At 36.7% G+C, this 112,899-nt stretch overlaps 1 protein-coding gene across 1 annotated transcript; it reads right to left on the bottom strand.

Moving 5' to 3' along the window:
- Nucleotides 1–3,572: 3,572 nt before the first annotated feature.
- On the bottom strand, nt 3,573–110,548 carry LOC131401165 (transcriptional regulator ATRX-like). The gene is made up of 19 exons (XM_058536228.1): nt 110,190–110,548; nt 107,185–107,318; nt 106,565–106,741; nt 100,136–100,229; nt 95,194–95,296; nt 93,605–93,826; nt 66,998–67,139; nt 65,957–66,066; nt 64,918–65,064; nt 64,580–64,757; nt 54,950–55,087; nt 53,508–53,683; nt 51,795–51,912; nt 38,847–38,977; nt 38,225–38,313; nt 37,924–38,096; nt 30,893–31,046; nt 25,871–25,977; nt 3,573–3,700 (listed from the first exon to the last, which is right to left on the bottom strand). The coding sequence occupies exons 1-19, from the start codon at nt 110,321–110,323 to the stop codon at nt 3,588–3,590; spliced, it is 2,640 nt and encodes an 879-aa protein (XP_058392211.1). The 5' UTR covers nt 110,324–110,548; the 3' UTR covers nt 3,573–3,587.
- Nucleotides 110,549–112,899: the final 2,351 nt, after the last annotated feature.

Raw genomic sequence — 112,899 nt, 5'->3', positions numbered from 1 at the left:
AAAGTAATTTGGTGCAAGAAGGATGGCTTTTTCAACAAATGGTGATGGAGCAATTGTACATCCATAGGCAAAAAAAAAAAAGAACACGACCTAAATCTCACATCTTATATAAAAACTTATTCAAAATGCACTCGGACTTAAACATAAAATATAAAACTATAGAACTTTTAGAAGATAACACAGGAGAAAATTTTCAGGGCCTAGGGCTTGAAGAAGAGCTCTTGAATTTGACACGAAAAGCATGAAAAAAGAAGAAAACATTGACAAACTAGATTTCATCAAAATTAAATAGTTTTGCTCTGTGAAAGACCTTGTGAAGGGGTTAAAAAGACAAGCCATACACTGGCAGGAAATATTTGCAAACCACATATCTGACAAGTTACTCATCTAAATTATATAAAAAATTTTCAAAACTTAGCAATAAAAAGGCAAGCATCCAATGAGAAAATGGGCAAAAGACATGAAGAAACATTTCACCAAAGAGGATATACAGATGACAAATAAATGCATGAAAAGATTGTTCAACATAACCAGCCACCAAGGAAATGCAAATTAAGACCATAATGAGATACCACTACACACCTATCAGAACAGCTAAAATAAAAAATAGTGATAAAACCAAATGCTGGTGAAGATGCAGAGAAACTTGATCTCTCACACTTTACTAGTGGGAATGTAAAATGGTGCAGCCACTCTGAAAAACGGTTCGGCAGTTTCTTAAAAAACTAAATAGTCACTTATCACACAACCTAGCAATCACACTCCTGGGCATTTATCCTAGAAAAATGAAAACTTAGGTACACAAAAACCTGTACACAATGTTCATAGCAGCTTTATTTGTAACAGCCAAACTTGGAAACAACCAAAATGCCCTGCAGTAGCTGTATAAGTTTGTATTAAACAAACTGGTACATCCATACCATGGAATACATACTATTCTGTAATAAAAAGGAATAAACTATTGATATACACAACCACTTGGATGGAACTCAGGGGCATTACGCTGAGTGAAAAAAGCCAATCTCAAAAGATCACATACAGTATGATATCATTTATATAACAGTCTTGATACGACAAAATTATAAAGATGGAGAACAAATTAGTTATTGCCAGGAGTTAGGGATAGTGGCGAGGGTAGTGGTAAGGATGGGTATGACAATAAAATGGTAGTAAGAGAGCAATCTCTGTGGTGATGGAATATTCCTATACCTTGAATACAGTGGTGGTTACCAGACCCTCTACATATGTGATAAAAAGACACACATACACATGCACTGAAACAGTGTCAATTTCTTGGTTTTGGTATTACAGGTATGCAGGATGTAACTATTAGGGAAAATTAGGTGAAGGGTTCACAGGACCTCTCTATACTATCTTTGCAAGTTCCTGTGAATCTATAATTATTTCTAAATAAAAAGTTAAGAAAAAAACAGTATCAAGCTAACCAGAGACCCTGAGACTATTAAAAACTACTTTCTGTCCACATAAGACAATATTAGAAACAGTTATTATCTTAAAGTTTATCTTTTTTTTTGTGAGTAAGATCAGCCCTGAGTTAACATCTGCCAATCCTCCTCTCTCTTTTTTTTTTTTTTTTTGCTGCGGAAGACTGGCCCTGGGCTAACATCCATGCTCATCTTCCTCCACTTTGCCAATCCCCCCCCCTTTTTTTTTTGCTGCAGAAGACTGGCCCTGGGCTAACATCCATGTCATCTTCCTCCACTTTATATGGGACGCTGCCACAGCATGGCTTGACAAGCGGTGCGTTGGTGTGCGCCCGGGATCTGAACCAGTGAACCCCAGGCCGCCACAGAAGAGCGCATGCACTTAACCGCTTGCGCCACTGGGCCCGGCCCCCTTAAAGTTTATCTTAATGTGCCTTTCCAACTGCTTTACCATAAACAATTATATTTACATTCTCTTTTCTGAAAATTACTGAGTCATGAGAAAAAGAATATAGATAGACATAATCTCTAACATTTGTGGATTTAATCTGGACAGGTTTAGCTACTCTAGAATAACTCCTCAAATCCATGATATGTATATATATCTAGAAGATGAATTTGAATCAGAGACACTTTTTGGCATATGTTGAGGGGGGTTAATTTCCTAATGAGTAAGCCAAGCTGACAATTCAGCATCCACGTTTCAATGTTGTTTCCTACTGGTCATCAAATATGGATGTTATGGGACAAATCATATGCTATTGTGATACTCATCAGTTTGGGAAACTGAGCAAGTCAAAGATTTAGATTAAGTTTGACAAGTAAAGCTAGGGTTACTCAATAAAATTACTTCTTCACACTCATGCACAAATAATAATTTTTAAAAACATGGCAAACAATATAAAAATGTACTCATTCTTTAAAAAATTATTTAATTATATGCTTTTTTAACTTTACTGTACTCAAACCATTCCTTTGTAAGGTCTCCCAGACTCTACAGATTTTAAATACCTAACAGAATTAACTCTTCTGTGGTCTAACTGGAATTTCTCTAGCCTTAACCCTAGGTGTAGTTTAGGACTCTGCTAGAGTTCAAACATGTTTTACACACACAGTATAATATCTTTCATACTTTTAAAACATTTATTAGGGTATACCTCAGTCATCTTGCCATTAAACTAACCCCATCTCTTCATCCTTTTCTTAAAAGTCATGCTTTCACACATGTGACTGTGTGTGTGCATATGTTTATATGTATGTATATAAATTTTTCTCTTCCAAATGCAGTTCAAGTCTGTTAATTGCTTAGTTAAAAACAACATCAACAACACATCCTATACCTAAATGGTTTAAAGTATGATTCAAATTTCTACAACAGATAAAGATATCAGGAATACTCTGTTAACTTTAAAATCCTCTAACATATTTGTCACCAAAGATAATATAAAAATGGCCAATAAACACATGAAAAGATGCTCAACATCAATTATCATTAGGGAAATGCAAATTAAAATCACATGAGATACCATTACATACCTATTAGAATGGGTAAAATAATTTTTTAAAAAACAATAATATCAAATGGCGACAAGGATGCAGAGCAACTGGAACTCTGACGCACTGCTGGCGGGAATGCAAAATTACACAAGTGCTGTGGAAAACTGTTTGGCAATTTCTTACAAAGCTAAATGTAAACTTACCATACAACCCAGCAACTGCACTCCTGGATTTTCATTTCACTTGGGTAAATATGTAAGGGTCACACAAAACCTTATACATCAATGTTTAGAGCAGTTTCAATTTTAATTCCAAATCCTGGAAACAACTCAAATATCTCTCAAGTGGAACTGGCTAAACTGTGATACATCCACACAACGGAATACTACTCAACAATAAAAAGGAACAAACTATTGACATATACAGCAATATGGATAAATCTCAAATGCATTTTGCTAAGTGAAAGAAGTGAGACTCAAAAAGCTACAAATTTTATGATTTCATGAGTGAATTTCTTGAGGGATGATGAAACTATTTTATATCTTGATTGTATCTTGCATTAGTTACCAAAAAAAAGTGAATTTTACTGCATATAGATTTTAAAATAATTTTAAGAAAATTTTCTATACATACAGGAAGTATTTCCTACCTCACATTAGTTTCATCATTAAATTCTTCAGCCCATTTTTTCCTTGATTGTACAGTAGTAGAACCATCTAAACGGTAATAGTCAATGTTTCGGAGCCACTTCCCTTCACCTGAAAATTTAACAAGAAAAGAAAAGAGACTTGATATACTGTTCTGCAGTAGTAACAGATTTTCTTCCTTGCTCATCATTTAAAAACTGGTTATATATATTCTATTTGCATAGCAAAACATACATTTTTTTTAATCAAGGGGTAATTCATTGCATTACAAATAAATTCACCACCAATTTCCTTCCAACAGATATCGAATAGCAAAGGTATTTTTAAAAAGTTTTTCATCTACATTTGAATTTCTTAAAAGATTTCCTTGATTAGAATCCTTTAAAACCGTCAAAAGAATATGATTAAGTTGCATTATGCTCGCGAAGCTTGCTTTTATTTAAATCTGTAAAGGGCCAGGTTTTCACCATCCTTATTAACAAGTTGATACTGATCAGATAAAAACCAAGACAAAGAAGGCATTTAATCATTCACCGAACAAATATTTACTGAATGCCTATTACATGCCAAAAACTATTCTATGGTCTAGCCACAAATATTAGCGTATGTTCCTATTTCATGACAATTATGTGTATGTGTATATGTAAGTAAAGGATTGTGACTTTGCTAAATAGTGATCAGACATGTCAACTTCTGGACAGTGAGGTGAAATTTTACCCAAGACTTACATTGGTACAAAAATACCAAGGACTTAAGTGCTTATGGCATTTTTATATTTTATCATACATCATTTCCATTCCAATTCTTTAACTGTAAACATAATACCACTATTTCTCATCCAAGTAAAATACATATCATCACACCCCAGAGTCTCATAAAAAAAGTTGACAAAACTGAGATTTGTGTCTTGCAGCAAATTTTATACTTAAACGTAGTACAATAGTTTAAGAGATACTTTGACATGTTTATTACTTACCCATATCTTTACTTATATTGAAAACCTAGAATTTCCTTGCTGAAAATTCAGTAATGGCTAAAATTTTAAAGTCAATTTATTTATTTACAGTTTCATTTCTTTCAGTTGGGAAAAAAAGGCATACACATCTAAAGCAAAAAGAATTTGAGATAGATGGTTCAATAAAAAAGTAAGAGACTAAAGTCACATTTGCATTAACTATTCACTTGAACAGGATAATTATTAAAGTAAATATGCTAATCATAAATGAATAGAATATGATATGAATATTTTAAAAAGTATCTCAACATAGCTTTCTGTGGTAATACAAATGAACAATCTGTACTACCACTTCTGTGAATCCAATATTTAAAAACTGATTTATAGGTTAATAATAAAAAATATAGACTTTGGAGTCAGACTCCCTGAGTTTAATCCCAGTTTCACCATGTACTAGTATTTTCACTTCAGGCAAGTAATTAAACTCCTTGTGCCTTAGTTTCTTTATCTTTAAAAATGAGTATAACCAGAGTACCTATTGCATAGCGTTGTTGTTTATTAAATGACTTAACTAAGGAAAAAAAACCGACTTAGAATAATGCCTGTCACATGGTAATTAAGCTTATTGAGTACTTAATATTATCACCCACAATCCCACAGTAAATTATATCCATCTTTATTATGCCACATGTTATATGTTTGAACTCTCTCTATAACATGATTTCCTGTAATACCCCTTGAACCTAATTCAGTGCCCAATATGTAGTAGTAGTAGTAGGTACTCAAAACACAAACTGAACTGACTGATGGTTAAAGCAAATGTTTTCTGAAGACAACTTAACTTATAAAATTAGATACAAACTAGCAGGCAAACGGAAAAAATATTCAACCTTACCAGGCGTCAGAAAAATACAAATTAAAACAATGACAACTGTTTTTACCCATTAAAGATGGGGAAAATGTAATTATAGTACTATAGGTATATAGTAAAATGGGCATTTTCCATTTATTCATGGTGGTAAACTGATATAACTTTTTTGTAATATAGCCTTTCAGATAATGAAACACAACCAGAACATAGAATCTGGCCAATAAAACTAATATACACTGACAACAGAAAAATATATTTAAGTCAACATTATACTTAAACATAGTCAAATCAAGAAATACGAATACCTGTTACCCATACATATGTTAAAGACATGTCGATAAGAAGGGACTCTAGAAACAAAGAAAGGGGGAGAATGAGAAAGATAAAAAGTGCCAGTATATTCCTAGCACTGAAATGTAATGGGCACATAAGAAAATTTATCACTAGGACATCATTCTCTATGGAAAAGAACTAGAGAAGATCCAGACAAGGGTAAGGTATTACCCTGCCACTTCAGCAAGTATTTACTATGGACCTACTACATGTCCAGCCCTGTGATAGGCACAGAGTATGCAAAAATGGATAATAGTGAGCCTGTCTTCAATGAACACAGATTTTAAGAAGAGAGACAAGCATAATTACTTTATAACATGAAGCACTCTCTGGGAGCAAAAGCCGTGGAATCATCTGACCCCCGTCTTTCTTTCTCACACCCCATTATATAATCTAAGAGCAAATCCTACTGGCCCAATTTTCAAAATATGTAAAGGACTGAATTACTTCTTAGCACCTCCCTTGCTACCACCCTGGTCTAAGCACTACTGATTCTTACTGGATTACTGAAATAGCATCCTAATTGGTCTCCCTCCCACTCTTGCCTCCTATAGTCTGGTTTAACACAGCCTCTCGAGTGATTCTATTAAAATTCAAGTCAGATCACATCACTCCTATTTCAAAAACCTCAGAGTAAAATTCATCTCAGAGTAAAATTCAAAGTCCTTATGATGGCCTGCAAGGCCCTATAGAGTTACCTATCTGATCTCATCTCCTTTCCCCATCCTGCTCTTCACTTACATGCTTCAGCCACATACGAGGTCTTGCTGTTCCTTAAACATGTTAAGTATGTTCACATCTTATTGCATTTTCACTTGCTGTTTCCTCTGCTTGAAATGTTCTTCCTCCAGATATCTGCATGGCCCACGTTCCCTTCAGATCTCTCTTAAATGTCACCTCATCAGTAAAGCCTTGCCTGATCACCCTACATACTGTCCTCCAAAAATCTCTATCACTTTTACAATTTTTCATTGTTTCTCCACTGCATTTTTTACCATATATTTACTTGTTTGTTTCTTATTGGTCTTCCCTAACAAGAATGTAACTTCTGGGAGGTTAGAGAAATTTTCTCTTTTGTTAAATTCTTTATCCTCGGCACCTACATTGTGCCTTGTACACGTTAGGTATCCTACATTTACAAAATGAAAGGAACACTGGAATGCTTCATGGGTTCTGGAAACATTTAATTTGAAGCTTAGTAATGTGGCAGTGGCTTAGTGGTGACTCTTAGCTCCACTTGGGGAAGGAGGAGAGAACTCTTCACTCTTTAAGCACCCAAGGTCCAAGATAATAATATTCCACGTAAGATTTTGCTTGGGGAAAAAAAAGAATTCCACTGGTAAATATACTATTAAACCACTGATATAGTATGTGACATGGTATCAAAGAGCTAATGTCCCTTTTTAATTACTATAGTGACCTAAGCAACCAATGCCTAAAAATAAAGATACCATCTGAATATGACTTGCACAGGATGTAATTAGGGTTTTACCCCCTAAAAATAAGAATTTATTGGGACTGGCCCAGTGGTGTAGTGGTTAAGTTCACACGCTCCAATTTGACGGTGCAGAGTTCGTGGGTTCGGATCCCAGACGCAGACCTATGCAGTGCTCATCAGGCAATGCTGTGGCGGCATCCCATACACAAAATAAAGGAAGACTGGCATAGATGTTAGCCCAGGGACCATCTTTCTCAAGCAAAAAAAGAGGAAGATTGGCAACAGTTGTTAGCTCAGGGCCAATCTTCCTCAGCAAAAAAAAAAAAAAAGAAAAGAAAAAAATAATAATTTGTTGTATTTACAATGGAAACAATAATACAAAGTGCTATCAATATAATTGGTCAGAAATTAAAAATAACAGCACCACATTCCAAGAGTACTCAAGGTACAATTAGATGAAAACAAAAAAGCTACAAAAAGGCTACAATATAGCTTCCTTTTTGAAAAATTTTCTTCAGCAAGAATAGGCTTATCTCTCAATAGCTGTTAAAAGAAAAGCATGATTCTGATCACTCAAATAATTACACGATTATCTGTAGAAAAGTGTTTCCCTTTTATTAGAAAGAAAATATAAGTACATCCTTTATATTGTTAATAAGTAATTATCAACTTTAATATTCAGATGAAGAAATATGACTATTACTGTAAATAGTATTTATACCCTACATTATATTATTCTCAGGAAAACAGCATACTCTTAAAATCACTGATTTTACATGGGAATTTAACCCCAAGAAATCTAAAAAACATCCACTGCCACCAAGATGCCCACTGTAGATTATCTATAATAGTGAAAAATTAAAAATAATAATCTCACCATATAATAATAGAGAAATACTTAAGTAAATTATGATATTTACTGGACAGAATATCATAGAACTGAAAGTGATAAAGATTATGTAGTAATGTCAAAATGTTTATGAAATGATGGTAAGTGAAAATAAAAAGTTTAATTTATGGGGAGAGAGACTTCTGACATGACAGCATAAGGAGCTCCATGAACTTGCTCCCCAGCAAAACTGATGAAAATTATTTTTAAAAATGGTGATGATGGCTACATGGCAATGTGAATGTACTTAATGCCACAGAACTGTACACTTAAAAATGGTCAAAATGGTTAAAACATTTTTCCCTTCCAATTTGGATTTTTTTTCCTACTAACTGACTGATAAGGAGAAATATGGTCATGACATACTAAGGAGCTGTCCGGGATATTTTGGGGTAGATACATTAGACCAACTCCTTACTAAATCATAGAAATACTCTCCCCTCAATTTCCTGGGCACTTAAATTTCTGTATTTATTTGTCTAATATCTGTTTACACCATTAGATTTTAGCTCCTTAAGAGAGAGACTACAGGAGTGACATCATCATCATGGTGGCATGAGAGGATCCCTTTGTCTCGCCTTTAATCTACAGTGAGAAAAACATGCATAACCCAACAAAGGCTACATTGCCCATCTCACCAGGACAAAGGAGACCTCTACACACTGGTACACACAAGGGGGGTGGATTGGAACATGTGGAGGAGGCTAAATGGGGAAGAGCAAAGGCAGGTCCCAGGACAGTGGACCCTCAACTGTGGTGGATGAGCCAGCCACTCCCAGCCCGAGAGAACCCAGTAGGTAGCAGTGAAGGCATGAATGCGACTCCACCCAGCGAGCTGCAGTGACATTTGCAGGCACAGGGAACAACAGCAGCTGAGGCAGAGCCCTGTGATCCAAGGACCCCAGTCGCGGCTCAGAGCCTGGTAGCAGCAGCAGCAGAGGCGCACAAAGAACTCGGACCACCCCAGCCACAGCAGTGCCTGCGACCACAAGGTAGGTAATGGGCAACAACAGAGGTGGCGCCCCAGGAACACAACTGCCTTCCAACCTTCCCCCTCCCCACACTATGATGGCAAGAGCTTCTGACCCTGGTGATCCCAAATGCAGTGGAGGCATAAGCCAGCCATGTACCCCTGGCAGCAAAGACAGCGACTGCAGTGACACCAACAATGGCAAGGCATCAGTGACCCCAAGAGGCACAGGAAGTGATGATGAGAGTACAAGCAACAGACCAAATAGAGGCGGTGGAAGATGGAATGTGCAGATAGTTCAGGTAAGAAAAACCAAAAACTAGTACTACAGTGCCACCTACTGAAAAACAGAGGCAGGCCTCTAATCTCCAACTGGTTGAAAAGTTTGAATCAAAACAAAGCTATACCTAAATAAGAGAAGTGTTTGCTATGCCAGCAGAGGAATAACTGAGAAAAAAAACAAAAAAAGCCATGGGAACACAGCATCACAAAAAGAAAATAACATTTCTCAAGAAAATCAATATAAAGTCATGGAAGATTGTGATCTTCCAGACTTCAGAATAGCTGTTATGAAGAAACACAATCAGCTACAAGAAAAGTTTTTTAAAAAACAATTCAATGGGCTAAGGAATAAAATCAGTGAACAGAAGGAATACTTTACCAATACTTTTTAGACTGAAACTCTAAAAAAAGAACCAAATAGAAATTCTGGAGCTGAACAACTCAGAAAAAAAATGAGATGAAGAATGCATTAGATGGCACTGGAAAGAGAGGTGACCATATGTAAGAGAGAATTAGCAAGCTCAAATATGTAAACTAGAAATAATGCAGGTAGAAGAGGAGAGAATACTAAGACAAAAAAGTGTAGAAATTCTGTGAGAATCATTAAACTCCATTAGAAAGGACAACATAAGGATAACAGGTATCCTAGAAGGAGAAGAGGGAGAAAGGGGAGCAGAAAGCTTATTTAAAGAAATAATAGCTGAGAACTTCCCAAACCTGGGGAAGGAACTGAATATACAAATCAATGAAGGTAACAGAACACCCAATTATTTCAACGCAAAAAGACCTTCTCCAAGATGCATGATAAGAAAACTGTCAAAGGCAATGACAAAGAAAGAATATTAAAGGCAGCCGGGGGGGGGGCAATGACCTACAAGGGAACCTCGATTAGGTTATCAGCAGATTTCTCAGAAGAAATGCTACAGGCCAGGAGAGAGTGGAATGATATATTCAAATACTGAATGATAAAAACTGTCACCAAGAATACTCTATCCAGCAAAGATATCTTTCAAATATGAAGGAGAAATAAAGGTTTTCCCAGACAAACAAAAGCCAAGGGAGTTCATTGCGACAAGACCTGCCTTACAAGAAATGTTGAATGAAGCTCTCCTACCTGAAACAAAAAGGCAAAGGTACAAAAAGCTTTGAGCAAGGTGACAAATAGCCAGAAAGAATCAGAAAATCACAACTCTATATCAGGTTAGTAAACAATTATAACAAAAAGGTTAAAGGGAAAGGAAGCATTAATAATAACTATAATGACTTCAATTTGTTAACAAACAATAGAAAATGGATAATTTGTGACAACAAAAACATAGACAGGGCAGAGAAAAAGGATGAAACCTGCATAGGCAAATGAAGATAAGATGCTATCAGCAGAAAAGGACTATCTCATTTATAAGACCTTTTATACAAACCTCATGTAACCACAAAACAAAAATTCAGGGCAGAGTCACACAACAAAAAAAAAGAGGAAACTGAGAAACATATCAGAAAAAAAAAACACCAAATTGAAACAGCAGACAGAAACAAAAGAGAAAAGAAACAATGGAAATATAGAGCAATCCAACAACAAAAGACAAAATGGCAGTATTAAATCCTCATATATCAATAATCACCCTAAATGTAAATGAATTGGATTCACCAATCCAAAGATACAGAGTGGCTGGTGGATTAGAAAACAAAACCCAACAATATTCTGCCTCCAGGAGACCCATCTCAGCTCTAAAAACAAACATAGGCTCAGAGTGGAGGGATGGAGGACAATACTCCAAGCAAATGGCAACCAAAACAAAGCAGGTACAGTCATACTTATATCAGACAAAGTAGTGCTTAAGCCAAAAAATAAAAAGAGACAAAGTAGGATATTATATAATTATAAAGGGGACAATTCATCAAGAAGACATAACATTTATTAATATAGATGCACCTAACATACGAGCACCAAAGTATATGAAGCATTATTAACAGACCTAAAGGGAGAAATTGACAGAAACATAATAACATTAGGAGACTTTAATACCCAACTTACATCAATGGATATATTATCCAGACAGAAAGTCAACAAAGGAACATCGGCCTTCAATGAAACACTACACCAGATGGACTTAATAGATATATACATGAAACATTCCATCCAAAAGCAGCAGAATACACATTCTTCTCAAGTGCACATGGAACATTCTCAAAGACAGACCATATGATGGGAAACAAACAATCTCAATAAATTTAAGAAGACTGAAATCATATAAAGCATCTTTTCCAACCAAAATGGTATGACACCATATGATTTCACTCGTATGTGGAAGATAAACACATAGAGAAGGAGAACAGGAAAAAGGGGTGGGGGAGGGGAAAAGGGGTAAAGGGGCACATATATATGGTGACAGATAAAAACTAGACTATTGGTGGTCAATAAGCTTCAGTCTACACAGAAACTGAAATACAATAATGTACACCTGAAATTTACAAGTTATAAGTCAATATGACCTCAATAAAATAAGAAAAAACTAAAAAGCAACTAAAAGAAGAAACCTGGAAAAGTCAGAAATATGTGGAGACTAAAGAACACCCTACTGAATAACTACTGGATCAACAAAGAAATCAAAGAAGAAATAAAAAAATACCTGGAGGACAAATGAAAATGGAAACACAACATACCAAAATCTATGGGATACTGCAAAAGCAGAAATGAAATAGAAAGATATAGCAATACAGGCCTACCACAATAAAAAAGAAAAATCTCAAATAAACAATCTAACACTACACCTAAAGGAACTAGAAAAAGAAGAACAAAGCCCAAAGTCAGTAGAAGGAAGGCAATAATAAAAATCAGAGCAGAAATAAATGAAATAGACCCTAAAAAGACAACAGAAAAGATCAATGAAACCAAAATCTGATTCTTTGAAAAGGGAAACAAAATTGACAAATCTTTAGCTAGACTCAGTAAGAAAAAGAGAAATAAGGTTCACATAAAAAAAATTAGAAATGAAAGAGGAGAAATTATAATGGATACCACAGAAATACAAAGGATTGTAAGAGAATACTATGAAAAGCTATATGCCAACAAATTGGATGACCTAGAAGAAACAAATAAATTCTTAGAATCATACAATCTTCCAAAACTGAATAAAGAAGAAATAGAGATCTGAATAGACCAACTACTAATAAGAAGATTGAAGCAGTAATCAAAATCCTCCCCAAAAACAAAAGTCCAGAATCAGACAGCTTCCCAGGTGAATTCTACCAAACATTCAAAGAAGATTTAATACTTAACCTTCCCAAACTCGTCAAAAAAACTGAAGAGGAGGGGACGCTTCCTAACTCATTTTACAAGGTCAGCATTACCCTGATACAAAAGCCGAACAAGGATGATACAAAAAAGAAAATTACAGGCCAATGTTGCTATGAACATAGATGCAAAAATCCTCAACAAAATCCTAGAAAACTGAATACAACAATATAGTAAAAGGATCATACACCATGATCAAGTGGGATTTATTCCAGGGATGCGGATATGGTTCAATACTGACAAATCTATCAACGTGATACACCATGTTAACAAAATGAAAAATAAAAATAACATGATTATCTCAATAGATGCCGAGAAAGTATTTGACAAGATACAGCATCCATTTATGATAAAAACTCTCAAGGAAATGGCTATAGAAGTAAAGTACCTCAACATGATAAGGGCCAAATACAACAAACTCACAGCTAACATTATATTCAATGGTGAAAAACTGAAAGCTATCCCTCTAAGAACAGGAATAAAACAAGGATGCTCACTCTTGCCACTGTTATTCAACATAGTATTAGAAGTCCTAGACAGAGCAATTAGGCAAGAAAAAATAAATAAATGGATCCAAATTGGAAAGGAAGAAGTAAAACTGTTCCTATTTATGGATGACATAATTTTATATTTAGAAAACCCTAAAGAGTCCAACAAAACTATTAGAAATAACGGATACAGTAAAGTTTCTGGGTACAAAATCAACATACAAAAATCAGCTGCATTTCTATACACTAACAATGAACCAGCAGAAAGAGAAATGAATAATACAATCCCATTTACAATCACAACAAAAAGAATAAAATCCTAGGAATAAATTTAACTAAGGAGGTGAAAGAACTATACAATGAAAACTGTAAGACATTGTTGAAAGAAATCAGATAAGACACAAAGAAATGGAAAGACATTCTGTGCTTATGAACTGGAAGAATTAACACAGTTAAAATGTCCTTATGACCTAAAGCAATCTACAGATTCAATGCAATCCCTATCAAAATCCCAATGACATTTTTTCACAGAAATAGAACAAAGAATTCTAAAATTTACATGCAACAACAAAAGACCCTGAATAGCAAAAGCAATCATGAGAAAAATGAACACAGCTGGAGGTATCACTCTTCCTGATTTCAAACTATACTACAAAGCTGCAGCAATCAAAACAGCAAAGTACTGGCACAAAGACAGATGCACAGATCAATGGAACAGAATTGAAAGCCCAGAAACAAACCCACACATTTATGGGCAGCTAATTTTCGACAAAGGAACCAAGAACATACAATGGAGAAGGGAAAGTCTCTTCAATAAATAGTGTTGAGAAAAGTGGACAGCCAAGTGCAAGGGAATGAAAGTAGACCATTATCTTACACCCTACACAAAAATTAACTCAAAATGGATTAAAGACTTGAACGTAAGACCTGAAACCACAAAACTCCTAGAAGAAAACATAGGCAGCACACTCTTTGACACTGGTCTCAGCAATATCTTTTTAAATATGTCTCCTCAGGCAAGGGAAACAAAAGCAAAAATAAACAAATGGGACTATATCAAACTAAAAGCTTCTGCACGGCAAAGGAAACCCTCAACAAAACAAAAAGACAACCTAACATTTGGGAGAAGATATTTGCAAATCATATATCCAATAAGGGGTTAACATCCAAAATATATAAAGAACTCATACAACTAGTAACAAAAAGACAATCAACTTGATTTAAAAAATGGGTGGAGGATCTGAACAGACATTTCTCCAAAGAAGATATACAGATGGCCAATAGGCATATGAGGAGTTGTTCAACATTAGTAATTATTAGGGAAATGCAAATGAAAACTACACTGAGACATAACTTCATGCCCTTCAGAATGGCTATTACTAAGAAGATAAGAAATAACTAGTGTTGGAGAGGATGTGGAAAAAGGGAATGCTTATACCCTGCTGGTGGGAATGTAAACTGGTGCAGTCGCTATGGAAAACAGTATTCCTCAAGAAGAATAGAACTACCATATGATCCAGGTATTCCACTTCTGGGTATTTATCCAAAGAACATGAAAATACTATTTCAAAAAGATATATGTACCCCTATGTTCATTGTAGCATTATTTACAATAGCCAAGACATGGAAACAACCTAAGAGCCCGACAGATAAATGGATAAAGAAGATATGGTGTGTGTGTGTGTGTGTGTGTGTGTGTGTGTGTATGTGTGTGTGTGTATATATATATATATATATATATATATATAAAATGGAATATTACTCAGCCATAAGAAAAGATGAAATCTTGCCATTTGTAACAACATGCATGGACCTTGAGAGTATTATGTTAAGCGAAATAAGTCAGATGGAGAAAGACAAATACCACGTGATTTCACTCATGTGAGGAAAAAAAACAACAAACACATAGATACAGAGAACAGACTGGTAGCTACCAGAAGGGAAAAGGGGTGAGAGGGAGGGCAAAAGGGGAATAGGGGGACATTTGTATGGTGACGGATTGAAACTAGATTTTTGGTGGTGAACAAGACGTACTCTAAGAGAAGTCAAAATAAAATGATGTACATCTGAAATTTATATAATGTTATAAACCAACGTTACTTCAATGAAAAAGAAAGAAAGAAAAAATAATAAGATAAAACACTAAAAACAAAGACAAAAAAGAGGGATTACAATTGTGTTTCCTACTCCTTAGCACAGTACCTGGTAGGTACTCATCAAATATCTTTTTTTTTTAATTTAATGTTCATTTAATTTTAAATACGAATCTACTTTCCCTTACAGACTAATAAAACAATTATGGAGTTTTCAATTTCTTGTCCCGTATCTCTTACCAGTTTTTTTAAATTTGTATTTTTAACATAAGACAAACATAGATGAATAGAAAAGATATGGTGCAAAACAAAACCAATAAACAAAAACATTGTTCTATCTAACCTCCACTAGCAGCTAGCCATGTAATTTTTTAAATTGTGATAAACACATACCATAAAATTTACCTTCTTAACCATTTTGAGTATATAGTTCAGTAGTGTTAACAGGTCTCCAGAACTTTTTCATCTTGTAAAACTGAAACTCTACACCCATTAAATAACAACTCCCAATTCGCCCTCTCCCCACAGTAACCAACAATTCTACTCTCTATCTCTGTGAATTTGACTACTTTAGATATCTTATATAAATGGAATCACACAGTGTTTGCCTTTTTTGTGCTGCATTATTTCACTTAGCATAATGTCCTCAAAGTTCATCCATATTATAGCATGTGGCAAGATTTCCTCCATTTTAAAAGCTGAATAACATTCCATTGTATGAGTACTCCACATTTTGTTTATCTCTTCACCCACTGATGTACACTCGAGTTGTTTTCACTTTTTGACTATTGCGAATACTGCTGCTACAAATATGGGTGTACAAATACCTCTTGGAGACCATGTTTTCAATACTTTTGGGTATATACCCAGAAGTGGTATTGCTGGATCATACGATAAGGCTAGTTTTAATCTTTTGAGGAACTGCCACACCATTTTCCAAAGTGACTGCATCATTTTATATTCTCACCAACAGTGCACAAGGGTTCCAATTTCTCCACATCATCACACCCCATATTTACTGTTTTTTTGATAGTAGCCATCCTAATGGGTGTGAGGTTGTATTTTCATTTGCATTTCTCTAATAATTAGTGATAGTGAGCATGTTTTCATGTGCTTTCAGTCTTTTCTATATCATCTTTAGAAAAACGTCTATTCAAGTCTTTGGCCCATTTTTTGAATTAGGTTATTTTTTTGTTGCTGAGTTGTAGTAGTTCTTTATGTATTCTGCATATTAACCCCTTATTAGATATATGATTTGCAAATATTTTCTCCTATTTTGTAGGCTGCCGTTTCACTTTAACAAAATGTTAAATTTTATGTTATGTATATTTCACAATAATAATAACAGTAACTATCCAAAAGAAAAATCCAGGTCCAGATGACTTCACTGCTAAATCCAGGCTAACATCTGAAGAAGAATCAATAGCGATTATTCTGAAACTCTTCCAAAAAACAAGAGGGAACACTTCCCAACCCATTAAATGAGACCAGTATTAACCTCATACCAGTGGCCGGCTGGGTTGCGCAGCAGTTAAGTGCTTTTCCTCTGCTTCCTGTAGGTCTGGGGTTCACAGGTTCGGATACTGGGCGTGCACCAACGCACTGATTGTCAAGCCATGCTGTGGTGGTGTCCCATATAAAGTAGAGGAAGATGGGCACAGATGTTAGCCTAGGGCCAATCTTCCTCAGCAAAAAAGAAGAGGATTGGCATCGGATGTTAGCTAGATCCCTCACAAAAAAAAAAACAAACAAAAAAACACCTCATACCAAAATCAGACCCAGACATTACAAGCAAACAAAACTGAAAATATCTCTCATAAATAAGAAGGCACAAATATTGAACAAAATACTAGCAAACTGAATCCAACAACATATAAAGAGAATTATACACCATGACCAAGAAAGATTTATCCCAGGTATACAAGGTTAGTTTAACATCTGATAATCATAGTGATGCACCCAATAAAATTTTAAAAACCCACATGATCATCTCAGTAGATGCAAAGAAATCATTTGACAATATCCAACACACATTTATGATAAACACTCAAAAAAGTGGAAATAAAAGGGAACTTCCTCAACTTGATGAACAGCATCTATGAAAAATCTACAGCTAACACTACACATAATGGTGAAAGAGGAGATGCTTTCGCCCTAAGATTAGGAACAAGAAAAGGATGTCTGCTCTTGTCACTTCAATTCAACACTGTACTGGAGGTTCTAACCAGGGAAACTGGGCCAGAAAAAGAAATAAAACTAATCCATATTGGAAAGGAAGAATTAAATCATCTCTATTTGCACATGACATGACATTGCATATGGAAAATCTTTTTAAAAATCCACTAAGAGAGTGATGTCAGCGTCATGGCAGAGAGAGCTTTCCCGGAAACTCTTCCCCCCGATAAGATACAACAAAAGGAACAGTCACAGACCAACAACGGACTCCTAGACAGCGAAAAGCAAGATCGGCAAGATCCACACTGCCGCACATCTGAGAGTGGAATGTGCTGGGCCCCTGGAGGAAGTGAGGAGAGGTAAGGTGAACTCCTCTCCCTCCCCATCAGATCAGCGATCCCGGTCAGCGCGGCTCCCAGAGAGGGGGGAGGGGCGGCCCTCTGCAGGGAAACCATAGCTCTTCGGGCTCTCTCAGGCAGTGGGAAACTCCCACACAGAGGATTCAGAACAGCTACAGGGGTCCCATCAACATCTGAGCACCCCAGGAGAGTGGATAATGAGGGTCGAGCGAGAAGTCCCCCACGCCAGGGACCCAGTGGGCAAAAGAGAGAGCTCCCCCCTCCCCGCAAGCCGGACACTGCAGCTCACCTGGCCAGACCAGACCAAGCGGCTGGCAGATCGCAGCCAGCAGCCGGGGCAGAGCGAAGGGGGCTCAGATTACACAGCCCTTAACCTCCACACAGTGACGGCAGGTGGAAATTGCAACCAGATATTTCCAGGATGAGGAAAAACAAAGCCAATACAGGAACCACAATGCAAAGGTACATGAAATCACCAGACCAGAAGGAAAATGACAAGCACCCAGAAAACAACCTGAAGGCACAGAAATCCATAATCTAAACAGAGATTTCAAAGTAGCTATCATAAAAAACTCAATGAAATACGAGACAACACAGACAAACAATTCAATGAGATTAGGAGCTTCTTCACAAAAGAGATTGAAATCCTAAAGAAAAACCAATCAGTACTGATGGAGATCAAGAACACAAAGGAGGAGATAAAGGAGAATCTGGAATCTTTAAAGAACAGAGATGACAATATGGAGGAAAGAATTAGCATTATAGAGGATAGGAATACAGATATACTCTAGATGGAAGAGGAGAGAGAACTAAGACTAAAGAGAAATGAAGCAAGTCTCTGCGAAATATCTGACTCTATTAGGAAATGTAACATAAGAATTATAGATATTCCTGAGGGAGAAGAGAGGGAAAGAGGAACAGCGAGCCTATTCAAGGAAATAATAGCTGAGAACTTCCCAAGTCTGGAGAAGGAGCAGGAAATACCAGTAAGTGAAGCCAACAGGTCGCCTAAATACGTCAACAGGCAAAGGCTCACTCCACGACATGCAGTGGTAAGGCTGGCCAAAGTTAATGACAAAGAAATAATATTAAGGGCAGCTAGACAAAAACAAAAAATAACGTACAAAGGAACTCCCATCAGGCTCTCAGCGGATTTCTCAACAGAAACTTCACAGGCTAGGAGAGACTGGAATGATATATTCAAAATACTGACAGAAACAATCTTTCAGCCAAGAATACTCTATCCAGCAAAAATATCCTTCAAATATGATGGAGAAATAGTAACTCTCCCAGATAAACAAAAGCTAAGGGAGTTCATGGCCATGAGACCCCCACTGCAAGAAATACTCAAGAAGGACCTCAGTCCCAAAAAAAATAAAAGAAAGGGAATACAAAGCTTGGAGCAAGGAGAAAAACAGGTAGACAAAATCAGAAAAATAGCAGATCTTTACCGGAACAGGTTAGCTAGCACTTAAATACCAAAATCAAAGATCAAAGGAAGGAATTCACCAAAAATAAATATAACCTCATCACTGTAAACACACACCCACAACACAATATAGAATAAGGTATAACAAGAACGACTTAGAAGGGGAAGAGGAAAGGGACTGAATTGACTTAGTATAAGGAAATAAGAGGCCATCAGATAATGGACTATCTCATACACAAGATGTTTTATACAAACCTCAAGGTAACCACTAAACAAATAATCAAAACAAGATCACATATGATAAACAAAGAGAAAACTAGAAGAGTTATAAGACAGAACAACCAAACTGAATTGGCAGTCCAAAACAAAAGGGACAAGAAACGAAGGAAATGCAAAAGAACTAGAAAATAAGTGAAAAAACAGCAACATTAAGCCCTCATATATCAATAATTACCCTAAATGTAAATGGATTGAACTCTCCAATCAAAAGATACAGAGTGGCAGGATGGATTAAAAAGCAAGACCCAACAACATGCTGCCTCCAGGAAACACATCTAAGCTCTAAAGACAAGCACAGGCTCAGAGTGAAAGGATGGAAGACAATACTCCAAGCTAATGACAAACAAAAGAAACAGTTGTTGCCATACTCATATCAGACAAAGTAGACTTCAAGATAAAACAGGTTAAGAGAGACAAAGAAGGGAAATATATAATGATAAAAGGGACACTCCACCAAGAAGACATATCACTTATAAATATATATGCCCCCAACATAGGAGCACCAATGTACTATTAACAAACCTAAGAGGAGACATTAACAACAACACAATAATAGTAGGGGATCTTAATACGGCACTTACATCAATGGATAGATCATCCAGACAAAAAGTCAATAAAGAAACAGTGGACTTAAATGAAAAACTGGACGAGATGGACCTAGTAGACATATACAGAGCACTCCATCCAAAAACAGCTAACTACACATTCTTCTCAAGCGCACATGGAACATTCTCAAGGATAGACCATATGTTGGGAAACAAAGCAAGCCTCAATAAATTTAAGAAGATTGAAATCATAACAAGCATCTTTTCAGACCATAATGCTATGAAACTGGAAATGAACAACAACAAAAAAAAACTGGGAAAGTGACAAATATGTGGAGATTAAACAACATGCTACTGAACAACCAAGGGATCATGGATGAAATTAAAGGAGAAATCAAAAACGATCCAGAAACAAATGAAAATGAAAATATGCCATAGCAAACCATATGGGATGCAGCAAAAGTGGTCCTGAGAGTGAAACTCATAGCAATACAAGCCCACCTTAACAAATAAGAAAAAGCCCAAATAAGCAACCTTAAATTACACCTAACAGAACTAGAAAAAGAAGAACAAACAAAGCCCAAAGTCAGCAGAAGGAGAGAAATAATAAAAATCAGAGCAGAAATAAATGAAATTGAGACCAAAAAACAAACAGTAGAAAGGATTAATGAAACAAAGAGTTGGTTCTTTGAGAAGGTAAACAAAATTGACAAACCCTTAGCCAGACTTACTAAGAAAAAAAGAGAAAAGACTCAAGTAAATAAAATTAGAAATGAAAGAGGAGAAATTACAATGGATACCATGGAAATACAAAGGATTATAAGAGAATACTATGAGAAATTATATGCCAACAAATTGGACAATCTAGAAGAAACAGATAAATTCTTAGACTCATACAACCTCCCATAACTGAACCAAGAAGAAATAGAGAATCTGAATAGACCAATCAAGTAAAGAGATTGAAATAGTAATCAAAAACCTCCCAAAAAATGAAAGCCCGGGACCAGATGGCTTCTCTGGTGAATTTTAGCAAACGTTCAAAGAAGACTTAATACTCATCCTTCTCAAACTATTCCAAAAAATAGAGGAAGATGGAACACTTCCTAACTCGTTCTACGAGGCCAACATCACCCTGATACCAAAGCCAGACCAAGACAATACAAAGAAGGAAAATTACAGGACAATATCGCTGATGAACATAGATGCAAAAATCCTCAACAAAATATTGGCAAACCGAATACAGCAATATGTTCAAAAGATCATACACCATGACCAAGTGGGATTTATACCAGTGATGCAGGGATGGTTCAAGAACTGCAAATCAATCAACGTGATACACTACATTAACAAAACGAGGAACAAAAACCACATGATCATCTCAATGGATGCAGAGAAGGCATTTGACAAGATCCAGTGTCAATTTTTGATAAAAACTCTCAATAAAATGGGTATAGAAGGAAATTATCTCAACATAATAAAGGCCATTTATGACAAACCCACAGCCAACATCATATTCAATGGGGAAAGTCTGAAAGCCATTCCTTTCAGAACAGGGACAAGACAAAGGTGCCCACTGTCGCCACTCTTACTTAACATAATACTGGAGGTGTGGCCAGAACAATTAGGCAAGAAAAAGGAATAAAAGGAATCCAAATATGCAATGAAGAAGTGAAACTCTATTTGCAGATGACATGATTTTATATATAGAAAACCCTAAAGAATTTGCTGGAAAACTATTAGAAATAATCAACAACTACAGCAAAGTCGCAGGGTACAAAATTATCTACAAAAATCAGTTGCATTTCTGTATGCTAATAACGAACTAACAGAAAGAGAGCTCAAAAAGATAATACCATTTACAATTGCATCAAAAAGAATAAAATATCTAGGAATAAATCTTACCAAGGAGGAGAAAGACCTATACAATGAAAACTACAAGACATTATTGAAAGAAATCGATGATGACATACAGAAATGGAAAGGCATCCCATGCACATGGATGGGAAGAATAAACATACTTCTAAAGTCTGTATTACCTAAAGCAATCTACAGATTCAATGCAATCCCAATCAGAATCCCAAAGACATTCTTCACGGAAACAGAAAAAAGAATACTAAAATTCATATGGGGCAACAAAAGACCCCGAATAGCTAAAGAAATCCTAAGAAAAAAGAACAAAGCTGGAGGCATCACAATCCCTGACTTCAAAACATACTACAAAGCAATAGTAATCAAAACAGCATGGTACTGGTACAAAAACAGACACACAGATCAATGGAACAGAATTGAAAGCCCAGAAATAAAACCACACATATATGGACAGCTAATTTTCAACAAATTAGCTAAGAACATACAATGGAGAAAGGAAAGTCTCTTCAATAAATGGTGTTGGGAAAACTGGACAGCCACATGCAAAAGAATGAAAGTGGACCATCTGCTATCGCCATTCACAAAAATTAACTCAAAATGGATCAAAGACCTGAAGGTGAGACCTGAAACTATAAAACTCATAGACGAAAATATAGGCAAAAACACTATTTGACATTGGTCATAAAGGAATCTTTTCGGATGACATGCCTACCCAGACTAGGGAAACTAAAGAAAATATAAGCAAGTGGGACTTGATCAGATTAAAGAGCTTCTACAAGACAAATGAAACCACAATCAAGATGAACAGACAACCCACCAGCTGGGAGAAAATATTTGCAAAACATACATCTGACAAGGGGTTAATCGCCATAATATATAAAGAACTCACACAACTGAACAACAAAAAAAACAAACAACTCGATCAAAAAATGGGCAGAGGAAATGAACAGACACTTCTCCAAAGAAGATATACAGATGGCCAATAGGCACATGAAAAGATGTTCAACATCACTAATCATCAGGGAAATGCAAATCAAAACAACACTAAGATATCACCTCACGCCCGTTAGAATGGCTATAATCATCAAGACAAAAAACTACAAATGATGGAGAGGATGTGGAGAAACAGGAACGCTCATACACAGCTGGTGGGAATGCAAACTGGTGCAGCCTCTATGGAAAACAGTATGGAGATTCCTCAAAGAATTAAAAATAGAAATACCTTATGATCCAGCTATCCCACTATTGGGAATCTATCCAAGGAACCTGAAATCAACAATCCAAAGAGGCTTATGCACCCCTATGTTCATTGCAGCATTATTCACTATAGTCAAGAAGTGGAAGCGACCTAAGTGTCCCTCGACTGATGATTGGATCAAGAAGATGTGGTATATATATATACAATGGAATACTACTCAGCCATAAAAAAAGACAAAATCGTCCCATTTGCAACAATATGGATGGGCCTGGAAGGTATTATGTTAAGTGAAATAAGCCAGAAAGAGAAAGACAAACACTGTATGATCTCACTCATATGTGGAATATAAACCAACACATGGACAGAGAAAACAGTATTGTGGTTACCAGGGGGAATGGGGGTAGGGGGTGGGCACAAGGGGTGAAGGGAGACATATATATGGTGACGGACAAACAAAAATGTACAACCCAAAATTTCACAATGTTATAAACTATTAAAACATCAATTAAAAAAATCCACTAAAACACTATTAGAACAAATAAATAAGTTAATATACAAAATTCAATTTATACATTTGCAATGAACAATCCAAAAATGAAATTAAGAACATAATTACATTTATAATACCATCAAAAAGAATAAAATAAGCAGGAATAAATGTAACACAAGAAGTGCAAAATGTATATACTGAAAACTACAAAACATTCATGAAAGAAATTAAAGACCTAAATAAATGGCAAAACATCCCATGTTCATGGATCAGGAGACTTAATAACATGAAGAGGCAACACTTCCTAAAGTGAACTATAAATTCAACTCAATCCCTTTCAGAATCCAAGCTGACCTCTCTGTAGAAATTTACAAGCTGATTCTAAAATTGATATGGAATTGCAAGGGACCCAGAATGGTCAAAACAATCTTGACAGGAACAAAGTAGGAGGACTCACACTTTCAAACCTTACTTTCAAAGCAATGGTAATCAAGATAGTGTGTTACTGGCATAAGTACTGACATATAGATCAATGGAATAGAACTCAGAGTCAAGAAATAAATTTATGTCTCTATGGTCAACTTATTTTCAACAAGGGTGCCAATACCATTCAATGTGGAAAGAATAGTCTTTTCAAGAAATATTGCTAGGGCAACTGGACAGCCACAGCAAAAGACTGAAGTTGGACCTTTACCTCACACCATACATAAAAATTAACTCAAAATGTATGAAAGACATAAATGTAAGAGCTAAAACTATATAATTCTTTGAAGGCAACATAGGAGTACATCTTCATGAACTTGGATTTGGCAATGGTTTCTTAGATATGACACTAAAAGCACAAGCAACGAAAGAAAAAACTGATAAACTGGAGTTCGTCAAAATGAAAAACTTTCGTGCATCTAAAGACACTATTAAGAAAGTGAAAGACAACCCACAGAATGACAGCAAATATTTGCAAACCATATATCCAATAAGAGCCTGCTATGCAGAAAACGCTAAAAAAAAAAAACCCTCTTGCAACTCAGTAACAAAAAGACAACTAACCCAATTCAAAAATGAGCAAAGGACCTGAATAAACATTTTTCCAAAGAAGATATACAAATGGCCAACAAGCATATGAAAAGATGCTCAACATTATTAGTCATTAGAGAAATACAAATCAAAATCACAATCAGATACCACTTCACAGCCACTAGGATGTCAACAAATTTTTTAAAAAATGTAAAAGCAGGGGCCGGCCCACCAGAGTAGTGGTTAAGTTCACGTGCTCTGCTTCGGCGGCCCGGGGTTCGCGGGTTCGAATCCTGGGTGTGGACCTACGCACCACTCATCAAGCCAGGCTGTGGCAGGCGTCCACATATAAAACAGAGGAAGACGGGCACAGATGTTAGCTCAGGGGCAATCTTCCTTACCAAAAGAAATTAAAACAAGTGTTGGTAAAGATGTGGAGAAATTGGAACTCTTGTACACTGCTTGTGGGAATGTAAAATAGTGTAGCCAGTGTAGAAAACAGTTTGGTGGTTCCTCAGTAAGTTAAACATAGAATTACCATATGACCCAATAATTCCATTCCTAGGTATATATCCAAAAGAATTGAAAATAGATGTTTAAATAAATAAAAACTGGTATACAAATGTTCATAGTAGTACTATTCACAATAGCCAAAAGGTGAAAACAACCTAAGTTATCTATGAATGAAGGAATGAATGGATAATGAAAATGTGGGTATTATCTATACAATGGAATATTATTAGGACATAAAAAGGAATAAAGTACTGACACATGCTACACATGGACGAACCTTGAAAATACGCTACACGAAAGAAGCCAGTCACAAAAGACCAAATATTATATGAACCCATTTATATGAAAGGTCCAGAACAGGTCAATCCATAGAAACAGCAAGCAGATTAGTGACTGCTTAGGGGTAGAAGAGGTGAAAGGGGGATAGGAAGGCGATAGCTAAAGGGTACAGGGTTTCTTTGGTGGTGATTAAAATGTTTGAACATTGACTGTGGAGACAGTTGCACAACTCTGTGAATATATAGAAAACCATTGAATTGTACACTTTAAATGGGTGAATTGCATGGTATGTGAATTATATCTCAACAAAGCTGTTTAAAAAAAATTTTTAATTTATGCTACAATTGCAACAACAAAGATCATATTTATGTGGAAAAGCACATGAAGAAAGTACAAACAAAATGAATATATTAGGGTTGTAGGTCTGGGTAGTATGTTTTCTTTTATTGTTAAAATGTTTATACAATATGTTTAAATGAATGTTTTAAAAATTATGGTATAGAAATGTTTAGTAACTCACCTTTATAAATAAGAGGTTTATCTTTATCTTCTGTCTTCTCTCTACTAGCCAAATCAAGAAAATCTTCAATCAAGTCCAGAGATATGAGAGACTGGCTGAAAACAAGGCTAAAAAAACAGATTAGTGTTCATGGATTAGAAGATTCACAAAGTAGAGATATCATTTCTTCCCAAATTGATCTACAAATACAACACGATTCAAATCACAACCCCACTAGGATTTTTAATAGAAAATAACAAGTTGATTCTAAAGTTTATATGGGAATGCCAAGCATACAGAGTAGCCACAACAATTTTGAAAGACAAGAATTTGGAGGCCTAACTCTACATGATTACAATACTTACAAAGCTAGAGTAATCAAAACAGTGTAATACTGATGAAGTGACAAGCACAAATCAATGGAACAGAATATAGAGTTCAGACACAGAGCCACACAATATAGTTAATCGGTTTCTGACAAAGAAGCAAAGGCAATTCAATGGAAAAAGGATAGTCTTTTCAAAAATGGTCTTGGAAAATTTGACACCCATATGCAAAAAAATGAACTTCGGCCTAAAACTCATTGAAGTATGAGTACAAAAATTAACTCAAAATGGATCATAAATCTAAATGTAAAATGTAAAACTGCAGAACGTTTAGAACACAAAGAAGAAAATCTTCATAACTGGGGGTTAGACAAACAATTCTTAGACATGACACCAAAAGTATGATCTATGAAAATAAAAGTTGATAAATTGGACTTCATCAAAATTCAAAAATTTTACTCTGCGAAAGACACTATATAGAGAATATGAGAAAAAATCTTCCTACTAAAAGTATTCAAGTAATCTTAGACTGTACACATTCTAAAACACTCTGTCATCCCATTTCAAATATGTTTGCAAATTCCTGATTCTCTATCCCAGTAATTTTCTAACTCCTTTTTCAGCCATGAAAGCTATTTGTTCACATAAAGTCTTATGTCGTGTTAAAATAAATAATAAAAGCAAGGTGCTTTTGGCCTTGGAGGAAAAGGAAAAACGTCACTGGCTCCTAACCCTCTGCTCTAGGTCACCAACTTGCAAGGGCTCTGAGAAACAGTTTGAAAACCACTACTCTGACCTATCCCATTGGTGAAAAGTGGACATAATTATACACTGGAAATGAAAAAAATCTAGAAAGAGAATATCGGAGGGCTCATTCTCTCCCTTATATATGCAAAGTAGGTCAGTATACAAGGAACTAGACATCTATGGCAAGCATATTTTTTATTTTGTTTTGTTTTGATTGTGAAAGCTATACTGTAGGAGAGAGATGTGCTAATGACTTCAGAAGATCCTTCAACACTCACTGCTTGATGTCTTCAGATTTAGTAGAACTAAAAAGAATAACTCAAGCTATGAGTTAACGACATATGCATTGACTATTGTATGGCTTCTTGAGCTCTGCACTGTGGCAGTCTACTGTCTCCTAGTTGGTACTCCTAGAATACTGGTAAGGAAATGAATTGATTCCGGGTGCTCAGCGTAAATGACCAAGGGCTATGCCTTAATCTCTCAGTAAAGTGATTATGTTTCCCAGAATCAAACACTTTACTGAATCAATTTTTTTCTAAGACACAAATTAAGTTTTTGATGGTTCCTGTAACTAAGAAACAAATTCTTAAAAATACTAATTATTTAATTGAATTAATTTGGAATTTGGACTACTATTCTGGAAAAAAGTTGACTTGAGTCAGTTAGCATTAAGTCTGGTTCTGAGAACCACTGAACTCAGATAAGTCTCACTATGAAAAAGGTAGTGTTACTAGGACTAAGTGGCTTTATACTAATGGTTATCTCTGTTAACCTTTTCTAGTTGCAGATACCATGAAGAACTATTGTCGTGACTGGTAATAATTCTCATACCTGTATAAACTATTTTGGCTTTACCTATTTTATAAATGACCCATGTGAAAATATAAAAGCAATACTTATCAAATTCACACATATCAAAAATCTGGGAATAAAGATTCAATCAAAATTTAATATTTAAATGATAGAAAACAAATAAGTCAGAAGGGCTGGGCTGAAACCAGTGGTGTACTGAAGTTGACTATAACTAGCTTGAAAGTGGGTCCTTAGCATCTCTTCCCACCTCTGACATCACGCTGGAAGCTTGAAACTGGCCATGGTGGGAGTATTTATGCTATGGAAATCAGCAAATGTTACAAATCAGGACTTTTCTCTCTTGCTTCTTTGCTTTCCCTATTTTTATTTATTTATTTATTTATTTATTTATTTATTGGAGAGTCGGTTGTTAAACATTTATCAGCACACCACTGGCTAAAATCACTAAAATTCATTTATTTCTCACTCTGTGTTTTCATTCAGGTCAAAAGATTACCTGCACAAATAGAAAACAGGGAAATCTGATTTGACAGCAGCTCTTTAAAAAAAAAATGAGTCTTTAGTTGACCAGAAATTCAACATGAACCAACAGTGTTATTTAGATGTTGGAAAACCTCTCTATTGGATTGCATGAATGGAAGTATAGGGTCCAGAATAAACAAGAACCAGACTCACTATAACTCTGTGTTAATAAGAACTCAGCTGAAGTGTTTTGTTTACTGTGACCATATTTTGAAGCAGGGGCTAAAAAACTGAAGTATATTCAAGACCACGTGGTCAGGGCTGAAACTGTGCCACACAAAGAATAGATCAAAGAACTCAGAAGAAAAAGCTAAAAGTGACAAGAGAGATAAAACCCACCATTACTTGAATAGGAAACAATTGAAACAGTAGTAGTGACATCTTCAGCCTACTTTGAAAGGCATCAGGGAAATAAGATGGATGGAGGGATGGAAAGATAAAGTGACATGTAATAAAGAAAGCAGAATAAAATATACACTATAGTATAGATTCTAGGTGACAGGTATATGGGTATTCACTGCAAAATTCTTTCTGCTTTTTGTTAGGTTTGAAAATTTCCATAATCAAATGTTGGACAAGTAAAGAACAGTGGTGATCACAATTCTGGAAATGCATAGTTTTATAGTCTTAACATTGATAATATCTATCAGTTGGGCTTATAACTAAAAATGATCATAGTAAGAGTATTAAAAAAAAAAGCAGCAGATATGTTCTATTTTCAACCAGAGGAGAAACAGCTATAGGGATAGAGTATAAACTAAAGATAAGGACATGTTTTCTAGTGATTTGAAGTATTCAACTATAGGTAGCCTTCCGAGATGGCAAATATTCCACCATAGGAGAGGCTAGGAGAACATCTATGATGAACATGGTAGAAGAGATTCTTGTACTGGTTAGGAAATTAAAAGACCACTAAAATCCCTTTCATACTCTTAAAATTCTTGTATGGTACCCAAATAAAAATTAATGTTAAATTACAGAAGTTGATAGCAGAAAAAACCATGAGCATGTCTAGAGCAATAATCTCTCCTGACCTTTCAGGTACTCTGAACTCAAATATCCACTTTCTACCTGACATCTCTCATGGATATCTAATAGGCCTCTCAAACTTAACATAGCCAGAGCAGGACTCTTTAATATCTCTAATAAACTTAGTTATCCCCTAATCTTCTCCATTTTAGTAAATAATACTATAATCCATCAGCCACTTAGGCTGGAAGCCTGGGATTCATCTCAGGCTACTCTCTTCTTCTTAATGCCCTGCATTTAATCTACCAAGTCCTGTTGTTTCTACTCCAAAACAACACCCTTTATTTCCACTACTACCACTCTATTCCAAGCCAACATCATTCCTTATCTGAACCACTTGTTTCTGTATAAATAAAGTGGCAATATACAACAAAAATTACTTTTAGTGAGTACTTACTAGGTGCCAGGTATGGTGGTTAATAAAAAAGAATAAAACAGTCTATGTCTTCAAACAACCCACTATCCAGTGAAAAGACATATACGAGTACATTAGAATATGTTAAGAGTAGAGTAGAGGTATATTAAAAAGTGATATGGAAATACAACAGAGGATCTACCTCTTTCCAGGAAAGTTAAAGGAACTAAGTTTGGAACTTCTTTAAGATAAAAGATTGTTTTATTTTAGCGTTATGTTAAATTGTTATTAAAAGCACCACAGATAAATTTTAAAAATATTTTATGATCAGATGTTGGGATCTTATAACAGCATAAACAATAAGCATGGTTCAAAACTTTAAAAGTATGCTTCTCTCTTTTTTTTTTTTTTTGTGAGGAAGATGAGCCCTGAGCTAACATCCATGCTAATCCTCCTCTTTTTTGCTGAGGAAGACCGGCTCTGAGCTAACATCTATTGCCAATCCTCCTCCTTTTTTCCCCCAAAGCCCCAGTAGATAGTTGTATGTCATAGTTGCACATCCTTCTAGTTGCTGTATGTGGGACGTGGCCTCAGCATGGCTGGAGAAGCGGTGCGTTGGTGCGCGCACGGGATCCGAACCCAGGCCACCAGTAGCGGAGCACGCGCACTTAACCGCTAAGCCACGGGGCCGGCCCAGAAAAGTATGCTTTTTGAATAGTAATTTGATAGATGAGATTGGGGGGGTGGGGACGCAGGGAAGAGAATGGGTGCACAAATGTTAGAAGTAAAACAAACAGGAACAAAAAACAAAGGAGAAATAATAAAGAAAGAATAGTCAAAGAGGTGAAAGAAAATAAAGTCTGAGAGGTGTCCACTAGATTTGGGGATTAAAAGATCACTAAGTGACATTAGAAAGAAAAATCTCAGTAAAGTGACAGTAGAAGCCACACTGCACGGATTCAAAAATGAGTTTAAAGATGGTGAAATACAGATATCAACTAGAGGCTTGGCTCAAGGAAATAAGTTCAAGGTGCAATCGCCAGAAGGGGAAAACAGCACTGAAGAAATAACCAGAATATGCACTCAGAACTAGTGGCTTAGAAGGAAGATAGCTGTCTGTCACTATACTAATCAAAGAAATTACATCCTTAGGAAAGAAGAAAACAAAATAGATTTCTTCCAACTGTTTAAACAATAGAAAGGTTATCAAAAGGTTTATTTATATAATAAAAATAGGAAAGAACTTACACTTTATCCCCAATTTCCTCTGCCATTCGAAGAATTTCAAAGAGAAGTACCATTTTTCCAGAATGCTCTAAAACCTCAGCATCAGCATCTGTAACAAAATCTTTGTACCAGTCTGGAGCTGGGCTGCTTGGATTAGAAGAGGAAGTAGCTTTACCTAAATAAAATAAATGAAACATAAATAAGTAGGTAAATAAGGAAAGAAACTGAAAGACCCCTAGAGAGGGACTAAGAAAGAGACCAAGAGAAAACAGATATAGACCAACCCAAGGGGAGAGTAAAAAAGAAAGAGACTGAGGGAGTTGGGAGAGGTGAATGAAACACACACACACTCTCTCTCTCTCTCCCTCTCTCACGCCTAGAGAGAAAAAAAGACCACTCCAGGAGAGCAAGAGCTCTATACTGAGAAAGACACGAGGTGGGGAGTGGGGTAGAGGGAACAAACCCATCTTGGGAGAGGGAGAGAAAGAGACAGAGGGAGTCAGATAGACACACACACACACACACGCATGCAGAGGAAGAAAGACATGGGTGAGGGGGCCGCACTAAGTGAGAGAGTAAGCAAGAGACAGACCCTGAGAAAGTGCAAGCATGAGAAACAGAATCCAAAGGGAGGGTACTCAGAAAGACAAAGACCCTAAGACACGGAGCCCCCCAGGCCCTGAGAAAGTATAATCCCCAAAACACACTCCAAGAGACAGGGAACAGGAGAGAAAGAGACCTAGAGACCCAAAGTGAGACAGAGAGAGAGAGGAAGGGAGGAAGGGAGAGAGGGGAGTCTGACTGACTCAGAAATCAAGAGAGAAAAGATCTTAGGGACAGGAAACATTTCACTATGCTATACTAGAATTCTGGAAAACTCAAACAAGGATTGATCCCAGAATCATCATATCATATTAAATCATTTTGTCCTTATTTTCCCCACAAACTTTGACTATAAAAGGTGTTAAGAATAAAGTAACACAAAATAATCTATCCAAATATAATATCTAATCATAAACAGTTTAACCTTCTCTCCACTGATTTTTTTTTGTGAGGAAGATCAGCCCTGAGCCAACATCCATGCCAATCCTCTTTTTCCTGAGGAAGACCGGCCCTGTGCTAACATCTATCGCCAATTCTCCTCCCAGTATGTCATAGTTGCACATCCTTTTAGTTGCTGTCAGGCCACCTCAGCATGGCCTGACAAGCTGTGTGTCGGTGCATGCCCGGATCCGAACCCGGGCCACCAGTAGCAGAGCGCGTGCACTTAACCGCTAAGCCATGGGGCCGGCCCCTCCATTGATTTTTAATGCAAAGTATTTTAAATGTTTATATCTTTTTGTCATAAAATATTTCACATATTCAGAAAAGTATATAGAATGTAACGAACAGTCGTGTTCCCATATCCCATCTTCACCAAATTTTAACACTTATTCAATCTGCTTCTGATGCAGTTGAAGCCTAATAAGTGACCCTACCCAATCCCATTCTCTTCTTTCCCTCCCTTCTTTCTGAGAGGTAACTAACTCTAAATTCTATATTTACTATTTCTGTGTATGTTTCTATATTTTCACTACATATATATCCCTAAACTGTACATTATCTTTCATGTTTTCAAACTATACGTAAATGGTACCATACGGTTTGTATCATTCTATGACTTACTTTTTCACCCAATGTAGTTTTTCATTTTTCACTCAAAGTGAGACTTACTCAGTAATTCTAATTGCTGTGTAGTATTCCACTGCATGAATATACCAACATTTATTTGTTCTCCTGCTCAGAGACATTTAGATTATTTCTAATTTTGTGAAATAACTGCAATGAACACTCAATGTTGTTATATTTTTCTAGAATGTTGTCTACTTCATCTAAGTTATAAAGTTTCTGGCTTATAATTTTTAAAATATTACTTTAAACATACTTATTTTAGTCTTTATCAAATAGTTCTATTATTTGAGGTTCTTGAGAATCTAATCATGCTGCTTATGTCGTGTGTTAACTTTCGTCAGGTTGACTGCTAATTTATTTTGTTGCTAACTTTTCCTAAGGTTAATTGTCTCCTCAGGTATGCTATAATTCTTAATTGTCATTTCACTTTCAGTGTAGCTGTAATATGTGAGAATCCTGCGTAGCCTAGGTTGATACATCTCCACAGTGATTCTGCATCTGCTTCTGCCAGGTGCTCCAGGGGATCACCAACCCAGATTTACTTTTGAGGTTAGTATTCAGCCTGAGATATTTAGACTACGTAATGTAAACTCAAACCATAAACTATGTGAGGGAAAGCCCAAAATTATGAATTCAAGGAAACAATTTTTCCCACCCCAGAGCCCAGGGTAAAACAGATAAGCTTCCTTGTCATCTCCCTGTAGTGATGGGCAAATTTTCTTCTATCCTATTCTTCACTGGAGCATGTACCCTTTAAAAAGCTTCAGCTTTAATCTAGGTTCTAAGAACTCTCCACCTTATTGAGGGTTCAAGGTATTGTATCTTATTCTTGGGTAGGTGAAAACCAAAGCTGCTAATCTCAAGACTAGCATACCCCTAGGGCTTCCATAGCATACCTTCTTGAATTTATTGTTTAGGTTGTCAGTTCCCTCTTTGTGCCTCGGTCCTGGTGATTTCCACTACTTTCAGAGAGCTCATTATGTATTTATATTCAAACCACAGTGAACTATTGTCTAAACATGTTACACATTTACAAGATTCCATACCTTTCCTCGAATGTCTTATATTTCTTTCTTTCCCTCTTTGCCTGGCAAACTTCTATTCATGCTTTACTATATCTTCAAGAGTCAACTAAAATTTCACCTTAGGAAAGCCTCCCTGCAAGGTTGGCCCTTGGCTCTTGTCTGGAAACTTGAATGGTAAACAGTTCCCTGTACCGATATAAAACTTTCCCTGATAAGAGTGGCTCACTGTGCCTAGACTGTGTGTACAAACAGTGTGGTTTATTCTGAACACCTGTTTTCTTTCTGGGAGTCTGGAATTTGGTAAGAGCCAGGTAGACAGTGCCTATGTGACCAGTCCCCCCCAAAAAAACCCTGGGCACTCAGTCTCTAATGAACTTCTCCGGTAGACGACATTTCACATATGTTGTCATACTTTTTGTGGAGAAATTAGCACAAGTGTGACTACACTGGGAGAGGACTCTTGGAAGGTTATGCCTGGTTTTCTCTGGACTTTGCCCCATGTGCCTTTTCCTTTTGCTGATTTTGCTTTGTACCCTTTCATTGTAATAAATCATAGTCCTGAATATGTCTATATGCTGAGTGCTGTGAATCACCAAACATGGGGACGGTCTTGGAGACCCCTGACACATAGTTTATCAAGCAAATGTTGGCTAAACTCCTTTCTACAATGAGTCAACTGGCAAATAACCTGTGCCTTTGGAAAATTCTGCAGATCCACAGATTACGGACAACTTCAGCAACGGTTACCCAAATTTACTAAAGATAATTTACCTAAGGTGAAAATGTCAGCAATAAAAAAATGCTGGCAGAAAGTTAGTAAAAATGTGGCACCTAGATAAGAAGTCTCAAAGCTTAGCACAAGTGACAATTTCTGTGCAAATACAATAGATTCCATTCTAATTTTGATCTTACTGGATATAATCACAACACCTTAACAATAATGTCTAAAAAAATAAAAAGTGATTCAGAAAACTATGGGCTACTCCAGTTACTAAATATCCTGAATATGTAATTAAAACTTACAAATAGATATTTCATGCTGAATATTCTTATTTCATCATCCACATGGACTAATCATTACTTCTGTTTTAACTTTGTGTTTTGTATATATACATGATAAATAACAGTGAATCAATCAAAGCCACTCCTTAATATCCACTCTGGATATCATAAAATGCTTACAAGGTAAGGCACAAAGGGAATACAAACAAACAGAAGACAAAATCTTTACTCCTAATTTCTTGAAACATTCTATATATTTAACTACCATATTCGCAAGATACACTGTAGTTTTAAAAAGAAAAGCAGCATATCATTAAAATATTATGTGTATATAGCAGTAGTAGTAGTAGTAGTAGTAGTAGTAGTAGAATGGTAAGCTCCATGAGTACATTTTGTTCACTGATATAATCCAAGCTTCTAGAGCAGTGCCTGGCACATAGTAAGCACTCAATAACTATATGTTGAATGAATAAATGTGGTATATTAGGGCTAATAATATGGTTCTACATCATATACAAGAATGCTATCACAAAAGTTTATATCCATACGATAAATTATATACATTTTAAAATGTAAATGCTTACCAATAAAGCTTATTCTAAAAATACTGAAATAATAATAAATTGAATATTTTGAAGTAGTTTATATAGTCATTTCCTCATCACAAAACTGCTCTTCTAATAAAATACTAAAACGCAGAAATGGGGATGCTGTAAGGAAAACTTAAATGACTTATTCAAGATGCTGCTTCTCAGAAAATTCAGAAAGCTATTACAGAAGAACTAAATAGCAACTCTTTGAAGTGAAAATGAAATATGCAATGAAAATCATATTATAGCTCAAATATAGCCACGCACTTATTTAATATCCATTTCAAATTCCAGGTGAAACATTTTGATCCTTTAATATTTCGTATTCATATTTTCTTACATTTACTATAAGAAAGTGATTTTTTTTAATTGATGTTTTAATAGTTTTTAACATTGTGAAATTTTGGGTTGTACATTTTTGTTTGTCCATCACCATATATATGACTTCCTTCACTCCATGTGCCCACCCCCCACCCCCACTGCCCCTGGTAACCACAATACAGTTTTCTCTGTCCATGTGTTGGTTTATATTCCACATATGAGTGAGATCATACAGTGTTTGTCTTTCTCTTTCTGGCTTAGAAAGTGATTTTCTTTTTTAAGTTACACAGTACCAGCTATACAGTCACGTGCCACATAATAATGTTTCGGTCAATGAAGGATCACATATACAAGAGTGGTCCCATAAGATTAGTACTATATAGCCTAGGTGTGTAGTAGGCTATACCATCTAGGTTTGTGCAAGTACACTCTATGATGTTCACACAAGGACAAAATCACTTAACAATGCATTTCATAGAACTCATCCCCATCGTTAAGCGAAGCATGACTGTACATATGTTCATATACTATGATCTATTCAGCCTTATATAGCGTTAATCTAGATCTAAAGAACAAAAATAGATTTTTAAAAATATTTTTTTCATCTATTTGTTCTGGAAAATGTTTCTGATAAACTATACATGTACATAGCTGCAAAAAATATAAAATACACCCATAAATGAATGACTTCTATTTGCACACAGCTAAAATGAAAACAAGACCCTAGACAAGTAGTCAAAGTTTGTCATTTGGAACCCACAGCCTTCCCTGTCTGCTTCTAAGTTCACAAGATGTTGCCACCCACCCTCTGCCCCCATTTTTTCCAACCTTTTTCACATTACGGCATATATGGAAAGCAATAATACTTATACAGCACACCAGGGAAAATGGAAGAGGCTACTCATTTCTGGAGGTGACCCAGCTGCCTCAGACCCCACCTGTACTTCCAAGTGATGAAGGGATCAATACCTCAGCATAATTTATGTAACCCATTTACAACACAGGATGAGACATGCTGGTTAGTCTATTCTCTTTCTTCTCTTAACCATAAGTTATGAGAAAAAATTTCAATGAGAATATTTTTAAAAAATCATTCCCAGAAACACATAAACTTTAAGCTACTTATTTCTAATTATGAGATGAGAGACTGAGGAGAATTTTAAATGAAAAGGCATATTGGGAGAGCAAGGGAGGAGATAACAGGAGCTTCCCATTACCTTAAATTAAACTATAACCATTCCTTTACTAATCTTAGAAAAATATTCTTTAAATCTAATCGGAAGATGAACACTGATAATAAACTGTCTTTATGGGGTAATAGGAGAGAAGAAAGAGGAGGGAAATTTTGTAGTTTAATTTTTACTATTCCCCTGATTTTTTAGAGAACTAAGCCAGGGTCTGCAGTTAGGCTGCCATCTGTCTTTTCCAAGGAGGTACTGAAGAGAGAAATGTTTATCAAGGAATCGCCCAATTAGTTCAGCTGCAGGCCTGAGACCAGCTAAGCTTGTCTGAGTGCAGGATCATGACCTAGCTGACACCCACATCTCTCTTCTCTTCACAGACAGTCAAGTGCTTTGCTCCATGACTCCCAAATGCCAAATATTTAGAGCTATTTACACTGTACTATCTCTAGATATTTGATATTTCAAATATTCAGATATTTGGCTCCAGTTATGGAGTTCCCAGACACCCAGTCAGTGCACTAGGAGGATATAGAGCCTCAACATTAATTCTTCAAATGTAGATATGGGTAAAGGCAACTTTAGCCATTGGGAAGTTCAATCGAAGACTTGCACTGTGTGTACACTCATGCACAAGAGAAAGAAAGAAAGAGAAAGTGAAAGAGGTAACACAAGTTGTATCTGATACAGGGGAAACCTAAAGTAGACAAAAATTATAGATTATGAAGAATTACTAAGGAAAAAGACTAAACCATTAAAACTAGTTTTACTATATACAATTAATTACAATCATACTTAATTACCTGAAATGCTTCTAGTTATTTATATGTAGTTAAGTGAAAATATCATGGTGGCTTTGAGATTGGATGTATCTAGGTCTGAATCCCACTTCTACCAATCATTCATAAAAATAAAGATATCAACAACATTGCAAGGCTGCTCAAGAAAGAATTAAGACAGCTCACAACGTGGAGTAAAAATAATACAGAGTTCAGGTATATACATGTAAATAAACATTAGTTTTTTTTTCCTTTCCTCTTAAATACCGGAGAGAGCACAATGGCTTGCTTGCAATTAAACATTCATCAGATATTTGTTGTTATTATGTATACCTGATTATCCTAGATGCTTACCAATTGAGGAAAGATATTCCTTTGAGCCAATTAGTGAGGATAATTAATAACTGAAAAAACCACTGACATGATGACTTTATATTTTCTAAATCAATGCTCCATGATAAAGGCAACATTCATTAGACTCACTTTCTTCCAGTTTTAAAGAGACTGAGGGATTGTTTCCTGTTTCATCCACATTTCCTTCACCACCTCCTCGAGATCTTGAATTCCAGACTTTAATCACTTCAACATCATTGTCACTGCCGCTTCCACTTGAGCTACTATCTTTTTTCCCCCTTTTCCCCTTTGTTTTCTTCTTTCTAAAAAAAGAACAAATTCACACTATTAGGAAAGCATAGTAAAGATACAAACGTCAATTATCAGATGACAAGCAGCAAGTAGGGATTTTAAATGTGTCAACACAAGGCACAAAAAGTATTTAATTTACTTTGTATAATCATCGGAGCTTAAACTCATGGAGGTTTCATCGGAATCTGAAGCTATAAATTCATCCATACTGTCTTCATCAAAATATCCCTAGAGAAAAAAAATGATGACTGTTTTAATAGTTTATTTCAACTTATATTAGAAATTATAATGATGTTTGCTTATTCCATTTAAGGATAAGTTAACTGTCATGAGATAAGGAAAAACTGAGGAACTATGATAGACTAGAAAAAATTAAGGAGACATGATAGATATGACTACTAAATGCAATGTGAGGTCTTGGACTGAATCATGGAAAAGAAAAAGGACATAAGTACAAAAACTAATGAAATCCAATTAAAGTCTGTGGTTTAGTTAATAGCGTTGACTCAATGTTAATTTCCTAGTTTTGATCATTTTACTATAGTTATGCAAGATGTTATGATTAACATTTAATACTCCTTCCATAATCATAATGCATTCAAACATAGAAATTATCTAGAAATAAAATAGGTTGAATTACTGCCCCACAAAGCAAAATAAAATTCAAATATACAGTAAATTCTATACAGATCAACCTTTTTGCTAAAGTTATTTGGCTTCCAACAGATACCTTTTAGTCAATTTTAAGTAACTTGATTTACCTTATTTTCTTTGCTAATGTAGTCTAGCTGCAAACACCAAGGATGAGTCCAGATTCTACTTAACATCTGGAAATCTTGGAAAAGCTTTGCACCTGCCTTTCCTCTTCCACCTTCACTGCTATTACCCACACCTGATCAAAATAAAAAATGTTAATGTTAAGACATAAGAATTCTCTATTTCAACCAAGGTATATCTAAATTAGGGGTTTTAACTTTATCTGTGCCATGGACTCCTTTGGCAGGGTAGAGAAGCTTACAGACTCTCTTCCTTAGAATAATGTTTTGAAATACATAAAATAAATAGGATTACAAAAGAAACCCATTATATAGAAATTATCAAAATATTAAAAAAGAAATTTGTGGTATAGTAATATATGTACTTTATTAAGGCATTAAATAAATATAGCAGCAAGTCTAACAATTAATCCAAAATTTTGAAGTATTGACAAAGGTAAATAATTCTGAGAAATCAGTAACAACAATAATATGTAGAAATATTTCTGATTTCTATCAGTAACAAAATCACAGTTATCACTACTACTACTATGGTTTTTTGCATACATTCATAGTTGGAAAAAATGCTACATTTTTGTTAGAGGTTAGTGAAAATTAATATTTAATTTTTTCTTATTCAGGTTCATATACCTCCCTAAATTCTATCCACAGACCCTAAATTACAAACTTCCATTTTAGATAAAGCCTCTCTCTGTGTACAATCCTTTAGCAACTCTTTCCAACTATTCCTACACACAAAAAAAATGTACTTCTAAAAATTATATTTTTCATGTTGAAAACATTAGATTTCTTCTGTCCAAAGTAATTTCAAAAAAATTATATTTTTTCTATGCAAATGAAACGAATGCACATTTCGTTAATATGACAAAAGTATCAACGGGGTAAAACGCAAAAGATCAAAGCTAATTTTAAAAAAAACATCATTTAAGCAACAACATATTTTTCTCTTCCCAGTTTTAAAAGATGTAAATTCATCAATAATTAGCAAGCCTGCCTCTATGAGTGACAAGATAAAATTTAGTAATGATATGAAACACTAATAAAAATGCATAAAGATCAGGTACTGATTATTTTGCCTTCTTAGACGTATTTCCACTGTGTATGACACCAATCATTGCTGTAAAAATGAGGTATCTAATTTCTTGATATACAACTGTTCATAGTATTCCCTTATAATTCCTTAATTTCTGTAAGGTCAATAGTGATGCTCTTTCATTCCTGATTTTAGTTATTTGTGTCTCCTCTCTTTATTACTTTGTAAGTACAGCTAAAGAGTTATCAACTATGCTGATCTTTTCAAAGAACCAACTTTTGGCTTCAATAATTTTCTTTACTGTTTTTCTTTCCTCTTTTATATTTATTTCTGCTCTAGTCTTTATTATTTCCTTCCTTCTACGTGCTCTGGCTTTAGTTTGCTCTTATTTTAGTTTCTTAAGGTAGAAAGATAAATTTCAGATCTTTCTTTTTTAATATAGGCATTTACAGCTATATTTCACTCTAAGCATTGCTTTACCTGCATCCCATATTCTAGTACCTTGTGTTTTTGTTTTCATTCACCTCTAAATATAATTTCTCTTGTGATTTCTTCTTTGACCCTTTGGTTATTTAGGAATGTGTTATTTACATTTGTGAATTTTCTAACTTTCCTTCAGTTATTGGTTTGTAATTTCATTCCAATGTGGCTAAAGAAAATATTTTCTGTATTTTATCCCTTTATATTAATTGAGGCATGTTTTATGGTCTAAAATAAGGTCTATCTTGGAGAATGTTCCATGTGCACTTGAGAGTAATGTGTATTCTGCTGCTGTTGGATGGAATGTTCTATAGATGTCTATTAGGTCTAATTGGTTTATAGTATTTTTCAGGTCTTCTATTTCCTTTTTGATCTTCTGCCTAGCTGTTCTATCCATTATTGAAAGCCTTATTAGTTTTTAAAATTAATGTGAGAGAGAGATATCAAAAGAAGTAAGCTAAATTTAACTACCATTTTATTCTCCAAGAAAGACTGACTATAAAGTCAGTTTTTGTTTTGTGGGGGGAAAACTACTCTTGTACATATCATAAACATCTTCTATTATAGAAAATCTTCATAAGACTTTTAAGCCTAACTGGCTAAGGCAGAAAAAGGAAGGAAATTTTAAAAAGGAAAAACTGAAGTTTCCTCTACCTAAGCTATTAATTTGTATTAGAGTTGATATTCCTTGCGGAGAATGGGAACCCCATTGAAAAGGATATGCTAACAAGTTGGTCAAATAAACATCCACAGAAAAATGTTCTCTACTCAAGAGTATTGACAATTATTATTGAATCACTCTATCTTTTTTTAAAAAAAATGTTTTGACTCCAAGTGGCTTTATTTGGAAAAACAAGCACCAAAAAAGGCAAGTGAATACATAATGAACTAAGCGTAACAATCTGTTATTGAATTGAACCTCATTTACACCTATGGTTTCTACACAAGGTGTTATCATGGGGTCTGTGGTAAACTAAATAATGGTCCCCCCAAATATATCCACATCATCATCCCAGGCACTCATTAATGTTATTCTATACGGCAACAGGGACTTTGCAGATGCAATCAAGATAAGGACCCTAAAAGGAAGAAGACTATCCTAGATCATCCAGGTGGGTCCAATGCAACCAAAATGGTCTCTATAAGAAGGACCCAGAAGTGAGAGTCAGAGAAGGTGATGTGACGACATAAGCAGAGATTGGAGTGATGCATTTTGAAGATGGAGAATACAGGCAGCCACCAGAAGCTAAGAAGGCAAGGAAACATTTTCTCTCCCCAGAGCATCCAGAAGGAACCAGCCCTGCTAACTTTAGCCCAGTGAAACTAACATTGGACCTCCAACTCCTATAACCATAAGAGCATAAATCTGTGTAGTCATAAGCCATAAAATTTGTGGTAATTTTTTACAGCAGCAACAGGAAACCAATACAGCATCCTAGTGAAATGTTTATCAAACCTGGTGTACAACAGAATCACCTGGGAAGTTTGTTGAAGATACAGATTGCTGGATCTTATTCCTAGAAATTCTGATTCCCTAGATCTGTGATGAGGCACAGAAATCTAAACTTTCTAAGAAGCTTCTCAGATAATTGTCATGCTTCAAACCAGGGTACAAGTCAAAAAAAAAGTGTTCGGGGGAAAACTAACTGCCTGAATTAGTTTCCTAGGGCTGCCATAACAAATCACCACAAACCTGAAATCTTAAGACAACAGAAAGGTACTCCTTCATAGCTTGGAAGTTCAGAAGTCTGAAATCAGTCCCACTGAGCCAAAATTAAAGTGTCCAGAGGGCTGTGTTCCCCGTGGAAGCTCCAGGAGAGAATTTGTTCCTTGCCTCTTCCAGCCTCTTGTGGCTGCTGGCATTCCCTGATTTGTGGCCACATCACTCTAATCTCTGGCTCTGTGGTCATACTGCCTCCTCTTTTATGTGTATCAAATCTCCCTCTGCCTCTCTCCTACAGAAACACCTGCAATTAGAATTAGGACTCACCTGGGCAATCCAAGACACTCTCCTCTTCTCAAGATCCTTCATTTGATAACCTCTACAAGAATCCCTTTTTCTTATAAGGTAACACAGGTTCCAGGAACTAGGACCTGACATCTCCAGGTGGCCATTATTCAGCCTACCACACTGCCCTAGTGCCCTTCGAGGCTATTTAGGAATGAAGACAGTAGCACTGAAGCAAACTTTCCAAAAATACAAGATTAAATCTTTTTATATTCAAATCCCCTTTTGACTCTTTACAAATCACAATTACGCCATTAAAAAACAACCAGTCTCAAGGCCGGCCCCGTGGCATAGCGGTTAAGCGCACGCGTTCCACTGCTGGCGGCCCGGGTTCAGATCCCGGGCGTGCACCGACGCACCGCTTGTCGGGCCATGGGGTGGTGGCGTCCCATATAAAAGTGGAGGAAGGTTGGCATGGATGTTAGCCCAGGGCCAGTCTTCCTCAGCAAAAAGTGGAGGACTGGCATGGATGTTAGCTCAGGGCTGATCTTCCTCACAAAAAAACAAAAAACAACCAGTCTCAGTAGAGTATTCTGATAATTAATGAGGCTATGATAAGCAGGGAATTGGGGGTGATCATAGTACTGTACCATGGGCTATAGATATAATAGATTTTATACAGAGTTTTCCCAAGTCCTGAAAATTATTTCAAAGAATCTTCCATGTAAATGATTAAAAAGGATTGATCTAGAGAGCTTTACGGGTGAGTGGCCACTAAGAATTTGGAAACACCTTCTAGGATTTCCACACACAGTTTATCACAAAATCTTTACTAATGAAATAATTCCTTTGTACTATCTCAGAAATCTGATTTTCTATCCTCTAATGCTCATTAAGAGTTAACTGCTAGGAATCAAGAACACTTTTGAGCATAACAAAAATTTAGGAAAGCCTGAAAACCCAAGCAATGACACTCATACCTAGAGGTGCCAGAAGAATTCTACACATAATAAACAATAAGCGAAAAAAGAATATCTCATTGGTATTGGTTATTTCACTGCCACGATACACCAATGTTGGCCCTATAAAGCTGACTTGAAGAAAATGGCTTGGTTCTGATTTCTAAACATATGCTGTTACATCTGTTCAAGTCTAAATCTAAACCTTGTAGTCATACCACCTTCTAATTAGCCACACTATAGGAATCTCACATAAAAACTACCATCCTTGAACTGTCATGCAAAGACCACTAAAACTAGTTAACATTCTCTGGCGTATACTTATTTTATTTAGGCAGAAAGCAGAAGAAACAAAAGAATAATATTTTAAGTACCACAGAGCTCCCGGTTCATATCATCAAACAGTCCATCCTTAGCCCAAATTCCTACTACCTTGAGAGTTTTAAAAGCCTTGAGCACAGAGTGTAACATACAGGGATCCCAGACTAATAATATCCTCAGACCCCTCAGAAACAACTGCAAATCCTTTCTGAAGTAACCAATCTTTATCCCAGGCCTCAAAGAATTCCCACATATAATACTCCAAGGGATATTAGGAACTTGTGGTCAAAAGTACTTAAAAACACAGGGAAACAAGGCAGCATGCCTGAAAACCAAAAGAAATGAGAGAGTGAGAGATGAAAGAGACCTATAAGGATTTCAGGAATTGGAATGCAGACATAGACTATAACTGTTTGTTTAAAGAAATGTTAAAAATAGTCTTGAAAATATATGAAAGACACAGGAAATCATAAAGAACAAACAATTAGCTTGAAAATAACTGAATAAAACTTGTGTAGATAAAAAAGTAAGCCACTGAGTTTTTTAGAAAGTTTTATTGCGATACAGTTCACAAATAACACAATTTACCATTTAGAGTATACAATTCAATGGCTTTTAGTATATTCACAGACTTGTGCAACCATCACCAAAATCCAGTTTCTAAAACATTTTCATCACCCTAAAAGGAAACTCTGCACCTCTATGCCATCATCCCCCGATTTCCTTATTCCTCTCACAGTTCTAGGAAACCACTAATCTACTTTGTCTCTATAGATTTGTCTACTCCGGACATTTCACATAAATGGAATCATACAATATGTGGTCATTTGTGACTAACTTCTACTTAGCATATGTTTTCAAGGCTGATCCATGTTGCAGCATGCATCCGCAATTTTTTCCCCTTCATTGTCGAATAATGTTCTATTATATGCATATACCACATTTGTTTATCCATTCACCCACCAGTTGATGGACATATGGGTTGTTTCTAGCTCTTGACTATTACGAACAATGCTGCTATGAACATTAGTGTGCAATCTTTGTGTGGACACATGTTTTCATTTCTATTGGGTATACACCTAAAAGTGTAATTGTTGGGTCATATGCTATACTTAACTTTTGAAGGAACTGCCAAATTGTGTTCCACATCAGTTACACCATTTGACATTCCAAACCAGCAACATATGAGCGTTCCAATTCTTCCACATCCTCATCACTTGTTATTTTCTATTTTTTGGATTATAGCCATCCTAGTGAGTAATGAAGTGGTGTCTCATAGTGGTTTTGATTTACATTTCTCTGATGATGGCCAATGAAGTTGAGCATCATTCTGAGCAGTGGTTCTCAAGTTGAGGGTAAATAAAAATCACCTGGAAGGCACATAAAAATGCAGATGCCTGAGCCCTACCCCAGATCCCCTGAATCCATCTCTAAAGGGCGGCACTTGAACCTGTGCATTTTTAGAGACAAAAGCATATTATTGTTCTCCATTTATGAGAGCACAATTCAGTGCCATTAAGCATAATCACAATGTTGTGCAACCATCACCACTCTCTGTTTCTAAAACTTTTTCATCATCCCAAACAGAAACTCTGTATCCATTAAAAATAACTCTGCTTTCCTCCCTCTCCTAGCCCCTGGTAACCATCATTCTACTTTCTGCCTCTATGAATCTGACTACTCTAGCTACCTCTAAGTAGAATCATACAGTATGTGCCCTTTTGTATCCGGCCTATTTCACTTAGCACGATGTCTTCAGGATTCATTCATGTTGTAACATGTGTCAGAATTTCCTTTCTTTTTTATTGAGAAAGATCAGCCCTGAGCTAACATCCATGCCAATCCTCCTCTTTTTGCTGAGGAAGACTGGTCCTAAGCTTCCATCTATTGCCAATCCTCCTCCTTTCTTTTTCCGTTTTTCTCCCCAAAGCCCCAATAGATAGTTGTATGTCATAGTTGCACACCCTGCTCGGTGCTGTATGTGGGACGCTGCCTCAGCATGGCCGGACAAGCGGTGCATCAGTGCGCGCCCAGGATCTGAATCCGGGCCGCCAGTAGCGGAGTGCGCACACCCAACCGCTAAGCCACGGGGCCGGCCCCTCCTTTCTTTTTAAAGACTGAATAATATTTCATTGTATGTATATATCACATTTGTTCATCTATTCATCAGTCAATGGACACTCGCGTTGCTTACACCTTTTCGGCTATTATGAACAATGTTGCTATATAAACATGAGTGTGCAAGTATCTGTTTGAGTCCCTGCTTTCAATTATTTTGGGTATATACCTAGAAGCGGAATTGCTGGATCATATGGCAATTCTGTTTAACTCTTAGAAGAACTGTCACACTGCTTTTTCCACAGCAGATGCACCACTTTACATTCCCACTAGCAATGCAGCAGGGTTCTAATTTCTCCACATCCTCATCAACACTTGTTATTTTTCTTTTTCTTATTTTATTTTTGATAATAGTTATCCTATTGGGAAAGAAGTGGTATCTCGTGGGTTTGATTTGCATTTCACTAATACATAGTGAAGACGTACACCATCTTTTCATGTGCTTATTGGCCACCTGAATATCTTCTTTGAAGAAATGTCTGTTGAAGTCCTTTGCTCATGTTTGAATTGGGTTGCTTGAGTTTTTCTGTTGTTGAGTTGTAGGAGTTCTTTATACATTCTGGATATTAATTCCTTATCAGATATATGATTTGCAAATATTTTCTCCCATTCTGTGAGTTGTCTTTTCATGTGCTCCATTTTTGCACGCCTTAAGACAGTGTATGGATTTTGATACCCATTTAAGCTTAAAATCAGGCTAATGTCTACTTATTAAAAAATTTAGTATCCACACTTATAAAACCCATAGTGTTTACTGAAGGCAGAGGATTATGTGTAAATATAAACTTCTGATAACTGAGGGTAAAAGGAAGACTATAGGATTACACTGAAAAAATGGAACAGAGGAAAATTAAGAGGATTTTAATTTCCTTAAAATTCATTAAAAGTCATTCTCTTATGACTTTAATTCTGTAAATATTAAATATATTATAAATTATCACCACTAAAATTAACATCAAACTGTTGCTAGTATTAAATGCAAAATATAATTGAACTTCTTAAAACTAAGTAGAGTCTAAAAAGAGTCAAATATAGAAACAAAAGAACTTTTGGAATATATAACAGATAAAATACCAAATATTTTAAATGCAAGTGAGATAGGTGGGTGACATTTTGGCAGAAATACTGTGATGATTTGTAATGAGAATCAAGATAAAGTAGCCTTTAAGATAACCCATTTGGACTTTTATGGAAGTTTTTTCAAAGGGGCTATTAACTCGGGTTATTCTACTTTAAGGAAAATAAAACATCACATTTAGTAGGGGGGAAACCCCAGACCTTTTTCATGACTGAAGATTCATAACACCAGACAACAATTTAACAATCATACCTTTCAGAGTTTAGCAGCTTCGCAATTAGTACTTTAGATATTACTCCTATCAATTAAAGTCACAAAGAATGAGGCTCCCTTAATTATAAAATATTGCATTGTTCTCAAAAGTGTACATTTTAACATCTATACAAGAGCCATTAACATTTTGCTACTGGTTATTAAAGACAACTGATTCTCTAATATTTGAAAACAGTGTAGCTAGCACTTTTCCCTAAGATAAAACAAAATTTTAAACGGAAAAAATATTAAATGATCAAATTTAGCCCTTTATTACTCAGAGATTAATGAAAGATAGGTCTGGACATCCCTTTCTTTCTTAAACTACTCAGTGACTCTCTCATCGGGATGACTATATTTGGTTACTTACTTATGTCTCCAATTTTTGTCATTCAAAAGACAAGGATACAATAAATCTGACAGCTTCCGATTGATATACAAATGAAAATGTGTGCCTTATTGGAAGTGATTTTCTTCCAAAAGTCAGTAAGAAAATTCCATTGTTATACGAAAAAAGCAGTTTTGTAAAATACTAACATTCAAGTGCTGTTTTCCCCAAAGCAGAACAATTCTTGAGGACCATCATCACTATTCTCCTAAAATGCACTGCTGTTACGAACAGCATTGCGTTAACTATTAATATGATACGAAGTATAATTTTAATATGTGCGCACGCACTTTCACATATTTTTTTTTTTTTGCTAAGGAAGATTAGCCATGAGTTAACATCTGTTGCCAATCTTCCCCTTTTTGCTCGAGGAAGATTCGCCCTGAGCTAACATCTATGCCAATCTTCCTCTATTTTGTATGTGGGTCGCTGCCACAGCATAGCTGCGAACAAGTGGTGTAGGTCCATGCCAGGGAACGGAACCCAGGCCACGGAAGCGGAGTGCGCCAAACTTAACAAAAAGGCCACGGGGCCAGCCACTCACCCTCCATTATTTTTTGATCAGTTATTGTATCCACAATGGCCAAAAGGCACTGTCTAACCTGTATCCCCTAAGTAAACCTGGCACATCACTTGGGGAAAAGCACAAGAACAAAGTGACCAACAAGTAAGAAATCTGACTCCAAATGAGAGACCAGGTTTCGCTCTGTGAAGAGTGACAACCTCGGGCACACAGCAACAGAGAGAGAGACACACACGCACACACACACACACGAGTTTAGTGATGATGAAACAATATCTGATCATTGTATTTTTTAAAAGCATATAGAAAAGAACAGTAAATGAATCAGAGAGGGGCTAAGTCAAGATGGCGGCATAGGCAGACTCTGAACTCACCTCCTCCCACGGACACAGCCAATTTACAACTATTGGTGGAAAAATTACCCGTGAAACAGAACTGAAAACTGGATAAGAGGAACTCCTGCAACAAAGGACAATCCTAATTGAGGTAGAAGAGGCAGAAACTCCCTTCTGGAGAAGAAAAACGCCACCTTCACAAGCCGCAGCACCTCATGGCCGCCCAGGAGCAGCCCACATGTCTGCAGCCCTCCCTGGAGGAGCGGGGCCCTGAGCCGGGGACCAACCCCGCTGTGGGGGACCCAGCACAATCGAGACGAGTGGCATAATATCTGACTTTGCCTGCTACTAAAACATGGGGGAGTACCCCCCGAAAAGCTGGTTTACAAAGAAATTAGAACCGGCTCATAAAGGGCCCATGCACAAAATCACCCGTTTCAGAAAGCAACCTAAAATCACCAGAAAGAAAGGTGCACAGTGCTTTGGTGAAAAGAGACTCACCTAATAGGCCCTGAGAGCATCTCGATGAGAGGTGAGACCTCTCCAGGGACTGGGACATTGGCGGCGGCCATTGTTGTGGCCTGGTGTGGGCGTGCTGACACAGACGCCATTGGAGTTCTCCCTGGGGCCTGCTAGCCCAGGTCTGCCCCACCCACTAGAGCACCGATTTAATCCAGCACAGCTACGGCGGCAGCCCACCCTAGAGACTGGCCCCACCCAACAACAAGCCCTCAGGCAACTTGTGGGCCTGCATAGATTGGTGACTGGATTCTCTGCAGCCTGGCAACTGAGCCGACTTCAGTGGGGCAGGGCGTGCACAAGGAGCAGGTGGAGAGTGTGGGCCGGTGGTGGAGTGTGTGGGGCTCCCGCAGTGGAGAGATTGGGTCCGCATCGGGAGGTCAGGGCGCGCACACGGGGCACGACTGTGTTGACTATGTGTGGACCTGAGGGCGGCAGGGCTTGTCAGCTGCAGAAGACTTGTGCTTCTCAAAGACCCACATAGGGGGTTTGCCCCACCTTCCAAAGCCTGAAAAAATTGGGTGCTCCCGTGCCTGAGGCCAAAACCACCCAGCTGCAATCCTCAGAGAGCTGACAAGAGACCTAAAGGCTGGAGGCTTATAGCAAGTGTAAGGCCTTGACCCTAACAACCTGCCACGCTGGGGACCTACTCACTTAAAAGAAATACTGCAACACAAATGTGGTATTAGAACTTGCAGCCAACTGTGCTGAGGATCCACACACCTGATAAAGAGACTGAAGGGCCCACAACAACTACTAGCAGCTGAGAATTACAACAGAGGGCCAGGAGCATAACTCGGCCTCCCTGGGCGCCTACAGGGAGAGCAAACAGGCCACAACAGAAGGACACACGTAGGACACATAGGGGTCACCCCTGGAAGATTGAGAACTGAGGGAAGCACACTGCAGACCTCCTAAGGCATCACTTACATAAGGTCACCTATCCAAGAGCAGGAGACGTAGCTGACCTACCTAATACGTAGACACAAGCACAGGGACCCAGGCAAAATGAGGAGGCAAAGGAATACATTCTAAGTAAGGGAACAGGACAAAACCCCAGAAAAGGAACTAAGTGAAACAGAAACGAGCAACCTATCCGACAGAGAGTTCAAACAAAGAGTGTTAAGGATGCTCACTGATCTGGGGAGAAGAATAGATGAACTCAGTGAGAATGTCAACAAAGAAATGGAAGATATAAAAAAGAACCTATCATAAATGAAGAATACAATACTGGAAATGAAAAGTTCACTAAAGTGACTTAAAAGCAGAGTAGAGGAAACAGAGAAATGGATCTGCAAGCTGGATAAAGACTAGAAGAAATTACCCAAGCTGAACAGGTAAAAGAGAAAAGAATTACAAAGAGTGAGGACAGTCTAAGGGACCTCTGGGACAACATCAAGCGCACTAACATCCGTGTTATAGGTGTGCCGGAAGGAGAAGAGCGAGACAAATGGGCAGAGAATCTATTTCAAGAAATAATAGATGAAAACTTCCCTAACCTAAGGAAGGAAACGGACATCCAGGTAGAGGAAGCACAGAGAGCCCCACACAAGATAAACCCAAAGAGCCCCACACAAAGACACATCATAATCAAAATGTCCACAGTTAAAGATAAAGAGAGAATCCTAAAAGCCGCAAGAGAAAGTCAAGTTACATACAAAGGAAACCCCATAAGGCTATCAGCTGACTTCTCAGCAGAAACCTTACAGGCTAGAAGACAGTGGCATGATATATTTAAAGTGCTAAAAGGAAAAAACTTACAGCCAAGAATACTCTACCCAGCAAGGTTATCGATCATTCAAAATGGAAGGAAAGATCAAAAATTTCCGAGACAAGCAAAAATTAAAGGAGTTTGTCACCAAGAAAACAGTGCTCAAGAAATGTTAAAGGGACTGATTTAAGGGGAAAAGAGAAGACCACAAATAGGAAAAATTATCTATTTCCATGATAAGAGGGTAATGGATACAAGTGTACAAAAGAGAGGTTAGATATGATACCAAAAACATAAAATGAGGGAGGAAAGGAGGTAAAGAGTAGAGCTTTCAGACACAGGTCAAACTAAAGAGACCATCAATTCTGTATAGAAGAAGGAAGGAACAGAGAAGGACTACTAAAACACTGAGAAAAAAAAACTTAAAAAATGGCAGTAAGTACATACTTATCAATAGCTACTTTAAACATCAACGGACTAAATGCTCCAATTAAAAGGCATAGGGTGGCTGACTGGAGAAAAAAACAAGACCCATATATATGCTGCATACAAGAGACACACTTCAGACCTAAAGACACTCACAAACTGAAAGTGAAGGGATGGAAAAAGATACTCCACGCAAATGGCAATGAAAAGAAAGCTGGGGTAGCAGTACTCATATCAGACAAAATAGACTTGAAAACAAAAACTGTAAAAAGAGACCAAGAAGGTCATTACATAATGATCAAGGGAATAATCCAACAAGAGGATATAACACTTGTAAATATCTACGCACCGAATGTAGGTGCACCTAAATATATAAAGCAATTATTAACAGACATAAAAACAGAAATAGATACCGTATGATTTCCCTCATTAAGTAGTAGATAATAACAACAACAAACAAACACATAGAGACAGAGATTGGATTGGTGGTTACCAGAGGGGAAGGGGGGAGGGAGGAGGGCGAAAGGGATAATTCGGCACATGTGTGTGGTGATGGGTTGTAATTAGTATTTGGGTGGTGTACATGATGTAATCTATGCAGAAATAGAAGTATAATGATGTACACCTGAAATTTATACAATGTTATAAACCAATGTTACTGCAATAAACAAAAAATTTAAAAAAATATATTTTTTACTTTTACAAAATAAGCATACCTATTTTATTCAAAAGCAAAATTGAAAAAGAACAACTGACATGGTAAAATGACCAAGACAGCATACTTCAGAAAAAGAATGTTTTTAGAGAGAAGACAAAAACAATAAACTAAGTGTATCTGTTACCTGTTAAGTGATCTAGGTAGTACTGATAGAGCTTGCACTGAATAGGAGTCATTCTCACAGCTAACACATACTCATGTTTTGGAGGCAAGAACTTTGTTAATGCTGTATAGTCTTTCCTCTGTAATTAACAAGAGAGAAAATGAAAATTAGTTAACCTACATATATGACAGGAATTTACTGCTCTAAGAATTATCATTGTTTGCAACTAAAAGATACACGTAAATTAGTAGGTACCAAACATATAAGAAAACATTTTCTTAAACATATTTACCCTCTTTAGTCACCCAATGATACCCATATGATGACAGTTAATGTAGTTCATTATGACCACACAATAGGTTGCACTGGTAAAAAGACATTGCAACACACCAGGTCGGTTTTAAACTGAAGCGGTCATATAACCAAGTGAACAATTTAGTTTTTCAAATGATCTCTTCTATATAGAAAAAAGAAAAGAAAAAAAGGTGGCGAGGAGATCTAGCAGGTAGTGCTAGCAAAAAGACTTGCTTTAATCATACAGTAAAACTGATGAATCAAAGTCGGATGCAGTCTGGACTGCCCTTTGGGTAAGATGTGCCAATATGCCATAGGATAACACACAACTTCAGGGGGGATGTTTGCCAATTGAGAAAGTAAGCCGTGTATCAGCACTCCTGAAACCATTTAACTATAGAAATAGGAAAGAAAGAACACTAATGTGCTAGATACAAAGGACTACCTAAAGCAGACAAATGTTGCCTAGGAGTAGCAGCAATACAGAAACAGAGTATTTGCTGTAAGCACCCGGGGCCAGCCTGAACAAACAGGATGACTTTGCCTTATATGAAGGTACTATACCCAGCCAGAAGGATAGTGTATCTCATTTGTGACAACACCTTTGTGGCTACCATTAGTACCTAGTGTCTGAAGGAACAAGTGTGGATCTTGAGATCTATTAACTGCTGGCTCAGTGTCTACATACTTATCTACTTATTAATACAGGTTCACTGAAGATGCACATGTAAACAACACTATTAGACCATTCAGGTTATTGTATGTACTTGAAAGTAATAAAACTGGGCCGGCCCCGTGGCTTAGTGGTTAAGTGTGTGTGCTCCGCTACTGGCGGCCCGGGTTCGGATCCCGGGCGTGCACCGACGCACCGCTTCTGTGGCCATGCTGAGGCCGCGTCCCACATACAGCAACTAGAAGGATGTGCAGCTATGACATACAACTATCTACTGGGGCTTTGGGGGAAAAAATAAATAAATAAAAAATTATAAAGAAAGTAATAAAACTGTTTCTTTAGGATTACCTGAAAAATGGCTCCTCTCATAATTCATAACTGCCTTTCCTACAACCATTTCAACTAAGTGAGGTTTAAAATACTACAGAATTAGGGTGAGCGTAGGAGTTTCTTAATCATAATAGCTGTGTTCCTTTTACGTACTCCCTCTCTTAAGGACGAAGAATCTAAACATTAACATATTAAAATATAAAAGTATATATTTGGCAAGTGAATTAATTAATTATGTTCTAAACTTCTCGGTGGAACTTTTTTTAAAAGTTCACTGTTGCATAAGCTTTCGAAGACAATGCAAGGAGATTTAACTGTAAAACTGTATACTGAAAAGGGAGGAAAGGAAACACAAAATAACTAAAGTTTAAGTTCAGAATTAGGGATGGAAATATAACAAAGTAACAATATTGTATTATTATGGAATGTATTTGTACCTGAACACATCCAGCTAACATTTCATAGAGAATGTGAGCACGTTTTTTCATCACTCTGACATCTACCATGGTAGAATCTGCACACTGACCATTTTGGATTGGATTTATAAATCGATTCCTGAACTCCTTAATGGATCCAAGCAAATTTTCCTTGATAAAGTTAACCATGCAATGATCTAAGAGAGAAGACATTAGTTCGTTAACAACAATAATGGCTGAAAGGACTCAGAAAACTTCTCTGATAAAATGCTCACGTCAAAAACGCCATGGAGGCATTAGAATTAAGCTACAAAGAAAGAACACCAAACTGAATGCAGACTAAATATTGGTTGTAAGTCTGATCTAGAACTGGATTACCCAAACCACGTGAGAAGTTCAAATAAAAACCATCCCTAAATTCTAGACATGAATGTTTAAAAAAAAACTAAGAACATTTTATTCTAACTCACTATTCTTTATAATAGATATGAAGTGTAAAACAAGTATTCTGTAATTCTAACCATGATCTAATGGTCAGCAAGGGTATCTCGTGCAAAAAACATAGATACTGAATCAAAACAATAAAACCGGGCAATAAGCTACTATATCAAATTTTATACTAACTGATTTAGTCCCAGAAGTCCTTAACAGAATTACCAGTTGCCCTATACTATGTAAGACCACAATGTGAAATAGCATTTCTATAAATGGGGTAACAGGAAAGGGGGAAACTGGAACAGATAAAAATAAAGGTAAACTATAGGCTAAAGTGAAATAACTAGTATTACGAATAATAAAATAGAAAACCATTAAGTTACTATAAATACACAAAAGGAATAGAAATAACATAAAAATAACAAAAAGCTATTACAATGGACTATGACAGCAAATTTCAATTTGGTATTTGCTGAATAATTCATGTTCCCTCTTTAGAGTCACCACACACACATGAAAATGAGGGACATTCACAAGTCACTTCCCTGGGTTCACATCATCTGTCCTCAGCCTCAGCAAACTCCATCCTGACACGGAGTCAACACGGCTCTCCTTCTCCCATTTCCACCTTCCTAAAACATTCACACTTGGCATTTCTTTTCAATTTCCCATCAGTACCACCCCCCAAACTGGACGTATTTTGTTACAACATCTCCTAAATGGTCACAAATGCATCTGCACTTTTAAAGCAATCATTAAGACTTCTGATATTTTTATGTATTTCAAATTCTATATTTATATTGGAACACTCACAATGGCATACCTCTTGACTGTGGTTTACCATTCATATGTATAAAGCATTCCACTTGAAACGTATAGCATTCTTTCACAGTAGACTAAGATGAACCTATGTAGATCATGGTCACAGACTACATTCGAGTAAACAGAAGAAAGGCAAATGGCAAAGTGGCAAAAATATATCCGAGGCAATGCCAATACTCTACAGCATATTGCAGATATTGACTCACACTCAATTAGGTTATTCTGAAGTGGTGTTCCTGTCAAAATAATCCTCCTCCTTGATCGTATAGAATTCATAGCTTTTGAAACAGCAGATGCTTCATTTTTTAGAATATGGCCTTCATCACAGACAACAAAGTCAGGGCCTATAAAAACATACAGAAAAACATTTAATTAATAGATAATAAAACTGAAAATGCAATCCATTTAAGTAAATAAAGTTAATCCTTTTACAGTGCTGCTCTTGTGGGAAGATAAAACAACATCCTTCTAAGAATAGTCATTTTATCTGCTGCTGTATTTGGTGAATGTGACACTAACTAGTACTAATTATATTCCAACAATGGAGTATTAAAGTACTATTACACGCGGTACTCATGGTCCTCTGAATTAGAGAACAAAAACAGGCAACAACAAAAATAATCACTTGTAATTAGTATTTTGGTGGTGAACATGATGTAATCTGTGCAGAAATAGAAGTACAATGATGTACACCTGAAATTTTTACAATGTTATAAACCAATGTTACTGCAATAAACAAAAAAATTAAAAAAAAATAAAAAATAAAAAAAATAATCACAAGGGTGGGGGCCGGCCGGGTGGCGCAAGCGGCTGAGTGCACGCGCTCCACTGCGGCTGCCCGGGGGTCGCCGGTTGGGAACCCCGGGCGCGCACCATCGCACCGCTTGTCGGGCCGTGCTGTGGAGGCGTCCCATATAAAGTGGAGGAGGATGGGCATGGATGTTAGCCCAGGGCCGGGCTTCCTCAGCAAAAAGAAGAGGATTGGCGGATGTTGGCTCAGGGCCGATCTTCCTCAAAAAAAAAAAAATAATAATAAAATAAAATATAAAGCTGCAATAAACATTTATAGAAAAAAATAATAATCACAAGGGTGAAAAGATCTCCCAACAGATCTGGGGTGTGTGAAAAAACAAATATCTTTTATAAATGAAAAACAGTATCTAAAGCTATATTTCAACACTAGTGTATCAAGTTAAAACTATCACCTAAGATAAAGAGCAATTCACATATACACTAAAAGACAAATTTCAAAGGTTAGGTTTTAAGAAATAATATATAAATCACAATAGACCGTGCAGTATTTCCCATTTAACTTATTCCAAATAACGAATACTCATTGCTGGGGAAAATTTTAACTGGTAAAGGACAGCGAAACTGATTGTTACATGGGTATGGGGGTTGGGAAGAACACTTTCCAAGCTGTAAAAGATCTCACAACTGAGAGGGACTCTTTCAAAAGAAATACGTACACTTATTTTATTAAAATAACATACGTTATTATTTGCTAAAGAATCCCATATACGCAATTTGCTTGCTGGTCAACACACACACATATTACTTAAATATTGATTCCAACAATAGCAGTTGTCAAATTGCCCCCCATCTGTTAGGCATTAGAGAAAATTCATCTTCTACATGATTTCGAAAGTAACTGCTTCAGTATAATTGATCAAATAATACACTTGCTATTTAGTTAGTATTCAGATGGGGCTACACAAATAGTAAGACATATTTTTTAATTGCTAATATACTTTCTAAAAACTAAAATCTGTATCTAGTTTTGTATTAAAAGACTGCATATTATTTATTATGAATCCCAAAAAGCTTTCTAAAGTCAAAAACTGCCTTTTACACGAGTGACTTAAATGATTTCCATGACCTAATATTCAGCGTTCATGAAGGTATGGTGCAACAGGTACTCTCACAGACTCTTTGTGGGAGTCTAAATTAGGATCAGACACTTTGGAAGACAATTTCACAATATCTATTAAAATGTAAAATGTGTGCACCCTTTGACCCATATTTCAATTTCTGGGAATTTATTCTGAAGACGTACTTCCACAAGTACTCAAAGACACACATTCTCTGAAGCATTGTTTGTTATGATGGAAAACTGGAAACAACCTAAAAGCTTGTCAAAGGGGGTTAATAAAACTACGGTATAACGGTATGTTGCAGAACTAAAATTAATGATGTAGGTCTCTATGTATTAACCTTGAAAGATATGCCAAATATATTATTAAACAAAAAAAGCAAGTTACAGAACCTGTATTATGATCCCATCTGTATTTGAACCACCACCTCAAACAAGGCAATTTCATCTATGTATACATGTATGCAGTGAAGTACAGGGATTAACCCTGCCCAAAGAAAGGTTTGGCCTTTGCCTCCAGCTCCTGGGAAGTAACCTCTAAACCCTTGGAATGCTCTGCCTGATAAGAATGTCTTTGTTTGCCTGGATGGCTTGGGACACACCAGATAGTCTATGCTAACAATGTGAGGGGGGCGGGGGACGACTTTGGGCCATGTGGCATCTTCTCCATCTCTGGAGGAGTTAGAAACTAGGAACACCCACATGGGTGGTCAATCATGTCTACGTGACCAAGCCCAAAGTCTAGACGGCAAGGCTCCGATGAGCGTGTCTGGTTGGCAGTACTCCATGAGTACTGTCACACATCATTGCTGGGAGAAGTAAGTGTTGTTTGCATCATTCCACTGACAGATTGGGCTTGGAACTCTGCTGGACCCTGCCCTATGTGTCTTTTCCTGTTGCTGATCTTAATTTGTATCCTTTCACTGTAATAAACTATAGCCATGAGTATAACAGCTTTTCTGAGTTCTGTGAGTCCTAGTGAATTACGGACCCTGACGGTGGCCTTGGGAACCTCCAAATGTTGCAATATAAAATACATGCTTGGGGACCAGCCCAGTGGTGTAGTGGTTAAGTTTGTGGGCTCCGCGTCAGCGGCCTGGGGTTTGCTGGTTCAGATCCCGGACAGGGACCTACACACCACTCATCAGGGCACGCTGTGGAAGCGTCCCACATACAAAATAGAGGAAGACTGGCAACAGACGTTAGCTCAGCGCCAATCTTCCTTCCACCCTCAAAAAGAACATGCTAGGAAAAAAAAGCTGATTGAAAAATGAGCAGACGATCTGAATAAACATTTTTACAAAGAAGACATACAAATAGCCAACAGGTACATGAGAGGGTCCTCAACATCATTAATCATCAGGAAAATGCAAATCAAAACCACAATGAGATGTCACCTCACATTTCTTGGAATGGCTTCTATCAAAAAGACAAGAGATTAAGTGTTGGTGAGAATGTGGAGAGAAGGGAAGCCTTGTGCACTGCTGGTGAGAATGCAAATTGGTGCAGCCACTACGGAAAACAGTATGGAGGTTCCTCAAAAAGTTAAAACTAGAACTACCATATGATCCAGCAATTCCACTTCTGGGTATATAGCCAAAGGAAACGAAATAATTATCTCAAAGAGATATCTGTACTCCAATGTTCACTGCAGCATTACTTACAATTGCAAAGGCATGCAAATGACCTCAGTGTCCATCGATGACTGAATGGATAAAGAAAATGTGGAGTATATATACAATGGAATATTATTCAGCCATAAAAAAGAAGGAAATCCTGCCATTTGTGACAACATGAACGTGCCTTAAGGGCATTATGCCTAGTGACATAAGCCAGACAAATACAGATAAATACTGTATGATCTCACTTACGTGGAATCAAAAACAAAAGACAAAAAACAAACTCATCGATACCGAGAACAGACTGGTGATTGCCAGATGCAGGGGGTGTGGGCTGGGCAAAACGGATGAAGGTGGTCAAAAGATACAAACTTCCAGTTATAAGATAAATAAGTCCTGGGAATGTAATGTACAGTGTGGTAACTACGGTTAACAATACTGTATTGTATACTTAAAGTTGCTAAGGTAGTAAATCTTAAGGTCTAATCACAAGAAAAAAATCTGTAACTGTGTGTGCTGATGGATGTTAACTAGACTTATTGTGGTGATCATTTTGCAACATATACATAGATCGAATCATTATGTTGTACCCCAGAAACTAATATAATATGTTAATTATATCTCAATAAAAAATAATAAAATACATGCTTGCCTAAGCACAAAACATTTCTGGAAGGATATACATAAAACAGTGGGACAGGGAGGAAGGGAACTTTTACTTTTCAATATAAACCTTTTTCTTCTGTTTGTATTTTGCTTAAGAACATATATTGCTTTTACAATTTAACTTAAAAAGAACTATTTATTAGCACGGCAACGAAAGGAGAGGGATCCCTATCCTTAGTAAGGATATCTGAGGGAAGAGAAGTAGGAAGCAAGAATGAATGTAAATATACTCACTAATAACCCTGAGTCAACAAAACAATTATATAATGTTATTCATATTCTGTTCACTAAGATAGGAATGTAGGTAACATTGTCTAACATAAAAAAGTTTTAAAATCTTTACTATTTAAAAGGAATAAATTTTAATTAATTTGGAAATACATTTTCTAGAAAACCTCATTCCAATAATATATAAAGGAGGTGGTACAGTTTGAAAATACCTCTACTTAGAAATCATTTTAGAGAACGTACAGGGAGAGTGCAGCCATGAGACTCTGGAGACTAGAAGAAAGGGATTTAGCGAGAAGCTTGGAGAAAAGTCCTCCTGTTCAAAAATTCAAGCCTGGCTGAAATGGTTCAATACACTACGGAAATTTGTCATTATTTTATATAATTACATAGTCAGGTCTATCTTACTGTTTAAATCAAACAGTAGCTTGAATTAGTGTGTGTGTGTGTGTGTGTGTGTGTGTGTAGGAATAAAGTACTGATACATGCTACAACGTGGATAAACCTTGAAAACATTATGCTAAGTGACAGAAGCCAGATATTATATGATTCCATTCTTATAAGATGCCCAGAAATATTTTCATGAAATGTCCAGGATAGGCAAATCCATTAAGACAGAAAGCAGACTGGTGGTTTCCAGGAGATGGAGGGAGGCTGCATTTGGGAGTGACTGCTAATGGGTACAGAGTGTGTTTTTAAGGTGGTGGAAATGCGGTGGACCCACAGCTAATAGCATCCTCAATGGTGAAAAACTGAAAGCTATCCCTCTAAGAACAGGAACCAGACAAGGACGCCCACTGTCACCACTCCTACTTAACATAGTACTGGAAGTCCTAGCCAGAGCAATCAGGCAAGAGAAAGAAATAAAAGGGATCCAAATTGGAAAGGAAGAAGTGAAACTCTCACTATTTGCAGATGACATGATTTTATATATAGAAAACCCTAAAGAATCCACCAGAAAACTTTTAGAAGTAATAAATGAATACGGTAAAGTTGCAGGATACAAAATCAACATACAAAAATCAGTTGCATTTCTATACACTAACAACGAAGTAGCAGAAAGAGAAATTAAGAATACCATCCCATTTACAACTGCAACAAAAAGAATAAAATACCTAGGAATAAACTTAACCAAAGAGGTGAAAGAGCTGTACACGGAAAACTATAAAACATTGCTGAAAGAAATTCAAGAAGACACAAAGAAATGGAAAGACACTCCGTGCTCTTGGATTGGAAGAATTAACATAGTTAAGAAGTCCATACTTCCTAAAGCAATCTATAGATTCAATGCAATCCCTATCAAAGTTCCAACAACATTTTTCACAGAAATAGAACAAAGAATCCTAAAATTTATATGGAACAACAAAAGACCCCGAATAGCTAAAGGAATCCTGAGAAAAAAGAACAAAGCTGGAGGTATCACACTCCCTGATTTCAAAATATACTGCAAAGCTATAGTAACCAAAACAGCATGGTACTGGCACAAAAACAGACACACAGATCAATGGAATAGAACCGAAAGCCCAGAAATAAACCCACACATCTATGGACAGCTAATCTTTGACAAAGGAGCCAAGAACATACAATGGAGAAAAGAAAGTCTCTTCAACAAATGGTGTTGGGAAACCTGGATAGCCACATGCAAAAAAATGAAAGTAGACCCTTACCTTACACCATACACAAAACTTAACTCCAAATGGATTAAACACTTGAATGCACGACCTGAAACTATGAAACTTCTAGAAGAAAACATAGGCAGTACGCTCTTCGACATCGGTCTTAGCAACATATTTTCAAGCACCATGTCTGACCGGGCAAGAGAAACAACAGAAAAAATAAACAAATGGGACTACATCAAACTGAAAAGCTTCTGCACAGCAAAGGAAACCATGAACAAAACGAAAAGACAACCTAACAATTGGGAAATGCGGTGGGATTCAATGGAATGGTCGTGACGGTTACACAACATTGTGAATATACTAAATGTTACAGAATTGTACACTTCAAAATGGCTAAATGAATTTTATGTTATGTGTATTTTCCCCCAATAAGCTCTAGTCATTAGCTTAAAATGTGGGAAACTGCAGATTAACTCTCAAGTTACCACAATGAATAAATGCTTAGAATGACTTAAAGTAATTAAATTAATTGTTTTATGAAAGAAACAAAAGAAAAACCAATTATAGTAATGAGGTTATAAATAGATGACTCTATTCGTTTGTCAAAACCAGTTAAGCTCTACATTACAAAGAATAAACTTTAACGTATCCAAACAATGAAATAAAGGAACTGACCTTCGTAACTTTAGGAAATGATGTTTTAACTGGAAATTATAAAGCTATAGACAAAAGCAATCATACACAAACACTGTATGCTGGTTGGTAAATTTGTTTCTCACGGGGGTAGAGGTTAACAATTCTGAAACTACCTTACATGTATAATGAGGCTGAACAAATAAGTACAAGGATGGTAGATGGCTAGAGCCAAGAGTCTCACTTTCAGAAAGGCAAGGAACAGATTCACAAAAAGAAGAAGGCTAAAATTATACCGAGTTAGAGTCGAAGACATCATTCTGAAATCAAGTATATCTTTATAAACACACACACACGGATAGATTTGTGTATCTTGTACACATATCATCTAGTTCTGTCTGCTGAGAGGACCTGGAAGCAGCGACACTCCAGTAGCAACGAATACACCCAGTGCCCAGATCTTGGTTCGTAAACACCATTTTTCAATAAAAGGACCCATGGCTCCTTATTGAAATGGCCGATTCTGAGGCAGGGGCAATATAACATGAGCCTGGGGCATCTTATAGTACTAGAAAGTGATGAAGTGCTCAAGAAAACCCACAAAAGGATGGAATATCACAAGGATAGAGGAACCAATCTGAGCTCCCAATGGCCAAACTGGAACAATTTGAACAACAAAATAAATAACATAGTGTTAGTTTATAATCTAACATAAGCTAATAATAGATGATTAGTCTCATACTGATAGAAATCAATGACTGATTACAATAAATAGGTAAGAAGGGACAAATCTTTCTTAAAGAAAAATTCCAATTTTATGTGGAGATACCACCCACTACAAAAGATGGAGCTTAATTTCTGCCCTTCTACCACTTGAGTGGGCTAGCCTTAGTGACCTGCTGCCAAAGAATAGAGACAGGTGAAATTAGTAACCTTATAGTAGAGAAACCTGGCAAACACTACCTTCACCAAGGGATGAAAATTAACATCAGCAGTGATGTCATGGGGATCTAATATACCCCTGATATGATATGATGAGAAGGGTATTCACCTGTGATATATTCTTTCAACAACTCTATAACCCCAATCTAATCACAAGAAAAACAACAAACAGACTAGTGAACATTCTACAGGATACTTAAACAGTATTCCTCAAGACTGACAAGATAATGAAAAATAAAGAAAGACTGAGAAACTGACATAGACCAGAGGAGACTGCAGAGACATGACAATTAAACGCAGTGTGGTACCCTGGATTGGTTCCTGGAACAGAATGAGGACATTAACAGAAAAACTGGAGAAATTCCAATATAGTTTAGAGTTTAGCTAATAATATGCCAACGATGTATCAACTTCTTAGTTTTGACAAATCTACCATGTCAGTGTAAGTTCTTAACGGTGGGAGATCAGGGTGCAGGGTTTATATGGGAGTCTTCTTTACTATCGTTTCAACTTTTCCGTAAACAAAAAATTATTCCAAAATAAAAAGTTTTTATAAAAGCCGCTAAATGATTTACATGGAAATCACAAATGTTACTCTTCACATTAGGAGCTTTAGTTTCTTTTTTGTTTATTTCCCTGAGAACAAATCACCACATTAAGCATCTCAAACTGTGGGTTTTTTTGGGTTTTTGTGTGTGTGTGTGTGTGTGTGTGTGTGTGTGTGTGTGAGGAAGATCAGCCCTGAGCTAACATCCATGCTAATCCTCCTCTTTTTGCTGAGGAAGACCGGCTCTGAGCTAACATCTATTGCCAATCCTCCTCCTCCCCCCCCCCCCCCGCAAAGCCCCAGTAGATAGTTGTATGTCATAGTTGCACATTCTTCTAGTTGCTGTATGTGGGACGCGGCCTCAGCATGGCTGGAGAAGCGGTGCGTTGGTGCACGCCCGGGATCCGAACCCGGGCCGCCAGCAGCAGAGCGCGTGCGCACTTAACCGCTAAGCCACCGGGCCGGCCCTCAAACTGTGGTTTTAAACTGTTCCAAGGAAACCTTGTGAAAAATATGCTGCAATACTATTCACGAGCTTATAGTTCTCCAACGATAAAACAACCACAGAACTTCTAGACAACTATTTTAATCATAGGAAAAAGATAAATTTACTATTAGACCTTAGATTTACAATGGCAAAGTGACTTTGGTACATGTTAATTACATCATTATCTAAAAAAAGTCAAAAAGGTACAAACTCTCAGTAATATAAGATGAATAAGCTCTGAGGATCTAACGTATAACATGGTGACTATAGCTGATAACACTGTATTGTACAACTGGAATTTGCTAAAAGAGCAAAACATAAATGTTCTCACAGACGCTAAAAAAAAGGTAAATATGTGGTGATGAATGTGGAACTCGAAGGGGGGAATCCTTTCATAATGTATACGCATATCAAACCATCACATTGTACACTTTAAGTATCGTAGAATTTTGTCGACTATACCTCAATAAAGCTGAAAAAAATGAAAGTTTAAAAATTAAAGAAAGAAAGAAAAGAGGCAAAGCTGGGGATTCTAAAGAATACTGTTATTTTGGCAGTGAAAATTACTTTCTCAATACGCATCTAAAGCCTCAACAGTGTCTTAAAGTAATTAGATATGACAAGATAGTTTGAAAAGGAAAAAAATTATAAATACAAGTTAATAATTAAAACTAATTAGTTTTGCAGTTAGTACAACTTGCTGCTTTTCCAAGTGGCAAATAAGAATCAAATATTTGGATCTCACATCATGAGGATTACTGTCATAAGGATCGACAGTACGGCAAATACTAACCTTCCATAGTGACGACCTTTGAAAAGACAGAAAAAAAAAAACACAGCAATTCTTCGAATGACTCAAAGATGGCAAAGAAACTTTTTCAGAGTATGGAGAGAGCTCTTATCATCTACTATTCAGACAATTGGAAGAATCTGCGATTGTGACACAGGCACCGGATGCTTTTTTAATTGTTTACAAAGGTCTCCCCTAAAAACCTCAAACACTTTCAGACTCAGCAAGTGAATTCTGAACAGCTGGCAACAATAAGGCTGATTTCATCTTAATGAAATTATACTAAGAAACAAAAAGAAGGCAAAAATCCGAAGGATAAATGAAACAAAAACCAGCTACTTAGTAGCTGTTCAATCAGTACTTATTAAATAAAACATAAGCATATTTTTTATTCAACTTGCTTCTTTATCTCTGTGCCTGCTAATATCTTACCTGGATCAACCAAAGCTTTGTTAAATATTTCTTTAAGTTTCCTACTCTTCACATTCCTTCCTTGAGCAAGATTTCTGTACATCTCATAGCCTATGATCATAACACCACCATCTTCTTGCCACCTCTGCAGCATGTAGCTTCTCTCCTGAGGACGTTTCACAGTGGCTAATTCAGAGACCTTGTGTGGGAAAATATTTTTAAAGGTAGCTATTAGAAATGTAAGAATATTAAATATTCCCCACTAAAATATGCATCATTGATAATTAAAAATCTTTTTCTTTTACTATACAGACTTCATGCAGTTATTTTAATAACAGAAAACATTTAAAATATGATACCTCAAGCTTCTCATCATCTTTTAATCCCTCTTGCCACTTCTCAAATTCATTCATCCAATTCAAAGCAGTATTAAGAGGACAAACCACTAAAGCTGTGCTGAAATCCAATTTGTCACACAAAAGAACTGTATGAAGAAAACTTACCACCTACAAGAAAACAAATTAAGTTGCCATCTTCATTTACATATCTGCAAAAAACTTAATAAATCGAGCAATATTACAATTTAATAGTTAGGAGTTTTTTGCTTTAAACAAGAAAGCAACCAACCAAAGGTCACAATTTCCAAACCAAGCAAAATACAAGGAAAAAGATATAGTACCTAAAAACAGGGAGTTAGCTCCCAACTCTAAAGCTCCATGAATCTATTACCAATAATAATAATAATATGAATATTATAAGTAACCACACCAAAACAGCAACTAAGTCCCTGGTCTTCAGAGAACGTCCCTACAGTCTTTCAGAAGATACCACCGCCCATTTAGAAGAAAATCGCGTTCTCGCGTACTTTTCCATTTTATAGTGAGTCTTCTGACTTGCTGAACCTATAATGATTATCTTATGGTTTAAAATTACACATATATTCACTAATTTCACGTCTCTGCTGGAACTCCTGCCATTCAGAAATGCAGTATTTTAATAGTGAAAACTATTTTACGTTCTCACTACAGGATCACAGACTGTTAAGAAGGTGTAAAGAAAGTACATTTCCACCTCAGAATCTTTGCGGTTTTTACTGGCTATGCCTGTAACCCCATTCTTTCACTTCATTAAGATCTCTGCTCAAACGTCACCTCCTAAAAGATGCTCTCCCTCTCTGTTCTCTCTTAACACCTGTTATCTGAAGGTACATATTTCTTATTTTATTTGATTAAAATCTCTCTCCCCCACCAGAATATAAGCTTCCTGAGGGAGAGATCTTGTTATTCTTGCTCACTGTTTGATCTCCAGCCCCTACAACTGTGCCTGGGACATGACAGAATCCAACATATATTCTTGAATTAATGAACGCACAACAACAGAATACCTTCATGTTCTTACCTGTAAAGTCTTACCAAGGCCCATGCAGTGGGCGAGAATGCATCCCGAACCTGGAGATTTCTTTGTTTTTTTTACAGACTCACAGCAGCAATCCCACATAAACTGAACACCTAAAAATGACAGCTTCATTAAGTTCAATTTAAAGGCCCAAGTTAAAAATCTTCCTTCATAAACACACCAAAAACATAACCAAAACTTCTAAGAAATAGAATTTTAAAAAACAGAGATAAAGAATCTCAAATGTAAATGGGATTTCCCCCCCACTAAGGTTACCAGGAAAAAAAACAGTGAACGCAAGCACACGACAGGGTGACTCGCCTTCATTCATCTTATCTAAACTATCACAGCAGACCTCCGCCACTCCCTGGGATGGTCCAGAGACATAGGAATAATCAAAAACAGAAACTTTATCCAAAAGAGGGAACAGATTCCTATTAAACATACTTTTGGATTTACTGAATCAATCAGAAAAAAAACACAGGAGATAATTTATCATTTCTCCCTTTATTCAATAGTCAAGACTGAACAAGAAAGGGGGCTCACTACCCAAGGAGTAGGAGCTGTAGAACTTCCCTTATGAATTTATTCACATACACACTCAAAACTGACTTACTGATTCCACTCTAACAAAGCAGAGGACAGGGATAATTTGGTATCTTTCTGATACCAAGGTAGAAATATTATTAAGAAACATACCTGAAATTGTTGAAATAACATTTCCTAAAGAAGACTTTTAGCTAACTCTACCTCACCCTACCCTGCAGCGGCCCTTAGCCAACCATTGCAGACTAGGTGAAATCCACTTGCTAAGTATACCCATTTGTAAGCGGCACTTACTTCCCCTTTGATAACACTCATTTTCTTTGCAATCATTTAATTTTGTTCTTCTTCATTTGCTTATGCATGCCATAAGGGCAGGGATCATGTCTATTTTGCTCACTAATGTACCTCCAGTGCTTAGCAGAATATGAGGCACACAGGAGACACCAAATTTTGGTAAAATTTAACTAAAAATGCTTTAATCATCTAAGAGTTTCTTACCATCTACTTGATGGGGTTTCAATTTGATAACCATATTTCTATGAACCTGCACTAAAGGTTCTTTGGTTTCTTCATCTTCATCTAAAACCAACTTGGTGGTTATTGGACACTTGGTGGGCGAAGCATCTTCAATTTCTATCACCTGCGAGAAAGAGAATTATAGATAGTTAAGCTCATAGATATCTTTCAAACAATGGTGGGATATTAGTCTTACTAAGAGAAATTTTCCAAAATATAGACATAGCTACTTCCACACCACACATCCAATATTTTGATTCAATAAGAGCAGGACAGATCACAGGATTACGTGTTTTCCAAAGTCAAAAACCTCCACAAGACCTTGAATCACTATGCTAATGTCAGTAATTTAGTGCATCGGTTCTCACCCTGGATATCTCAACACACATGATAGGCAGAGCTTTGAGAAAAGTAGTGTTCTAAAGTAGTCTACAGCACCGCCATTCAAATTTGAATAGACACATGGTTGCCACACAGGGATGATTCTGTTCCTCTAGACAACATTTGAAAATGTGCAAGGGCGCTTATAGTTGTCACAATGACTAGTCAAGACTGGTATTTAATGTAGGTAGAGGGGAAGATAAACATAAATGTTCCACAATGTGAAAGACAGTCCCAAACCAGAACTGTCCCACCCAAGATGCCAAAACACTCCCACTGGAAAACACTGTAAATACGTGTTAGGAAAGGGAAAAACTTTTAGAAACACTAGTTTGAGAAGCACAGGCTCAAAGGCATGACAAGAACATATAATACCTTCTAATTGCAAAAGGGAAAAATTATCTTAAGTTTCTTATTTAAAAGAAAACTTGAATAGACGTAAAGTACACATGAACACCTGTGTGTGCGTATATGCTTCACTGTCTTATCCCAATGTCTATCCATTACATAGTATACTCAAGAACCGTATAACGTAGGAAACAAGTATTGCCATTTTACAAATGAAAAAAAACACGGAGGGACAGAGACGTTCAACAACTTATAGAAGGTCGTACAACTATTAAGTATCACAACACTAAGATTTATACCCAGAGGGTTGGGGCTCCAGAGTCCATGCTCTTAACCACTACGCAACACTACTTAACTAAAATAAATGCTTATATAAACAGTTTTATAGTTCCATGAAAATCAATAAAAATTCACGATTTTAAAATTAGAGAAATTATGTTGTTTAAGGAATAAAATTTTACCCAGTATTTTTTTTCTTATTTAGAACTGTAACTAGGAATGAATGGATTACAGGCATACCTCATTTTATTGCTCTTCACTTTATTGCGCTTCATAGGTATCGTGTTTTTTACAAGATCCTCCACCAGCAAAAAGACTATGACTCGCTGAAGGCTCAGATGATGGCTAGCATTTTTTAGCAATAAAATATATTTTAATGAAGGTACGTTCAGTGTGTTTTCAGACATAATGCTATTGCACACTTAATAGACTAGCGTAAGGTGTAAACGACCCTGAGCTAACATCTGCTGCCAATCTTTCCTTTTTCTTTTTTCTCCCCGATGCCCCAGTCCATAGTTGTATATCCTAGTTGCAGGTCCTTCTAGTTCTATGTGGGACGCCGCCTCAGCATGGCTTGATGAGTGGTGAGTAGGTACATGCCCAGGATCCAAACCGGCAAACCCCAGGCCGCCGAAGCGGAACGCGGGAACTTAACTGCTACGTGACTGGGCCAGCCCCTAAACACAACTTTTATATGCACTGGGAAGCCAAAAAAATTTGTATGACTCGCTTTATTGCAATATTCGCCTCATTGCCGTGGTCTGGCACCAAACCCGCAATATCTCCGAGGTATGCCTATATTCAATAACCACTATAGAAATTAAAAAAAAAAAAAAAGTAGACAGAACAGTAAAATGAACCCTGTTACCCATTATTCAGCTTCAAAAATTATCAACTTCTGGCCAGTTGTGTTTCACTGACAGCCCCCGCCCATTCTCCAACTCCTCAGATCCCACAAATGATTTTGAAGCAAACCTGAGAAAGCATGTAACCTGATCTGTTAATGTTTTAGAATGTCTCTTTTTAAAACCATAACTACAGTACCATTGTTGCATGTAAAAAAATTTAAAATGTCACAAATTTGTAATAAATTACCTGAATAGATACATAGATACTGCACATACACAAAACTGCAAATGATATACAAAGCAAGACTAATACTAGGAGACAGTGTGGTGGAGTATAAATAACACAGGCCATTTGGATCCAAACTCCATTTAACAAGTTACTTAAACTCTCTTAGCTTCAGTTTCTCCATCTGCAGACTGGGAAAGATTATAAACAGCCCTCACAGGGTTATTGTGAAGATTAATATAAGGCAATGTATGCAAAGTATCTGGCATAGGCTAAGTATTCACTAAATTTTTCTCATGTCCCAGCTTGGATGTGTCGCAGCTTCATATCTCTGGGGCAAAGCCATTAGACAAAATGGAAAATTCCCTGAATGTCTTCTCCTGTCTGCAAGCTGTGCTAGGGACAATCCTAAAACATCCCCCAAGATTTCCACCCTCTAGTGTCAACACTCTGTATAATCTCATCCTCTTGACTGTGGCTGAGATCTGTAAATATGACGAGATATCATTCCCATAGTTGGGCCACTCATCAGTTGGGTTTGATTTAATCAAAAGGCAGAGTTTCCTAGGTGGGCCAGACCTAATCAAGGTGAGCCCTTTAAAAGACTGAAGTGTAACAGATACCCTCTTACTGGTCTCAAAGACAAGCAAACTGGCATGTGTAGAGAAGTCTCTAGCAGCTAAGGGTCTCGGTGCTACAACTACAAGAAACTGAATTCTGCCAACAAGTCATCTGGAAAAGGACACAAAGTCTTAGACAAAAATCACATTTCTGGCTAACACCTTAATTTCAACTTGGTGTGACACTGAGCAGACAACCCAGTAGAGTCATGCTCAGCTAAACCACTCTCAAATTCCTGACTTGTAGAACTGTGAGATGATAATTTTGTCTTGTTTTCAGAGGCTAAGTCTGAGGTAATTTTTTAATACAGCTATAGAAAACTAATACACAAGCCTTTAACTACGACTTTGAAACCATATGTTCATTAGTGATTTGGATGATATTTTTTTGTGAAGTGCTATCTTCAGAATTGAAGGTTAATGAATTTTCATCCTGAATGTAGGAGGAGATAACTTATAAAGAAATCGTCTACTTATTAGTGACTAAGTAGATGTGTTTATGCACTCAAGCTATAATGTAAGGAACGTTCATATAACAAATGATAAATAGACGGCAATGAAATCCAAGAAGTTAGGACAAATGATAACTTAAGCTATAGTAAAGAATAAATAAGGACATGAACTATATCTCACATTTGAATTGAAAAAGAATAAGGAAAAAAACTGAAAACAAAGCCATTTAACCAACACATTAAAAAAGTTGAACCCAATTTCTGCTGATGGAGACAAGGGATCATGATACATGATGGAGCATTAGGGACTACATTTGCCCTCATGCTATGATCAATTGGAAGAATAGACAAGAGGTCAAATACTGTATGATTTCCCTCATTAAGTGGTAGATAATAACAACAACAAACAAACACATAGAGACAGAGATTGGATTGGTGGTTACCAGAGGGGAAGGGGAGAGGGAGGAGGGCGAAAGGGTTAATTCGGCACAAGTGTGTGGTGATGAGTTGTAGTTAGTATTTGGGTGGTGAACATGACGTAATCTATGCAGAAATAGAAGTATAATGATGTACACCTGAAATTTATACAATGTTATAAACCGATGTTACTGCAATAAACAAAAAATTAAAAATTAATTAATTAATTAATTAATTAAAAAAAGAGTAGTGACAAACATCATGGCGGAGTTGTTCACTTTGTCTTTTCTCTCTAAGTTACAAGGAGTAGGACATCGACAGACCACCCAAGGATTCTCTACACAGCACCCCAGAATGCCTAAGAGATGCATACATCTATACATTTGAACGAGGTGGACTGGACTTTGTGGAGGCAGCTCCCAAGACAAGAGGCTCCAGGAACTGCAGCCACGCCTGTGACCAGAGGCTCCAGGATCTACAGTAACACCCGGAAACAGAGGCCCCAGCAATGCAGGCATCCTATGCTCCCAGCATCTCCAGGAACCACTGCAGTTCCTGTGACCAGAGGCTCCAGGAACCAGGATGATACCTGTGACCCAGCCCCAGCCCCATCCCCCTCCTCCAGCAGCACTGCCTCCAACCCCAGCCCACACAGCAGTGGGACATGTAATCAAGACCCCGGTACTCCCAGAAGTGGTGGTGGTGCCTGTGACCTGAGGTTCCAGGGAATGCACCGGGGCCCAAAACCAGAGACTCCAGGACCTGCAGCAGCACTCATGACTCAGCCCCTCCCCTTCTCCCAGTAGTGGTGGGTGGTGCCTGCAACCTGCGGCTCCAGGAGCCGCTGCGGGACCCAAGACCAGAGGCTCCAGAAACAACAGCAGTGCTCATGATCCAGTCCTCACCCTCTCCCCCGGCAGCAGTGCCTCCAACACAGGCCCTTACCGTAGCAGGGGCTGCATCCAAGACTCTGGGCCCCTGGCAGTGGTGGCGGTGCCTGCGACCTGAGGTTCCAGGAACCACACCAGTGCCTGAAACCAGAAGCTCCAGGAACCCTGACGGCACCCATGACCCAGGTACCCCTCCACCTGTGGCATCAGCGATGTCGCCTGCGACGCCAGCCCACCCAGTAGTGGCCAAGAGGCCCATGAACCCAGCACCCCAGGAAGCAGCAGTGCCAGCACCCACAGAAAACCCAGGAGCAGCAGTGTATGAGGCAGCAGCATCCAAGGCTGCAGAGAGCCTGTGAAAAGCCTGGTAACAGCAACAGTGGAGCCCAGACCCCGGTCTGCCCAGCTGCAGCAGTGCCCACAACTCCAGACCCCCTACCTGCGGCAGCGGTCCCTGCAGACCCAACAAACTCGGACGTGGCAAAGGAGATCATGACCCTGGCTCTCGTGTGACTCTTCCCCTTCCTCTGCCACAATGGGGGAATCTGTGACCCAGGCAACGCCAGAAGCAGTAAAAGTGCTCATGAGCCTGGTCACCCCAATGGCTAAGCCCATGACTACAGCGACACAATAAGCAGCAAAGCACCAGCAATCATGAAGGCACAAGCAGCACAAGGAAGGTACTGACAACACCTCTGACAGAGGCAGCGGACAGTGGATAGCACAGGCACTCAGATACAACCAGAACCAGCTCAGAATCAAAACACAAAGCCTTACCTAAATAGGAAAGCCTTAGCTATTTGCTATTAAAAAGGCATCAGTAGAGGAACAACTGATCAAGCGCCATGAAAAATTGCAGTAACATGGTATCAAAAAAAGAAAATGACAATTCTCCAGAAACCAAACATGAAGTCATGGAAGATTGCAACCTAACAGAGACATAAGGATAATGAGTATCCCAGAAGGAGAAGAGAAGGAGAAGGGAGTAGAGAGCTTATTTAAAGAAATAATAGCTGAGTGGCCGGCCCAATGGCGTAGTGGTTAAGTTCGCGCACCCTGCTTCGGCAGCCTGGGGTTTGTGGATTCGGATCCCAGGCGTGGACCTACACACTGCTCATCAAGCCATGCAGAGGCAGGGAGCCCACGTACAAAATAGAGGAAGACTGGCACAGATGTTAGTTCACAGGCAATCATCCTCACAAAAAAAAAAAAAAGAAACAACAGCTGAGAACTTCCCAAACTGGGAAAGGAACTGGATATACAAGTACATAGAACATCTAGTTATCTCAGCACAAAAAGAACTTCTCCAAAGCACATTATATTAAAACTGTCAAAAGTCAGTGGCAAAGAAAGAATATTAATGGAGGCCAGAGAGAAAAAAACAATAACCAACAAAGGCACCCCCATGGGCTATCAGCAGATTTCTCAACAGAAACTCTACAGGCCAGGAGAGAGTGGAATGATATATTCAAAATATTGAATGATAAAAACTATCAGCCAATACTCCACCCAGCAAAGTAGGACTTCAGATATGAAGGAGAAATACACACTCTCCCAGACAAAAGCTGAGGGAGTTCACCACCGTTAGACCTGCCTTACCAGAAATCTTGACTAGAACTCTCCTACCTGTGACAACAAAAGCATAGACAGGGAAAGGGGAAAATGATAAAACCTGCATAGGCAAATGAAGATAAGATGTTATCAGCAGAAAAAGGACTATCTCATCTCTGAGATCTTTTGTACAAACCTCATGTTAACCACAAAACAAAAATTCATAGCAGAGTCACAAAACATAGACAAAGAGAAAACTGAGAAACACATCACAAAAACAAACAAACAAACAAAACACCAAACTGAAATGGCAGACAGAAACAGAAGGGAAAAGAAATAATGGAAATATAGAGCAACAAGAAAACAAAAGAGACCATGGCAGTATTAAGACCACATATATCAATAATCACCCTAAATGTAAATGGATTGGATTCACCAATCAAAAGACACAGAGTGGCTGGATGGATTAAAAAATAAGACCCAACAATATGCTACCTCCAGAAGACCCATCTCAGCTCTAAAGACAAATATAGGCTCAGAGGGAAGGGATGAAAGGTGACACTCCAAGAAAATGGCCAACAAAACTAAGCAGGTGAAGCCATACTTGTACCAGACAAAATAGACTTCAAGCCAAAAAAGGTAACAAGAGACAAAGATGGACATTATATAATGATAAATGGGACAATCCGTCAAGAAGACACAACATTTATTAAAATATATGCACCTAAGATAGGGGCATGAAAGTATATAAAGCAACTATTAACAGACTTAAAGGAAGAAATTGACAGCAACACAATAATAGTAAGATACTTTAATTCCCCGCTTACATCAATGGACAGATCATCCAAACAGAAGTCAACAAGGTAACATTGGCCTTAAGTGAAACACCAGACCAGATGAACTTAATAGATGCATTCATAAAACATTCTATCCAAAGGCAACGGAATACACATTCTTCTCAAGTGCACATTAAAAATTCTCAAAGATAGACAATATGTTGGGAAACAAAACAAGTCTCAATAAATTTAGGAAGACTGAAATAATATCAAGCATCTTTTGCAACCACACTGGTATCAAACTAGAAAACATCTACAAGAAGAAAGCTGGAAAAGTCACAAATATGTGGAGACTAAACAACATGCTTTTGGAACACGATGAACAACTATTGGATCAATGAAGAAATCAAGGGAGAAACCAAAAAATACCTGGAGACAAATGAAAACGAAAACACAACATACTGAACCCATGGGATACAGCAAAAGCGGTACTAAGAGAGAAGTATACAGTAACACAGGCCTACCTCAAGAAACAAGAAAAATCTCAAATAAACAATCTTAACACTACACCTAAAAGCACTAGAAAAAGAACAAAGATCAAAGTCAGTAGAAGGGAATAATAAAAATCAGAGCAGAAGTAAATTGAAAGGAGACTGAAATGATAATAGAAAAGATAAATGTAACTAAGAGCTGATTCTTTGAAAAGATAAATAAAATTGACAAACTGTTAGCTAAATTCACTAACAAAAAAGGTGAGAAGGCTCAAAGGAAAGAGGAGAAATTACAACAGATACCACAGAAGTACAAAGGATTATAGGAGAGTAGTAGAAAAAGCTCTATACCAACAAACTAGATAACCTAGAAGAAATGAATAAATTCTTAGAATTGTACAACCTCCCAAAATTGAATCAATAAATAGAGATTCTGAATAGACGAATCACTAGTAAAGAGATTTAAACTGTAATCAAAAACTTCCCCCAAAAGCAAAAGTCCAGAAACAGTTGGCTTCTCTGGTGACTTCTACCAAACATTCAAAGAATATTTAATACCCATCCTCTTCAAACTCTTCCAAAAAAACTGAAAAGGAAGGGACGCTTCCTAACTCCTTTTCTGAGGCCAACATTACCTTGATACCAAAACCAGACAAGGATGTTACAAAAAAGGGAAAACTACAGGCCAATATCGCTGATGAACATAGATGCAAAAATCCTCAACAAAATATTAGCAAATTGAATACATTAAAAGAATTGTACACCACAATCAAGTGGGATTTATTCCAGGGATGCGGGGATGGTTCAATATCGACAAACCTATCAATGTGATACACCACGTTAACAAAATGAATAATAAAAATAACATGATTATCTCAATAGGTGCAGAGAAAGTATTTGACAAGATTCAGCATCCGTTTATGATAAAAACTCTCAAGGAAATGGCTATAGAAGTAAAGTACCTCAACATGATAAGGGCCAAATACAACAAACTCACGGCTAACATTATATTCAATGGTGAAAAGCTAAAAGCCATCCCTCTAAGAACAGGAATAAAACAAGGATGCTCACTCTTGCCACTCTTATTCAACATAGTATTGGAAGTCACTGCCAGAGCAATTAGGCAAGAAAAAATAAATAAATGGGATCCAAATTGGAAACGAAGAAGTAAAAGTGTTCCTATTTGTGGATAACATAATTTTATATTTAGAAAATCCTAAAGAGTCCACCAAAACTATTAGAAATAATGATTATAGTAAAGTTGCTGGGTACGAAATCTACATACAAAAATCAGCTGCAATTCTATACACTAACAACAAATTAGCAGAAAGAGAAATCAATAATACAATCCCATTTACAATAGTAACAAAAAGAATAAAATACCTAGGAAAAAATTTAAACAAGGAGGTGAAAGACCTGTACAGTGAAAACTGTAAGACATTGTTGAAAGAAATCGAAGAAGACACAAAGAAATAGAAAGATATTCCATGCTCATGGGTTGGAAGAACTAATATAGTTGGAATGTCCATATTACCTAAAGCACTCTACAGATTCAATGCAATCCCTATCAGAATCCCAATGACATTTTTCATGGAAAACGAACAAAGAACCCTAAAATTTATATGAAACAACAAAAAGCCCCCAATAGCCATAGCAATTATGAGAAAAAGAGCACAAAGCTGGAGGTATCACACTTTCTGATTTCAAAATATACTACGAAGTTACAGTAATCATAACGGCACGGTACTGGCAGAAAAGCAGAGACCCTGATCAATGAAACAGAACTTACAGCCTGGAAATAGACCCGCAAATTTATGGACAGCTAATTTCCAAGAAAGGAACCAAGAACATACAATGGAGAAAGGAAAGTCTCTTTAATAAATGGGGCTGGGAAAATTGGACAGCCACATGCAAAAGAATGAAAGTAGACCGTCACTCTACACCATAAACAAAAATTAATTCAAAATGGATCAACGACTTGAAACCATAAAACTTCTGGAAGAAAACATAGGTAGTACGTTCTTTGACATTGGTCTTAGCAGTATCTTTTTGAATATGTCTCCTCAGGCAAGGGAACCAAAGAAAAATGTGACAAATGGGACTAGGTCAAAGTAAAAAGCTTCTGCACGGCAAAGGAAACCATCAACAACACAAAAAGAAAACCTACCAACTGGGAGAAGACAGTTACAAATCATATATCCAATGAGGGGTTAATTTCTGAAATATATAAAGAACTCATACAACTCAACAACAGAAAAAACAAGCTTATCAAAAAACGAGCAGAGGGGGGCCAGCCTGGTGGCATAGTGGTTAAGTTCGCACGCTCCGCTTTGGCGGCCCTACGCACCCCTTATCAAGCCATGCTGAGGCAGGCGTCCCACATATAAAGTAAAGGAAGATGGGCATGGGTGTTAGCCCAGGGCCAATCTTCCTCAGCAAAAAGAGGAGGATTGGCAACAGATGTTAGCTCAGTGCTGATCTGCCGCACCAAAAAAAAAAAAAAAAAATGGGCAGAGGATCTGAACAGCTATTTTTCCAAAGAAGATATACAGATGGCCAACAGGCACATGAAAAGATGTTCAACATCACTAATTATTAGAGAAATGCAAATCAAAACCACAATGAGATATCACCTCAAACCCATCACAATGGCTATAATTAACAAGACAAGAAATGAGAAGTGTTGGAGAGGATACGGAGGAAAGGGAACACACTGGTTGTGAGAAGACAAACTGGTTCAACCACTACAGAAAGCATTATGGAGATTTCTCAAAGAATTAAAAATCGAAATACCATATGATCCAGTGAGCCCACTACTGGGTATTTATGAAAAGAACATGAAATCAATAATTCAAAAAGATATATGTACCCCATGTTCATTGCAGCATCATACACAATAGCCAAGATGTGGAAGCAACCCAAATACCCACTAATGGATGAATGGATAAAGAAGATTTGGTATATATATATATATATATATATATATATATATATATATATATACACTCAGCCATAAAAAGACAAAATTGTGCCATTTGTGAGACCATGGATGGACCTTGAGGGTATTATGCTAAGCAAAATAAGTCAGACAGAGAAAGACAAACACATGATTATGATCTCACTCATAGGTGGAAGATAAACAAACACACAGATAAGGAGAACAGATTAGTGGTTACCAGAGGAGAAGGGGGTAGGCGGAGGGAGGATAAAAACTTGTCTATTGGTAGTGAGAAGAATGCAGTCTATACAGATTGAAATATAATAATGTACACCTGAAATGAAGACAATGTTATAAGTCAATGACTCCAAAAAAATGATTTTTAAAAACTTAAGTTAATTAAACTGAACTAAAAGTGATTTAAATGCCTGTAGAGAACTATGCCAAGCACTCTCTAACAGAAGACAACACACAGACACTCAACAATATCCGATTTACAATATCCACTTTGTAATAAGACACCACTAGGTATGTCAAGAAAGGAAAATATTAACAATACCAGGAGAAAAATCACTTAAGAAAAACGGACCAAGAAGTGACAGAGATGTTGAAATTGGCAGACAAGTACAGTAAAACAGCTGTAAAATACGTTCCAATACTGAAAAGAAAACATGAACATAGTGAGAAGAGAAATAAAAAGATATAATGAAGAACCAAATACAATTCCTAGAGATGAAAAGTAAGTATCTCATATGAAAAATTCACTGAATGAAATTTACATCATAATAGTAAAGAAGAAAAGATTAATGAACTTGAAGACAAAGCAAGAGAAACCATCCAAAATGAAATACAGAGGGGGAAAAAATGAATAAACCAGTGGGACGATATCCAACAATCTAATATATGTAAATAGAGTCCCATATAGGAAAAGAACAGAGAAACTTAATTGAAGAAATAACGGTCAAAACTTTCCAAAAATTTGATGGAAATTACTTTTTTAAAGATTTTATTTATTTATTTTGTCCCTCCAAAGCCCCAGTAGATTGTTGTATGTCATAGCTGCACATCCTTCTAGTTGCTGTATGTGGGACGCGGCCTCAGCATGGCTGGAGAAGTGGTGCGTCGGTGCGCGCCCGGGATGCGAACCCGGGCCGCCAGCAGCAGAGCGGGCGCACTTAACCACTAAGCCACGGGGCCGGCCCATGATGGAAATAATAAACTCACAAGTCCAACAAGTTAAAAGAATACAAAGCAGGATAAAAACTAAGAAAACCACAATCACCGATTCCCGAAAACCTTTTAAAAATCATTAAAACACTCTTAAAACAACAAGAAAAAAGGAGACATTACATACCCAGAGGCAAAGACCACAAACAACATGTCATAGAGAAGCAACATCTTTAAACAGATGAAAGAAAAAAAAAATAAAACTATCAACTTACAATTCTCACCCAGGGATAATAACTTTCAAAAATGAAGTGAAAAGGTAGAAGTCAAAAAAAGGATGGACTGAGAATCTCTAAGCTCTCTTTTCTGCACAGAAATGTTGAAAAACAAATCAGAAACTGTCTGAACTAACTTTGCCAGAATTCTGGAAAACAGTCAAAGTTTTACAGCAACCAAGTGAATGTCCAGTCAAGAAAAAGCCATCTTCAAAATGGTAGGAAAGTTTTATGGCATTTTTACTTGCCCTTACCTCATCACCTCCCTGGTGAGGTGATGGTCTTATTCTTGAAGCAGCAGCAGGCTGGTTGCCAGTTCCCTCCCTCAAACTGGAGGGAGCACAGCAGACCTTATTTGCAAATTATTGTGTGTATCTATCCAACCTGTCTGGGAGATAACCAAAGGATTGACATAAGACTGTTATTACTCTTGCACCTAACTTGGAACTCTGTAAGGGAAAACAGCAGGCTCGGCTTTAAAAAAAAAAAAAAAAAAAAAAAGCTACAAAGCAACTATGAACCCAGAGAAGCCAGGGGCAAGACATTATGGGTGGAGACATACAATGACCACGTACAGCTCAGAGAAGAAGCGGGGATGAGAAGGACATTTAAAACCAGCAAACTGTACAGGAGAATCTAGAAAGCCATGCGTAGGTATGCCCAGGCAAGACACACGCTCAAAAGAAAACCTGAGAAGACCTTAAGTTTTAACCTAAGGCTGATCCTTAGCTTCAGTAAGACTAAGTACTGAAAGAGTGTCCCAGTACAGAGTCAATCTGCAAAGACTGGAAAACAGCAGGCATTCAAGGAAATCTCTTTCAAAACATTAGCAGAACGTTAGTGAAAAGAGACTTCAGTAATGACACAAAACAAAGAACTGACTTTTCAAAAATAATTGGGGAAAGTCTCAAAATAATCAGACTACAACAACTTTAGGAAAAAAACACAGGAAATCCTTGTAAGGGAGAGAACTTAATTTCCAGAGTTATCATTATAATAGTCAAATGCCCAATTTGCAATTAAAAAAATCGCAAACCATACAATGAAACAGGAAAACACGGCCCACTCAAAAGAACAAAATAAAACAACAGAAACCATCCCTGAGAAATCCCCAACGATGAACTTGCTAGACAAAGACATTAAAGCAACTGTCTTACATATGCTCAAAAACCCAAAGGAAACCATGGACAAAAAACTAAAGGAAATCAGGAAAACAGGGTACACAAAATGAGACTAGCAACAAGGAAGTAGAAATTATAAAAAGGAACCAAACAGAAAATCTGGAGCTGAAAGAGACAATAAGTGAATAAAAAATTCAGAAGGGATTCAACAGCAGATATGAACAGGCAGAAGAATTACCCAACATAAAGATGTCAACCGAAATTATCGAGTGTAACGAGCAGAAAGAAAAAAGAATGAAGAAAACTGAGAGACTATGGGACTTGTAGGACACCATCAAGCAGACCAACATATACATTGTGAGAGTCCAAGAAGAAGAGAAAGAGAAAAGGGCAGAAAGATTATTTGAGGAAGTAACAGCCAAAAACTACCCAAATTTGAGTCAAGACCGGAATCTACAAATCCAAGAAGCTCAGCAAACTTGAAGTGAGATAAACTAAGAGAGACCCAGACTGAGCACATTATAATCAAACCTTTGAAGGCCAAAGACAGAGAGAATCTTGAAAGTAGCAAGAGAGAAGTGACTCGTCACATACAGGGATCATCAATAACCTTATCAGCTGATTTCTCACCAGAAACTTGGAGGCGAGAAGGCAGTGCAATAATATATTTTAAGGTGTTGAAAGACAATAACTGTCAGCTTAAGAATTCTATATCGAAAAAAAGTATCCTGCAAAATAAAGGGAGAAATTAAGACATTCCTAAGCTAAGAGAATGCGTTGAAACTAGACCTACTCTATAAGAAATGCTAAAGGGAGGTCTTCAGTTTGAAATAAAAGGATGCTATATAGTAACTCAAAGATATATGAATAAACATCTATCAAAAAGATACATACAGGGGCAAATATAGAACCTAGTATTATGGTATTTTGGTTTGTAACTCCAGGTTAACTTACTACAGGATTTAAAAGTCAAATGCATAAAAAAATAATTATACATATATGTTATTGGGCATAAAACTTATAAAAATGTAATTTGTGACATGAATAATATATGGGGGGAATGGAGCTCTATGAGACAACAGTTTTTTGTATGTGATTGAAGCTAAGTTCATATCAATTCAAACTACATTGTTATGACTTTAGGATGGTATATGTAATCCCATGATAACCACAAAGAAAATATCTACAGATTATACACAAAAGACAACAAGATAAGAATCAAAATGTGTTACTGCAAAAAATCAGCTAAACAAAAAAGAAGGCTGCAATGGAGGAAATGATAAGCAAAAAGCAGTAAGACATACAAAACATAACAAAATGGCATAAGGAAATCCTTACTCATCAGTACTTACTTAAAATATAAATGGACTAAACCCCCAATCAAAAGGCATAGATGGATAAAATGGATTAAAAAATGATCCAAATATTAGTTTTCTCCAGAAGACTCATTTTAGATTGAAAGACACAAATAGGTTGAAAGTGAAATAACAGTAAAAGATATTTCATGCAAACAGCAAGTAAGAAGGCTGGGGTGACTATATAAACATAAGACAAATAGACTTTATGTGGAACACTATTACAAGAGGCAAAAAAGATATACATTGATAGAAAAGTCAATTACAAGCATATCTTGCTGTATTGCACTTTGTTTTATCGGGTTTTTTACAAGACCCTCCACCAGCAAAAAGATTACGACTCGCTGAAGGCTCAGATGATGGTCGGCATATTTTAGCAATAAAGTATTCTTCAATTAAGGTATATACACTATTTTTTAAAACATAATGCTATTGCACACTTAACAGACTACAGTATAGTGTAAACATAACTTTAATATGCAATGGGAAACCAAAAATTCATGTAACTCGCTTTATCGCAGTGGTCTGGAACCAAAGCTGCAATGTCTCTGAGGTAGGCCTGGAACCAAGAAGATAAAACAATCATAAACATTAAAGGCACCAACAACAGAGGCTGCTCCAAGACATATGAAGCAAACACTGACAAAACTGAAAGGACGGGGCCGGCCCCGTGGCTTAGCGGTTAAGTGCACGCGCTCCGCTGCTGGCGGCCCAGGTTCGGATCCCGGGTGCTCACCGACGCACCGCTTCTCCGGCCATGCTGAGGCCGTGTCCCACATACAGCAACTAGAAGGATGTGCAGCTATGACATACAACTACCTACTGGGGCTTTGGGGGGAAAAATAAATAAATAAATAAAATCTTTAAAAAAAAAAAAAGAACTGAAAGGATAAATAGATAGTTCTACAATGATAGTTTGAATTATTTTTTATTTTTTATTTTTACTTTTTTAATTTTTTTTATTTTTTTCCCCCCAAAGCCCCAGTAGATAGTTGTACGTCATAGTTGCACATCCTTCTAGTTGCTGTATGTGGGACGCGGCCTCAGCATGGCCGCAGAAGCGGTGCGTCGGTGCGCGCCTGGGATCCGAACCCGGGCCGCCAGCAGCGGAGCGTGCGCACTTAACCGCTAAGCCACGGGGCTGGCCCCTACAGTGATAGTTTGGCGATGGCAACACCCTACTGTCAATAATGCACAGAATGAGCTGACTAAAGATCACTACGGAAACAGAGTACTTGAACAACACTAGAAACCAACTGGCCCTGACAGACATATAGAGAACACTCCACTCAACAATGGCAGGGTAAAGTTTTCTCAAGTGCACATGGAGCATTCTCAGGGACAGACCATGTGTTAGGGCACAAAACAAGCCTTAATAAAGTTGAAAAGACTGAAATCATAAAAAGCATCTTTTCCAATCACAATGGAATGAAACTAGAAATCAACAACAGAAGAAAAACTGGAAAAAATGCAAATATATGAAAATTAAACAAGACATTCTTAAATAACCTATAAGTCAAATAAGAAATCACAAGGGAAATTAGAAACTATCTTGAGACAAATGAAAACAGAAACAGAATACTAAAACTTAAAGGATTCGGCAAAAGCAGTGCTGAGAGGGGAATTTACAGCGGTAAACACATACATTAAAAAGGAAATAAGATCACAAATCAAGAACTTCACTTTACACTTTAAAGGAGTAGAAAAAGAAGAGCAAACTAAACCAGAGTTAACAGATGGAGGGAAATAATACAGATCAGAGCAGACGTAAACAGACACTAGAAAAAGAGAAAATCGACGAAATCAAGTTAGTTTTTTTTGTTTTATTTGTGAGGAAGAGTGGTCTTGAGCTAACATCGGTGCCCATCTTCCTCTATTTTCTATGTGGGATGCCGCCGCACCATGGCTTGATGAGCGGTGCGTCGGTCTGCACCCGGAGTTCAAACCTGTGAATCTCAGCCCATTGAAGCAGAGCACACGAACTTAACCACTATGCCACTGAGCCTGTCCCAAAAGTTAGTTTTGTGAAAAGAATAAAATTCACAAATCTTTAGTTAGGTTGACTAAGACCAAAAGAAAGGATTGAAATTACTAAAATCTGAAACAAAAGTGGGGACATTACTAGCAATTTTACATAAATAAAAATAATTATGAAAGAATACTATAAACAACTGTACAACAAAATGGATAACCTAGATGAGATGGAAAAATTCGTAGAAACACAATCTACCAGAACAGATACAGGAAGCAAAACAAAATCTGAAGAGACTGCTAAACTAGTAAGAACACTGAATCAGTAATCAAAACTTCCAACAAAGAAAAGCCAAGGACCAGGTGGCTTTCCTGGTAAATTCTACCAAAAGTTAAATAAAAAATAATTAGTGCCAATCCTTCTCAAACTCTCCCATGAAACTGAAGAGGGGGGAACACTTAAAATGAAATCAATGAGACCAGCATTACCCTCATTCGAAAGACAGACAAATAAGCTGTAAGAAAACGATAGATTCTGTATAAATATAGATTCAAAAATCCTCAACAAAATACTAGCAAACCAAATTCAGCAGCCCATTAACAGGATTATACAAAATGACAAAGGGGAAAATCTTCATAACGTAGGATTTGGCAATGATGTCTTAACGTGACACCAACAGCACAGGCAATGAAAGAAAAAATAGAAGAATTGGACTTCATCAAAATTTAAAACTTTTGTGCAAAGGATATATCACTAGAGTTAAAGGTGATCCACAAAATAGGGGGAAAATATTTGCAATTCACATATCTGATAAGGGATTAATATCCAGAATATATAAGAAACTCCTAAAATTCAACAACAACAAAAAACCAAACAACACAGTTTTAAAATATGCAAAGGACCTGAATATACATTTCTCCAAAGATATACAAATGGCCAATATGCACATAAAAAGATGCTCAACGTTATTACTCATTAAGGAAATGCAAATCAAAACCATAATGAGTATGATACCACTTCACATCCATTTGGTTGGCTATTACCAAAAAAAAAAAAAAAAAGGGAAAATAATAAGTGTAGGTGAAGACAAAGAGAAACTGGAACCCATACGTATTGCTGGTGGGAGTTTAAATAGTGCAGTTGTTGTGGAAAATGGGATAGTAAGACCTCAAAAAATTACATTCCAGAATTACCATACATTCCAGCAAGTCCACTTCTGTGTATATCCCCAAACGAATAGAAAGTAGGAACTTGAAGAGATATTTGTACACCCGTGTTCATAGCAGCATTCTTCACAATAGCCAAAAGGTGGAAGAAATCCAAGTATCCATCAACAGATGCATGGATAAACAAACTGTGGTATATGCATACAATATTTATTTATTTATTCTTAAAAAGAAATGAAATTCTCAGAGTTGATATAACACGGATAAATCTTGAAAACATTATGCCAAGTGAAATAAGCCAGACAGAAAAGGACAAATATTGCATGACTCCACTTATATCAGGTACCTAAAACAGGCAAATTCATGGAGACAGAAAGTAGAAAAGAGGTTACAAGTGGCTGAGGGGAGGGGGGAATGGGGATGTATTGTTAAATGGGTACAGTGTTTGTTTAGAATGATGAAAAAGGATGGTGGTGATGGTTGCACAACACTGTAGAGGTATTTCATTACACTGTGCACTTAAAAATAGTTAAAATAGGGACCGGCCCCGTGGCCTAGTGGTTAAGTTTGGCATGCTCTGCTTTGGCGGCCCAAGTTCGGCTCCCAGGCTCGGACCTACACCACTCATCGGCGGCCATGCTGTGGCAGCAACCCACGTACAAAATAGAGGAAGACTGGCACAGATGTTAGCTCAGGGTGAATCTTCCTCAACAACAACAAAAAGTAGTTAAAATGGTAAATAATTTTTTTAAAAAAGAGCCCAAAGAAGCACAAACAAGAAAAGTCATTCCAACGTGTAACAGGATAGTCTAATTTAGTGAAAACATTGAAATGATCTAAATGTCCCTCAAAAGAGGTTTTGGGGAGGGGAGGATTGATGGTGGTACAGTCATCTCCCCTCATCCACGGTTTCGCTTTCCAGTTTGAGTTAGCTGAGGTCAACCGCCCAGGATGTGAATCATCCCTCTGTCTAGCGTATGGATGCTGTATACACTACCCACCCATTAGTCACTTACTAGCCGTCTTGGTTATCAGATTGACTGTCATGGTACCGCAGTGCTTCTGTTTAAATAACCCTTATTTTACTTAATAATGGTCCCAAAGCACAAGAGTAGTGATGCTGGAAATTCAGATACACCAAAGTAAAGCCGAAGAGTGCTTCCTTTAAGTGAAAAGGTGAAAATTCTAGACTAATAACAAAAGAAAAAAAATCACTTGCTGAGGTTGCTAAGATCTACAGTAACTTTTATTACGGTATATTGTTACAATTGCTCTATTTTATTATTAGTTATTGTTGTTAATCTCTTACTGTGCCTAATTTACAAATTAAAATTGATCATAGGTATGTATGTACAGGAAAACATACAGTATATACAGGGTTCGATACTACCTGCAGTTTCAGGCATCCACTGGGGGTCTTGGAACGTATCCCCCACAGATAAGGGGAGACTACTGTACGTCCATTCAACAGATGAGTTGTGCCACAGTTAAGAGCACACACAACTTAGGGAGGTCATGGAAAATTCTCCAAACATTAAGTAAAAGGAAAAATACTCAGTAAGTTGAAGAAAACCACAAAAATATGTGCAATACATCTGTGCATTCCATGGTATGTCAAAAGCAAATGTACACTTAAGACTGGTACATTTCAGGCTGGCCTGGTGGTGTAGTGGTTAAAGTTCGGCAGCCTCTCCTTCAGTGGCCTGGGTTCACAGGTTCTGATGCCGGGCGTGGACCTACACTGCTGACCAAGCCACGCTGTGGTGGCGACCCACACACAAAATAGAGGAAAAATCGGCACAGATGTTAGCTCAGGGCCAAGCTTCCTTATATATAAAAAAACGGACTGGTACATTTCACTGTATATAAATTTTAAACAACAAGGAAAACTTGTAAATATGTATGAATTCTAGCTAATGATATGCATGCTGAAGCATTTGGGTCAAGTGAAATGATGTCTGCAGTGAACACTGAAATGCATAAAAAAAATGTAATGATGCATAGAGATTAGTAGATAAACAGGAAAGTAAATAAACCAAGTATACTAAAATATTAACAGAAGAACCTGGAAGGTACGTTTATGGGAAATTGCTGTGAAATTCTGTCAACCTTGCTGTATGTTAGAACTTTTCATAATGAAATGTTGGAAAAGAAGATGGTGCAGCTATGTTATTATTACATAAAGTAGATTTCAGTTGAAGGAAAATTACCAGAGATACAAAGGGACACTACTTATTGATAATGGGTCAATTCACTAGAAAGACATAATAATTCTAGATGTACATGTACCTAACAACGGAGCTGCCACAAAAAGAAGAAACTGAAAGAACTGAAAGAAGAAAATGACAAACAAACAATTCTACTTGGCGATCTCAACACTACTCTCTCAATATCAGACAAAATATCATTAAAGATATAGAGGACCTGAATATAATCGACCAACAAAACCTAATTGAAATTTATAGAATATTTCACCCAACAACAGCAGAGTATATACACGGAACATCCAAAAAGAGACACCACTTCTGGGTCATAAGAAAAATTAGAAAATATTCTGAACAGAGTAACAGTGAAACACAAAACATCAAAATTTGTACAATGAAGCATTTAAAACAGTATATACAGTGGGGAATTTTATACCTTGAAATGCAAATATTAAAAAGGGAGCAAGATCCAAAATCAACCTTATGTAGCTAGAAAAATAAGAGCAAATTAAAACCAAAGAAAGATGGAAAAAATGAAAATAAGAGTGGAAATCAATGAAATAGAAAAAAGTGAAACAATAGAGAAAATCAAACCTGGTGTTTTTGAAAAGATAACAAAATTGCTAAACCTCTAGAGAGATTAATTAAAAAAAAAAAGGTAAGATATAAATTACCAACAACAGAAATTAAAGACGAGATATCACAACAGAGCCTACAAAAATAAATGGATAATAAGGGAATGTTATGAACATATCCATACCAATAAGTTTGACTACTTATATGAAGTGAACAAAGTCCTTAAAGAAAAAATTTGTCAAAACAGATTTAAGGAAAAACAGATAGACTAAATAGCCCCACATTTCTTAGAGAAACTGAATCTGTTTAAGAAAAAAAACCTGGGGCTGGCCTAGTGGGGTAGTGGTTAAGTTCACACGCTCTGCTTCAGCAGCCTGGGGCTCGCTGGTTTGGATCCTGGGCGCGGACCTACGTACTGCTCACCAAACTATGCTGTAGCGGTGTCCCACGTACAAAATAGAGGAAGATTGGCATAGATGTTAGGTCAGGGCCAAACTTCCCCACCAAAAAAAAATAGACTCAGAAAACTCCAGGCCCATGGCTTCACTGGAGATTTCTACCAAACATTTAAGAAGGAAATAATATCTATCCTACAAACATTCTTTAAAAAGACAGAGGAGGTGGGAGGGAGCACTTCCGTACTCACTTTACATAAGAACAGTATTACCGCAATAGCAAAACCAGAAACATATTCCAAGAAAAGAAATCCACAGACCAACATGCCTACTTAACATTGAGGTAAAAATCCTGTTGAAATATTAGCAAAAGAAATACAATAATATATAAAATAAGTGATATACAATGACCAAGCAAGGCTTATTCTAGGAATGCAAGACTGACTTTCTAGATCATCCCAACAGATATATTAAAAAGCATCTGAAGAAATTAAGCATCCATTTATAATTGAAAAAGAGAAATTAAGAACAGATTTCAAAGAAATTAGTAAAAAGGTTTTTACGTATAGACAACATGAATGTATACGTAGAAAACCCTCAAGAATCTACCAAAAAAAAGCTACGAGAATTAGTAAGAGGATTTAGCAAGGTCACAGAACACAAGGTCATTAAATCACTTGAAATTTCATTTACCATGACATCAGAAAAATATGAACCACTTAAGGATAAATTTAGCAAAATATGTGCTAGATGTGTACAATAGAAACTACAAAACATTGCTAAGAAAAATCAAAGAAGAGTTAAATAAATGGAGAGATATACTAGATTCGTGTAATAGGAGACAAAATACTGTTAAGATGTCACTGATCCAAAGATCCAACACAATCCCAATAAAAGTTCCAGGAGGACACCTGTAAAAATCGACAAGACAGTAAAATTTATATGGAAATTCAAATAACTGAGAAGAGCCAAAACAATTCTGAAATGTTGGAACAAAGTTGTAGGAGTTACAGTATCTGATTTCAAGACTTACATTGAAGTATAAGGTTACAGTAATAAAGACAGTGTGGTATTGGCTTAAGTATACACATATGGATCAATTGACTCACAAATATATGATCAATTGATTCTTGACAAAGGTACCAATGTAATTCAATGGAGAAACACGTCTTTTCAACAACTGGTGCTGGAACAACTGACTATTTGTGTGGGGAAAAACATGAATCTTCACCCATACCTCAAATATCATTTGCTAAAATTAACATCAAAGGGATCATAAACTTAAATGTAAAAGTGAAAACTACATAGTTTTATAAGAAATCACAAAGGAAAATATATTTGCAACTTGAGGGTAGACCAAGATTTCTTAAACAGAACACCAAAACAAAAATCATAAAAAAATGATAAGTAGGACTTCATCAAAATTCAAAACTTCTTGCTTTTTGAAAGACACCATTAAGGAAATAAAAAGAAAAGCCACAAAGAAAGAAAATGTGTAGAATTCATAAACATGAAAAATAGCAGGTATTCAAAATATGTAAAAAACTATCACAACTAAAAGAAAAAGAAGACAAATAATCCCCCCCTTCCCCCCAAAAAACAGCAAAAGATTTGAATGGACACATCACAAGGATGTACAAATGACCATTAAGTGTGGGAAAAGACGCCTAATATCATTAGTCATCAGAGAAATGCAATTAAAATAACAATGAAATACCACTGCACATCTTATTAAATGGCTAAAATTTTAAAAACTGACAACTAGGGTTGGTAAAGATGTGGAGAAATTGGAACTCCCACACATTGCTGATGGGAATTCAGATAGAATTGATAGAGCCACATTGAAAAACGATTTGGCAGTTTATTATAAAGTTAAACATCAATCTGAATAGGCCTATATATATTAAAGAAATTGAATCAATAATTAATAAGCTTCCAAAACAGAAGGATTCAGGGCCCAGATGGGTTCACTGGTGAATTCTACCAAACATTTAAGGAAGAAATTATACCAATTCTCTACAATATCTTTCAGAGGATAAAGCAGAGGGAATACTTCCTAACTCAATCTACGAGGCCAACATGACCCTAATATCAAAACCAGACAAAGACATGACAAGAAAAGAAAACTACAGACCATTATCTATCATGAACATAGATGCAACAATCCTCAACAAAATGTTAGCAAATTGAATCCAAAAATGTATAAAAAGAATTACACACCATGACCAAGTGGGATTTATCCCAGGTATGGAAGGCTGATTCAACATTCGAAAATCAATGAAGGTATCCCATCACATCAACAGGCTTAAAAAAAAAATCACATGATCACATCAATAGATGCAGAAAAAGCATTTGACAAAGATCCAACACCCATTCATGATAAAAATGGTCAGTAAACTAGGAATAGAGGGGAATTTCCTCAACTTGATAAATAGTATCTGCAATCTACAGCTCACATCATACTTAATGGTGAGAAACTAGAAGCTTCCCCAATAGGGTCAGGTGCAAGGTAAGTATGTCCCTTCTCACCACTCCTATTCAATATCACACTGGAAATTATAGCTAACGCAATAAGACAAGAAAAGGAAATAAAAAGTATACAGACTGGGAAGGAAGAAATAAAACTTTGTTCACAGAGGAAGTGATCTTCAATGTAGAAAATCTGAAAGAACTAACAAAAAAATCCTGGAACTAAGTGATTATAGCAAGATTGTAGGATATAAGATTAACATATAAAAGGTAATTGCTTTCCTATATGCCAGCAATAAACAAATGGAATTTGAAAATAAAGTTAAATATGTACATACCATATGGCCCCATAATACTACTCCTAGATATTTTACCAAGAGAAATGAAAACTAAGACCTGTACACACAAAGACCTGTACACAAATTGTTCACACAAGACCTGTACACAAATATTTATAACAGCTTGATTCAGAAGCCAAAAATAACCCAAATGTCCATCAACGAGTGAATGGATAAACAAATTGTGGTCTATCCATTCGATGGAATACTATTCAACAATAAAAACAACAAACTACTTAGTACACACAAACATGGATGAGTCTCAAAATTATTACCCTGAAAATTATATGCAAGAGAACATACTGTATGATTTCTTTTATATGAAACTTTGAAGAAGACATATCCACGCGGGCCGGCCCGATGGCTTAGCAGTTAGTTGCGCATGCTCCACTACTGGCGGCCCGGGTTCGGATCCCGGGCGCACACCGATGCACCGCTTGTCCGGCCATGCTGAGGCGGCGTCCCACATACAGCAACTAAGAAGGATGTGCAACTATGACATACAGCTATCTACTGGGGCTTTGGGGAGAAAAAGGGAAAAAAAGGAGGATTGGCAATAGATGTTAGCTCAGGGCCGGTCTTCCTCAGCAAAAAGAGGAGGATTGGCATGGATGTTAGCTCAGGGCTGATCTTCCTCACACCAAAAAAAAAAAAAGAAAGAAAAAGAAAAAGACGTATCTAATCTACAGTGATAAAAATGGATCACTGATTCCCTGCACCTAGGGATGTAAGGCTGAGGACTGACCAGGAAGTACTGATGAAAGTTTTCTACATCTTAATTGTGGTAATGGCTACATGGAAATACACCTTTGATAAAATTCTTTGATCCTAAACTTGGTATGGGAAATACATCATACACAATTGGTGGCTACAGAAAACTACATTAAATTTCTTGGGATAGTTTACTTAAGCTAAACCATTGCAAGTGGCTAAAAATGTTGGATTGAACATACTTCTTTACTAAAATGACATCAAAGAATATTTGAAAAAGTTAAAATCCCAAAAGTACAAAAGAAGAGGAAGGAAGATCCTGGCAGAAATGAAATGTCAACAAAACTGTGAAAGCTAGAAGGCATACGGACAAGTGTCAAATGACAACAGAATAAAGAAAGATGAAAGTTGAGTACCTGTAGAGAAGAAAACCAAAAAGAAGCACCAGATTTGATACTCCTCAGAAGGTTCAGGACCAGGAGGCATCAATTAACACCAACAGGGAGAAGTGTGAAGTGGAAAGCAGGGGAATTAGTTGAAACGCCAAATAAGGAACTGGTTAGACCTACTAGACTGCCAAATTAATCCACTAAAGTCAGGTGACTACCACACTTCAAAAATTCTGGCAAGTAAGGTGCATGGGGAAATGAGGATCTAGGGAACAAGAGGTATAAAACAAGAGATAGGTGAGGGAACTCCCAGAATAGTGAAAATAGATGAAGCAGACCAGATTAGAGTAGGAAAACAAGGCTCCAGCATTGACAGTTGAAAGAAAACAACTAGAACCGATAAATTACTTGATGTGTTTGAAGTTATTGAGGAATTTTAGGGTTTTGCTGGAAAGATGGGAAATGAATTAGTCATAGGTATGTAGAAAAAAAGAGAAAACAACCAAAGCATTATTAACTCTAGGAAAAGCAAACAAACAAAATATATATATATATACTAAGGAATGTAATCGTTATACACTATGGGTATGTACACATGCATATGTGTGTGTAGGAGATATACATGGAATATACACTATGTAGCCCTGCTGTGAATATTTACAGTTATAGCCATACAAACACTGACTAATGATTTAACCGGAACTGTCATATAACCATACTGAGAGAATGGGAGGAGGAAACTCTGTCTTTGGTGGGTAGTATATGAGGGCTAAATCCACAACTTCCATATAATAATGGTCATGTCTAAAATTGAGAAATGAAGAAATAGCATTATAAGCATATTAAACAGAAACATACAAGTAAAAGCAAAGAACAGCTAAAAGAATTACTTCTGAGTAGACTCTGGGTAGAACAGAACTTTTTTTTTTTTCCAATGTAGTCTTATAGTAATATTTGATTTTAACAAAGCACATATATTCAATTTAATAAACATAAAAATTTAATTAGAAAGTAAACATGATAAATCAATTAAAGTACATGGAATATGTTAATACACATTTAAATTATCTGAAATAAAAGGGAGAGGAAAGTACAGCACCTACCACATACAGGGACTGCAGTTAGGTGAAACACATGTATGTACATGATAGGGATCAGAATAAGAAAATCATAATAATATAGGATTTTAATGTCTATTTACCTAGTGCTATTTGTTGTTTAAATTTTTTTAAATAAAATTAACATCACAAAAAGAGACAACCAGACTTAAAGTACCTCTAAGTGAGATGCAAGAGGAAGTGTATATTACCACCCATGAGTATTTTTGCCAAAAAAAAGAACTGAATCTAAATCTGATCAGGCCTTTCTATCGCAGTTTACAGGACATACAGGAGCCAGTGAAAATACACCACAGGGATGCAACCAGCAATAGTCAGAATACAGGAAATTCTACACAAATAATCTGGTTTCTTAAATAAATTTACTATAAGAAAGAAAAAAAGGAAAACTTCAGATTAAAACAGACTTAAGAGACATAGCACCCAAATGCAACATAACATGTAGTGAGATCCCAATTCACATCTACTGTTTTTAAAAACCACCACTAGGTTTGCAAGAAAACTGAAGGAATTTTGAATATTAACTAGATATTTGATGATACTATGGAATTTCTGTTAATTTTTAAGTGTAATAATGGTACTGTAATAATGTTTAAAAGATCCTTATCTTTCGACAATATATTCTGAAATATATATAGACAGAATGATATGATTTCTGAGACTTCTCCAAAATAATCTGAAGGTAAGAGGATAGACGAAACAAGACTGGCCGAGTGTCGGTGACTGCTGACACTGGGTAATGGGTACATGGAGATTTATAATACTATTCCCTCAACCTGTACATAAGCTTGAAAATTTTTACAATAAAAAGTTTAGTTAAAAAATTGAAATCTTTTATGGATTTAAGCAATAATTTTTAAACATTTTTCTACCCCAGATAAAACACAATCACTTTGGTAATCATTCAAGAATCTCAACTCTTTCCATGTACCTAATTATATTGATAAAGCCTAACGAAGATTTTTAAGTTGCATAAAATACTGTTAGTAGGGAAAAGCAACTGTAACTAAAAATCTATGGTTGATTACAACATTCTATTCTTGAAATATGGAAATATATTTATGAATCTGTGAAAGTCATGTATTATAAAGAAATCATAAATAAACATTGGTTTACCTCTCTCAATTTCTCTCGCTCACGCTCCCTCTCAGCAATACGTTTGCGCCTCTCTTCCTCTTCCTTAAGAGCATTTTGTGTTTCTGTTCTTAGTTTATCATCTTTAAGAATCTTTCGAATTTTCTTTCTGCCTTTTCCAGGAGACTTGGAATCGTCATTTTCATCTTCTTCTTCTTCCTCTTCCTCTTCGTCGTCGTCTTTATCTTCTTCTTCAGAATTACTCTATGAAATTTAAATGATCAGAGGTAAATACTACAAAGTTATCCAGCTTATCTATTTCATATTCCAAAAACTAATATACCAAGAAAAGGTGGAAAATCTTCAGAACTATACTTTGCAATAAAAAAAAGAGTACAAAAAAACAACCCAAAAAAGGGGGCAAAGGACTGGAACAGACATTTCTCCAAAGAAGATATAGAAATGTCCAATAAGCACATGAAAAGATGCTCAACATCACTTGTCATTAGGAAAATTTAAATCAAAAACACAGATGAGATACTACCTCACACGCATTAGGATGGCTATTAAAACAAAAAGAAAGAAAATAACAAGTGCTGGTGACGATGTAGAGAAATTGGAAGCCTGGTGCATTGGGAAAACAGTATGACAGCTTCTCGAAAAGTTAAACATAGAATTACCATAGGATCTGGCAATTCCACTTCTCAGATTATAACCAAAAAAATTAAAAGCAGAGACTCAAACAGATATTTGTACACCCACGTTCACAGCAGCATTATTCAAGATAGCCAAAGGTGGAAACAACCCAAATGCCCATTAACAGACGAATGGATAAACACAATGTGATATATACATACAATGGAATACTATCCAGCCTTAACAAAAAGGAAATTCTGATAAATGCTACAACATGGATGAACCTTGAAAACATTATGTCAATGAAATAAGCCAGACACAAAAGGACAAATGTTGTTTGACTCCACTTACACGAGGTACCTAAAATAGGCAAATTCATAGACACAGAAATTAGAACAGAGGTTATGAGGGGATGGAGGTAGGCGGAAATGGGGAGTTACAGTTTAATAGGTACAGTTTCCAATTGTGAATGTAATTAAGGCCACTGAATGGCACACTCAGAAATGCTTAAAACATTCATTTAAAAAAAATGACCCCCCCCACCACAAAAGAGAATAGTGTTGACAGAACAAAACACGTTACACAGAACATGTACTTTGCATAATTCTGCTTATATATAAGAAACTCAAATTAACTAACTTCATTGCTAGAAGAAATTTATTCACGAGTCATTTCTCAGTATAAAATGCTTTATGTCTTCAAAAATAGAACACTTCACATCAGTTCTATAGCCCTAAGAATGTAAAGTAATGAATTAGAACAGCTTAAAATTTCCATTAGATTTAGTTAGGGAACAGAAAAAATTTGATAGTATGACAAAATTAATTCTTGTGCATATTTATACATTCAATAAGTCAATCTTTCCACAGAAGTGTAAAATGTAAATAAACCAGTAAAATTCAACTAATGAATAGAACGCAGAAGAGGTAATAACATATTTACTATGGTCTACTGTACCAGTTATAATTCAAGCACACGGTAAATGTCATTGCTACCTTGTTTTCACTGGATGAATCTTCTTGAACCTTAATCCGTCGCCTTTTCTTTTTCTGTTTATAACTCCGTTGATTTTCTTCCATCTCTGCTTTCTTGGCAGACCTAAAGAACATTTACAATGCAAAATAAAACACTTCATGACGAATTTCCTTAAATAAATTATGTACTGGGCCAGCCCCGTGGCTTAGCGGTTAAGTGCACACGCTCCGCTGCTGGCGGCCTGGGTTCGGATCCCGGGTGCGCACTGACGCACCGCTTCTCCGGCCATGCTGAGGCTGCGTCCCACGTATAGCAACTAGAAGGATGTGCAGCTATGACGTACAACTATCTACTGGGGCTTTGGGGGGAAAGAATAAATAAATAAATAAAATTATAAAAAAAAAATTATGTACTATTTTAGAACTGCTTTACCTTTGTGTACGTTCCTAAAAAAGATAGAGGAAAACAAAAAGCAAAAACGTTTCACTAGGTTCAAAAAGGATAACCCTTGATTCTGATTCAATGATCAACATTTTACGTTATTCAGAGGGGAGGTCTGGTGTGTAAGTAATAACATGGATAAAGGGCCTTTAGAAATATAAATGGCCAATACACATATAAAAAATATTCACCATCTCTAAAAAAAAAAAGGAGATTATAAAAGTTGGATACTATTTTCTTCATATCAGCTCACATAAACTTAAAAAAAAACATTCAACCACTTTTGTTGAGAAAGTACTTCCGGGCTTAGAAATTGGTACACAAAGTTATATTAATCAAGACAGTATGTTCCTGGCATAAAAAATAGACATACAGATGAATGGAAGAGAAATGAGAGTCTAGAAATAAAACTTTACATTTTAGTCAACTGATTTTCCACATGAGTGTCAAGACAATTCAATAGGGGAAAAAATAGTCTTTTCAACAAATGGTACCAAGACAACTGAATATCTACATGCAGAAGAATGAAGCTGGACCCTTATTTTGCACCATATACAAAAATTAATGCACAATGGATGAAAGTCCCCCTAAGATATATGGTGTAGCTAACAAACTGCTCATAGTTTTATTGTTGAAAGAGTGAGGAAATGGCTATTTACATATTCTGCTAGGGGGAGAAAAATTTGACTTCTATAGGACAGTGTGAAAATACGTATGACAGGTCTTAAAATTGTACACCTTTGACCTAACAATGTCACTTTTAGAAATTCACTCTAAGGAAGTAATCAGACAAGTGTGTGAATACAGATACATATGCATGTATATGAATGATATATGTATACATGTATATATATTACAAGAGTATTGTAATAAAAATATTTATCTATCTCTATATGTGTGAGTATGTGTGTATGTGTGAGTATGCAAATATTTTTATCACAATAGCATTTACAGTAGAAAATATTGAGAACCATCTAAACATACAAAACTAGAAGCTTACTAAAATAAAATTTCATAGAGGTTATAGGAAAAAAAGGATCAAAGTCCTAGATATAAGAGCTAAAACTATAAAAACTTGTCAAAGAAAACACAGCCATAAATCTTTGTGACCTTGGATCAGGCAACGGATTCTTAAATGTGACACCAAAAGCACAAGTAACCAAAGGAAAAATATAAATAAACTGGACTTCATCAAAATTTAAAACTTTTGTGCATGAATGGATACTATCAAGAAAGGGAAAAGATAACCCAGAATGGGAGAAAATATTCACAAATCATACATCTGACATGAGTCTTGTATCCAGAATATATAAAGAACTGTTAGAAATCAACAGCAAAAAGACAATTCAGTTAAAAATGGGGAAAAGAATTTTGATAGATGTTTCTCCAAAGAAGATATACAAATGGCCAGTAAACACATGAAAAAATGCTCAACATCCTCAGTCATTTGGGAAAAGCAAATCAAAATTGCTATGAGATGCCACCACACACCCACTAGGTTGGCTATAATCCAAAGAACAAAAATGAGAAATGTTGGTGAGGATGTGGAGAAATTGGAACCCTATGCATTGCTGGCGGGAATATAAAATGGTGAGCCACTGTGGAAAACAGCTCGGCAGTTCCTTAGAAAGTTAAGCATAGTGTTACCATATTACCCAACAATTCCACTCATAGGTATACTCCTATGAATGCATATGAAAACATATGACTATGCAAAAATTGTATAGAAACGTACATAGCAGCATTATTCACAATAGCCAAAAAGTGGAAACAACCCAAATGTCCATCAACAGACGAATGGATAAACAAAATGTGGTTTTATCCATAAAATGGAATGTTACTCCGCCATTAAAAGTGAGGCAGTAGCCAAGTGACCCCAGCAAGACAGCAGACCAGGAAGCTCCAGACTCTTGTTCTCCCACAAAAACACAGGATAAACAATAACATATGGTAAAAACTAACTTTGTGACAACTCTAGAAACCAGTTAAGAAACTGCAGCAACCAAGTGAACACCTAACCAAGAGTCACACAAAATGGTAGGAAATTTCATAGTGATTCCGCTCACGTTTGCCCTATCTCCCCCACTCAGCTCAGTGAAGTCAAACGGAAGCGCCTAATTCCCAGCTCCTGCCACAGGAAGGAAGGAAAAGAGTAGAACTTGCTTGCAACCTTCTGCCTTGTCTGAGGGCTGCCCAGGGGACAGGATTCTGTCTCATCTAACTCACAGCACATGAAAAGATGCACAACATCACTAACCATTAGGGAAAATACAAATCAAAACCACGATGAGATACCACCTCACACTCATTAGGATGGTTAGTATCAATTAAAAAAAAAAAAAAAACAAACCCAGAAAATAACAAGTATTGGTGAGGATGTGGAGAAAGTAGAACTCTTGTGTACTGTTGTTGAGAATGTAAAATGGTGCAGCCACTATGAAAAAGAGTGTAACAGTTCCTTAAAGAGTTAAACATAGAATTACCACAGCATCCAGCAATTCCACTTCTGGGTATATAACCAAAAGAAATGGAAGTAGGTACTTGAATAGGTATTTGGACAGCCACGTTCATAGCAGCATTATTCACACTAGCCAAAAGGTGGAAGCAATCCAAGTGTCCACTGATGGACGAACAAATAAACAAAACGTGGTGTATACATACAATGGAACATAATTCAGCCTTAAAAAAAAAGGAAATTCTGATACATGCTGCAACATGTATAAAGCTGAAGAACGCTATCCTAAGTGAAATAAGCCAGCCACAAAAAGCAAGCAAATACTGTATGATTCCACTTATATGAGGCACCTATAGTAGTCAAATTCATAGAGACAGAAAGTAGAATGGTAGATGCCAGGGGCTGGGGAGAAGGGGGAATAGGAAGTTACTGTTTAAAGTAACTGTCTAAAGACTTGCAGTTTTGCAAGATGGAACGAGTTACAGGGATTGGTTGCAGAACAACGTGAACGTACTTAACACTACTGAACTGTACACTGAGTGGATGAGATGGTAAATTTTACGTTACGTGTATTCTACCACCATTACGAAAATCATTAACGAAGGAATAAAGTACTGATAGAATCTACAGCATGGATGAACCTCGAAAACACTATGCTAACTGAAAGAATCCATTCACAAAAACCACATATTGTATGAATCCATTCATATGAAACGTCCAGAATAGGCAAATCCATACACAAAGTAGATTAGTTTTTGCCAGGGGATGGGGGATAGGAAGAATGTGAAATGACTGCTAATGGGTACAGGGCTTCTTTCTGGCGTGATGGAAATGTTCTGAAATTGGATAGTGGTGGTTGTTGCACAACCTAGTGACTATTCTAAAAACCATCATTAAAATGGTGAAATTTATATTATGTGAATTCTATCTCAGTTTTAAAAAATTCTCATCGTATCCTATTGTGATTTTTTATTTTCTTAAAGTGCCATATGTTGCTACACTCTAGGCACAATTCTTGAGTAAGTAGTAATCTAAAAAAATCTCAAATGTTTCAAAATTTACAAGTGTACACACCTATGTAGACATACATATACACACTCACTAACACAAATAGATTGTCCATTTGATAAAATTGTAAAGGATCATATCATTCTGAAGGAGAAAAGTAAAAAATTCTGATTATGGTTAGTATCATCTAAAATACTATGCTAAGACGGAAGCAAAATTTTAAATAACTAGTAATCTACATCACTAGCTACGTGTATTGAGAGAACAAACACATTTTAACTTCTGTAATAACAGTAGTACTACTAAGACTAATAAAGAGCATTCATGGAGCACTTACTATTTGTCAAGTAGGTACTATTTTAAGCCATTTACATGCACCATCCCATTTAATGCCCACAATAATCAATACGGTAAGTACTATTGTAATCCCCTATTTCACAGATGAGGAAACCAAAGCACAGAGTACTCATACAAATAGAAAGTAGTAAAGCCAGGAGTCAGATTGAGGTAGCGTGTCTACGGAGCTTGTTATCTGATACTCTACATCTTCCCCCCATAACAACGAAAAATTACAGTCAAGAGTGTTTTTGAATGCTGAAAAGTCCACCTAGTTTAGAACATGTAATTCAACTATACATACATGTTTATATATATATTCTTTTAAATTAATAATTTTAACAATTAGTTTCAAATCAGAATATTAAATATTTTACTTAACTTTATTAGTAACAACAACTTTTCTACAAATAATTTAAAGCATGGTTCTACAGATTAATTCCTAAAATTTTTTGTGTGTGTGTGAGGAAGATCAGCCCCGAGCTAACATCCATGCCAATCCTCCTCTTTTTGCTGAGGAAGACTGGCCCTGAGCTAACATCCGTGCCCATCTTCCTCTGCTTTATGTGGGACGCCGCCACAGCATGGCCTGACAAGCGGTGCGTCGGTGCGCGCCCGGGATCCAACCCGGGCCGCCAGCAGCGGAGCACGCTCACTCAACCTCTACGCCATGGGGCTGGCCCTAATTCCTAAAATTTTTGAAAAATCAATGTAATATTTACCTTGTTCTCGGCCGTTGTTCATCTTCAGATTCACTAACTTCTTCACTAACTCCTGATTCCTGAAAATCAGAATCTTCAGAATCTTCACTGCTCACTGGAATAAAAGAAATATTAAGTTATTAAATACTTTCCAATAGAAAGGAAATTCACTTAATTTGTCAATAACTTCACATTAAAACTTAGAGCATTGTGAGAAGAATATCTGTAGTATGGACATTAGTGGATATTGCATCATATAGTAGATTAGACCAGTTAATGTTTCGAATGGTACTTATAAAAATAATTCAAATGTATTCCAACTACGATTATAAAACTATAAGATTAAGTTATGAGTATTAAGCTATGAGTACTAAATTAAGATATGAGTATTATTTGTACACGAATTAACAAAATGATAATTTACCTGTCAATAAAATATATTAGTCATTACCAAAGGTAAATAAACTAAAAAGAATTCTGGTTATTCAAAACAAGCCAAGTAGGCTGGCCAAGATGGAGTAAGAGTGACTACAGGCTCTCTCTGCCATTTATGACAACTAAAAACTGTGGACAGAACACATGAAGAAACAATGTAAGGACTCTGAAAAGCAAACAATAGCAGGCAGACTGGGGACTGAAATCAAAACTTGAATAATGATCCCTATAAAATTAGGGGGTTGTGAGTGGTGGCGGTGAGTATCATGGTTTTTTTTCCCTCCTTTCTTTCCTGGTTTTGACAGAAAGGCAGGCTGAATGCCAAAACTACGCAGAGGGTGCTAACAGCAAAACTCTGGGAGAACTCCATTTCTAGCCACAGCACTGAGAAAAAGGAGCTGGGCCCTGCAGATCACGAGAATATAAGGGGAATTTCCGATGTTACTTTTTCTCTCCAAAATTGCCACTATGATACAGGCACCTAAAACTCCAGAAGAATACCCATCTCCTGTCCAAAGGAATCCAGGCAGGGAAAATACAAGATGAGCCCGGAATATGTCGTGGGTGCCAGAAAGTAAAGCAATGCTCCAAAAATGATGGGGGCGTATTCAAAGGACACGTGATCCAATTTGAAGGAGCTCCCAATAGCCAAAGCCGGAACGATTTTGAGCAACAAAATGAACAACTGGATTATAACTCATAGAATAAAATAAATATCTCTCAGTCCATATTAATATAAGTAAAGGGATAGGTAAATAAATAGGGGAAAACAGACAACTCTTCGTTACAATTACTAAATGTAGAGGGAACGAAAGAAAGAAAATCACCACTAGGCAAACATCATAGTAATAACTGTTTCAGGCAAGATGGATGCTAAAATTAGTGGGCTTAAATATGATGAGAAACTGGATATTTGCATAGTCTCCAAGTATCTCTCCACAAGATATTCACTAAATATGAATAGGAAAATAGTCTTTTTAACAGTGGAAAAACCCAGCGGACACCAAGTTAACCAAGTAATCAAGGTTAACGTTACCAGTAATAAGACATCCTGTCGTCATACACCCTTGGGATGACACACTGAGAAGGATTCAATGTCACTTTTGAGGTATTCTTGTCAAAATGCATAATAACCTCAATGTAATCATGAGAAAACATTAGACAAATACATACACATGGACAGTCTGAAAAATAAATGATCAACACCCTTCAAAAGTGTCAAAGCCATGAAAGAAAAGACGGAGGAACTGTCACAGATTGGAGCAGATTAAGGAGACATTACAATTGAATGCAATGTGGGATCCTAGATCGCATTCTGGAGCAGAAAAAGATCATTAGTGGGAAAAGTAATGATAACAAAATCACATCTATCGTTTACTTCAGAGGTCAGAAAATATTTTATGTAAAAAGTCTCATAGTAAATGTTTTCAACTCTGTAGGCTATATGGTCTCTGGTGCAACTACAGTACTCAGCTCTACTCAACTTGACCATCGTAAACACATGAAAGCAGTAACTGAGTTAAGTATGAATGTGATCCAATAAAACTTAATTTACAAAAATAGGCAGAAGGTCGGATCTTAGCCGGATGTTAGCCTACAAGTGTAGTTTGCCAACCCCTGGTTTAGTTAATAGTATCATATCAATGTTAATTTCTTGGTTTGATTATTGTACTATAATAAGTACAAGGTGTCAAATTAGGGAAGCTGGGTGAAAGGCATAGAGGAACTCCACTATATCTGAAACATTTCTGTAAATCTAAAATTATTTCAAAATAAAAAACATTTTAAAAGATCTATCCTTGGGGCCTGCCCAGTGGCGTAGTGGTTAAGTTCATGCCCTCTGCTTTGGCGGCCCAGCATTCGTGGGTTTGGATCCCAGGCACAGACCTACATACCAGTGGTCAAGCCATGCTGTGGTGGCGTCCCACATACAAAATAGAGGAAGACTGGCACGGATGTTAGCTCAGGGACAATCTTCTTCAAGCAAAAAGAGGAGGATTGGCAACAGATGTTAGCTCAGGGCCAATCTTGCTCACCAAAAAAATAAATAAATAAAAATAAAATCATGGGTGAACATAAATACTATAAAAAATTGCTATGAGAGGAGAGGGGAATGACGAGCTATTGTTTAATGAGTTTCAGTTTGGGATGATGAAAGACGTCTGGAGGCAGTGTTGATGGTTGCACAACAATGTGAATATACTTAATGCCACTGAATTGTACACTTAAAAATGGTTAAAATTTTCTAATGTATATTTTACCACAATAAAAAAAAAATAGTAAAAAAAGAATTGCTAAGCAACTGGAAATCTGGGAGAACACGTGTGTCCACATGCACGCACATACAAATCCTGTGATTAAGGATAATTTTTAAAGCCTACTATTAACCTTTCACCAAACATTTTATTTTGAAAATTTTCAAAACCTACTAAAAATTTGAAATAATTGTTGAACACTTGTATCCCTCCTCCTAAAGTCATTTATTTTTAAGACTTTACCACATTTGCTTCATCTCTATCTATATACACACACTCGTTTTTGCACTGAACCATTTGAAATTAACTGCAGACATCATGACACTTGACCCTTAAGCATAAGGATATTGTTCTGCCTAACTAAATACCGTTATCACACTTGAGAAAAATAACGTCAATTTAATATCATCTAATATAAAGGCAATAGTTACTCTTTTTTTTTTGGTGAGGAAGATTAGCCCTGGGCTAACATCTGTTGCCAATCTTCCTCTTTTTGTTGAGGAATAGCGGCTCTGAGCTAACATCTGTGCCCATCTCCCTCTATTTTGTATGTGGGTGCCCCCACAACACGGCATGATGAGTGGTGCGTCGGTCCGTGCCCAGGATTTGAACCTGCGAACCCGGGGTTGTCGAAGCCGAGCACGTGAACTTAACCGCTACACCACCGGGCCAGCCCCAATAACTACATTTTTAAATTAGCATCAAAATAACTTTTATAACTTTTTTCAAATTTAGGTGAAAATTAAAGTTCACATGCTGCACTTGATTTAATAAGCTATTCTCTTTTGATTTCTCCCCATCACCCAACTCAAGTTTCCAGACAATATAGGAACACCAGAGTTTGCAAATCTTGGGAAGTCCTGCAACTTCAAATGGAGCATCAATCACTATGATCATAATCTGTATCAGAAACATAAATAGGTTGGGATTTTAATCTCTCCTACACAAACAAACAAACAAAAAACCACTTGGGTAATAAATTAGTCAGAGAAGAGCACAGTGAAACCATAGGTCGCAGAAAACTTGGGTTTCAAAAAAGCATTTCAAATGTAATTGTGCCCACTAAAGGATTCTATACCCTGAGCTGAGCCTGGGAGGCATAATCAATATTTCTCCTTTTGTTGAAGATGCACAGGAATTCATGTTGTTATGTAACCTGCTAAATCACTCCGTTCCTTTATACTCTGAAAGACAAGCCTGTAGTCATACTGCAAAGAAATTTATAAGATACGCATTCACAAAATGATGTACTATTATTTGTTTATTAACATGAAAACGTCCATAACATATTAAGTGTGTGGGGGGGAAGGACTTTCTCCTCCTCTTCTTTAATGGATAACTGCTACTCCATAGCCCTTTAAATGTTTAGGATTCCAAGATTCTTTCCTTGGCCCTCCATTTGCACCACGTTACAGCTCCACTGGGCAAACTCAACTGTTTTTGTGGTATTATACATATACCACAACAACTCCAAAAACCTGACAGTCATCCTAGACTTTTCTCTCTCTTATCAGTTAATAAGGCCTAACAGTTCAGTCTCTTATATGATTCAAGTCAACCCTCCTCTTCTCCAACAAACGGCACTTGGCATCATCTATAGCAATATCCTCCAAAGATTCAAAGCTTTCAGTCTCACAGAAGAGTAGGTAACTAATCTGATCATATTACATCCTTGGTTACAAGTTTTCGATGGGAAAAATGAGTGGTTGTGCTGAGGTTGTGATTCTTGAGTGCTAGTAATGAACGTCATGTGCCTTTATCTAGGTGCCTGGCATGTTCATTAAGTTGTCCACTTAGGAAGTGCGCGTTTCTCTGTATGTATAGTATACCTCAAATAAAAACTGTTTTAAAAGAGTGGTGGCACTCCCCTGTGGATATACCAAAAATTAAATTGTACACTGTAAATTGTATGGTTTGTGAATTATATCTCAATACAGCTATGATATAAAAAATAAAAATAACTTCCAAAAATTAAAAAATAAACCTTTCAATGGCTCTCCAGCCTATAGAGCCTATTGTACTTCTCAGACACTTTCAAAAATGCTTTGCTATTCCTAGTGGCAAAGAAGAGTTAATCTGCTCTCCAGGAGTTGGGTAGTACAAACCTCAGAATTTGTCCCTAGGAAGCAAAACACATTCCTTGAACTTTTTGTTAGCCAAAATTCTAAGGCAAATTTCACATTTAATTGCCCGATATACATGTGATTACTTAAAATAAGAACACTCTCCCCCAACGCTCAAGTAAAATGGACACACCAAAGAGATGTACCATGTTTACCCTACAGCCTCATGTACCCTTGGGTCCACTGCCAAGTACTCCAGTTTGAGAAACACAGGTTTACAAGGGTCTCCGGTATCTGGTCTCTGTCTTATTGGCCCAGCCTCATTTCCTGTTGTTCCTTTCCCTATCCCCTCCTATGGTCCAGCTATATCATATTAATTGCATCCCCTCTGCCACGTGCCAAACATTTTGCAGAGGCTTTTATAAATTTTTTCCTGCTTGTTATTATAAATCTTCACAACACATCTACCTGCTCCCCATTTACAACTTGGTCTGCTGAGTGAAACTCTTTATCTTTGTGAAGTCTTCTCTGGGGATAACCCCCATCCCCCAAGAAGCTAAAGAAATCCTCCTTTGTGCCACACTATACAATACCTCCCTTATACGAGACATCCCTCAGGGTGCTATAATTTCTTATAATATTAATGTCAGTAATTCTTGCTAAACCAGTGACTGCCAAATCTGCCTACATAGCAGAATCATATCAGAGATGCTTTTAAAATATGTGGATACCTAGGTGCCACCACCATCAATTATGCTGTAATTGGCTTGGGATGAAGCCCTGTCACAGGTGTATTTTATTTTATTTTATTTTATTTATTTTTTGTGTGTTTGAGGAAGATGAGCCCTGAGCTAACATCCATGCCAATCCTCCTCTTTTTGCTGAGGAAGACCAGCCCCGAGCTAACATCTATTGCCAATCCTCCTCCTTTTTTTTTCCCCCAAAGCCCCAGTAGATAGTTGCATGTCATGGTTGCACATCCTTCTAGTTGCTGCACGTGGGACGCTGCCTCAGCATGGCCGGACAAGCGGTGCATCCGTGCGCGCCTGGGATCCGAACCCGGGCCGCCAGTAGCGGAGCGCGCGCACTTAACGGCTAAGCCACGGGGCCGGCCCCTCACAGGTGTATTTTAAAATCCCCCAAGTGACCTGCGTGTGTAACCAGGTTGAAAACCGCCACACAAGACAATGATTTCCTTATTCATTTTGTATCCTCAATGTTTACCAGGATGGTGGAAACGTATCAGCATTCAATGCAGACAGATTCAGACTTTTAATGTAATGACAATTTAATCTGACTACATACAAGTTTTGCCTATAAGCTTGCACACATCTACCCAAATTAACTGCATCTTCTATCTTTCCTTAGGAAACCATTATTTCTTCCTGCAGTTATACGCAATATTTTCTACATAGCTTTTAGGTATATTTTATTTACTGCCATATTTATTTATCTTTTTAATCTAAATGACTACGAAAGATTAAAAATACACTTTGTGTCATCTCTCAAGTTTCTGGGTTATCTTCCAACTCTAAATACTTTATTTCACTCTCACGTAAGAGAACAGTTGTCGCCAATGTGCGGATATTCACTTAACATAGGCGGTCAATTGTTGGAACAGTGATACTTAAATTTCATTACTATAATTAGTTTATAAAACCGCTATGTTCCTTACATTCAGAATTAAAATGTCTTACCCTTCCTTCTATTTCTGCCTTTGGCTTCTTTGTGCTCTTTAGGCTTCATCTTGTTTTCTTCTCCAGATTCCCCATCACTCACAGTCAGTTTGTGCCTCAAAAGCCTATGTCTGTATCTCGGCTTCTTAGATTCTTCAGAATCTGAATCTGATTCAGAATTGACTTGATTTTTTCCTTCTAAATAGAAAAAATAAATCAGTAAAACCTTCATTTTTCCTTTAAAATGTTTTGTAAAACTCTTGTTTTTTTTGACAATTATCATGATTTATGAAAAAGATCAGAGCTGTGCATTTACCTTGGTGATACCAGGCAATCTCATACATCAGACTTGATGTATTACTATTATTAAATACTGATTAAATACCACCAATACACATTGCATATTTTTTAAAAGGTGAAAAATGTTTTGCTTTAAAAGTCGTCTGTTTATTCTCAGTAACTCACAAAACATGGACAATTATTACCGGATACTCAAAAGGAGTAAAGGTAGTAAAGTTTTAAACATTTTAATAAACTTCAAATACATGTAGTAAGAGATTTCATGGTCAAATAATCTTCAAAGACTGAATTGATCCAACAACCAAATTATGACATCCTATACTTCCCTCTGGGGAGCTCACCCTCATCTCCTGGGTTTTCTTCACTGTGTTTTCCAGTTCTTTTTTTCCCTTCCTCTGGTTCATCATCTGAAGACCCATCCTCATCAGAGGAAAGATTGGCTTTAATTTCTTCTAAAAGCATCTTCTTGGCAATTCTTGAGAGTAAAAAGACAATAAAAAACTATATATTTGGTGGTGAAGTATAACAATTTAAAAACAAAAAAAAAGAACTCTCTATATCGAAACAGAAATAAATGTGTCGATAGATTTTATATTATAAATAAAAGACTACCAAAACCATGTTTTAACCTAAGCTACCCACCAAAACTTTTCAAAATGCTCTTAGCACTGATTTTTTTCCCTATTCTATACAATTCTGCATTATACTGAAACAATCTCAGGGATATTTCTACTAATTATTTTGACCAATTACAACTTTATGCTGGATAACCTTCCAATCCTATACTTGCTCTGCTGCCATCACTCAACAACTACAAATCAGACAGGCCCACAACAGTAAATCAACTTATTCAGATAGACAGCATTCCAAGACAAAACTCCACATGAGAGGCTTTATTCAAGAACACAACATATTCTTAGAAAATCAGTGTGCAATGAACCACTTTATCGTGAAACAGAGCCTCAAACTGGTGGATAATATTTTTGGCCCTTAAATTTCAACTTACTCCATAAATTATGTTAACCAAATGAAAGCACACACCAAACAATAAGTATTGAAGCAATCTGAAATCCCTAGTAATATTCAAGCTAGGGCAGAGAAGAGAAAGGACATGAGTGCTATTAATTAATTACACACATGGGAAAAGAACACAAATCACCATAAGTGAGTTTTCACTTTCCAAAAAAGTACATAGTGCAGTAGCCTCACTCACTTCAAAATTTCTCAAGACGCTCTTCAAAGACCAATTTACTAATGGAAAAATCAACTGCTAAAAGCATGAGAAAATACTTCTTTAATACCATATTATGTTAAAATAAAATATATTCCTAATAAATTTCCATGTTTGCACTAAAGGAAGACTTCTGAAAATGTACGATAAAAGCAATCACGCAGCTTTTGTGCAAGGGGAGATGTTTTGCACCTGAGTGTCCAAATTAGATATGGATATAAATTCATAATTCACAGTAACAAAGGAATACCTTATAAAAAGGTTCAAAAGGAAGGTGGCATGATTCTCAGCTTTCCGTGAACTAACCTCTATGAGATAAACATGCACTGTGCAGTCAAGATTGACCCTCTAGCTCAGTCAAAAACTTGCAGCTGGAATTATGGAACTTTTGTTATTTCTGGGTTCTTCTTTGGATAAGAAATATAAAGATATTTCTTAACATGCACTCACACTTCAGTCAAGAATTCATTCAATGGTAGGAGATGTTACTGCATGTTAATGCCTTCTTAATTTTGTTTGAAAGGTAGACTGTTCATTGCTATTTTCATTCAAAGATATATAGCAAAGACACCTAATCAAACAAAGGAAAATAGTTTGAAGCAGAATTACACGGCTTGTGCTGTCCCCCCCAAACAGATGGATCAGAGATATTTAGACAATGCAGAGAGTTACCAATTGCTAAAGGAAACCACAGATCAGTTTGCTTTCCTGAGGGTTTCCACCCTGATTTGTGTTTCAATAAAGTGGAGATTAGATCACTCCAATTCAAATCCAACTGGATTTGAGCTACTAAGTGTTTCTCTTAAACTTCGCAATTCGTGGTGCGCTGACTTGGATTGCAGACAGTAAACTTTTTAAAAATAGGGACTAACATAGGGTTGCCAACTTTTCATTTTGCCAAGAAAAACATTTAAACCAAAATATCACTTACTTTCACCATTTTATAAAATAAAGAATACTTCAACACATCCTCCAGAAATTAGGAAACAGTGTCAGAATAAAGGGTGGTTCTTTAAATTTAATAAAACCGTCTTTCTAGAAAAACTCTCTAAAATCATCTTTAATACACACTACATTGTCTTTTCCCATGGACAAGGAAAAACTTTCTCAAACCAATTTGGGTAAAACCACTGTCTTGGAATGAATAAATGCGTGCGTGCGTGCGCGTGTGTGTGTATAAATAATGTGAAGCACTGGATAGTAGATTACAAATACAAAAACATAGTTCACTTGTAGTTACAGGATCTTATATCACCATTTGGATGGTACCATGTAGTCAACAACAATACAATTTTTAATTTAGTTACTATAAAGGTTACCTCAATTCCCTGATTTCAGTTTGTATTTACAAGTTCAGAACAGTCTTAAATTCCATATTACCTGTAAAGACTTGGTTGCTAATTATAGGAAATCACATAATTTTTCTCCTTTCAAATTCTAGACTCCTAAGAGTATGTCTACCATATGGGAGGTCAAAATATGTAAACCTTCCTAATTCATACTCAAGTTCTGGATTGTCACGAAGAAACTAAGAAATACGATATACATGAGATAATAAGATACAATTCTATATCAAATAATAAATCACATAATAAATCATGGAAAATGAAATGAGATCCACACACTGAAGAGTTACATGCTTTTTCAACAACCGTCAGTAAGACCATAATACATAGAACAATCGCAGTCACTTTAGAAGCAGGAAAAACTACAAACTTCAGAGAATGGTCATTTTCCTCCAAATTCAAAGTCATATACAGAGTAATGGAGACTCCCTAAGCTTTACCTCGCTAAGATACTTTAGGTTTGCCCTCTAACACCTTTTGACCAAAGGAAAACCTAACGGATAGCCATGTACATTAAGCCCTAAAAAGAATAATAAAGTGAAATCATTCTGCATAAAGTATGACTGACGGCCCAAGCCCAATATGTCAAAGACCCAGTGTATCATAAACCTAGCTTATCATATAACCTATACCCCAAAGTTAGAACTTAATTTGAAGGACCTAAGGGCTGAGGCTGACCTTCAACCTGAGCAGTCAGCAAACATGCTGAGGTGAGATGTGTCCCATTTACAAAGCCTGCTGTGAGATTCTTTAAGGGAAATTCCACTACCTTAACTCTTGAGTCACGGGCCACAGAGACTTCAAGGACATCATCACTTGAGAACCAGCTGAGGCTGGCAGGGCATCATTTTGGAGGCCTCGGCTGGACCCGTGCTGGTATGCATGTGTTGGATGTATAGTCATGATCCCTAGTTGATTCTGTTTGCTCTGAAGTTTCCTTTCTTGAGGCTTTCCAAGACGTTTCTGAGAAAATCATTCAGGCAACAAGGTACTGCCCCTGGAATCTCAATGCTCAATATTACATCTTGGGGCAGGTGTAGCATCCAAAGCAGTCACGACTCTATCAGAAGAATTAGAGGCACAGGCTGTGCCACTCTTGTGGCAGAAAACCCGGGCAGAGCCGGACGTAATGGAGCCACTCCTCCATTTTCCTGAAAGGGAGGGAAGGGAGAGGGGGAAAAAGCAAAACAATATGGGAGGGAGGGTAAAAACCCACAAACAAACCATGATCGAAACTCATGCATGAGAAAATACTAGAAACCCAAAACCCAAACAAGCTAAGTCTTCTAAATCACATAATGAATACCAAGATAATGCCCTATTACACCTTACACCTTCATCTATTAAAAGAAAGCAAAAATAATGTAAGGAATAAGCCCAACAATGCAAAGACGAACAAACAATCAGAAAAAAAAGAGAGAGAGAGAGAGCCAAGAAAGCCTCTAGTAATTCTGATCCTATCTAGAAAGGATATGAGTAATGTCTCTTGTTTAAGTGCTCAAACAGGAAAAGAAAGTAAACTGCCTCTTGCTGGTAGGTAAATCAGTTAAGTCAAAACGGTGAGTTTCTAAAAAAGGAGTGATCAAGAGAAGAATCTCTTGCACCAGGGAGCTGGAGAGAAACAGCCATTACAAGAGCCATACAAAATGTTAAGGCTGGAAGAACGGACCTTAGAGTCCAATTCTGTCATTTTACAGATGAGGAAACAGGCTTAGAGAGAGGAAATGGCTTGGCCAAAGAAACAAAGCTAGTTAGTGGCAAAGCCAGGAGTAGCACCTAAGATCCTGAATCCCAATTTGCTACTAACTTGACTATGTCAGTGCCACACTCTCCACTCATTCACTACTTCTATGCTAATGAGTGCTTGGGTGAACACCCTATAGTCACATTTTTAAAGATATCGTATTTCACTGATTTCCAATATATGTATTTGGCAATGAAAGAATTCAAGCTTTGATTGCTAAAGATTAAAGAAAAAAAGAGTTCTAAACATCTTTAGTCCAGTATGCTCCAACTCCAAAATGTACTGACAGGCCATTTCAGATACATTCTGCAATCTACTGTTTTATCTTTTAAGAGGTTCTGAAAACAGCTAAATAAAAGATATATTTTAGAAGGCCAAAATACTGTGCCTCCATACACAAAGATGAAAAAATGTCTTTTGTTTTTTTACATTTTCTGCATAATATCACAATAGAAAGATTAGTTAAAACAGAGAGTTCTGAATAAGACTGTAGGTTTAAATGCATGCCCTTTAGAGATACAACACTAAGTATAAAATGTCATACCACATTTAAAAGTTTGATATGTAAAACAATTCAAATGACCACAGCCAAAGAATGTTGGATAATTTTGTGAGAACAGTGTGGTGAACACATATCCTTCTAGTCGGATATGAGGCTTCGTTTTTTTGTTTTTTTTTTTTAAAGATTGTATTTATTTATTTATTTTTCCCTCCCAAAGCCCCAGTAGATAGTTGTATGTCATAGCTGCACATCCGTCTAGTTGCTGTATGTGGGACGTGGCCTCAGCATGGCCGGAGAAGCGGTGCATCGGTGCGCGCCCGGGATCCGAACCCAGGCCGCCAGCAGCGGAGCACGCGCACTTAACCGGTAAGCCACGGGGCCGACCCGAGGCTTCGTTTTAACAAATGTTATATACTTCAGGGTTAAGAATAAAAAATAAAAGATTTCATAGATTACTATGGAATTCCTCACCTTCAAAATCTGTATTAGTATTTTTTAACTCTTTGGTTCAAAATTAGTATCTTGATATGAATCTTCTGTAAAAAATATGACTAGGGCACAATGATCCATAATCCAAAAATGGTGGAATTCATGATATAATGATAAAGTCACTAAATAATCAAAAAAGCTAAACAACAGTTTGAAACAGTTTTTTAGTCACATGCCCTACGATATTCAAAGTTAATGAAAACAAGCACTGTTTTCGTTTTAAAATTAGTATCAAACAATTTTTTTAAAAATCTTAGGAGTAGAAAAATAAAAGCTGTATGAAATTAAGAACCCACCCTTTATTAACAATTTATACATAGGCTCTAATGTTTGAAGAAACTCGAATTACAAAATGTGTGTTCCCTGATTTTATGTAAAAATCTAAGCCAGTTTTAGAGGAAAGTTTAACAAAAAAAATTTATTAACATTGATATAAATTCAGGAAATTTGATCATGTTAAAGAACTCGTTTAATATTTTTTTATACTTGAAAAGTGAAAACAGAGAATTTATTTGTCTCCATTTTACTTTTAAATTTCAAAGATAAAGACAAAGGAGGCATATATAAAGTCAGAAAAATGAATCACTTTTGCTAACACTAGAAAATCCAAGCTGTCTTTTGGGAGGGGAGGGTATTGCCCATTTTCTGAAAGTCCCCCTATCACCAAAGAACAAAGAACAGGAAAGGAAGGCTGGATATAATGTTTGAATCTTAAGCAGACAGATCACCACTACTGACCATTTC

Source organism: Diceros bicornis, chromosome X (assembly GCF_020826845.1).
Source record: "Diceros bicornis minor isolate mBicDic1 chromosome X, mDicBic1.mat.cur, whole genome shotgun sequence".
NCBI lineage: Eukaryota > Metazoa > Chordata > Mammalia > Perissodactyla > Rhinocerotidae > Diceros > Diceros bicornis.
The sequence above is the reverse complement of the archived record's forward strand: the minus strand, read 5'-3'. Positions and strand labels throughout refer to the sequence as shown.

Bases quoted from the DNA above. Each gene is read 5' to 3' on its own strand.
- LOC131401165 (XM_058536228.1), bottom strand. From the start codon at position 110,323: ATGACTATACATCCAACACATGCATACCAGCACGGGTCCAGCCGAGGC. The intron at 65,065-65,956 runs GTAAGAACATGA...GTTTTCTTGTAG, and splicing joins GCCTTGGTAAGACTTTACAG to GTGGTAAGTTTTCTTCATAC. The intron at 38,314-38,846 runs GTAAATCAAGTT...TTTTTTCTCTAG, and splicing joins ACATTAGCAAAGAAAATAAG to GGATATTTTGATGAAGACAG.